At 37.9% G+C, this 121,896-nt stretch overlaps 5 protein-coding genes across 6 annotated transcripts; 3 read left to right on the forward strand and 2 right to left on the reverse strand.

Moving 5' to 3' along the window:
• Positions 1-19,748: 19,748 nt before the first annotated feature.
• PDP2 (pyruvate dehydrogenase phosphatase catalytic subunit 2) lies at positions 19,749-24,893 on the reverse strand. Of its 2 annotated transcripts, none has more exons than XM_068411380.1 (2): positions 24,818-24,893; positions 19,749-21,870 (listed from the first exon to the last, which is right to left on the reverse strand). In XM_068411380.1, the coding sequence occupies exon 2, from the start codon at positions 21,812-21,814 to the stop codon at positions 20,210-20,212; it is 1,605 nt and encodes a 534-aa protein (XP_068267481.1). In that variant the 5' UTR covers positions 21,815-21,870; positions 24,818-24,893; the 3' UTR covers positions 19,749-20,209. The 2 variants fall into 2 exon arrangements, with proteins under 2 accessions (XP_068267481.1, XP_068267482.1); XM_068411381.1 differs by lacking the exon at positions 24,818-24,893 and adding an exon at positions 24,603-24,660.
• A 10,154-nt stretch (positions 24,894-35,047) lies between these two features.
• CA7 (carbonic anhydrase 7) lies at positions 35,048-43,297 on the reverse strand. Its single transcript, XM_068411283.1, has 7 exons — positions 43,258-43,297; positions 41,060-41,257; positions 38,369-38,487; positions 37,375-37,470; positions 37,068-37,130; positions 35,470-35,625; positions 35,048-35,170 (listed from the first exon to the last, which is right to left on the reverse strand). Exons 1-7 carry the CDS (start codon positions 43,295-43,297, stop codon positions 35,048-35,050), a joined length of 795 nt encoding a protein of 264 aa, XP_068267384.1.
• Positions 43,298-48,738: 5,441 nt separating this feature from the next.
• Positions 48,739-63,753, forward strand: NAE1 (NEDD8 activating enzyme E1 subunit 1). The gene is made up of 20 exons (XM_068411172.1): positions 48,739-48,818; positions 49,994-50,097; positions 50,188-50,248; positions 51,182-51,212; positions 51,834-51,905; positions 52,211-52,290; positions 53,431-53,540; positions 53,876-53,985; positions 54,573-54,635; positions 54,896-54,959; positions 56,099-56,190; positions 57,493-57,552; positions 57,641-57,774; positions 59,102-59,177; positions 59,514-59,553; positions 60,590-60,676; positions 61,690-61,782; positions 62,208-62,322; positions 62,398-62,447; positions 63,529-63,753. Exons 1-20 carry the CDS (start codon positions 48,763-48,765, stop codon positions 63,636-63,638), a joined length of 1,608 nt encoding a protein of 535 aa, XP_068267273.1. The 5' UTR covers positions 48,739-48,762; the 3' UTR covers positions 63,639-63,753.
• Positions 63,754-66,818: 3,065 nt separating this feature from the next.
• TERB1 (telomere repeat binding bouquet formation protein 1) lies at positions 66,819-82,849 on the forward strand. Its single transcript, XM_068411602.1, has 19 exons — positions 66,819-66,852; positions 67,810-67,920; positions 68,106-68,234; positions 68,690-68,821; positions 69,273-69,333; positions 69,431-69,546; positions 69,683-69,805; positions 70,336-70,488; positions 71,608-71,739; positions 73,173-73,298; positions 74,297-74,454; positions 75,222-75,586; positions 77,216-77,277; positions 78,120-78,212; positions 79,505-79,675; positions 80,164-80,244; positions 81,468-81,581; positions 81,973-82,085; positions 82,622-82,849. Exons 1-19 carry the CDS (start codon positions 66,819-66,821, stop codon positions 82,847-82,849), a joined length of 2,502 nt encoding a protein of 833 aa, XP_068267703.1.
• Positions 82,850-85,895: 3,046 nt separating this feature from the next.
• On the forward strand, positions 85,896-114,527 carry DYNC1LI2 (dynein cytoplasmic 1 light intermediate chain 2). The gene is made up of 13 exons (XM_068411420.1): positions 85,896-86,114; positions 87,036-87,109; positions 87,528-87,644; positions 93,867-94,097; positions 100,735-100,901; positions 101,243-101,336; positions 101,910-102,045; positions 102,388-102,499; positions 103,600-103,659; positions 104,398-104,439; positions 104,906-105,023; positions 106,036-106,152; positions 111,523-114,527. Exons 1-13 carry the CDS (start codon positions 86,020-86,022, stop codon positions 111,627-111,629), a joined length of 1,470 nt encoding a protein of 489 aa, XP_068267521.1. The 5' UTR covers positions 85,896-86,019; the 3' UTR covers positions 111,630-114,527.
• The last annotated feature ends 7,369 nt before the right edge of the window (positions 114,528-121,896 follow it).

Genomic DNA, 121,896 nt, shown 5'->3' on the forward strand with positions numbered 1-121,896 from the left:
TGAAGTGTTCACTGTCATAATGTAATTTTCTGCAAAGCCCCTCGCCAAAATTCAGCAGCGCTGCAGCCCAGCAGGCCGGTCTTGTGTTCCCCGGCAAACCCTTTGCTGTCCTGGGCGAGGCATCTAATCCCCCTTGGCTTGGCTCGGTTTGGCTCGGCTCGGCTCGGCTTGGCTTCCCTTGCGGATGTCTCCATCCTCTCCCATTCATTTCCCCCAGTCCCTGCCAGCCCCGCGGCTGAACCCCGCCGACGGGCCGCTCCTCAGACACCCATCCCCGAGGAGACGGGGACCGGCGGTGACAGGGGGGCGAGCCCGGCCCCGGCCAGCCCGGCAAGCACCACCCCGAGCGGGGACGGGAAGCGGGGGGAGCCGCAAGCCGCCGGGCGCCGGCTACGGCGCCCGAGCCCTGCCTAGCCGAGCCGCACCTACCCGAGCCTAGCCGTGCCGCGCCTAGCCGAAACGCGCCTAGTAATGCCTAGCCGAGCCGTGCCTAGCCTTGCCCTGCCCAGCCGTGCCGAGCGTAGCCTTGCCTAGCCGTGCCTAACCGAGACCTGCCATGCCCAGCCGTGCGTACCCGAGATATGCCTAGCAGTGCCCAACTGTCCGAACCGAGACGTGCCTAGCCGTGCCGTGCCGAGACGTGCCTAGCCCTGCCTAGCCGTACCGTGCCTTGCCATACCATGCCTAGGCATCTTGCTCATGTTCCCTTTCTGATGAATACGACTCAACAGCCCATCTATGTAATAGAAGTACAAGGAAAAAAATCAGTTATGGACACTTTACCAATATTTTAAATAATTGTAAAAGTTAATTTCACAAGAAGTCTGTGAATAGGACCTTATTTATTCTGTAAATAAATATGGTCCTAAATACCAGTGTATTAAGGCTGCTTAAGGCTGTAAGTAGGACAATTCCAACTTGTCCTATTTTAGCAGGGTATACTCAAGGTATACTTTTTAAGACTACTGAATGCAATTCACTTCACAATTACTTTGAAAGGATTGAAAATCTGACCAGATTACATTCAAAGCCTGTAGCAATTGCTACAGCTGCATACAAAGCTTCATATACCTATTCATTTTATCTGTTCACTCATGTTAGTATCCAATGGTCATTAAGTAAAAATTCTGTCCTTTAGATTTTTACCCCTAAGGCATGCTAATGAATTTATTCATGGATGGTAATCCAACTAGTAAATTGTTTCTCTCCCTCTGTACATAATCTCCCTTTCCTTTTAGCATCTGACCATTTCAAATGCTGAAAGAGAGACTATAACCTCCCACGGGAAGCTTTTTCTGTAAACAGTAAAATGAAAAGAACAAAAGAAAGCAAAAGGATCCAAAAGTTACTATGCTTTTTGGATAAGGTGAGAAAAGTGAGTTTATTTCTAAAAGCTGATATACAATGTGTAAGCATATATCTGTGTGTGTATATCTCTATGCTTTAGCAGATTTCTTCTTTGGCTTTTTCAGGTCTCCACAGACAGGTCTGACTACAGGGAACAGCCCATGGAAGAGTATGTATCTTGTACTGTATCTGCCAGAACTGCTTCATTTGGGAAAACAACAGAAAACAGGCTCAACTAACATTAATAGTCATACTGTCAACCAGAATATGGGCAACATAAAAATATATAGTAAACCAATGAGCTGTTTTGGGTAGGAGAAAGTTCCCTTCCTTTGCCTTAGAAATTCAGCAGTGATTTTTAATTCTGACACTTGTCAGGAAAAAATACTAAAATACTGCTAAGTATCAAAGCTTAAGAGAGATGCAGTCATTATCAGAGAGAAGCTGCATTGTCATACACCATATTTCTCTCATTTTTATTAATTTTATAAAATCTGAAAGTTAGAAAATTACAGTGGAATAAACTTCTTTCACTAAACTCTTCTAGGGCAGAGAGTCTTTGCTGAGGAGTGGCTAACAGGCCTGTCTACAGCATGACCATTAAGCCAGTATAAGGAAATACTATGTATTATCTATTTTGCACTACCTCCTGTGTGCAAACACTTGAAAATCAGTCCACATGCACAAAGATGCTCTGAGCTGAGGGCATGCCTTCCCCTTAAAATGAAATATAGTGCAGATCTCCTTCAGCAGGCTGTGACCAGAACCAAAGTGAAGCAGTCATATCAACACAGCACTGTACAAAAGTTCCCACCAACAGTTTTTTTAACTAAGGAACAGCATTGCAGCCCAGTAACTATTTCGGAGTCCAAGCTGGTCACTCTTCAGTGCCATGCTGTATATATATCGTTCAGTGAATGGCATTGCATTCCACTGTGCACCATTTTTCATTAAAAGAACTGTCTTAAGAGGACACATAGAGCTACTGCAAAATAGTTAGCAGACTAAATTCATACCATTAATGTGCAGTAATTCACTTGGTAAACAAACTCTGATTCAGACTACTGCTCATCTTACTACTGACTTATCAGCTTACATACTCACTTTGAAGGATGATAGTTATAACCTGCTGTGGAGAACTTTCTAATGCATTATAAATACCCAAGCTAAGTCTCCAAGTACATTACACTTGTGTGAATTTAGTGACCCCAATGGAATAAGAATTTCTCCAGACTGATCCCCAAGCAACAGCTCAAAAGTTTGATTCTTTTCTTTTTCTACAGGCTTGGTTGTCTGTTTTTAACTGGAAACACTATTTAAATATCTTAAATATATAAGGTTTATGATTACATTAGTCTGAGTCAGACAAGCAATAAGAATACTTGGAACAACGCACACAACCTGCAGTCAACAGCAGATTGCCAGGCAGAGGGGAGTAATTCTGAATTCTCTTCATTTCAGCCTGAAATAAAACCAAAAAAGGTGAATGCTCTTATGCAAGCTACAGACAACTCATAATTAATATCTGAAATCCCCTTGTAATTTAGCCTTTAAAGGGGAAGAATCAAAACAACTATCAATTATAAAGACCATAGAGCAATATTAGACTGTTGTTTTTACACATAAGCGTTATCAGTTTATTTCCAAGATTTTTTTAAAAACTTGGTGTCAAATGTGAACGTCATTGTTTGAGTACATCCCATGTGGAGTCAAGCACATAATCTTTACAGAGGCTTTTCTCATCCCCAGTTTGATGTGCTAGGTGGAAATGAGGACTCTGCTGACAGCAGGCCAGATGACTGATAAAGTACACATCTAGCATCAAGTTAAATGCTCCACAATCTCAACATATACACTTGACAGAGAGACAGACATTTGTGTAATTAACATTTGGCAAGCAACAGGCAGATAAGTAGTCAGCAGGCGGTTTACCAAGAACTGAATAGTTCTAGTCATCTGTGTAATACGTGCACCAGCTGTCAGTCAGAGCTGGGGGGTTTCTCTAGACTGACAGAGTCATACGTATTCACCTTTTCTTAGCTCACAGAGGAAGAACCCTCCCTTTCCAGAAACAGACATAAATAGACTTTTCAGCAGACGTGAATGCAGTGTAGATTAGCAAATTTCTAAATGCACAGGATAAGGGTTGGAATCACAGTTACCATTTTGAAAACATATGCAAGAAAAACTATATGAAAATTGTTCGTTAACAAATTTATCTTTCTACTGTTGTCTGAAGTGGATAGAACTTTAACTGGTACTTTTCCATGCAAAGAGGGTCCCCTCTCTTCCAGAATACATATACTTAGACACAGCTACAGTAAAGACAAATTCCAAGTGACGTGGGTGTATAACCATAGAGGTTTTTGAAGTGTCAAAAAGCATGTCGCCATTGGTCTTTCCAGAAAGATGTGCAAGTAAACTCAAAATAGCAGCCACAGACAATATTCCCCAGTTCACCAGTAAAAGAGAAGTAATCTTGGATACCATACAAAAGCCCTTATTAGCAACTAAGTCAAATGCTTAAATCTGTATCCTTGGCTGAGACTATATCCCTGTTCCCCTGGCAAACCCAAAGTACCAAGTATAATTGCTCAGGCAGAACAAGCAGTACAGTATAGTTATCTGACAACTGTGTATTAACACAAGTTCACATGTATCCAGTGGTGTTTTTAACTGAAAACATGCCTTCTAAACTGTAAGCAAATTATGTTCTATTTGTCCCATTTCCCTGTCTTTTTCTGGACAACTGTTGGCTTGAAACTGGTTTTGAGTTAAATATAATGAGAACAAAACGTATCATATAATTAAGGTTTAAAATCCTTTGTACATTAGGTTAAAGGCAGTATTAGTACATCTTATTACTTGGCCATTTCCAATGCCTTGCAGAAGATAGGATTATCTCATTAATCCTGTTGTGTTCCCTCTAGAAACACTAGATAAAAGAACACAGAAATAAAGCAGTTGATAAGTGGTGCCTGATACTAGAGTATCAGAGCAAAGCTATGCATACTGCCAAAGCATCTCAAAAAGTACAAATTAAAATTAGGGATCTTCACATTCTATATTGCTCAGTTAGGCACAAACATAAAAGCATTTCTTTTCGCCCAGTCTCAAGTGTGGTAGAAAACAGTCATGTTTCGTTCACTGCTGCAGTTACTCTCTAACTTTGTAAGTAATTCACAGCCCTCAGAGAAAACTGTGCCAAGAGAGAGTGTTCTTTCCCCAATTCAAAGAAATAAAACAATAGAAGATAGCTTAAAAAATATTTATATATATAAACAGATATGAGCCTGTTTTCTTTCCCACCTTCTTCATAATTTCATCTTGACAACAATTGCTATTTCAGAAGACAATAATGAAAGGTGAAACACCTCATATCAATCAGCTGTATTTATATTAAAAAATAAATGCATAGAGGATTGTGGGGAAAGCAAATAAAGTTAGAAATACGTACACTACATTTTCATAATTACTGTTAAACTAGTGGGAGCTCTGCAAAGTTGGAAAATGCCGTATTTCAATCAGAGTTTCAGGAATAGAAAGAGAATACTGTGAGGAGCCTCAGTAGTATTTTGGATGTTCAGAGTCCTTCAGCTGAATTCTATTCACATAAATATAACTTTAGTCAGTCATATCTCCTGAATATAACTCATGGAAAAGTTTTGCTCCCAGTTTTGTGCTTTTAGAACCAAAAAAATGCCTTCATATTGAATGAACTATTTCCTTAAGAAACTTGAAAGATAATCATGGGGAAGAAATAACAAGCCCTGAAGAGCAAAAAGAAATACATGAAATACAAATAGAGTTGTCATCAGAATTGTAAAAAATACATTATGAAAATCAAGGGTCCCAAATGTTTACGGATATGAGGATTGAATGTCAGAGATGGAAGCTTCAGAAAGAACCTATGGAAGGCGAGAGAGATAAAGCTTCCACACCAACCATAATGCTGGAGACCAACAATCCTTACCTGATACAAGTGGATTTTACTCAGCTAGTTGAAGTCTTCTTCAGATGCTCAGTGGGTAAGAACAGAGATTTTATATTTGAAAAGAGACATCAGAATCACATAAGTACATCAAAGAATCATTTCACAGAATGGTTAAGGGTTGGAAGGGACCTCTGGAGATCACCTAGTCCAAACCCTGCCAAAGCAGGTTCACCTAGAGCATGATGGACAGGGTCACGTCCGGGCAGGTCTTGAATATCTCCAGAGAAGGAGACTCCACAACCTTCCTGGGCAGCCTGTTCCAGTGCTCTGGCACCCTCAAAGTAAAGAAGTTCCTCCTCATATTCAGATGAAACTTCCCATGTTTCAGCTTGTGCCCATTGCCCCTTGTCCTGTCACTGGGCACCACTGAGAAGAGTCTGGCCCCCTCCTCTTGACACGCACCCCTAAGGTATTCTCCATTTTCTTGAAGTTTATGGTTAGCATCTTTTCAAGCTTTACTGTATGGCCTTTGGACAGAAATAGATCTTGAAGACAGGGTATTTGAAAGCTTATAATAGATTTACTTTTACCCATAAAACCTCCAGGTTTTAACATCGTGTTTTCACCCACTCCCTACACTTGTTGCAACTAAGAAGGAAAATTAATTTCTAACAATCATTTCATAACAGGGAAAGCTTTCTGCCCCAGTGATCAGGCCAAATCTGTTCTCAGACAATTAGTTTACAGTATCATTGGCATAAACTCCATCAGACCAAAACACACAGTAAATTTTGCAGTTGCTAACATCCTGTCTTAGCAGTCTCCGTCTCCAAAATAGACATGTTCAATATGGGAGCACTAATAGTTACTGCTTGCCAAAGCTAAACGCAGCATTTTGGACCAAATTATGGGAATAATAAATGCTAAATGTCAGATTTGCTTTTACTACTATTTTTCTTCTTATGAATAAAAGTATCCCAAAATGAGTCAGTTTCTTTAATCTTGAGATGCCAAAGAACATTCACAATCTGGTGTCATTAGACAGCTCAGCTACCCCAGCAGTATGCTAGACCCCTGGAATTCCCAGGCAATTCAGTAAAATGTGCACTAACACTGAAGAAAAAACCCAAAACACCCCACCATATGATTGCTAATACAAGTCAGCCTATACTTAGTGACCATTCATAAAGGGATTTGAAATGAGCAAACTTTCAATAAGGAATGATCCAATTTTTTACTGTGCAGGAAGCAGCATGTTTCAAATCCAGTTATGGCACAAGTACCAAGTTCCTTCACAAGCTTAAGATGAAACAAATGAGGCCTTAAAGACAAATGGCACTGTATTGTATGATTTGATCTGAATCGGTCTGCTCAAGTTACAGACAGTGAAACTTTAAAATTAATACTTCATTTCATCTAAGCTGTTCCTGAACAAGTCATTTAACTTTAAAAAGCACTGATGGAAGTTCTGAATTGCCTTTTTCATTAAAATTAAGGTTTTTCATCCCTTTCCTCAGGAAAAAAAAAATAATTGCAGGGTTTATTTCCCTGTGATATTTTGTTGATTACCTCCAAACATTCCAATTTTTATCCTGTGAAAATCAGTGTGTGAGACTGTGAAACATGTGACTATGAAACACTTCAAATGAACTAAACCAACAGAAAATTATTGCATTTTTTATTTTTTTAATGAAAATTAGAGTTCTATATGCTACTGAAAAGGCTCTGAATGCTTTGAAACTTTTTTTTTTTTAAGAAAAACCTTTTCATAAATTAAAAATGACCACTTTAAATCACTTCCAAACAGAGATTGTATCTTGGCAGGTTATAGGTTTTACAGACAAGCTATAAATCCTCCCAGTAGACATCAACAATAGAAATAATTGCACAGTCTTTATAAAGCAGTATGAACAATTATAATGCAATATAAAAATCTATTTCCGCTATAACCAGCGATGAATCAGATGCCCATTAATGAATAAAGGTTGTGAATCACCATCTTTAAAAGATTTAAGACTGTGAAATGCAACAGCTTCTTAAAATTGGCTCCCTAGCTTGTCTATGTTAACAATTGCATGGCCAGAGATGGTTAAGAAATAACTGGAGGTTTGGTTCAGTGACCTAACCTTGATATTTGTCTGATGTGCACCAAAGTTGTTTTGGTATGGCTTTGAAATCCAGGCTTTTGAAATCGGCCAACTCCCAAGGACACAGTCCTTCTTGTAGTATGTTAGGGAAGTACTGTGCTCTCACCTAGACTATACAATATCATATATGTTAACAAGGCATTTTCACAAAGCAAAAAGGCCTAGTTTAACATAACAACATTGGAAGCAGTTTTTATTTTATCGGAAACAATTCACTCATCCATCAGTATCCATTTAAATGTGGTATGAGTCAGATGGTAACATACTATATTGGCTGCTGATGACTAGTAAGGCAGGTCAACATCTATACATAGAACTATTTAATGAAGTAATGGTGATTGACAACTTTGATTAGAGACAGTGACTGTGAGCACAGTTTCTATGTTTTAAGGACGTGCATTATTATATTTAATCCTGCAACATAAGAAGGCAAGATACACCATAAAAATTTTCCTATTGAATAATCCCAATTTAGTATTGCTTGCTAACATTTTGTACTTTTTTTGTTCCCACTGTATCAAATTATTATTTCTTCACATAAGGACAAGTCTCAGCAAAATCAGTATCTAGTGTGTATGTCTAAAAAAAATTTAAGCAATACATAATTTTTAATGTCATGCTTTCATAAGCATTGTATACTATGTAAATCAACATGTCCTTTGCAAGAAGGAACAGAAGGCTTACAAATCCACAGAGACCAAAGGAAAAAGACAAGCATGCAAGGAATACTTCAGTAATTTTAAAGTGAGCATAGCAAATTTATTTTTCAGGTCAGCACATGGTTTTCTGTTACCTTGTTTTCCTTAATCAGTCCTGGCTTACACTACCCCTAGTGTAATTAAGATCACTAATTTAATTTAGAATTGAAATGGATTTTTAAAGTCAGTTTGTGCTTTCAGTTTGGATACTAAATACACAAGTTAGATGAATGTGAGCATGGTATTTTTGAACTGTATATGCAGGTTTTTGCTACTGTCTCTTGACTCCTCTGAGCTTCAAACACACTAAAAAGTCTGCTTAAATAGACTGCCCATTCATATTTGCTTGTTTTTGAGAGGATATAGTTTGCTTTTGTGGAGCTTGATTTGTTTGGTGTTTTTTTAGTTTTTGGAGAAGGGACAGAAAAATGTAATAAGGCACAAGTAAAAGGAGAATGCAGTGATCTTTGAGCCTTAGTTTTCCTTCTTCTGACTTCTGAATGCAATAGTTATCTGCTTTATTAACTCTAATCTTGCCATGAAATGCTTAGTCAAAGAAATATATCTACACAGCCACATCAGAAATCCCCTGTTTTAGGGAAGTGAAAGAATTCTTATTAAAATATAAGTGTCAAAAAACACAGGAGGAAAGACAGAAATCACTTTGAAGTTACATGTATTAACAATAGAAATGACAAGCAGAAGAAAAAGAAGATAGGACTAATTAATGCATTCATTCTTCTTGTCATTTGAATTAAGATTAAATAGAATAACAACACGACCTCCCAATTTTTTTTTCTTATTGCCTGTTCTTGCTTACTGGAAAATAAAGTCTTCTTACAATTATTTGTCAGTTATATAGAACCACTTGCAGAGACTTTAAACAGCATGGGTTAAGTGTTAGCCTTGCCTTTACGTCTAAGAACTGGCTTCCATCTAGACCACCACTTCATGTTACAGTCGCATCCATGACAGCAGTACTGTGCTATAGATAGTTGCTCCAGAGAAAAAATGTGCATCTACAGCTTAGCAAGCAGAGAATAGGATGTACATATATATGCTAGATATGGTCCAGCTGCAGTCAACAACAGTTATCCAAGCAAATTGTCCTCTTTTAATGAGGCAAATTAATCCCAACAAAGTGCCAAATTACTACTACCTAGCTCTGGAGTTAGCTCAAGTGTCTCTGCGTTGTACTGCATGCTCTACGGCATCACTGAGACTGGTCACGTATTTAAATTGCTGATTAAAGAGACTAATATTCCATTAAATCCTATAAGCCATGCAGGCTGTGAATACTGAGGCTGATGATACTTCATGACTTTCTCAAAAAATCTGCAATGTGTAAGAAAAGGTAGCTTGTCAAGTCACTAATACAAAACCCAACTGTAATTTCAGATACTTCATATGTCCTTCCCATTAGGTTTGTATGAGTGAGTCTACCAAAACATTTGCTGTTCTTTCTGTAAGTCCAGTGATCACCCTGATCACCTGAAAGATGTGGAAAAAAAAGGTCAGGAAAATTAACCACCTGTCTTGCCATTATCACTGCTTCTTTTCTAAATTCAGTATTGTAAACAGAGCAGTCTTCTTAATCTTTCAAATACAAATGTTAGGTGTTGCTTTATTTAAAAAGTAGATTTGTAGTCAATACAATTTTTTCAAAGTTAAATTATCTCTTCAAATGCTCCTCTCAAAAGATAAAATTCTTGGTACACCTAGATTCATTTTGCAGTTCTGGATATGAACAAGAAAATACCTGATGTCAAAGACTTTTTGTTATTCCATACTCAGGAAGAGGAAGCAGGAGTTCCATAAGGCCTGTCTACGCCATGTGACCAAGTCTGAACTAAGAGCTGTGAACTAGCAGCAGGGGACAGCACACTATCAGGATTCCCAGATTTTATCTGCTCCTGATGATCTGATCTCAGCAAATTTTCTCACTTCTTCCAACAGTTTCCCTTTCTACCCTTTATTCCTTTTTAGGTGTTCATAGTATATATACTTTCTTGTACATTGCATATAGGGGACAGCAGGACAACCATGACAAGGGTCTCCAAGATGCACACTTCCATAACAGTCACAAATGGTTCTTAACAGCTGGTTTTCCCAGACTTTTTAATTACCAAAGCTATATGGTCTGCTGCCACTCAAAGCTCCCATCCCATACCTGCATGTGTTTCATCTCACTCATATTCACAGGCCCCTTCTATATTTTAAATTATTGTGCTTTAAATAAGTTATAAAGAAAATCATGTAATCAGTTTCTCCTGTAAACTCTTGGTTCTAGAGACAACAGATGGACTCACCTGGTTTCAGTACATAGTAAAAAAGCTGAAGTTAAGATGTCGTAGGAGGACAGTAGAAAACAGTGAGATAATGTAATTCTTAAATAGTAAACATACATATCCTAGAAAAGTGGCCTACAGCTCCTCTTCAGTTACTTACTGTGTCTCAAGATTATAGTCTTCCCCCTGCACATTATGCTTTGTTTCTCAGTAAGGAAAGAGGAAGTAAAGACATTAGTTAGGATATTATTTCATGATAATAAAACTAACTGACTTAGTTTGGCATCCCACCATGTTTGAAGCCTTCCAGTCAGGGAAGAATTAGGGCAAAGCCTTCATGCATCCCCCAGCACCAGAGTTTCAACTTCTGGAATGCACTGTGTGCCACTTATTCAGAGCAGAATGTGCACACAGTTATTCACAGTGTTCCCAGAGGACATATTTCTGGGCTGATGTAGTAAGCCTCTACTCTTCCATAAGACTTGATAGTTTAGAGGATTCATGCATTTTCCATTAGTAATCCTACTTGAGATACTGAAATAAAATCGCATATCCATAAATTTACTTCACCACTTCAGCACCAAGTGTTGATAAAGGAGACAGATCTGCCTCTTATATATAAGGAATATAGGCAGAAGTAGCAAGATTTTAATTTTATGCAAGCCTCACCTGAAGAAGATAGCTCAGAATACCAGAAGTCATTTGTTTATTCCACTTTATACACTTCATATTTTTTCCTTAATATTAACTGCCCTAGGCTTTTCTCCTTTCTGTCCTTCCAATATATGCTGCCTTGAATCTCTTTTCCAGATGGTTTCTATCACCCTTGACAGCAATGCAAAAATAGCCCATTCGTAATTTAAAGGTTTAGAACCAATTGGCTAAGTCTTTGCTTTCATTTCATCAGCTCAAAACTGCTGTATATCAGATCATATTGTTCCAGCTGAGGTCCTAATGAGCTAGAATTTCTCATTTTGGTGGCCCCGAAATTCTATTTATAGACTCCTTTCCAACAATGAATTCATCTGTTCAGAAAACAAGGTCTGACTGTGCTCAAAAATAAGTTATAATGAGCTATGTCAGCAAATACTAGATAAAGGTAGTGCTGAAAGAGGGAAACAAATACTTCGAGCTCACTTATGATTTATGAGTTCAGGGTTGAAATGGAAGTGGCACATAATAATGAACAATGGAAATACCTCTTGTTTGGCGAGTGAGGATGAATAGAACTTTGGGCTTGAACAGGTTATTAATAGGTTATTGGTCTAAACTATTCCTGCTCCAAAAAAAAAAGAACAAAGTTCAAAAACAGGTCAGCAATAAAAAAAAATACACTCTATCAGCCAATAGCCAAAATACTCCTGCATGGCCATAAGAATATAGACCTATAATTATCAGAGTCCAAGTATTGCACATCTAAAACTGCATCTCTTTTGCAGTTAGAATGAACACATCCAGCAGTTTCACACTTCTACCCCTTCCAAGTGTTTCAAGGAGAGGTCAGCTGGCTGTGGACCAAGAACGCAGGATGTTATGGTAGTGAAATCTTATGGAATCTCAAGGGAGAGCACAACTGTGCATTTTCTACTCCAGGGAACCAAAAATCCCATTATTTTTTAGAGGTGGACATTTGCATAATTTTTACTCTACTGGTTTCATCCACTGCCACAGCTCAGAGGACAACGATCCTGTTGACCAGTGCCTCAAGAGATCTGACTCCAGAGGCGACACCTGCATCATTGACAAGTTTTGTTTTAATTCAACACCATCTTGAAAATCAGAGCCAGGCTTTGACATGTTCCTAAGGAACATGTCAGAAATGTGCAGTCACATCTCTAATGAAACTAATGGGAAAGCTCTTGAAGCAGCTAAGATTGCATCTAGTCAAGTACAGAAGACCTCTTTAGAAAAAAATAAAAGTTTAAATGGATGTACATTCATTCATCTCCTTTCTCTTCACAGAGCATAAAAATCACATTTTCATATTACAAAAATATATTCAAAGTAGCAAGATCCTTGTACTCATGACTGTCTAGGATACTAGCTTGCCTACAGTTCTTGCTTTTCATCTGTAGACCAAATGATGTTTTTTTAGATATAGATATATGTAATATATAAAGCTGCACAAATCAGTTGGTCTGGTGAATACTACAACCTGTTTCAAATGTATTTAGTAATTTTGTTACATTTTTTCTAGTGTACGTAGGCTCCTGCAACAATTTGCAGTTTTTAAAAAACATATTTGCAAAATACAACTTGAGGAAAGCTGTTTGATTACAGCTAAGTTATTTGCTAGTTTTTAATAAAGAGGTACCAGCAATTAAGCTGAGATCATGCTATCAATAAATTAGCAATTTCCATTCAAGTAAGGGAAAAAAAAAAATCACTTAGCTGGATTTCATTCAGTGGTGCCTCCCCAAATTCCTACATAAGTACACTTTTACCCTACATGGAAAGAACAGAGTGAGTATTGTGGGTGCGTCCTTTTTCCCATCAATACACATTGCCAATTAATTTATTCCCAGCTCCAGTTCCCAAGATACAAAACTTTACAAGTAACCATTCTCGTGTGTTTGGTACCGCTGCCATAATGCAAGCACACCGGTGTTTGAGGAATAAGGACTTGAGGTACAGCTGCACCACTCCACACCTCTGGAGTCTGAAGGAAATACAAGGACAGCCAGTTTTTACTTTGGTACAACACTGGCATTTTGCAATAAGAACACAAAGTAAGTGCAGGTTCACCTATTGCTACATTTACTGAGTTGCACTCTTTCTGTTGCTCTAATTAAACATCAGAACTTTACAATTCCTAACTTCTTCAAAAATGTGTAACAAAGTTATAGAAAATTCTTACACTAAGCTGAAAAAGAATCTATTACATCCGTAACCGGAAAGCTTTTGAACTCTTTCAGCAACAGAAGTTTCATGAGAGATTGTTTTCATCAGCAGGATGAATAAAAGATGAGTTGGCAGGTGAAATATCTATTACTAGCATTCTCTGAAAATGACACCAGAATGCCTCTAAAAGCCTAACTAAAAAAAAAAAAAAATTAAAAAATTAACTTGCACTCCAGAAAAGGAAATGAAGATAACTGAGTACGCCTAATTTTATGTCAGGTGGTTGGAAAACCAGACAGAAGCTGAAATAAAAATGCAATTGAAACCCCTTTTTCTTTTTGTAACATAGCTGTAAAAGGGCAGCAATGTTGCACTGTTTTTGCGTTTTTTCCAGAGGGTTCTACGCTCTCTTCTGCATAATGTCACCAGAGAAACTTTCAGACTATTGACTAGTGCAATCTGTTCTACTGTAGCCAAAAATTTCAAAGACACAAGACTTTATATAAACAAAGTCATAATAAAAAAAAATTTAAATAAATAACCTTTTCAGCAGTGTTAGGCACACTTTTTGGAAACGGATCAGGTTCATTAGGAAATTTACTCTCTACTATCATAGTTTAAAAAATACAGCAATTATCTCTTATTCATAAACACAGCTCTGCAAATGAGAGAAAGGTCCTAATGTAGATGCCTTAGGAATCCACAGGGGTATCACGGCAAAGAAAACCACTGGCAAACAGTAAGTTTCTTAATGCATGGCAACATCAGCATTAGGGATGGATGCATAGCTTTTATTTGGTTTACATATGCTTGCAAACAGTCAGAGATAACCATTTTGTTTTGTTTAAAATGAGATGATGCAACATGAGCCCCAACCCTGCAAGATTTTAATTATAACCTAGTTTCTCTGAAAATCTAGCCAAATGCCTAGATTTCACTTTTAATAGAGAGCACAGCAGAGATCTGATTAGCAAATATATCAAACGGGTTTGAGATCAGAACCTGACCCAAGTCCATGTGTGGAGCAAGTCCATGGAGGATCAACTCTGTAACCCTAACAGCACACCTTTATTCTGTGATTTTATTAAAATCTAAAATAAGATTTTAATCTTTCAGTTGAGTTGCCAGTATTGTCTGATTATTTTACTTTCATGGTAGGTGGTTAGAAACAGAAACTCAAACATATCTCAGGCTGAAGTTTGGGATTAAACAGAGGGTAAAGTTGGTCTAGGAGGAGGATGCGTTACTTTTATCTGTGATAACAAAGAGAACAAAGCAATTACTCTATCACCCAGCACTTCAGATCTTTGTTATTTGCTGTGCTATACTGCATTGCTGTAACAGCAGCAAACAGTTGAAATAGCTTTTCTATAGGATTTTAGGATCACTCACGTACCCACCTGGCTGAAAGCACGTCCTGTCACTCTAGAATTCCCTCACCTGCTGTGTGTGGAAGAAAGTCACATCCTCCTTGTCATGTTGCTCTAAAGAAAATGCAGTGTTGCCCCTTTTTCTTGAAGTAGTTGCCCAGAACAATAGAAAACAAAACACCATGGAGTAATGGCAAGAGAAGAAAGAGAAGTGGGGGGTGGAAAGAGCAACAGCAAGAGTACATAAGAGATGCAAGTTTTGATAAGTTGCATCCAGTGCAGGCAACTATGTCCAGAAGAACAAACTGCAGATAAAGGCGAAAGAAGGAAAAGGAGGGGGGCCAAAAAACTTCCACCACTAAACAAACCAAACACTGATTTGTTTCTCAAACCCTCATCTTACTCAAGAATCCCAGCGGACAATAAGGTCGAACCAAGATATCTCTGTGAACACCTAGACTGAACAGTAGATCTCCACCTCCTCGCAGCAGCAAGCTCCTCCAGGAGCATTTCAGTGTGATTTCCAGACTAGAAGTTTGTCCAAATGAAAACAACCTAAGCCATAGCATAGCCATGGGGCAGCTGCAGCCACCTGCAGCTTCTGAGCTGCACAACAGCAGGAGGTAGACACTCAGGTAACAGTTGAGCAAAGATTTCCTCAGCTTAGGAAGCATCTTTTCTTCTTGTGCAATTGAAGACTCTTCGGGAAACTCAGACAGGTGCCTCTTGGCTTCACTTTCATGTTCTTGTACCTAGCAGTGCCAGGACAAGGAGACTGTTTTCCACAAAGCTTAACCACTTAGGGTACTTCGGCCATTAAAACTTCGTTTTCGCAAAGAATTAATCAAACTCTTGCTCAGATTACCCAGTTCATAAGTTGGAAGTACTAATAAATCACATAGAATATTTAAGAAGTGTGTAGGTGATTGGTGTTTGGGGTTTTTTTTCCTCCATTTTTCAACAGCACCTGAAATGTATGTTGTGAACACATACATAACAGCAAAGAGAGACTGAAGTCATAACACCGCTCTCCTTTTGCAAAACTCAGATGACATCTTCTGGCCAACCTCAGTTCTGCAGGTATGAAATCGAAGATATAGTCAGTAACGCACTGAAACTGAAATCCTTTTGTTGAGAAAAACACCACAGAACTGTGGAGCATGAAGTAGTGGTGTAAGAGCCACCTCAAAGCAACAAAGACCGTTTCAGAGAGCACAAAGCAAAGCACACTAAACAAAAACAGAAAAGAGCATGTCAAAGGCTCCACCATCAGAGTTCAGAAACCCCGAGCTGGCAGTAAGCCGCTGGCTTCTAATGCACTTCAGTAGCCCACAGCCAGGAAGAATTATTTCCATAGCTAGCATCTTCTGGCTGATTCAAGAGAAGTACAAAGTCAGAGTCTGAACTAACCAACCCACTCTAGAACAAGTTCCTATAGGATTGGGTCCAAAATTTCAGCAGGGAGACATGAGAAGTATGCTTTATGACCCACTTATCTGCTGCCTAGAGTTCCAGTACCCTTCTAATCATTGCTCGATGACCACATTTTTCCCCTCTGCATTGTTTACAATTCAAAAAAACTTGCCAGAAGGCAAAAAAGGTACTTTTTTTTCCTCTTCAAGAAATTAGAAGTGCCCAGTTAAGTCTGCTTAACCCAAATAGAAACCATAATCCTGCTTCCTTTCCACAACTGCTTGGCTCCCATTCATCTTTTTCCTTCAAGCTGTTAAAGATCTTCAAACAAACCGTTCTGAGAGTCTCCAATAGCACAGGCTGAAAGAAACCAAACTCAAGTAGATGCTCCACCGCTTGCTAGCATGGTACTGTAGCGCAGGCCAATGGGCTGTAAAGTCTCTGAGCAGTAGTTAACTAATGCAGTAATAAGACTATTTTGTACCTGACCAACAACTGTAGAGATCGAACAGTAGCAGTTTGAACCCGTTCATCAGGATAAAAAGATTTAGTAAAATTTCAAGTGTTTTATTTGACAATACTTCTTTGAAGGTTAACCTCTCTGCAACAGATATAAAGAAGGAAAAAGTCTCCCCCCCCTCCCCATGTCACACCATGCTTTGTAACCCCAAGAGAAACACATGCCTTGGATTCTTACTTTTCTACTTTCCACTGAAGTATTAAGCCTGTCGTAGTAAAGGGTACACACCAGCAGTGTGATCAGTTGATATCTGACAAAACCACAAGGCGTGCACAGTTCCACTTTCAGTTCTCAATACAATTACAGCTCCAAACAGAGAGCCTCTGTTCAACTAAAACAATACCAAAAAACTCTTCCTCGAAGTTTAGACAAACATCTTATTTTGGAAGAAAAAAAAAAGAAAAAAGAAAAAGAAAAAAATAGTTTCCCAATAATTTTCTTTTCTCTTTACTGCTCAAAAAAAAAGACAAACACTTGGAATTAATGGAGATGAAGTTAAGCTTCAAAGACTAAGTACATGAACACTTGCCTTGCTACTGGTGTGTTGTAATTCAAGGGTTTTATCAATGTTTCTATAGATGTTGTATTTGCAGAGTTTTTGCATATTTTTAAGACAATTACAACACACACTTCATGTGAATGTTACAATGATGTTTTAACTGCTGATGAACACAGATGTGTATGTGAGCTTACCAAAGTTAAAATATTTTTATGTAGATTGTCAAATTAACTACAGCACAATTTGGACATTTTGGCCAGTGAATTCGTGCTCCCTCTGCTGACTGTTTAATTTAGTTGAACCTCAATAGTATCAAGATGTCCTTAGTTTTACTTATTAATAAGTATTTCCACTGTGGGAAAACCACAGAGCTACAAACACTTAAGCAAACTCACACCTGCTCAAACTATTTACTTTTATCCCAGCTTGAACATTTACGCTCTCTGACCTGAAATCTGGCATCTTTTCATATGAGCATTCAGCAGAAAGAATGCCAGATTCCAGTACAGCAATTGAAACATTCTTTCATCCATTTAATAAAAATTACTTTAAAGTGTGAAATGAATATTTTTACTTACAAAACCAGTAATGCATGTTAAACTGAGCAAAACTAACATGAAATTAGAAACAGTACCTTTCTTACTGTCAAACGCGTTCCCCAAAACAATCATTATCAATTTGCAGTTACAACAACCTACATACTATAACGTGTCCAGGAGTAACACTTAGATGACATACTGCCACAATGACTCTTTCAAAAGATGATCTAGATTTCACCACTGGGTGGTGGAAAGGAACAAAACAGCTTATTTTTATTTTATTACTATACACTACCTAGTTTGCTACATTACTTTTGCAGTTGCACATTTGTTCTACATCAAAAGTTTTCTAGATTATCTTAAAAAAATGTTATGACTTCATGTCGCCCTAATATGGTTCGGCCTCTTTGTTTCTCTAGCTACACTGTTAAGTAATTTCTCTATTAAGATGTAGTCTAGAAATACATTCTTCTACTGCTTTATATCTAAATTTCAAGCAATGAAGCATGTAACTAATCACACAAAAGGATTTGTAAGAGCAAATGGAAACAGCCCACGTAAAGCCAAAAGGGTTCAGTTACGCTGCTGAAGAGCTCTCCCCTCCTCACTCAGTTGCCTTGTAGATAGACCAGACCCCTCCTGAGGTTAACACAAGGCCTCACCTTCACTCTTTGCCTTTTTCTGGCAATGAAATCTCAGTCGCCACAGTACCAGCCTCAAGGATGAGGGCACACTTTGAAGTAATTTGGACCCAAACAACAAGAATTTCAGCAACCTCTAACATCTTGCACATACGTAAAGTCTTCCTGCAGACCCTGTCACCAAGAGCTAAGTGTCACATTTCTTGAACCAATCCTGTTTTGTTGATATCAAGGGGGACAGACCTACTAATTTTACCTGAAAAATAAGGCTACCTGCCTGTGGGTTGAATTGTTGGATGTACTCCAATATGTACTAGATGAAAAAACTTAGAGTAAATTGGCTTTCCAGAACAGGATTTTTAAGGATGCATCCAGTGATTGCAACTGTAGCACTGCATTACAGGTCAATCCTGAGTAGTCAAAAGCATGAATATTTTTTAAACAGTTTTAGTTTCCTTCTAATCAATCTTCAAAACAGATTATTTAAATGCCTGAAAAAGCACTAAGAATTTTTATCTGGAGGAAAAGTGTAAAAAAAGGCCCAAATCCACAACTGCTACCGGTTTATGCCCCAAGATCTCATCTACTTAAGATCTTGAGAAAAAATTAAGTACTTTTTCATCTGCTAAACTGCGGAAGGATAACACTTTTATTTTACGTAAAATTCAGGCGGGAAAAGCAATATTTTTATCTGCTCTGATGCACCCACACGAGTTCTTACTCAGTAGCAACAGTGGTAAACAGTCCTATATTCCCAGTACGTACATTCTTGCAGGCAACAGTTACTGCTGTGCATAAGCAAGGAAAAGATTCACTAGAGAACGCCATATGTAAGATTTAAGAAAACACAGCTAATTTGCAAGCTTGGATTGGCACTCTAGAAAGCACAGTATAAAAGAAAACCATTGTAAAATACACAAAAGTGTACGTTCAGAGATTAAAACATAGATTCATTAGACAACTCTGCACTCATAAAGAAAAGCTGACATCCAAAGGCAAGAATAAGAGTAAAATAAAGATTAAACATATTTTTGGTGAAATATCAGCACTGTTATTTCTCTATTTTAAGTTAAATCTGAAGAGAAAGGTGTTCTCTCTTTTGCTGTATTTACACTTACATGAATTTTTGAACTTCTGGATCTGACAAACTTCATTTAAATTACAGTTGGAGGATTTGATGCACAGCACTTCATAGATCAATACTTAATAATAGGGTATATTCTTTAAGCAAGTTAGACACTTAAATGCTTAAGTCTAGTACTGTTAATTCCTAAACAGGGAATTGTGAAGTCCCTCATGTGTTTGAGCTGTACGTTGTCACACAAGCCTACACACAGAGTTAAGAGAATATGCATTCACATGTCAGAAAATATGATTTTGTTTCCTAGCTTAAAAAAAAGAATTAGGAAAAAAATGTCTGACAATCCCAGGGCAATTTGAACAGCCTTCTTTAGTGTTGTCTTCACATATACAAGGCAATTTGTTAAAGTATCTGACACTGTTACATCAAATAAAGGTTTGGTAGTTTGTTTATTTAATTCAATTACAGTGCTTCAATAGGATTATATTCATTTTCCACAAGAGCAGAGCCTTTCTTACACTCCATAAAGCTACAGGTATTATCCATCTCTCTATTAAATTGTATCAGTCTCAGTGAATCATCTAATTTGTTCGTTTGTAAAGTTTTACCAGTGGTTCCCATGGAATCAGAACTAGGTCAGCAATCTTTAGTTCAGTTACATTTCAGTGAACTTTTATCAAAACATTTTTCTTCAGTGTGTACAGACCTGGAAACCCAGGGAACTTTTACCAAACTCGCTTCTAGAAAGTTATTTTCAAGACTAGTAAGTAACAAAAAGATTTAGGAACTTCCAGATCGTAACACTGGTAACAGCTTGACTATCAGAGAAAAACAGCAATGGTTTCAGTATCAAAGTTGGCTAGTGGTATAGAAGAGCAGCAGCGCAAATCTCTATTCATTGTTTCTGTAGTAATTGTCAATTGTTTCTGAATTAAAATACACCACAGTAACTGTGATATCATCTCTGTACATTCTTGCAAGGTCTTCAGGCAGCGTCAGCATTGCAGCAAGTTTCTCTTGGTCCACCTCCCCATACTCGTTACTTCCAATTGCATGCCTTATCAAATGAGTAGCTATGTTCTGGTCAAGTGAGGCAATGCCTCTGTTTTTCCTCTGAAGTAACAAGCTGTGCATATAACCTAAATTAACAGGTTTCTCAAAAGCCACTTGTGGTTTCTGCACATTAAGCTCTGTAAGGTGACCAGCAACAAGGTTTACAACTTTCTCATTACTTAGCATCTCCCATAGTCCATCTGAAGCAATAACTAGAAACTTATCCTTGCTTCTTAATTTGTGGTATGTGACTTCAGGCTCTGCAGTCAAATAAGGGGGTGTATGGTAGTTTGGAGGAACGTACTGATAAATATTTAAAGCCTCAACATCACAGCTATTCTCGAGAATACTGTGTTGCAATTCTTTACTCCATTTTAGTTGCACATCTCCAAAAGCTCTGGAGGGCACGAGAATCCCCAGTAATCTGTCATTCACAACTAGGGTTTTCTCCTCAGATCTAGGATGTTCTCTCTTCAGTCTTCTATTTTCAAATTCATCGAAGGCGTTGTGGTCTCGGGTTAGAGGAAGAGTAGACCACGTTCCATCTTCTTCATGAACTCCTAAAATTGCTCTGCAGTCACCGGTATTTGCAACATGTAAGTGAACACCGTCAATGTGAGCTACACAGGCTGTTGCACCAGAAAAAGCTACTTGAAGGGCAATATTTCTCATCAATTCATTTTCCTGGGGAGCCTGAACTTCCAGTGATATGTCTGAGTCTAACCTTTTGAATGCACTTATCATGGCTTCTTCTAAACTAAATTCTGGCTCAGCGTCTAGGTCCAGTAAATGTTGCCAGTAAACCCGGAGGTTTTCAAAATACTGTGAAGTTGTTTCTCGATACTCTACATCATTTGGATGCTTGTGCCACTGCAGAATAGGCAGAACTGGTTTCATGCACTCCACAGCAAGCTCGATCTCTTCCAAGGTTTGCCGAGACATGAGAGAAACCGCTATATAATGAAGTAGTCTCTCACTTACTGCCTGAGCACACGCAGAACCAGCATGACCATCAAAGACTCCAAACATCATCCCTTTGGTCTGCAAGCAAGTGGCTGCACTTCTGCGGTCTTCGATGGGGGTATTGGATGCCAATTGGTTACTTTCAAACCTCAACACAGAATTTGCATTTTTACCATTCAAATCCGGTATTTTATGGGATAATTCACGTGCTCTGAGTATGTCATTGATTTGTGATGGAGACAACTGGAAAGAGAAATGTTCTTCTTCAGTGGAAGTGTGTCGGAATGCCTTTTTTAAGGAGAAAGTATTATCTAAGCTGCAGCTCCCAGCAGGGTAGAAACATGTTTTGGAGAAAACAAGCTTCCATTTTATCTTGTTTCTACTTGGGATACAGATAGAGTACAAACGTCCTTTTCCTTGTAAAACAATGCTGTTTCTTGCTGAGCTTAAGATCCAGGATGATACAGTTCTTGACATCATAAGTCACTCCACAAATAGGAGCACCTTCCTTCAGTAACACAGAATGCCCTTACAGCCTGGAATATAAGAATAGAAAAGGTATAAAATTTAGAAGGTTCACAAGAAGCTTTCTATATAGCAATACAAAAGCAAGCCTAGAGCTCGAAGAAATATTTAGAACTTTTTTCCAAAGAAGACTGCTATAGAGAGAGGCATCTTAAAAGTGATAGAATTTCCATCACTTAATTATAACCTTGGTGAATTTAGCTTAGGATATGACAGCACCTCTCCAGTTAACTCATCAGAAAAGCTAATTTTTGTTTTCCAGGCATGTTTTTCCTCATTGTGGCAAGGCTAAGAAGAAATTCCAACATTACAAGAAATGTAATCATAAACTGTTCAGTGAAAAGCCTCATCTAACATGACACAGAACAAACAGATCTAATGAGTTAGAAAATAGGAACTTAAGTGACAATTAATGCGCAACATTTAAAAAGCCCGCTAGAGTACAACTCTATTAATACACTCGGTCAAAACCAAGAGAAGATCAGTACTCAAACCCTACACGAAAACTGAAAGATGTCGCAAATTAATGATTTATGTGAATTGCCATGATCCTCACATCTACAACAAGCTAGTCTACACCTTTCCAATTCTGTTCCAGCTTATAAGCTCGACTCTTTTTGTTACCTTCAAGGTCTTAATGAACCTTCAAGCAGGTAGGATTTTTTGTGCAGCTGAAGGCAGATTCTACTGCTGGCTAATTAATGCATTTATCACAGCATTGTGCACTTTGAGGCAGTGAAAGTTATAGCACAGTTACATTGCCAATTTTTACAGGCTTGTTCTTTTGGAGTGCAATTAGAACAAGCAGCTGTGAAGAGCTCCTGCTGCCAACAGCACTAAAACTAGGACACCTGAAGGGCTGAAGTTCTTCAGTTGCCATGGGGGAGGTCCATCATATTGTCTCCTACTTTAAATAAGGTATTCAAGCTGTGGGAAATTGTTAAGTACAACCAGATGCTTACTCCACAACAGAATTTTGCCCCATGGATTTCAAAGCTAACTGTACTGTAGCACTGCAAGTACAATTACTCCCAAAAGATCATGCTAGCAGCCAGTTAGAACAATAGTTTTCTTTGAGCTCTGAACCACTTCCAAGCGGCCTGCGGCACTATGCGCTCTGGGTCTCAGGCCAAAGATGTTACATCCTACTGCAATACTGTTTTTTTTAGCAGGGCATTTCATGAGAAATAACGAGAAGCCAGCCTGGCCAGTTGCATAAAAATTGTTCCAATAAATCAGCAGGAGCCCAAAACAAACCTGAACTATTCTAAACAAAAGGTCTACTGATACAACCCAAGGACTTTACTGAAATCCCATTTGGAAAACAAAAGCAACGTGTCACAAAACATTTCTTAAGTGTACCACCTGTGCCTAACAACAGAAAAGAGTAGAGAAGCCCCCACCCCCACCACTATAATTCTGGGGACTTTATGAGGACAGGCAAAGACACAGCATAATTTCACTGCTGACGTTAGGAGAGCAGATGGAAAAGGCAATGCCAGTTCATAGCTCGAGGCCTGCCTGCAGCCTCCTGGGACACTGGCATCTCCCAGCATAACCAACGCCTTTTGTTGTACTGCAGAGAGAACACAACAAAACTAAAGCAAATAGGAAGGCAGCTAACAGTGCTAACTCCAGCATCAGCTAAACCCAAAAAGCACCAACAGCGCAAGACAAGCCTTCATGTTTGCCAACCTTTCCTGAGCTATTCCCCATCCTGTTCCTCCTTCTTTCTCTTCCCACCCTTCTGAGCCACATGAGATTGAAACAATGACAACTTTCATGTTCTTGACTCAAAAAGCCAACAGAAACAGTGTTCTAAACAAACTTACTCTGTTCACTTCAGCTGACTGACAGGCACAGCAAGGTGGTGGCTTTTTCCCTAGCAGCAGAGTTGCCTCATAACCATTTAGACGTGTTTCCCCTAAGGTCAGGTAGCATCGATCAGTCCTGGACCACATTTCTGAACCACCCCTACTCACTGCCCGTAACTACAATTTTCACATCCTCTGGTTCCTACCCAGTCGCAGTGCACAGACTCCACTGCTTCTGCCCAGGACACCCACTCGCATCCATTAGCCGCACCAGCACAAGCCACGTTAAAACACAGCAGCAGTGCTAATAAAAGCAATGTGCTAAAGACCATTATGTAAGAGCCAATTACATAAACCTTACACTCCCTGCATGGCACACCTACCACTTCAGCACCAAACGCCACACTTCCTCATCAGGCAAATTAGCGTAGTCATTGAAACCCAAACTGTCCCCACAACACAGCCCGCTTGCTGCTGACAAGTCAGAGTATGCACTGGGGGCTCACAGAAGAGGGACACCCCGTTCTTCCAATAAAATAACATATATCCATTACATTGAGTTTTACAGCCCCCCCAGACCCTCCACACACATCCCCACACACCCCCATATTCCCCTCACGCACACTCCCGACACTGCCCACACACCCAACCCTCATCCCACACACCCCAACCCCTACCCCACAAGCTCCCCACCTCCCCAGCCCTTACCCCGCACTGACCCCCCCACCCCATCACACAGACACAGCCCCTACACCACACACAAGCCCCTACCCCTCACACACCCCCGCAGGCCCTTCCCCGCAGAGCCGCCCCACGGCCTTCCTGCCCCCGCGGCTCCCTCCTCCCGCTGCCGGGAGGGCTGCCCCTCAAGCAGACTCGTCAAACCAGGCCCAGCTCCGCTCCCTCTGCCCCGCGGCATCGCCCCCTACCCGGCTCAGCCGGTGCCACGGCGGAAGGGCCGGCGGCAGCCGCCGCCCAAGCGAGCCCCGGCCCAGACGAGCCCCCGCGGCGCTCCCCGGCGCGGCTCGCCCGCCGGCGACTGAAGCGGCTCTTCGGCGGCGGCGGCGGCGACGCTTCCCTCCCGCCGCCGCCCAGGCGGCTGCCCGGCCCCCCCGCCCCGCGCGGCGCCCCCGGGCGCACCCACCGGCTGCAGCAGCCGCCACGCGACCCTCGCCGCCTGCAGGTTCCGGGCTCGCCGGCGCTGCGCGGGCGGTGGCGCTGACTGACAGCTCCGCCGCCCAACCCGCGCCTCCGACACCCGCGCCGCCCTCGGCGCCCCGCCCCGAGTAACTGCCGCGCCGAGGGGCGGTGCGCGGGCTCCTGTCAGGACACGGCGGGACAGACGAGGCGCGTGGAGCCGAGCCGAGCCCGGCCTCCCTCCTTCCCTCCCTCCCGCCCCTCCGCCATGTTCTCCTCAGCGCCGGCCTTTGCCCACAGCAGCTCCTCCGCCGGCAAGCTCGGGCACAGCTACGGAGGGGCGAGGTAAAGCTCGCTGCGGAGCTGCCGCCAGGCCCCAGGAGTGAGGAGAGAGCCGCCGGGGCGGGGCCCCGGAGCCTCCCATCACCTCAGCTGCCCCGTGCTCGGTGAATAGAGCCGTGCCCTTGGCTGCCTCACATCGCTGATGAGGTGCTGAGGGAGGGTCAGGCGACCATTTTCCCATTGATAAAGTTCAAAAAACCGTTATTGTCTTGAGGGAGGGTCCTCAGGATTTTTGTTGGTTTGGTTTTTAAAATACAATTCTGCGCTCTTCGGTGCTGAGGCCACCAGCTGATGAAGCTCAAAATTGCAAAGCCCTTTTGAAAGTGATAGACCATATAAATTATAGAGGACAAAAATTAAAGGCTCACTTTGCAGGCACCCTGTTTTTTTGATTTCATGTGTCTGCTTGTCTTGGTTAAAATTTCTACTGAGTGGTTTTATACCATGTAACAAGACAAGGAATAGGCCCAAAGTGCATGGTGGTTAATAAATAGTTATTGTGTATTATGGATTTGTTACTAAGTAGTCCTTGCTTTAACCTCTGATAGTGATTTTGCAAAAACAGAGGCTCACAAGTCACAAGAGGCTTTGATATTACCAGTGCATTTTTTTATTCTCCTGGCTTCTTGTACTGAAGCATTTTTTGCTTAAATAACGTGTTGCAGGTATCCTAGATGAGACAATTGTGTTCCCAGGTTACCTCAAGTGGAAGGATGTGCGATCATCTTTGTGAGTCTGAGCTTTCATTTGTTTCTTGTTTTTATTAGTACAAAGAAACATAGTTTCATGGCAAATGCAAGGCCAAACCAAGAAAAAAAAAAAGGTCACCTTCAAGAAAAAATTCAGGACAATATTTTAGCACACATGAAAACAATTATCTTAAGTTTGACACAATTATTTGTCTGACAAATCTGCTAAACTGAAAGAGGTCACTCGCAGCAACCCTTACCTGTATCTCTCTGCTTCGCTCCACTGCTCAAGTATACCAACAGTAGTTTCTGGGTCTCAAGACACTTTTCATCTGACCTACCAATTTTTTTTCAGCTTTTGTACTATTTACAATCATGATAAAACCTCATACAGCAGCCTGAAAACAAACTTGACTGCTCTGAGTTTCCTGTGCGCCCAGCATGTTTAAATGCTTCTCTTCAGCTGAAAGCTATTACTTATTGCTCACATATTCATGCAGTAATTTCATAAACTCATATGCATAAGCTGAAGTGATTTAGGAAATGTGTAAATGAAGGTGAAACAATTAACAGTGCTGTAGAAGAAGGTGTCGCTTTCATTCCCTATTTTCTAAGCACAAGAAGGAATACCATATTGAAGGCTTCCAAGAAACTTGATGGTTTTTAGTGTTAATATCCAGTACTTGGCAGCACTGGATATTAAGTTGAATTGAGATTTAGATTCTGCTTTGGAGTGTTTGGTTATGCTGATGAACCAGAGTGATATGTAATTAAAGTTTAAAAAAGTAAAAATGCTACTCTGATGTGATTTGAGGAAAGAAACAGTATTGCTCAGGCTTGCAGTATTTTTGCCTTCAGGAATATATAATTTAAATGACAAATTTCAGTGGCAACAGTGGCTTGGTTGCCATAGTGCTCTGTCTTGTTAATTTGCATTGAAAAAATTATAACTCAAGTTTCTTTAAATAAAACCAAGATTTGGGTTTGAGTTCCCTGTTTATAAGCGAGCTAAAGTTCAGTATCAAATGTCCTGTGCCAGGAGAAAGTTCTTACCAGTATTATAAGCGAATTAGTCTAATTCCAGGGGCATTGTATTAAGGTGCAGTGATAGGTTAAAAAGTAGCAAATGATATATTTAGATTTCTTCAAGGTATAATTTTATCTGTTGATTTGTACAGTCACCAACTCTGATTTTCTTTCCAAATACATTTTTTTGTTCATTTCTGTGTGACTTGTTTAGGCCACGATCCAGCTCCCATTAAAGTCAATGACTCAGCACACTTCAACAGGTTTCAGATAAAGTGAAATGTTTGAGGCTAAAAGGTCAGTTTGAGAAAGGCCATTGCATGAAACAGATTGTGATGAGACCACTCAAGGAGTCTTTACTTCTGACCTGAAGTTACTACCTCAGGAGCTGCGAAGCAGACAAATCCTGACAAGTGTTTAAGACAGGAGTATATTGCTAAATGTAGGGAAAGGGGACAAATGTGGAGTGGGGAGGGGTAGTGCTGCTTCTGGCATCAGCCCTCAGTTAGTTTGGATGAATGACACTTCAACCTGTATCCTTAGGCTGCGTGTTTCTGGATATGGGGTACAAAGGATGGGAAAGCTAGTGCTTCCTTCTTCTCCTGTGGTGTATCTTAGCAAACTTTTGACTTTATGGTATCACTTATTGGATGCTTATTGGAGAATTAGCATCCAGTTATTGGTTCCAAGACTGAAGGAAAGGGAGATGTATTTTGGTAAGCGCTTACCAAAATATTAACAAATTGCTTTATTTCTGCTTATATTGCATACCTTCCTTGGGTTTACTGTTTTGTGATCTTTTACACCCTGATTTAATTTTAGATTCTATGATGACCTTAATATTAAGGCAAAAATTATTCATTTTTGAATTATTATTTATTATCTTAGCTATATCAAGTTTGTTAGCAAAGCACTAAGACTGATCTGAGAAGAATAACTAGCTCAAGATTAAATTACAATATACTGAAGATGCTGACACCATCACAGAAACAATTGCATTTGTTCTACTTCATCGATTCCAAAAATCTGTTTACAAAGACAACAGTAAATGACTTTGTGCCGCCTTTGCAAAGCAGACATATTTGAGCAGTCTGGTCTGAATTTTAAACATTTGTTCCAAAAAATTAATGAAGTCTAATAGAAGATGCACAATCTTATATACCTGGAGTAATTCCTGTAAGTTAATACAGAAGTACCTGAATTATTTAGTGGTAACCGAGAGTATTTGCACAGTGAGGATTTTCATACACAGAACTGGAGGTAGATGTCTGTAAAACTGACAAGAAAAACTGACTTCTTGGGAGGGAGTGTGGGGAGGTGTCCCACAGATTGTAAAATTTGCTTGAGGGTTTTAGCACTTAGTATTCTACTTTGAAAAGAGCAGCAGCCAACTCAACTCTGGGAGCATCTATGCTGCTGAAAAAATTCTAGCTCAGATAATTGTGGTTCCACAGTAACTGGACTCCTAACAGCACTATATCTCCCATTCACTCTGAAAAGCCAACACTGTCTAGAAGAACTGAAAAATTTATGAGGCAAAAGATGTCATATGTATGCATCACTTGTAAATGGCATATGAAAGAATACTTGGTATAGCTCTGACAGTTTGGGATAATGAGGTCTTTAGTTGAAGTTAAGAAACAGCCAGAATGTATCTAGGAGGTGGAAAAACAGCCATTCCTAATTTTTCGTGTCCTTTTTTAAAAGGAGGCTAATTCTGTGACTAACTGGACAGGAAACTTGAAGATTTCTACCTGACTTTCCTTACACTGATACTGCACTATTTGGGGTTTCCTTTGTTCCCATGAAACATTGCTTTTTTATCTCCCCTTGTCTGTTTGGGCAATTGGCTGTGGCTAATTTAGTGCAATATAGAGAGCTTCTGCTTCCAGAAGCTGCAAGCAGATGCCCATCAGTTACTGCTGCCTTCACAGCAGGTGCTATGATGGATTACTTTCCACTAACTAATTGATATTCATGAAAGGTGTGGGACTCCTAGTGCTTTGTAAACATTTCTTGTTATAGGGACATACAAAGAATAGAACCATCAAATAAGCCTGATGTTCCTAAGAAAGCAACTTAAAAATCAGAGTAATATTACTAATAAATAACTAATCCTTTTCCAAAAAGCTGACTAGTAACAAAGGCAATTTGATTCCAAAGAAAAGTAGTTTACTAGGAGTTTTCCTGAAACTGAGAGAAAGTCTTGGTCTAGTGATACACAGTAGAAAATAGCCATAGATCCAAACCCTTTGTAAACTCGTGAATGACCATCATGCAAAGGAAGGTAGGTCCTTTGAACGAAATGATTTCTAGTCCGTCTTAGAGAATACAGATTGAGTTGGAACTTGCCTTTGCACAAAAAGCACACCAGTCTAGCTAACCAGCTTTTTGAAAGGAAACTAATACAATACCTGTCCACAAAACACTTGGGTACTTTCCTGCTGAGAGCCTTTAAAAATGTCAGCTGTCTACGGGACGTATTTTGCCCTGTGAATAGTGACATATATTTCCTTTGCTGTATATCATATTTTGAATTTTCACAAAAGGCAAATTAGCACCTTAGATGCAGAGATCTCTTCTTTAAAAAAAAAAAACAAAAAAAAAAAAAACAAAACCAAAACATGAATGAGACTGGGAAAAATATATTTTCTCTAGGTCTGTTAAACCAATTGCATTTTCCTAGTTTGGTTACAGCAAATTCCAGTCTTTGACCTTCCTATATAATCTAAAAGAAATACTCAAATGCTAGGAAAGCAAACAAGCTGCAAGAAATGTCAAGGGACAGAGGTAAACACAATGAACAACTGTAGGAAAAATGCCATTCCAACTCTCCAACTTCATTTAACCTCTGCTGTTACAGAAGAGGCTAAGCAGTGTGTCTGTATATGAAGTTGCAGGGGTTAAAGTGAAGATCCAATTTAAGTTAATATAATTGGACTGGTGCAAAGGCCTATCTAGTTGCTGTAATTGGATCTGAACTCCATATACATAATTTTTACCAGATGTTGCTTACAAACTGGTTCGAGTTAAACTGAAATACATGTTCAGTTAAGGTTCTGTACCACTGTAAAAGTGAGTTTAAATTTCTTGGAGACAGCTTGCAAGTGCAGGAAAGTCATCTGCCTTGGTATGAAGTGCTCGTGTGTAGAGCAGTGATTATATTCCTTTCCTCTCCCTCCTCCTTCCACCTTCTTCCCCTCCCACAGATGAACAGGCTGAGCTGACTTCTGAATTGCTGCATTTAATATTCCACTTTATTAATGTGAAATTAAATGAAATGATGGTTTGCATTACTAGGTTGCTGTTCACAACCTGGAGTGAGGGGGTGAAATCTTACTGAAATTCAAATGTAATGCAAGTAGCAGTATAAATGGAACATCACAGGTATAAACATTCTTGGCCTTACAGCCATGCAAATTGGGAATAGTTCTGTTAAAGTCAGTCAGGTTTCATCAGTATAACTGTAGTTTCCTCAGGGTGAGAAAAAACTTGAGACCCTCACTCTTACAGGCAGCGTAGAGCAACATGCTTCGTTACTCAGTGTCTTTACTGAATGGTCACTTTTTCGTGCAGAAGGAATTCAAAGAGGAAAACAGCTAATCTGAGGTATGAGATAACATCTCATTTTTTTCAGGCTTATCTCTGCTTTTTTCCTGAAATGTTTCCTTTGTTATCTTTCTGACCTTTGAACACCACCAAAAGCACCATCTGGTTACAAGGTACCTTGCAACACTTTTTGCCTGATGCTTGTTTTTGGGTTAATTTACACTCATAATGAAATTTATCATCATAAATCACTGCTAGATCGTATCAGCTATATCACTGAAACTGCCTAAAAATCTTTCTGTTTGTAGGGGATGGGAAAAAAAACCTTAAGCTGAACCTTAACTACAGCTATTAAAGTTAAAAAGTTAAGATAGTGTGCAGCTTACCAGGCAGACGATATCTCCACTCTATCAGTGAAAAGAGGAAGAAAAAATTGTAACTGATTTATTGAGGTTTTTTTGTAAGATTTATTTTTATCTGATAAAGGAGTTTCAAGGACTGCGTATGTAGAGCCAGCACGGGGATTTCAATTACACTCACCCATACCTTTAAAAATAATTATTGTCAAAGTTAAATTCGCTCATCTGTTGTATTTTGACTGAATTGGCCTTAAAAATTGTTTTAAGTGTTGTGGTAAGAAATGGAAACAGCCAGCCACTAGATGGCATTTTTAGTCTGGCTTTTACAGCTGTGTAATTCCAGTCACTGTCCTAAATACAAGGCCTCGTGTTCTCTCACTCATGACAACTGCGGTCCTATTACAAGTTAAGCTAAGTCTTGCTGGAGCAGTTAGATTCAGCTGCTGTTTTTCCTTCGGCATAGTTGGTAGAGGATAAGGATAGCACATGTTCTAGAATTTGAATGACCTTGATGGAAGAGCTTTGCTGAGTAATGTTTGTGTGCCGAGGAAGACAGTTCAGAAGGAAACCAGAGAAAATGAAGTTTCTGCAAATCCTCAAAAAGTACTGATGCATAGTACAGGTATGTGGCCCTATGAATTGCCTTTGAGAGGGGCATTTGTACTAGAGGTGCTAGCTAGAATACTGCTAGGAGTTCAGACAAGCAAACTGGTAATAGTGGCTTCATTCCTATGGTCTAACAAAACACAGCCCTTTGTAAATTGATGGTCATGTCTGTATATGCAAGCACCGAAATGTAGCTCAGATCAAAAGTGAAATTATTAAATACTGGAAGTTTGTACTGTTATAGTAAGTATCTTCTCAGGGTCTCAAAGCATATTATAAATATAGTACACAGTCCTTGGGTTTGATTGTCCCCATCTCGTAGATAACAAGATAAAATCATGTTGGTAAAAGAAATAACTAAGTTCTTGCTCTAAGGCTCTCAAGTTAACTGTGTTTCAACCAATATATTAACAAGTCAAGAATTTGTATACTGAATACAAATGAATATGGTTCCTTGTACCCCAGAATATTATTACAAGGAGAACTTTGCTAAATGAGAAAGAATCATCAGTGAAGCTCTTCATGCTACCCCTTCTTAAAAATAACTTAGATTGGTGATTTTAAGTCTTTTGGTGGGGAACCATCAGTTTTATTGTTATTATTTTTGCTATATTTTCCTGGTGGACTATATTTTCAGTTACAGGGAAAGGACAGTACAGCAAAACTTAATCTAACTGAATACTATACCTTCATCATACTGATTGCATTGTTCACTGAGTTTGCAATAAAAATCTACTATTTCATATAATATTTGATATTTCTTCTTGCAGTTTGCTTTTATAATCTCAAAATAAATGAAGTGCATTAAATTCTGGAATGTAGTTCATAGCTATAAACCATACAAAAAAAATAATTATTTGTGCTTTTTTATTGGATGACCAGGGTTTCAAGAATCAGCAGAGACTCTTGAAGGCTTCCTTTGATATTTTGTTTTACCATGGTAAAAATAGTTCATGTTCTTTAAACCAACAACTGAAAAAAAGCCCTGTAAATAAGATAAATTTTATTTCTGAAGGAAGGTATAGTTCAGTTTCTCCCAGAAACTGAACACCTTGGGGGATTCAGCATTTAAAGCTCTTTAAAATAGCTAAGCTTTTACAATAACCTTGTGAGCTAAACATTATCCTTCTGTTGTTCATGAGTAAACCACCCTTAAAGAAGCTTAAGTACTGTGTTCAAGGTCATGGAATGGACACGTTCTGTGGATAAATAAGATTTTTATTTTATTAGACTGAGTGGTTGTTGCTGGGGCAAAACAGGACTACATTTTGGTACACAAGCCCTCTTCACCTTTTGTGAGAGACTGAGTGAGCAGAAACTTATTTATATGCCTAGAATGAGAGAAAACACTGAAAATATTGATCAGTGACGTGTTCTGTGAAAGTGTGTACTAATACTAATGCAGCAGTACTGTAGTAGCTTAATTAAGCTATATATGGTAAGCAATATTGGTTAAATTTTAATCGGGAAAGTGTTTTAATTTACCCCTAATAAAATGTATTTGGGTTATCAAATATGTAAAGTTCTTTTGAAAGACTTTTTACATTTTAAAATTAGTCTCATGTAGGTTTTAATTTTAACAGGGACATAAGATTCGTGACAACAATAATTTAACTCTGACTGGGCAAGAAGTCATTCAAGATGCACAAAATACATCATAGTTTCTTGAGTGAAAGGATTAAGCTGAAGTAGAAACTGTTAGTCCCAAAAGATGGGAAGAATTGTGATATGAACTAAAAATAGTTTTTAGAGGTAGGCTTTCTAGAACTTTTAAAAAAAGCCCAGATAACTCTTTATCTGTATGTAGATTATTCTACTATAGCATAATCAAGGTTTCTATGAAGCTGAAAGTAAACAGTCAAATCATCCTTGATCTGAAATAGATGCATCAGTTGAAGATATCAAAGAGCATTCCTGTTAATGAAAGCCCAAGAAAAACAGAAAAAAAGTAAGGAGAGGTAGGTCTATTCAAAATAGAGGAGAAAGAGATGCACTCTTGATTTTAAAGTCTAATTTATTTCATTTGTTAAAGAAATTAATATACATTAAATAGATTTTCTGCAATACCAGTTTGCATTACTAGCAAAGTTACATTCATAATAGCTAAAAACATTGCATTTTATAATGTTTTTCTGTTTCCTTTATCATCTGCTGTATAAGAATCTCACGTCTAATACAATGCTGAATTAGCCCTCACAACATCCCTGTGAGGTAGGTCAGTGTTACCCTCATTTTGTATAAAAGGAAGCTGAGGAACAGAAAGTTTTAGGTCAGTGTACCAGAAAAACTACAGAACAGTTAGGTCTAGCATTCTAGCCTTCCATTCCTTGTACTGTGCTTCGCATCTACTGTCTTTCTCCCTTTCTGAAAGGGAACAGCCCATAGTAGCTATTCTCCTTTTTTTGTCCCCTGCTTTCCTTTACATTGTACATCTTTGATGATTTCTCCATCTAAGCTGATAAAAATTGATAAGCATCAGCAATTTCTATCTGAACTATAAATCTAAAGTAGACTTGAAGCCCAGAATTAAAGTAACTGAAAATAGACTGTGGGTAGTTACAGATAACATCAGTCTTTAGTACCAGAGCACAAGTCTGAATTTTGCCACTAAGCTGCCTGCAGAAGTAGTAATAACAACAGACGGCTTTGTCTAAAGCAACTTTCTTTTGAAGAGGTAAAAGGACTCAGGACTGATGAAGCCTCATATCTGCAGGGAGTATCGCTGACAGATTGCCATAGTGAGGGGAAGATTTGTGCAGCAATGCACATTCAGTGCAGTCAAGGTCTACCCATGTTAGGTCCCTAAAGTAAACAAAATATCTACATTCTTTAGGGCAGACAATGAAGGAGGTCATATTGCAGAGCAAATCACTTAACTGAGGTAGAATTTGAACAATTGAGAACCACAAAACACATACCTGAATTGCTGTAGATGTTCTTTTCAATAAAATTGACATGGGCATTATAGTTATGTACACTGCACGGGCTAAAAGAACAAATGTCTGAACAACACTGGGCCATAAAATGGCCTGCTTTTAAACACAGCATTTACGTTGTTATTTTAAATTAGCTATAAAATAGCATCTTAGAACAGTAACTTTAAAATATATATCTAGTTTTCATACAAGTGCCTACTTGAGGTGAATAAATAACTTTTCTCTAGTGCTACTTGTGCACTGTATGTGTCAACAAACAGCAAGAATACAGTGAAAGCAATCTTTAAATCAAACAGAACAGCAAATGCTAACAAGAGATCAATAAGGAAAATTAAAGCCCAATTTGTCCAAAATTCTTGATTACTGTTTCATCAGGTATTAAATGAGACAATTAGAAGTTGGGGCCATCAGTAGTAGTAGATCACTACATAAATTCATTTTATATTAAGTGGGATTTTAATTTCATCTTAATTTTTAGAGTTTCAGGTCTTGGAGAACACTCTAGTTTACTCAACTATCCCTTATATTAAAAAGGGCTAGATAAAAAGATCCCATTGCTTCAAAAATGAGCAATTCAAATAAAATATAAAATCAGAAGATTATCCCCCCTCTGAGTGTTCATGGAAATGGCTATCTTGTATGTTCTATGAGTGATCTGAAGACCAGAGTTTATTTATAGTATCTCAGATGTGGAAGCTCTTGGATATCTCAGGGACATTATAAGTTTTCTTCAGGCCTTGAAGGAAGCTCGAACTACTCTCCCCTTAAGAGGCTGAGGGGGGCGAAAATTATTCACCATTTGGATCCTCTGGTCTTCCTCACTGGTGAAGAGGAGCATGCGGAATTTCTCCAGCTGTAAATTCAGGTGAAATGATTTACTGCTTAAGAGGGCAACCAATATTAATGGTTTTTTTTTTTAAAAAAGGACCAAAGGAAAGTATTCAGTACATTTTAACGTGTTAATAGAACAAGTTCAAGCAAAGATCCTAGAGACTTAACAGAAAAAAAAAAAAACAAGCTCTGATTATTGAACAGGCTGATTAGTCACAGGCTAATGGTCTTTTAACTTAGCCCCATTGCAAATCAAAACAGTCATTGCCTGTTTAGCCAGTGTTGAATCCTACAAGAACTGGGAGGGTATCAAAAGTTTACCTGTTTCTCAGAAATTCTGATGGGTTCTTTCAGCACTATCCATGTTACACTCTCATTAAGGGGTGGTGTTGTCAAAGAACCAAGGTATGTCCAGTAATCCAGACTCAAAGGCAGGAGACATTTGGGGTTGAAGCTTCTAAATGGAGCTTTTGTTCCCTAGGAAAAAAAAAAAAACAAACTTAAATTTATCTTTTTACTTTTAAGTGCAGGTTAAAGGACTCTTCTTGAAAGATAAAAAAACACTGAAGTAATATTAAAAAGTAGGGGAAAGGAAAAGTCTATAAAGATTGTCTGCCTTATAACAATTGTTATCGAAGAGTAGCGTGGCAAGTGTGATGCCTGCTGCTGGCTTACTGGACTTTGAGTTCTTCCACCATTGCCTTTACCAAAGTTCTGTTCTTGTCACAAAAGGTCTAAAAATAATGCAGGAAGCGTATTCTGTATATAGTGTTCAGTGTGAGCTATAGATAATATCATGGCAGAACTCCTTGTCTCATTACTTGCTATTTTCTATGCTTCCCATCTATTTCAGTAGGAAATTTGAAATAATGGAAAACTTGGCCCCAAACAGTCATTGCCTGCTAGGACAAATATTGGCTTTAAAAATCAATGTTCAAGCCTAAAATTAGAGGAAGGTGGATCAACCAAAAGACCAGTAGAAGTAGAAAGAGGTGCTGCCTAAAGCAGTGATTGCTTTAACTACCACAGTCTAGGGCCTGTTCAGTCTGTAGGAATATCTGAAAGATAGTCACTCAGAAAGCACTGTCCAATTGTCTGTAAAATTCCTTATAAGGAACAGAATGAGCAGCTTATCCCCAGTGGCAAACCTGCAGATCTCCCATCACTACAACCAAGTGATAACTGTTTCTTTCCTGCCAGTAGAAGAAATTACTTAAACAGCAAAGTATCATTTAGTGTGCCTGCAGCCTACACATTGCTGTATAACTGCCTTCATTTCCTGTCTTTCACAAGCATATGCAGAGGAGCAAGAAATAATATGCCTGCTCAACTATTAGGTATAGTTTATTTTGCACATTAGAACTTACACATGTTATAGAATGCATTAACCTCATGTAAATCCAGAAAGAATAACATTTGTGGTGGTCTAATCAGTCTGCACTTGAGAAAGCACAGCAGGTATCAATCTTCAGCAAAGCTCTTGGATATATCCAGTTAAAGACCACTTTCAGGTATCACTGTAAGAACAGACTAGCTCAGGACCTTACGGTTGTCCCCTGACAGAGCTTTGCAGCAGAAGCTAGACAGCCAGCTTCGACTTGTTCAAGGCTAGGCTCAATGGGAAAGGATTATTTTGCTGAGTGTAAGAGCTGAGCCCAAAGAGTCATGGAGCTTTTGATTTTAGATACTCTGGGAAAGGTACAACCTCTGAATGACCAGGGGGATCAGCATAGCCTTGGGAGGCACCTGAGCTTAGGCAAATAAGCTGAACTTTGGAGGGGAAGAGAATACAGCTACAGTGATGTTCTAAGGATGTATTTGTGCTGGGTGATTTTCCATTTTTGTCTCCAACATGTACGTGAGCTTGATTTTTAAAGGATATCCCAGAAACAATTAAATTTGAAGAGCTTAAAACTTACTTTAAATTTTACCATGTAGAAAGCATCAGTGAGTCTGTTCATATTGGCATGTTCTTTCCCAATCTAAAATAATGGAATAGACAGGTTAAATAAGAATGACTATAATTATACTTTGAATAGGTGTTGTTTTCTTATCTGAATCTCAACATTCTACTAAAGTAAGTTTAAGAGCAACTTGCAATGAGTTACTGCTTCCAATAAGTCATCTGTTTTCCTTAAGCACTGCTTAAATATGTGGCTTGGTTCTCAAACACTTGACAGCATAATGCCTTTCATCATGTAAACATGCTATTTTTGCGATTCTTACCTCCAAGAAAACACCAACTACTGCCAAGCCATCTGGAGCTGCTGCTGCTTCTCCAAATGTTGCATATTTTCTGGCATTCCAGTGAACTAAGTGGAGCTTTAAAGAAAAATAACAAATAAGAATTAAGCAAATTAGTGATAGATACTGTGAACATAGGTTGTCTTGTGTTAACAGGCACTAATGGTTGTTCATAACAGAATGCATGTTTTTCTCCAAGGGCATCTTTGTAAAGATGAGCAAGTTCAATCTTTTGGACCAGTCCATAAGCATGCTAAACAAAGTTTCTATATATCAGCCTTAACATGAGACAAATCAGGCATTAACATGTGACCCAGCTTCCCAGTATGGGCCTTCATCCCATGAAGCACTATGCTCCAGTACTCACTGGCAGATTCCAGGATGCTTATGCTACTGTAGTAGTTGGGATAGATTGTGCTGGCAAAGGCCCATGCCTTGTCCTGGCTTTGCAGAACTCTCTCAAGAGCCCTTAGATGAAGCCATTTCTAAGCTATGGATAGCACCAGCATGGTCATTTCACAGGTTGTGATCATCAGCTGAAGCCTAAGCCAACTGTGCCAGGTAGTGGAACTATACATGGCTTCTCAGCATCATATTTGTCAGTATCCTTCCCATCTGTAAAAGGATGCAATCAATTGTGTGTAGCAGGCTAAACTGCACAGCAAAGGACTGTTAGAGGTGCTGTGTGAGCACAGCAGCTGAACTGTGGGGCTAGTTGTGTCCTGTTGAATAGGATAAGACAACTGAGAATCTTTGAGAAAGGGCTGCCCTGTGGGGATGTTTGCATTCTAAAAACCAGGGTGATCAACAGATAACTTCAGCGTAAGGAATAAAGTTCTCATGAAAGTCTGTCCTGACCTAACCATGGTGAGTAAGCAATCAGAATCCTAAGGGACATGCAGCCCCCACTGCAGACAAAGTAATTTGTCAACAGCATTTGCATGAATTAATGCCATCTGTAAAAACACATCATTACCTCACAGGGAAAAGGTTTGCCATCAATTGTGTGCTCCGATCCCTGGCTGTGCTTTGTCCCCCAGTGAAAGTGAAACTGCTTTAGCCGAAATGGATTCTCAAAGGGACCACCACTGATTGCTAGGCAGAAAAGAGGAAAAAGCTTAAGCATTCTGGCTTTTTAGCTTCATGTTACTAAAAAATAACCACTGTTGGCACAATAGTGGAAAAAAGCCAGCAGCATCTCCCAGTTGCCAATATCAAAGATATGCATCATCCAGACATTTAGAAGGTTGGATTTCTTAATGGAAAGCACCTGAATTCATGTAAAAATTTAACTAAAAAACAGAGTGGCTACTTGTACAGAATTTTGTAGCTTTTCTGAAAGAGTATATTTGCATAAGATGTAGTAGTTTTGTTATGGTTAGGCCTTTTTGTTAAAGAATAAATCCAAGCTGAATATTAGGAAAAAAAAAAAAAAATCACAATTTGAAATTCATGTACCTAAAATATTTTTGAGTGCTACTTGAGATTTTGTGCAAAACAGCATAGATACCTTGAGCATCAAGTAGACAATTCCACTAAGTATTTCCTCTTTAGAGTGTCTTTCCTTCCTGTGGAGGTTATCTATATTCTGTTTCCTTTAAATACCTGATCCCATAAGAGAAGTAATATAATAGCTTGTACTTTACATGACACCATTCAGAATCTCAAATCACCTTATAAAAGTGAGGAAGTGCTGTAGAGAAACTTCATACATCATTTAGAAATAACAGTTAAGAACAGATGAATGTTTAAGATGCCACCTATAAAAGATACTTTATCAACAGCATCAGTAATACTCCTGTAATTTTATGTGGCACTAAATCAAATAAATTTTGCCCAACAGACATGAAAACCTGATCAAAGTCTTATATTAAGGAAATTAAAATTACATTTATTATCTGCAAAGCACTTATCCTCAGTGTAGTCCATAACATTTTATTAAAAAAATTAAAGCTGAGGCTTGCACAGTGCTACCACATGTGCATAGTTCCAGCTGGCCTTTATGCAGGAAACTGGCCTTGCCAAAGGAAAGGTTTTAGTATTAAAAATATAAGTACCTCCTAGTATGTTTTTCTGAACTCAGCAATGGAATGCATTACCTGTCTCAAACATTATTTTAAGAAATCTAGCTATGATGGGTTACTGTCAAAATTCAGTTGTGCCATTTATGCAGAGCTGTGAGTCACTAGATCTATTTCAACACAACTAAAAACACTTTAAACCATGTTTTTCACTCCTAGCAGTCTTCTTCCTTGAAAGTGTTCCCAAAACAAGGCATGTGCTTAGTGTAGAAATGGCAGAGGTCTTCATTCCTGCATGTGCTCTAAGTCTATATCTCTAAATGCAGAGTAATAGAGGATGTTCTTAAGCTTATAAAGCTGGATAAAGTTCACTGTTACATAGATATAGTTCAGCTTAGAGTTGCACAAAAGTAGTTAGCAAGCTAAGATAATACTTACAGATATATTTTACAAATTCTTTGTAGGGTGATGTGCTTAATGGATCTGTGTAGTAAGATTTTGGAAAATGAACGTCCAATCTTCTCTTCAAATTCAGTACAGATGCTTGAAAACCTGACCATTCAGTTGGGCAGTTTCACAGATTCATTCCAGAAGGAAAATTTTAAAACAAAATGGCTGGAATTTTAACCCCCACCCCTTATTTCAAAGGGTTACCAGCACAAACAAGTCACTTCACAGAAAAAGTAACTTGTTTTGAATATCTAGGATAGCCTATTTACCTAGAATCAATAAACACACCCAAATGGAAGATAAAATTAGCTGATAGGTTTAAAAATTGTTGAGTGTTTTTTTAAAATGCACTCTTTCCATTTATCAGCTACTTCATCTCCATTTCAATGCTCTTCCCCTACCCCCAGATGTAAAAGCAAGGTCTACCATGGAAGTAGAATTAACAGAAGTAATCAATGACTTAAAGCATTTATATTGTCTGCCAAGAGCTAAGAGACAAGAATAATATACAACTGCAGATAGTACAACATCCACAAACTGCTACCAACTCAGAATTAGCTGGAGATTTTATAATTCCTGAAGAAACTGAACTGCTATGAGGCAGGGAGGAAAAAAGAAAACAATGTAAGGTAACAATTAGTGACTGGTCCAGATACAACTTGGTGTAGGGGACTATGACAACTACACTGTATAACCTGATCTCTGCTAATCCTCTTCTCTTTCTTACCCCTGTGGATGGAAATGGGGCAGTGAGCCAGACAGAGCTGGCATATATGTTAATATCTTTGATTTGAATGATCATGGGAACAGGGCAGTGAGGAGTGTACATACCTACTCTGCATGCTAGATGTGGTCTAGGGGTGTTGGAGACATGCATGGATTCCCTGTCTAGCAAACTGACAATCTCTATTTAAAAGGGAAGCACTGCAAACAAACTTCTGATTTTCCTGATGCAAGAGCTTTTCTTAATGCAGAACCACTATTCTGCTATGCAATGTTGCATTACTAGAGAGACTCAAGTGAAGACAAGAAATGTGAGGCTTGAGAAGAAAAAAAATATACAGGGCTCTGGTCATATGCCTTATTCTAAACTGAAATTATACATCATATAAAATATGCTATACAGGATTCACTTAATTGTTTCCCCGAAGTCACAAAGTGGTATTCCAAGTTAGTTGGCTGTGTGTTAGTCTCACCTGTCTTGTCATCAGCATCTTCAAACTCAACCATAACTGAATGGCCATTGTTGGAGATGTTGAGAGAGGTACATGAATCATAGGAGATAATAAGCGGCTTCAGATTAGGGTCATAAACTGCTCTTGCAGAAACTATATCAATAGGTGACTGGCGGTTCCCTTGGGCAATAGGATAAGACTTGTGCCACTCTGAAGGTCCTTCAAAAGGAAAGAAAGGAAAGCACCATTATTTTCTTTCTACTATACACAAAATAATCATTACAGGTTTTCATGGGGCTTGAAGTAAAGCTTGCTGAGCAGGAGTGACTTGAAAGTTTGGCATCCAAGAAGTAACTTAAATTCTAAGCTGGTGTGTTATTATTAGCATAAACAGGCTGCAACAAAATGGGGGATTCAAATATCTTGTACAAAACACACAGAGGAAATCACAGCACATCAGATTGCTCTATCTTCAGTTACTTGTGCCACTAATTTTCTGCAGAGTTTGTAATTACATTGCTAAGGTACCTGAAGACTTTCCAAGGTGGGTGCAGGTGTAAACACTTGTGTGCATACATACACTCCCCCAAAGAAACAGCATTTAATTCTTCCTGGGAAAGACAGTGTAAAAGCTCTGGTGATTCAAATTAGATGCAGATGACTCAATCTCTTAGCTACTGACTATGCAGTTATTTTTAAAACTATTTTATGACTGCAGTAAATCTTTGAGGCAGCTTCATTCTTCACTGATGCCCATTATGGTATCTCTCTACCCTGAGTGAAGAGTATAGTGTGATAATTAACATTTTTGGACTTCCTGACCCCAGTAGAGCGGGGAGAAAGACCAATTTAATAACACAGCTCTCTGCTGCCAGAGCTGGAACATTCTTATGCTGTTTGAGACAAAAAGAAATACTTATCCTAACCACTTCTTTTTCTACTTTGGTATGGTAGTGCAAGAAGCAAATAAATTCTTCTACCGTTTATGTTCAGAAAGTATTAACAGTAACAATCTTACTTTAAGATTCCCAGGAAGCACATTTTTAATTGTAGCATTCTCACATGCTTTCATAAGTGGAAACTTTTTTTAATCAAGCACAGGTATTTACCCTCCTTGACTTTACGTAACAAAACCAGTGATCTATTATACTCTTATTTGTCTCTGGCATTTTCTGAAGAGCTAAGCTTATGAAATAGTATCTTTTCTCAGCCTGCCTATAAAGCAGATTTAGGACTTAAATGCTGTTACACAAGCTTAGGCAATATAATTTCTCTCTTATGAGCTTTGTAAGAATATACATGGCTTTATTACTACTACCTATATGCCCAAACACATAACACTATCTACTAGCACTAACAGCTTCACTTAGCATTCAAACTTGCTTTTGACTCACAGAAACTAAGATAATTGCTATTAAGAGAGACTGTCTCCTGAAGGCTATGCAAGACTCTTGTTGGACAGTCAACAGCTAAAATAATTGCTGTTAAAAGAGAGAGACTTCTGCAGGTTATGTAAAAGATTGTCTTATCAGACAACACCACTCACTCATTCATCCCTCTATGAAAAGGATAGAGGTGCTATAAAACACTGCTGTAGGAATCTTTCAGTAGCTTCACATACCCTCTCACTCTGTGACACGCATTCATGGAAGTAGGAAGCAAAGGAGGATGACTAAAAAAAACTGTCAAATCAGAAAGCGTAAATTGTTCTATAAGAGATCTCTGATACTGATCAGCACAATTTATTGATGTTCTAGAAATAATAACATATACCTTATTTTATTTGCTTCTATGGAAGCCTAGATATCATATTTCAACAGCTGCACAGGATCAGAAGATCTATTACTGCTCTACTAAATCTTTACTTAAAAGAATTGCTTTTGGAGAGACACACACAGTTAATCCTTTTCATAACAGCTTTTTGGAAAGGGACCCATCTGTAATACCTGCAGCCTGGAAAATCCACTCAGTACTGCTTCCCTCAGTTTTGGAACATTGATTGCAACAATGAAAGGCAGCAGGCATAAGTTTGTGCATCTTTTGGTACCACTTTCTGGGTGCTATTTATTACCAATAAAGTAATTAATTACCTGCTGTATATACTTGATGCTTGCAGACATGGAAACGCAGGCAGCTCTGCAGGGCTCAGGCAACAGCTCTAGAAAGAAAAGGAGGCGGGGGAAGATAGAGAGATGCAGCATGGAAATGCTATAACCTACCGTCATCCTGCCCATATCCCCAACTGCGGTGGCCAGTCATTATAGGGGAGCTGCACCCTGCTTTGCTCTTAGCTCTTTGATCAGGGCACTGCTGCTTACCTGCCTTTATAATGGCTCACCGTGGGATAGGGTCAGCCCCTTAAAGATACAGAGCAAGCAAAGCAATTCCTGCAGGACAGGGAAAGCACCCACGTTCCTCCTGCTCCCAACTTTGCTGCTTCTGCTGCCGCTCACTCTATTTGCTAACTCAGCACAGGAGAAGGAAAATGTAAAGCTGAGGTAACTGAAGTCCCAGGACTTAGAGAGGAACCAAGACTGTCCAGGTGGCATGGGATCAAATTTAGGAAAAAGTAGTAGTATTTTCCCATTCTACACCACAAGGAAGCAAGAGCTGTAACCTGCCCTGAGCATCAGGGCACAGGAACGTGTGCAGATTGTAATGGGAACTGCTTTTCTCACTTTTATGTTCTGCAGGGGGAAACATCACCTAGTTACTGCCTCTCTTTTATTAAAAGCTCTCTCCAGCTGCAAAAAATGAATGATGTTTCCACCTGGTTTGTAATTAAAATTTCAGAATCAGTGCTTAGACGAGAGAGAGAACATTCTCATCTCAGAAAAAAATTACTTGTGCTACTTTTAAACAAGGTAAAAATCACACCAATTAAGGATAAATGGGCAACCTAATTTTTTTTTCTTTGTAACTCTAAAGAAACTTCTAAAAAAGACAAAAATAGAAGTGTGCTTATATTAGGGAACAGAACACAGCAGACTTTACAGAAAGGAGCTGATCTGTGAAGCCTCAGTTATCTGGTATGATCCAGCAGTTGCCTGCACTCTGCTAAACCCATGAAGAGGCTACAATGAGATACCCAATCTGCAGCTGGAAAATGTCTTAAGACATCTTTGTGGCAAGAACAATGGCTCTTTGGTAGTAATTTTGTTAGATCTGAGGAAATGCCGTCTGTCAAGGCTACATTTTATAAACATATTGATTTTCACAAAGACAACAGCACACGGAAATAGAGATTCTTCTATTACACAATTAAGAAAATGGAAGAAAAAATCAATGAAAGCATTTTATGCAACTTTTTGTTATGGTACTGCCTTGTAAGAATTCATTTCCTTTTTCAGGAGCTCTCCATAGGATTCAGATATAAAACCTCTGAGATTCACTGATGCAAGCTAAATCACTCAATAAGGGATGTAAACCGCTATGAAGGTGTCCACAGAGTAGTTCTACAACGACTTCCTCAGGTTAACTTTTGAATTTATTTCTGTTATACTGTGATCTACTCAGGTCCCTGCATAGGCCTGACACACGCACCAGGCACTGACACTGCAGGTATGTGTGTGGCCAAGTAGTCTGCACACACAGGTCCTCCTGGTGACTCAAATACTGGAGATAGTACAGCAGCACTGCCATTGGGTTAAAATACTTCGCTGCTTAGTAGGACAAATGAGCTGCAAGAAGTCGTGATGCTTTGGTTCTTGTTCTTGTGTGGCTCTGTGCTGTGTTTGTAGATAGGGAAGCCAGATGTAGACAGAGTCAGTCAGATGCAAATAGTCAGGAAAGCTGTTCTAGACCATGGGAAAAAGTACAAAATATACCAACTTACCAGTGAAAAGAAGAAATGGAAGAGGAATTTTGTATGTTAAAAAAGCAGACTATAGATTGGGGAAAACTGTATGCAAGATAGAGAATACTGAGCAACTGTTTTCAAGAGAAGCTTGAAAACTGAGGCTCCAATCTTGCTCGCAGGGCACAGTGCCATTGCAGTGGCTCAATGTCTACATGCATTTGACACCATTCACCACTTCAGCTTTTATCTTCTCACATTCAAGAACAGATAGATGGTTAAATACGTGGACTACAAAGGCAGAGCATAGGAAGAACTCTGAGACAAGAAAAAACATGCTGAAGGCATGGTAGGAAGTGGATGCCACAAAATGGAGGTTTAAATGGTTGGATTTAGAAAAAGTGAAAAGGAGGAGTGACAGTACCTGAGACAAAAGACAAAAAAAGCTTGAATAAAATTTTAGCTATAAATGATAGCCAGCGTGTATATGACAGTATAATGTGCTCCCCCATCCAATAAGCCTTCTTTCTTTTTGAGGAAAAGATAAAGTTTTCCTTAAAGCTAGAGTAATACTGCTGCTTATACAAATATCATATTATTCTGTAACCCTGGTGCCTCTTGATATTGGCTGCCTCTAAGAATGGATTTTCACTGATTCTGTCCTCAAATTACCATTTATCACTTCAAAAGTTGCAGTAGTAATTTAATTGTGATCTCAATTTTACTAGCTTGAATTGGGGAGAATTACATCACACTCATGAAGTCAAACTTAGGGAAGTGAGAAGAACAGAGTGGTAGGTGGGTAAAGGGTAGATTTCTCCAGTGTTGAGCTAGAAGTGAAGTACTCACGATTTCCACAGATTTCTCACAGGCTTTGCCAACATCTCAAAACTGTCTGCTTAGCAGTGAATGACAGGAAGATGTAGTTCCATCCAGTACAGCAAAACATTTCAAGCTGCCTTAAAGAATAATTCTGTTTTCCCCAGTCTTCATACTTACAGTTTTATTCCTCTTTGATGGTAATGATGAGTGAACAGAGCAACAGCCTAGGACAAATACATGGGTTCCTCTTCTGAACCTGTCGCTGTGTTGTGATGCTGAACTAGAAACAAATGCTTCAGTTTTCCCATCCCTATATAGGAATAATTATCTTTATGATTTAATTTGAGCTCCCTTTATTAAATTGCTATATAAGAACTAACTATTATGGTTAGAAAGCTCCAAGTGAGATTAGAATGCCAAATAGAAGTTGAACATATTAAGCTTTGCAGGTATGAGGAAATTGGATTTTTGAATCTCTAAGGCAAGTTGCCTCTATAACACAGATCTGGAGTCACTGGGAGGTATTCGCACAAGAAGATCATGTCACTTGAGGATAATGCTTTTGGTATACGTTACTGCATCACCGTAGAGGGGCAGAGCTGCATTTTAGGAGACGTAAAATGAATGAATAGTTATTTGGCTCCAAGGTGAATGGCTAAATGGCACTCTAAGTGTATTTGCTTAAGTAACTTGGCAATTGATGCTTGCTGAGCATCTTTAATAATGGCAACACACTTGAACGATGTGTCATGTGCCTTTATTTAATGCATATGAGTGTGTCTGATGTGTCATTGCCTATTAGCAAACATATGGCAGAAATACAGTCAGTTTGGGTACAGGCTGCTCACTCTAGAGCCTTTGAGGTACAATAGGTAGGAGCAGATTAAATGTTAAAACATTCATCGCTCCAGAGCTTGCCTACACCTCAGGTTCTCGAAAGAGTATCTTATTTATCCAGGCAGCTGATCTCTCTTCTTACATTGCCATTACTAATGCTGGCAGTTTCCAAATGGGAGTTACACTAAGGTGACATCTGTTCTTTATGTGTGCATGAAAATAATCTATAATGAATCCAGAAACTGTACAAAAATACTTCACAAGGTAAATACAAACAGGAGGGTGTACTGCCAACACTAAACGTTAAAAAGCATAATCATTCCAGATTTTTTTCATTTTTTAGTATTTTATTTTAAAAGTGATTGCTTACACTTGTTGATTGACAAAAGAAATTTCAAATTTTATATTCTCAAGTTTTTCTTTGCAAACACAAAAACATGATGACTGTATATTGAGATTTCTCATGAAAGTGGTAATCCTTCTCCCATAGCTACCTACTGAGATTCATGAGATTTCTAAGGGAAAGAACTGAACATATATTTACTGGGAGTCTCTTCCTGACATAATGGGTAGGGGAAAAAAAGGGGTCCCCAAGTAAAGAAGGGATAGAGAAGAAAAGGACAAAAAGGACATGCATAAAATCAACGGACAATTTTGCAAGAGAAAAAACTTTAATAAAATATGGGCCAAGAGGGCCAAGAGAAAAGAAGGGATTTATTTGGAACATTCTTGGGAAAGTGGGGCAGAAAAAGAGGAAAAGGGCACCTGGCTCCCTAGGAGTTTCCCAGCCTTCTCATGCCATTTTTTATTTCTACTTGTCTTTGACTTTCAAAGATATACACACTCGGCTGCTTTATAGCAGAAATGGGGATTATATTTTGGAACTAAGTCTGAAATAATAATTCTTATAATTTATGGTTTGTCCAGTTGAAACTATAATTGTAGGAGATAGCAAGAACAGAATAAGACAACTTTTGATTTTGGCAAACAGAATGTTCCTACAAATATTGCAAGAGTCACTGAATCTTCAACAGAATGAAGGATTTACTGTGACAGAGCAAACACAAAGCCTGAGAAAATGAACTTTGGAGGAGATACTGTGTATGGGAAAACAAAAGAGGAAGCACTGTATTCTATTACAATGTCATCTGCAAGGTATAAACCACTAAATTATAATTGCACTGTTGTATACTTTGTTCAAGCATATAAATAGCAAATTAAATTTGCTAAAGAGAAGCACATTAAAAAGACAACAGAATACCCTTCTATGGGCTAACAAATCTGCTGGAACGATCAATGCACACGTTTTAGGACCTCGCTTTTGTTGTTGAGACTTAGTGCCAGAGACATCGGTTGAAATTTTAAGATGTGAAAGTTTTCTGGTTTTTTGTACACTTTCATAGTACAATCTATATTGATGCTATACAGAAAGATTTTCGTAACATAAGTACATAGACACAACAGATTTCAGATTTTATTGTCTCAATACTACATAAAATAATTGTAATAACGTACACCATCTCCGCAAGATATATCTAAACTGATTTTCCTGAATGCAGGTACCTGCAGGGCTTCTGACTCAGGCTGCTGTAAAATGCTCCAAAACTTCCTACCAGGAAGTGGGTTAAGAGTTGAAGAGAAATACCCATTTTGAATATAAATTCCAGGAACGGCACCTCATTTTTAGAAATATATTCCTGAAGGAAACAGCGTCCTGTGTTTCTATGCTCGTGATTCCCACCAACTTCAGTGTCCCCCAAAGACATCAAGACCTGTTTTCTCAACGCAATTTTTTTCTACCGTTTCTCAAATTGCCGTCTCAATTTCACTGAATAACGGCAGCTCTTCTCGTACCCCGGCCAGATTTGGTAGGATCTCCGTGTCAACACGAATGCTTTCACCTATTGACACAACATTCAAGCAGCGCCCGGGACTCACAACAGGCGCCACGGGATGAAGCCTGCAGCCCCGCACCGCAGCCCAAGGTAACTACGATCACCCGGGCAAGGCAGGCGCCCGCAGCGCGGTGCCTGAACCCCGGGTGCCTTTCCTGGCCCTGAGGAGGAGGAGAACCGAAGACGCCGGTCCCGCCGCACCGCACACCGGCCCCAACACGGCCCGGCCGCTCCCGCCGGGCTCCACCTCGCCCGGCCCCACAGCCCGAGCCGCCCGCCCCGGCGGCCCCACAGCGCCCCCCAACGGCCCCGCCGCCCCCGCGCATGCGCCCGGCCGCGCCTGCGCAGCGCCTGCCGCGGGGGAGCGTGCGGCAATGGCGCAGCCGGGCAGGGCCAGCCTCAAGGAGCAGCGATACGACCGGCAGCTGAGGTAGCTCGGCGGGGGCTGCTGCGTGCCCCGGCCCCCAGCTGCTGGGGGCCGGCCGGGCTCCGCGGGGCTGCCGTCGTCCTGGCGGGGCCGAGAGCGGGCTGCCGCGGCGCCCGGCCCTGCCTCTGGCTGCAGGCCGGGCCGGGGACCGCGGCCCACGGACCGCGGTCCCGCCGTTGTGGTTGCCCGTTCAAGTGACGGGCCTCCGCCGCGGCCGCTTGCCAGGAGAGACGCGGCGGGCGGCCCGCCTGGGGCTGCGCTTTGCGGGCAGGGCCGCCCGCCGCCGCCCGCTGAGGCCCCGGGGGGCGGCAGCCGCCGCTCCGGCGGAGCCCCTGAGGGCGGACGCTGTGTCCGAACTAGCCGGGCTGTTCCGGGCCGGTCGCTTACCGAGTTCACCGAGCAGCTGCGTGAATGTTTGTGCCGGCACAGGGGGGAAAGGCAGAAAAGAGCGAAGTTAGATGAGAGAAGGGCGGCTGGTGCTGGAGCCAGCCGATGTTTGGTGTATGGCAGGGGTTAATTTCCACATGCCTGCATACATTTGAAAGTCTTCGTTGTAATTACAACGCTTTGCTGTGTCTCTTAAGTGACTGCCTTTTCTGCAGCTGAAGAGAGTAAAATTACTGCCCGTGCGAAAGGCAGTGGGGCATTTGTGACTGAGTACTGTCAAGTCCCGATTTCAGCCTGAGTGCTAGTTTGTAGATGTCGTAAATTACCAAACTCATCAAGAGTGATTTCCATCTGCTTGTGTGTTTCAGTGTCTTGTGTTGCAAATTGTAAAAAACATAAAAATGTATTACTTATAATAAAACTTACGAAAAAGACAACATTGTTTTAGGACATTTCTGTAAGGAGTGTTTTGACCCATGCTGAATTTTAAAAAGTTAAATATGTTACAACAGAAAAAGGTGTGTGCGTTCATGTGGGGTAGAGTGTAAAGATGGAGAAAATGAAATGTCAGTAAAATCGGGTTGCTCTTTAGAAAGTTTCAAGTTTGTCATTGTAAGTGTTTTTAAGGAAAGCTTGTTTTGGTTACTGCTATTTAGCCCTTCTCGACAGTGAATGGAAAGTAGTATGCTAGCCTCAGTTTGTGATTAATTTTTTTTATTTATTTCTTTATATTAGCTTTACAATCTGAAATGAAATAATTTCAGAACGTTTCTATTTCCATCCCCATATAGGTTGTGGGGTGACCATGGACAAGAAGCTTTAGAATCTGCCCATGTTTGTGTGATAAATGCAACAGCGACAGGAACCGAAATACTCAAAAACTTAGTGCTACCAGGTAAGTAGATCTCTCTTCTGTCGTGTCTTTGTAATGTATCTGATAATTTCATAATGACTACTTATTCATAGTAATTTTTTTTCCCCCAAGGTATTGGTTCATTTACAATTGTCGATGGGAATCGGGTCTCTGGAGAAGATGTTGGAAATAAGTAGGTTTGTTACTAGTTTCCGATACAAATTGAGAAGTAACACAGTTCCATAAGTAGTACCATGTCTATACTTGTTAAGAAATCCTATAAAATTCTTAATAATTTCAAAAGCCTCTATATGTTTCTCCAAGTCTTTTGTGGTTTGGGATATTTGTGACATATATAGCATGCACAATCATTTTGATATTAGCTGCTAAATTTTACATAGTTTTTTTAGTTGCTGTTTTTGTATCTTACAGGTCTATTTATTTCACAAATCAAGTTTATAAAGACAATGGTCTACTCAATATAAAAATATTTTAAAATAACGTGTTTGCTGTAATCTTGAGATATGACAATGCAATATTTGCTTGTGTTTCAGCATGGCTAAATGTATTTTCAGTGATTTTGGGGATGAAAATAATTTACTTTTCATTAGTTTATCATTGTGACTGATGGCCATTTATTAGCTTTCATAGCTTTGAAAGGCTGTGTGCAGCAGGGGAAAGGATAAGAAACTCTTTACAAATCCTATAAAAAAATTATTTACTAATTCTAGATCACGTTCTCTTATGGTTCAGGTAGATAACTACAAATATTTGTCTACTTACAGGGATTATAGGTGGGGGAAGGATATTCCGTTGCATGAGGAAATGAGTGTTAATGGGTCCTTAAATAGCCCAGTGAAAAAGAATCTGCTGTATGATCCTGGCTTCTAGAGGAGTTTGGCATGTCTTACTTTTGAGATTTGTGACTCAGGCATTGGAAGGTTTCCTTAAGAAACTGATCATTGGGAAAATGTTATAGTGGTGGGGAGAAGAAAAGCAGGTTTAAGGAGGAACTCGGTTTGTTGTGTATGAGAGTCAGCAACATATTCTGCACTAAAAAATGTAATTTTAATGTTTTTCTTCAAAATAAAACTTCACATGTAACTCTTCCTTGTCTCTTTTTCAGTTTCTTTCTACAAAAAAGCCATATTGGTCAGGTAAGGAGATAACAAATGTCACTTCAGGTGTACTGAAAGCATGAAAGTAGTAAGTTGATACTCCAATGTAGTATTATGAGTAATGCTAAAAACATGTATGTATAAGTTCAAATCTGTTTATTCTTTGACAAAATTCCACATACTTACTTTTTAGTTGCTCATAAGTGAAAAGATAAACTCAATTCTGGCACGATTGAATGGAAAAATGAACAGGATATGGTTAAGAAAATCTTTGGAAGGGTAAGGTGGAAGAGAATTGTGGTTGAAGGAGTAAAGCTAACAGTAGAGAGGTGGATGGGAGGAAAAAATCACAAAACCAGGAGAGTATGAAAGGCATAGGTAACTCCTGGAAATTAGTCAATAGCTGTCACATTTTTTTTTTTTTAAATGATATTACGACAGATGATCTCAAACAGGTGCCTGCTTTGAAAGGATTTATTTCCTCTTCAGATAAGCAAGGCTTGGAATAAGAAATCCTAGCTTATGATGAAGGGGTTTTTTTGGTGTGGTTTTTTTTTTGTTGTTGTTGTTGGTTTTTTAGCATGTAACATATGTAGTACTGATATAATATATAAGTCACATTTCAAGAGATTAAATATTGTTTTGATTGTTCTGAAACAGAATCGTGCCCAGAGTGCCACTGAGCTCTTGCAAGAATTGAATAATGATGTTTCTGGAAACTTTGTCGAAGAGGTTTGTTTTCCTAAATTAGTTGTATGTTTCTTGTTATACAATGTGATAACAGTATGAAATAATAGCTATGCGTTGTCTTTATAGTGTTGCAGTTCAAGTAGCTTCATGATAAAACAACATTTGAGGAAGAAGATCTTAAGTTGTTTGTAAAAAGTCAATTTATGTATTTTAAACGTTATTTTATGACTTCTTCATAATTTTAAAGCTTTCACTTACCACTTTACATTGCATTTTGAACAGACTTGCTGTGTATTCAGAAATTTTCACAGTGTTTCCTGACATATTTTTTTTTCCCTACTATTTAGAGTCCAGAAAAACTTCTAGACAATGACCCTTCCTTTTTTAATCGGTTTAACTTGGTGGTTGCAACGCAACTACCTGAAAGGTAAAGAGTTATCTAAAGTTGTTTGTTTTCATTCAGTTGTAAAAGCAGGTTTCAGTTGCAGGCATATTCTTGCAGGAAAACTTAGGCAAAACTGAACTCCGTCATTGTGAAGGGAAGTTAGGGTAATTGATGGCATTTTTCTACAGACTTTTTTATATGTTAATACATAGGCGTGGATCTGAAAGAGATTTTAAACTGACTCCTAAGTGCTGTCTCCAGGTGTATTTCTCTATGTCAAGTACTCTTTTGTAGTGAAAGTTGTTTCTGGTCCAAAATTACTATGACAAGTATTCTTCTTATGTAACACATAACAGACAATAGGAGCTGTGATACCTTTAGATTTTTGCAAATGCATTTTATCATTTATATAGGTCTTTCCTTTTTACCCGTGTATGTAATTATATTGCCCATATAAACTTTGTGAAGACCAGAAGTTCTTGATATTTTTTTTTTTAACCTCTTCCTGCTGAGAGGCCACTCCCGTGCTGCCTTCCAATAAACAGTACAGGTGAAAAATGACAACTCTCAGAGTTCTGAGAAACTTGGGGGAGAAGAGTATGCTTGTGTTTCAGTAGACAAGCTGCCTCCACAGAGGCAAGAGGTTGCTGGATAGATGAACAGTTAAATGTTGCTTTTGTAAGGATGTGGCTGTTATTCATACGTGATATATTTCTCTCTCCCTCTACTTACAGAGGAGCTAGAGATACTGTCTCATAGAAATAAGAGCCAACTTGCCTCTTTGAAGTGGTGATTTCCTTGCAGGTGTTCATGAATAAAGAGTATTTCTTACCTGCCATTCAAAAACCTCTGATTGGAAATGCCCCTACTAGAAGTTGTGTTCGTGCAACACACAGATCTAATTCTTTTTTTCTTTCACAACTTGAAGTTTTTTGTTTAATTGATATTTGGAGCATTTGGGAGTATGAAGTTAAATATAAGTAAGCTAATGGATAAATATATTTCTAGCCTACTGTAAATTCACATATAAAATTAATCACTTTGTATGTGCTTAGAATCATGATAATATTAGAGTTCTCTCATAGAAAACTTCTCTTTTACAAGTAACTTGTATAAGAGTTAACTTGATAGTTAACTGTTGTCCTCTTGTACATCTAAAAAATAAAATGTTTTTCCTTACAGTACATTGCTGCGCTTGGCTGAGCTGCTCTGGAATTCTAACATTCCCCTGCTGGTCTGCAGGACTTACGGACTGGTTGGTTATATGAGAGTCGTTATTAAAGAACATACAGGTTAGAGGGTCTGAGATAAAGAAGGTTTAAAGCTTCAATATGTAGTATCACTTTGATTTTTTTTTTTCCATCCTGTGATGTATTTAGTATTTGTTAAGTCATATGTAGTTTGCAGTTCATCACCAGGTGCGTTCTTTGAGGAATGCATAGAAACTATGGACTGCAACAAACAGGCAAATTGGAGATTATCCTGACATGAAAGTTAACTTACACAAAGCACTTATTTTGAGAATCAAGCAGTTAAATGAGCAGATGATGCGCTGTATTTGATGTGTAGCTCTGTTTTGAAGGCCAGACATAAAACTGTGGAATGCATTGTGTAATTTTTTTCACAGTTGTTGAATCTCATCCTGACAATATGTTAGAAGATCTGAGACTGGACAGACCGTTTCCAGAACTGAGGGACCACATTCAGTCTTATGACTTGGATCATATGGACAAAAAGGTTGGTATGTTGTTTGCACGATGTGCTCTAAGACAGATGCAGACATAGAACAGGGATTCTATGAAAATGACTCTTGGCAAATAACTTTTTTTGGTGCTGAGCCTCATCTGAGCAGAGGCAACTGTAGAATCGGTCACAAGGTACTGTTTTGGTCTCTGCCCCACGTGTTACAGTCTGTATTTAAATCTCAAGCAAGTGGCAGTCTTGGGAGGTAGGGTATATTCTTGGACAACTCTATCTTTTGTTAGATTGATTCCCCCTCACCTGCCTTTTTTTTTATTTTTATGATTACCTATTGATGCAGAGCTTTGCAGTGTGGGTGTTGGTGCATGACATAAGTTCCACTCCAGAAAAATATTTGAGAACTTGACTCAGCCACCCTTCTTTTAAGTAAAGGAATACTAATTTAATAATTTGTTTTATAGTAGTTAGAGAATGTTATTTCTGAATCAAAATCTGGAACATGTCCTGTGTTTTTACAATAATGGAAGGGATGTTAGGTGTTTGTTTAAAATAAGTTTTTAATTTGTCTCCTGTTTTTATGTTTTTCTCAACTTGACAAAGATTTCTCTGCTGTTCAATTACAGGACCATAGCCACACTCCATGGATTGTCATTGTAGCCAAGTATCTAACAAAATGGTTCAATGAGGTATATTGCAAAATTGCATAAGTCATTGGTCTGTTATTACTATTGTTGTTATTACTTCAGGTATGTCTTTTCTAAACTAGATTATTATTTTGGCAATGTGTAATAAATAAAACAAGGTGGAATCATAAAAAAAATTACTAATTGAAATAGAAGTGAATGTATGTGAACAGTGACAGACTCCTAGAGTTCAGTGGTCTGAACACAATGAGATTAGTAGTAGATATTTTAAAGACAAAATGTTTTTGTGTTTTTAAATTTAGAAAAGTGATCGGTTGCCTAAGAGTTACAAAGAAAAAGAAGCCTTCAGACAACTGATTCGGCAAGGTAATATATGTCCTAGGAGTCACTTATTCGTACTGGCAGAAATATATAAGGCAATATCTGCAAAATAATCAGAAGTTCTCTTAGGGTTAATTTATGAAAATCTGCTGGTGTGTACAGTATGATTCTTCTGCTAAATGATTGTTTTATACAGGTGGATCTTAAGATCCCAGATCTTCTTATAAACGCAGTTTGGCAGTGTTTCTCAGTTTGCTGTTTAAGATCAAGAGTATGTTTTAATTTTGGTGGGAGGAGAGGCCTTAAGAGAAAATCTTGTATAAAATGTTGATGTTTAACATGGAAAATGTGACAGAGGAAAGCAAGTGGCTTTTGACACTGACGCTGTTAACCAGTATTTGGTTGGTCAGTTGACCCACTGAACTGTTGGTAATCATTGCAGCTCTAAGTAACTAGTCTAGAGAGAGGATTATGTAGGTACTGAATACACTGTAACCAGTATGTGAACAGACTTTACTTTTGCAGATGTTTCAATCTAATACCTTTTGCAGGTGCTAAAATTAATGAGGTGTTTTTAAGATCTAGAAATACATTGTCTTAAATGATTGTAGAATAAAAACGTTAACTAAATTTTTGGTATTTCCTCCTTTAAAGCTGGGCTGTGTGCAAATTGCTGAGTGGTTCTGTCATCCTTACCTCCAGGTTGGGCTAGGGAACTGATTTGATCTGTAGTAATTACCTTTGGTTAAATTAGGTTTTTTAGCAGAGTTCATTTCTTGGCCTGGCTTGCTGTGTGAGTTCATAAGTGTTTGCCAAATTTGACCAAAAAAACCCACAACAAAACATGACTGGGGATGGGAAGGAAAGCTGAATTGCCCTTTTACTACAGTCTACGTTAATTCAGTGATTATGAAACTTTACTCTCTTTCTCACACAAATAAACCAGTATTTTTGTGATAGAAGTTTTGTTAAATAGAAGTAACTTCTATTTAACATCACAGGAAAATTAGTCATATACAGAATGTATATGTAGTTACTTTTATTGGTACATCTTACTGGTAATTCAGTTTTTTGCTGCTCAGTTATTATGCCACAAATACATCCAAAGCCGACCTGCTCTCTTGGTAAGACCTAAATGATGAGATGTAATTCAGAGGATTGTGTGTATGGCTTTTTTCAATAAGGTATCTTAAAGAATGAAAATGGGACCCCAGAAGATGAGGAAAACTTTGAAGAAGCTATAAAAAACGTGAACACAGCATTAAGTACCACAGAGGTAAAATAAACATTTATATGGCAAAATTGAAAAAATTTCAACTACCTCATTTTTTCAGAACATACTATGCACTTTTAGGACAGGAATTACATTGGCAACATTTATATTTAGGTAAAACAGGATTAGTACAATTTTTAAAATTCAAATAATGTTGTAATAAAATAGACCTAGACTAGGTGGCACTGTAACTTATGGAAATTCTTTTATTTCCTTGCTCATGCAAGGAAGGTACATTTCTTTCCTGGAGACTTGAATTCAAGTACAGAATGAGTCAGTAACCAGAGTTCGTTAGTAGTGTATTCCTGTCTTAGACTACCAGATTTTCTTCTACAGATTAAACTGTAAAGTGCTTGGTACAATTATAAAGAATTAGCAATCACTCGTGTGGGTGATGTCTAATTTAAATACATTGCCAGGAGAGAGACTGGGAAAGCATTTGTTAAAATGGTGCTATATTGAAGCCACTTGCTGTAGTATTTATTTTGTATAGAAATGAAGTGCTGCAAGGGACCTTTGACTCAGCAGATTCAGTACTTTCCTCTTGAAGAAACATGTTATGAAATTCCTTTCATAAACTGATCAAGCTTAAAAACATGAAAAGTAAACTTTTCGTTGTTTTTAAATAATCCTGAAGTAGTAACTCATGGTTTAGAATTGACCTCTGATTTCCTTAATCTCTCATCCATGATAAATTGCAAAAGCTACATGGGGTAAAAGCGCATTCTGTGATTCTTTCTAGATTACATTCCATTTTTATTTGAGCTGTGCTGATCCTTGCTTGGACAGTCACGTTAAGTCTCCCAAGAAAGCAGCAGGTAAAACGTGGTGCTGACATCTGAGCCACTACAAGCCGTGCCCCAGGATATTAGTGATTTATTTCACTTTATATGCCAGGCTGAACTGCAGCAGTTAAGGAGTCAAGACACACTCACTTTTGCAGCCCCTCTTCACTTCCCTGGCCTTTTTGCTGCTCTGCCTCTAGCAGGTAGGATGGGCAGCTGGGGCTGGTAGTACCTTTTGCTGATGCTGCTACCAGTTTTTTTGAATCTTCCGTGTAGAAGATGGAAATAAGTTGAGATTTTGTTTGTAACGTTCACCCCCATCAGAAGCATCTGCCTTGTTCTCAGGCAGTGTGACTATTTGAAATATGTCTGAGAAGCACTGACTATGTAAGATTCAGAAGAGATTTTGGTATGAAACTCTGAGGTCACATAGAGTTGGCTCACCTATGTGGTAAGTGTTGAGATAATTCAAGAAACTGAAAGTCAAGTAAATACAAACACAATTTCTTTTTTTTCATAGATTCCAAGATGCATTGAAGATATTTTTAATGATGATTGCTGCGTAAATCTCACAGAGCAGGTAATGAGTAACTAAGGGTAAGACTTAAATGTAGGAAAAGCATCATAAATAACATTTGTGTAGATGACTGTCTCTTGTGCATTTGCAGTCACCCTCCTTCTGGATTTTGGCTCGAGCTGTAAAGGAATTTGTGGCAAATGAGGGGCAAGGAAGCTTGCCTGTCCGGGGCACTATTCCTGATATGATAGCAGACTCCAGTAAATTCATCAAATTGCAAAATGTGTAAGTATACAGTTTTTTCTTTAATAGTTACTAATGGTAGTAAATGGTGATGACTTCAGACCTCACAAAGTGCATGAATTCCTGTATTAAAAAAAAAAAAAAAAGGATGTATGTGGGACTGGGGTGAGGAGGGGTACGGGAAGCACAGTAGCCTGGGACTATCTGCTCCCTGTATGGATGCTGTCTGCCATTTGCAACTAGGGCCTAAGCCTTCAGTGCATCCTGGTTTCCTGAGGCTGGGTAGCTTACTATTCCTGTGCATCCTGGATATGATGCAAATTGTTGGGCCAAAAAGACATTCTTACATCGTTACCATGTTTTCTTTGCAATTGGTTGCTTCTTCTCTTTTTGTTTTCATCTTTAAGAAGCAGTATCTTGCAGAACACTTTGTTAAATTTATTGTCTGTGCAATTGTATTGAGCAATTGAATTGTTCAAATAGGAAAATATTATTTCTAATAGATTTTGATTGTTTCTCCATAGATTTGGAAACAGCCTATACTGGAAAAAGGATTGTGTGCCTTAGTAGTGTTAACTAATCAAAATGAAATCTGTAATTTTAGAAGTGCATTCCTCAGAACTGTGACAAATAGCATGAAAAAGGTGGATATAAATATATAAATCTGTTACATGTCTAAAATAATTGCTATTGCTTCTTGGAAGTTACTCTGTATAATGACAGTGAAGCCAAGAATTTGTATCATTATTTTGCTAAATGGAACCATGATTTGCTTGAATTTGCACAGATACCCTAATTTGTAAATCTGAATTCTATAAGCATCAGTCCTGAATTTCCAGTTTATTATGTACTTCAGTTCTCAATTTCAGTAAGCATTACAGGGTTTTAATTCACAGATAAGACAATTAGAGTTCCTCAAAATGAGCTCTGAATTTTATTAAATGCTGTGTTGTTGAGATGTTTGCATTGTCATAGTTCTTAACGGCACTAATATACTATGGCTACGAATATTAAAATACAAAAATTAATAAAATATTAGCCCAATGTCCAATGAAGGACATACAGCTGTTGTTCTGAAACTACCTAATATTCTTCCTCTGACTGTTTGTGGTAATATTCATTTTAATTTTAACCAGTTTCTATAAAACTGTTATGTGTGTAGGTTTTAAGCCACACATGTAGTGAACAGCTCAGCCATGCCAAACAGTCATACAGGGAGGTAATAAGTGCATTCATGGCCTTGAGGTAGCTCACTTCCATTCATGTAGCTTGTATTTTGTCTTTATAATATAAACCAAAAAGAAATGGTCTTCACTGTGAATTTGATGGCTTTATGCTGTAATTATTAAGACTTCTTTATTATTAACAGATACCGTGAAAAAGCAAAGAAGGATATTGCTGCTGTTGGTAACCATGCTGCTAAATTGTTACAATCCCTAGGAAAGGTAATTACATATGTATGGCTGTTCTGACAGGATAGAAATTTTTTTCCCTGGCATTCTAGACAGTCAAAGGAGACAGATATGAAAAGAGAAGGCTTAATTCTCTTCAAAAGGTTTAAGTAGGTTCTAAGGACATTTAATATCTGTAGTCTGTTTTATTTATCGGTTTTTGTTTGGCCATGTAAAAGTAAAAGGCATACAGGGATATATTATTTACAACTTAATTTTTTTTTTTTTACAAGAACAACTGGTTATTTCACAATTAATGTATGAATATCTCTGAAAACATAAATTCTCTGGTCATTGTATGTACTGGAATGAGTATATTCTTTCTTTTAGGCACCTGAGTCTATTTCAGAGAGAGAACTAAAATTGCTTTGTGAGTATGCTTGGATTCCGTTGCTGTGTTTATGCAAATGATCAAATAATCAAAAACGTGTGAATGATAATGTAGTCATTAATCAGTAACTCAATATTTGAATTTTTCAAATAAGTACTTAGCAGTTGCATCCCTCTTCTTCAGTGGAAGTAACAGATGTTCAGTATCTCTCAATAGTGAGTCTATAAAGGTTGGCTTTTAAAAGATAAAGTATTTTGTCAGGTCCTAACAACAGGTAGCAGATGTCCTCTACTTTCTGTGATGAGTACGTAATCACTCTTGCACATTCTGTGATGCTGACTTCAGAGTTCAGGCTCTGTAAACTTCCCGTAGTTTGAAAGGCAAAAAAGTGATGCAGTGAGTAGTACTGTTGACAGCCATTTAGGTTATGTCCTGGATATGTATGCATGTCCACACAGCAGCCTGGCTAAGTCTGTTTGCAACTGGAAAATTCTTCTGTAAGCACGTAGCTAAGAGCATGCTGTCCCTGTGTTGATCTATCATTCGCTGGGAGTTTGGAGAACCTCACAGTTCCTCACTTGTGAGTGCTAGGTAGTAGCTGCACATTGGGTTGTTTCATAGCAATGCTGTGGGAGAAGAACCTTTTCCCGCTCATAGCTGTACTCTTAGATTATTAATTGAGAATGTGTGAGACAGTGGTAGATGTAGTGGAAGGTGAAAACAACCCATGTTCATTTGCATCATGGAAGAGGAAAACATGAAGTTGATGGCTGTGGTTGATAAATTGCTATAGAAGAGCTACACATGTTGTGAGCTGTGACGTTGACATGGCAGATACGTTTAGATTCTAGAAGTAAACAAACACAAAGTGTTTCACTAAAATACTTGTGATCATAGACCTAAATGTAGTCTAATAGATTTTATTACTGCAAGTTACTGGAAGAAACAGGAAAGTGTTAAATGAAATTACGATAAGTTTTAGACTTTAATGTTTAACACATCAGAGAGACAAAGAGGTAGTAATTGGTGATGCATCCAAGTAGGTAATGCTCTCCTTTCTGCACCCTCTGCTTAGGCAGCAACTCAGCTTTTCTCCGAGTAGTACGATGTAGATCTCTGTCTGAAGAATATGGTTTAAACACTTTTAACAAGGATGAAATCAGTAAGTACTCCTTTTTGGCACATACTTTAATTGCATTTTCAACTTGAAATGGTTTTGTGGTCAAAAAGAATCGTATGTTATATATTCTGTGTCATTATGCAGTTTTATAATTTGGCATCAACTAGAAGTATGTGTTTGGTTTTTTTTAATCTAGAATGTTGAATTGAATTTGATTTTGAAAGTTCAAAAATGACCTTACAGATTGGTGCATGTTTTGTTTTTTTTCTTTCAGATTTTATTTTTGATAGAACATAAATAAAACATTGTTTTCTTCAAACTTCTTTTTTCTGTACCTCAGTTATTTCTGACAGAGCTGGAAAGTTGCTTTCACCTGACCAAAGATATGAGAATAATTGTCTTGGCCCCTCTCAGGTTATTTTTTCAGTATGTGAACTTGTAAACTAGTTACTTAATATTGCATTTTATTTTTTGAACCTTCATAAATTTAAAAAAAAGTGGAAATACTTTTTATCAAAGCTTGTTTAAATAAAGCATATACAAGTATATACAAAGTGTATACATTTTGTGTATACATACATTTAAGTGAAAGCTCCTTGAATGTGTTGGTAATACGCAATGTGATTTACGAAGTAGTTAATGTTTAGAAAGAGTACTGAGCTGTATGTTAAGGGATTTAAGACTTGCTTTATAATTACAGTCATTACAGTTAAATACGTGAAGCATGTGTTTCAAATCCCAAAATTGTAACTAAAATTATGACTAAGAAATATCCCATTTAATGTTATAGCAGCTGTCATTGAAACATGAATATCTTCACTGAACAGTATATCAAATACATGCAGTATGGTTTTGTCATACACTTTGGAGTCAAAATCATATATCTGACAGTTGACTCATTGAGGTTCCCAGTTGCAGGTTGTTTTCATTAAGATTTCTTCCTACTGCAGATTTTACAGTTTAAGCACATGGGAAATACTTGCTTTCAAGTAATTCAAAACCTTTCTTTTTGCACTTCATCTGTACCAGCTAACCAGTTCTCTTGCTGTTTTCAGTTTCCCGTATGGATAACCCAGACAGTGAAGTAGTGCTGTACTTGATGCTACGGGCCATAGATAGATTTTATAAGCAGCATGGTAGATATCCAGGTACGTTAATACCAGAGTTACTTAATGTCATCAAAAGAAATATAAAGATCCAATAGCTACTGTAATACTAGTTATAAACTACAAATATAGCATTAGTTGTGGTTTTGTTTCCATATTAATGTAACTTTAAGAATGTGAAAATTAAAGTGAGAAGATTTTCTTTTTGTGAACTTAAGGAATTCATCTGAATTGATACCACTGAAATGGGTTGTGTGAATTACGAATCGGTTCAGCTATGCAGTAATTTGTCATTATCATGAGTAGCATCAACAGAATATTCAGTTCTTATTAGGCTAGTATTAATAATTTAATATCTTAATGGGATTATAAACTCCTCAGAAAAATAAAATAAGTTGTCATTTAAACCCATTAACTTTGAATATGGTGTTAGAGTTCTGTGATGAAACAGTTAACTTATTTTCCAGGTGTCTGTAACTATCAGGTAGAAGATGATACTGGAAAACTAAAATCATGCCTTACTGGTTTCTTACAAGAACATGGGTTGTCTGTGGTGGTGAAAGATGACTATGTTCATGAGTTGTAAGTATTATATCTTAAGTGTCACTTTGTCAGTAAAACTGACCTGAAAGTACTAACTGTTACTTTGCTGTCCAGTTGTCGCTACGGAGCTGCTGAGCCACACGCTATTGCTGCCTTCATGGGAGGTAAGAAGGCAACTGTATTTCTAAGATCCATACAAACCAACCAGCCTGCTATAGTACATACAGAATCCCCACTGTTTTAATTACTTTGTATTGTCAGAGCAAAGACTAATCACAGACTGTAGTCGAAGAGAGTATTAGAACAAAGTCCTCCCCCTTCATTCTCCATATGTGACCTCCTGTGGTGTATAGAAAAAGTGGACACAGCAAGGGTTTAAAGTCAGTAAAAGAAACCAAATATATATATATTAAAAAATGTATAAAATATATTATAAAAAATAATCTCGGTAGATCAATTCTAGTGGCTTAAAAATGCATTTAAAAATAAAATGGTTGAAAGAGAGGAATAATTGTAGTAATATTAAAAGTAACACAGTACACGTCTTCTTTTAAATTAACACGATACACTTATGTTAAATATCTATTAAATATAAATAGCCTGGATTGCTTACCTTAATTCAACCTGTGGGTGTTAACAAAACTAAATATGTTTTAATGGCTGCTCAAAATTGATATATCAGTTAACTTATCTTCTTTATTTGGCTTCATGCAGTGCTGAAGATAATTATGTATTAAATACTCTGTGGATATACGAATTTTTTTCTGATTAAGTGAAATTTAGTGCAGTGCTTTAGAAAAATATATAAAGATAACTTCTGAAGAAATTACAGAATATTTCGTACTACAGGAGAACGCAAAAGGATCACAGTGAAGTGACCCTTCAATTTATTTTACAGTTTAGCTGTACGTGGGTTTTTTTAATTGAACTTCCCAATTTCATTTAGAGAGGTTGCAGCTTGCATGGGTCTGGCTGCTCCCATGTTTTTACAAGTTGTCTGTGCATGTGTACATGGAGAGAAAAAGTATATACAGCAAACTGTATGTAAAGCTAACTTACAACAGCTTTCTGAGCCTGTTTTATACTGGGAAGGCATTTTTTTCCTCTTAGGAGTTGTATCAGGTGCTTCCAAAATAATTCCAGTATAGTGAGTTCTAGGTAAAAAACATTGTTTTAATGCTTTTTAAATATGACTTGCTAACTACCTTCTGTTTTGGTTTTTAGTGTTTTTTATTTATTTTACAGGAGCTGCTGCACAGGAGGTTATCAAAGTCATTACGGGGCAATTTGTAATTTTTAATAACACCTATATTTACAGTGGAATGTCACAGACTTCAGCGACTTTCCAGCTGTAGAATAGATCTTGCATTTGTTGGCATCAGGCGCTGCTGTTTGTAAACACTGTGTTCTGCCACTGACTGGACTGTTCTGTATTATCTGCGAATTAAAGTTCCTTTATTTGTAACGATTTTATCATCTTTTCTTTTTTTCCTGAGGACTAATAAAATCATACCAAATCCTGAAACTGTTTTTTAAATCTAGAATTTTCTGATTCACCTTTGAAAGAAAAAAAAAACCCAGCAGCTGTTCTTTGGCATGGTAAGTTGCATTTACAAATTGGCTTACCTGGTTTGCAGCAGAGCTGAATTTTTTTCATAAAATCTGCTCTTCAGATGGAGGCGGGAGGACTTGCAAAAGGTTGAAAAAGGCTAATGTAACTGGTGGTCTGAGGATCTAACTGTGAGAAGAGCTCGGGAAAGCTGTAATAACTTTTATTGAGTTCAGGGACATGAGGGAAGGGGATTGTGTGTCAAGGCTTGGTTCTTTCAGCTGTATTCATCTAGTATAAGGTTCTCTTACGTGCACCCCTTGTATCTGGCACATGCCAGGTGAGGGCTATCTGCATTTTGTGGTGGTGGTGTAGTTTCCAAAATGCAGAGTATGGAAACAGCTGCCTTGAAAACCAAGTGATTTCCCCCAGGCACCGGCCTGGAGCCACGCTGAGGTTCGGACAGCGCTCGGAGAAGGTTAAGCGGGATCACCTGGTGCCTGAGAGGGGCCGCGTCTGGCCGCGCCGCCCGCTCGCCTGGCGCTGCCTGCGGGGACCGCCGAGGCGCGGCGGGCGGCAGGGCTGAGGGCCGCGCGCGCCGCGGCTGGGCGGGAAGGGCAGGGCGCGCGGCAGTGCGGCGTCCCGCTCTCCTCAGGCCGGCGCGGAGGGCCCGGTGCCACGGTGGCGGCCCGCCGGGGCCCGGCGTCGCCTTCGTGCCTGACTAGAACCCCTCCCGCTACAGGTAGCGTTCCCATCCTCTTGATATTGCCCCCCCCCCCGAAAGATGGCAGAGGAACGCTTTTGCTGTTTCATTACTAGACTGTTGGCCTTTCTTTAAAAAAAATCTGTTATATGTTCTTTCCTTTTTATATTTGGGATGATCTGGAGTACCTGTTAAGACTTTTACTTCAAAGTTAAACTCTGATAATGAGCTATAAATCATACATGGCTCATTTGAGAAGGAGAAAGGATGGGATGAGTGCTGAAATAGCACTGGAAGATTTCAAAGGCCTGTTACACTGAACAGGGTTTATCAAAAGTGGGCGCATCCTCAGATGCTGGTGTGAATTTTGATTTCAATAGAACACCAACAATCCAGGCTTCTTACACTGTACAGGATTTGACCACTGGGTTTTAAAAAGGAAAAATACCCCTGAAACTGGCTGGTTTATCCTGGTGTGGCTCTGCAGTGGACGAGTCCGCCAGCTCAGGCCCTGACTGACTGGGGACGTTCCCATCAGCTTCCATGTGAGCTCCCTGACCTCCTGCGTCCGTCTTTCTGAACGTTCAAGTTGTGTGCTCTAATGGTGCTGAACAGAGGACTATATCTGTACCTTTTTTTTTTAAGAGTTTGTTTTTGAGGTTTGAAGAGATATTACTGGGTTATTTTCCATAACTGATGGGGAAGAGTTAATCTGTTTTCTTTTATATGCAACATTTGCTAGAAGTCTGTTGCAGCAAATCCTGTTATTTATCTTTTCATATTTGCCCTATGATGAAACAACAGGGATGAGCCCTTTGCATTTTAATGTAGACTGGCTTGCAAGTATTATTTTGTGTATCTTCTGTATGTTGCAAAACAAAAAGATCTAGTTAAGGGCAAGACATATCTTTCTATAGTGCTTAAAAAACCCATGTGCTTCTTACACTAAAGGCTCCTTTAATTGTGTAACTATTTAATTAAACTTTACTGAAAGGAAATTAGCTCCAAAGTGAGCTCATTTTTGCAGCTTTTCTTTTGTTAAGGAATATGTATGTAGTTTTTGTTTTATTTTAGGCTAGCAGGGTGGTGTCAGTAGGGGCAAAAAGAGATGAGGAAGACTTGCAAGCTTTCCGCTATTGTGGCAGAGTTAGATTTGCAAGAAAATGAAATGCATATGTATTATCTCTTCTGAAAGGGTAAATGAAGATGAACTCTTTTTAAACTTTCCTTCTCAAAACACGCGTTTCACCAGTGCTACTGTAAGGATGTGTATGGAGCATTTGAACTAATGGAAGCAGCAAAGGAATGGGAACAATCAGTAACTCTTAATAAAGCCGGGCTGGCTGTCTTCATTAAGGTGACATTGACATTTCTTCGAGCTTTTGCTCTACTTTGAGAAGGTTAATTAATCCATTATTAAGCTGGATTTATCACTGATCTAAAGTTTCTACCTGGAGCTAAATAATTTTTGAGAGATTGAGATAAGTTACTGTGACGCTTGCACCAACCTTTATTTGTGTTTGGGGCTTGGGTGTGGTTAAGGGACCATCTTTCTGCTTCCAAACCTGAATTTCACTCTGACTGCTGTTCAACTAACTCTCGGATGCTGGCACGTTATGTTTATGTAGCGTCAGTGCTAGGGGTTTTTCTGGTTCATGTGGTTCATGTAATGTGATAATTTCTTTGATGAACTAAAATAAAGTCTTCGTTTAAGAAATAATGCTCATTGTCTTTGGTTTTGATCAATACTGATAAAACAACAGTTATAGTTCTGTGACTCACTGAGTAGCAGTAGGAGGCTAAATGTTTTATAGTGGATGTCAGACACACTTGATCCTCTACATACCATTTCTTGGTGGTCTTACTGCCAGTTGTTGGCTGATGACAAAGTCGACAACCTATTGTAAGAAAATTGGATCAGATTTCTTGTGATAAATGACACAGCTAGGTGTATTTTTAATGACAGGGACGTTTTTAGTGCCCCACAGCCATAGCATGGAATCACCCAATTTCTGCAAAATGTTAACTTTCGAAACACAGTAACACAGTAGTTACAAATGCAGTGTCACCATGAAATACTGTATTTCCAAAGAAAATCTTTGCCATGCAAGAGCATATTAAACTCTGTGTGTGTCAGATGATGGTGTAAAACCAGAAAATTGGAGTATATTTTAAGAAAAATTATTTAATTTATACTGCATATGATGTTATAAACACTGCTAATCTAAACAGAAAACACTTTTTCCTTGCCATTGTAGAACAAGAACAGGGATACAACCAAAAATGGAAAATCAAAACGTGCAGAAAACACAGTGTGGTAAGATACTTAATATAATTTGTCATTTATTATCTGCATCAATTTTACAAAGTTTTATTAGACTTTCATAGGTCTGTCATGGGGTGGTGAGCTGTTGGGGAAATGTTCTTTTTCCTTGTTGACAAATTTTTGGATTCTCTATTGGATAGCTAAAGGACAAATTAATTACAAACTTCCAAATAGTAAATAATACCACCACAAAGTCACCTTTTTTTTGCTAATATTTACCCACATTTTTATTGTATTTTAAAGTGTGTAAAGTGTTTAAAATAAGTGTTAAAAAATAAGTGTTTAAAATATACAATATCTGCTTGCAAATAATTATCAAATCATTATTTTTATTATACCCAAAAGACTAAGAAACAGATTTTCAAAGTGGTTTACCTACCTAGGGTTGTATGTAGGTGCCCAGAAAATGCTTGGTGTTAACTTACTAACCTAACAATCTGATTCAAGATTCTAGCTGCTGTGGTAAGTGATTAAGTCTTCTGTAACTAAATATCATATAGAAAGCCTTGCTTTGTTGGATTTTTTTTCCCTATTCACTCTGTAGATTTTCAATTGTATTTTCACTCTGAATATTTTCATGGTTCTGTATTATTCACTTAAATGCACTTAATGCACCTTGCAGTTGGGAATTTAGTGTTTAGTAATTTGCATCACATTTACTAACAGTTAGTAGTAATTAAAGGCCAGAAATATTAAAAGGGCACTGTTAATTTAGCAAAGGAAATAATGCCCAAATAACAAACTATGGAGAGGAATATTTTTACATTAAGTATGTTTGTTATCTATAGATGGATAGAAGTGGTGTATCTTCATTTTTGCTCACTGTTTTTTTTTTCTTTAAAATACATATACATACTACATTTTTGGGCAGGTTTACTGTAATACTGAATAGATTAATATAAAGAAAAGATAACAATTTACATGAAGTTTTTTTGTGTTTGTTCTTAGATATGAAAACAGATCTGAACTTACTGCTTGAATGCCTTAAATATCAGATGGACTGCCCTATATCTCAGAAAGAGGCTTTGATCACTATTTATTCAATTTGTCAACAAAACAGTAAGAAGTGTTTTCCTTAGAAACAACACAATTTTATGTTCACAATATACGTTAAGCTGGCTGTCACTGTAAAAAAAAATTATCTAAAGGATATAAGGCTTGAGAAGTTATAAAATCTTGGAAGGTTTTCATTTTCAGAGAAACAAAAGCAAAAGTTTAATTTTTGTTCTTTTTTTCTGTTACAGGTGAAGCAAGTGAATATTTTCGAGAAATTGGTGGTTTGATGTTTATAAATGATCTTGCAAAGTCAAGTGTTCATTGCATAGTAAAGGAAGCAGCTTTATTTACATTAGGAATTATAATAGAGAGTAATGGTAATAATATTACTATTTGTATTTCTGAGTGAGTTATGATCCCATGTAATTACTTCTGCTTGGGCTTTGTCTCTGTTATTTTTTTGTCTCAAAAAAATCAGATTACTAGATTATCAGCATGAGTGGGAGGTAGTAAAGGTGCCACTGTTTCGCTGTCCATCCTCAGATTTGGAGAAGTACCTTGCTGATTTGTGTAAACAGCATGTCTTTATGATACCAGGCAGTTGTACTACTTCTCTTCCTCAGCAGCAAGTGTTAAATGACAAAGTTTGCCTAGGTCCTGGTTGGTTTAGAACTGACTGCAGGGGGAAGCCCTCAGTCACTTTATAGTCCTGTTTTGTCTCCACTCGCCATGTATTGGATACAACTGAGACTCTAGTTACTGTATTACAAAAATATTTAGGATTATGAATGGCTTGCTTTAGGACTTAATGGTTTTTATTTTCTTGTTTCAGTTTATTGTCAACAAACTTTGTGTACTTATGCATTGTTTGAAGACCTCATTTTATTTTTAATTAATAAGGATTCTGGTGTGAACTTGAAAAGAATGTCTGTTTATGTCATCTTAGTACTGGTTTCAAATAATAGTAAGTTGTTGTTTTTTTTTTTTTTGTGTTATAACACCGATTTTCTCTATTTGCCAATCTGCAGTGCAGAAATTTGGAACACTCAATAAGTAATGTTTTGGTAAAGTTCATTTATAAAGATGAATGGTTGCATGTAACTGAACCTTAAGTGTGTAAGTAGATCATAGCTCACTGGGATTTCCTTAAATAGCAAAAAGTGTTTTAGTTCTAAAACTGAAATTATAGTTAAAAAAAAACCATAATGCAAAACAGTAGTTTCTGACAATGTATAGAAAAAAATAGACATAGAATGAAATGGAACATTTTTGCCAATGTGCTGGCATGATCTTGTTTTTTTTGGGGGGGGATATATACTTAGGAAATGGAAATAGAATGTATGTATGCAAATTCACATTAAGATTTTGTCTCAAGTCGCATGTGTCTTCGGAGTCTTGCATGTGTTCTTTTTTAGAAAGTGGGCAAACCTATGTCAGAGATACAGGCTGCATTGGTCTTCTGCTACAGTTATTCAGGTAAACAAACAGTTGCAATTCAAACAGAAAAATTGTAGACTATTTAGGACTTAGGTTTGCTTGACTATTTGGGACTTGTTTGCATTGTTCTTAACAGAACAACTCTTTCCACATCTGAGATGAATCTGTCAGATGAAAATACTAATCAGTGCTATCAGCTGTGGTCTTCAGTCTGCAGTACTCTCTGTGCCTGTGTTAACAATCCTCAGAATGGTAAGTGGTGGTGTTAAATTGTGAAAAAAGTTTAAAATATTTCTCCAAAGTGACAACATTTTGTTTTAATTTTTACTGTTCAACTGAAATTTTGTATTACATTTTGATTTGGGGTTATTTGTTTTTACTTTTCCAGAAGAAAATCAAAACATTTGCTGTTCAGTTTTTCCATATGCCAAAGAGTGGCTCGAAAGTTTCACAGAGCCTGAGATAGTTCGTCCTATTTGTTCATTTCTTGGTCTCACAGTTGCAAATAACAGTAAGTGCAGCTCAAGCTTTAAATAGTTCTTCTTCTGTAAAAGTAAGTTTAATTCGATAGTTAAATGTTTGATTTCTTTTTGTCGATCTCTACAAATTCATTTGCTGTTCTTCCTTTTACTCTGAAAACTGTATTCCACCATCTTTACTGACACTGTATTGTGCTTAAGTGCACAAATAGCCACAAACTGGCTACATTTAGCAAGGTCAGTAAAAACTGTTTGGAAGCTGTTTTGATTAAAAGTATTTTACAAATGTAAGTCATTATTACATCTCTGAAAACAATGACTTACACAGAACTCAGGCATAATGTTTGCCGTATGCATGTATTAGGGGCATGTGTTTCCTGTAACTATTTTATAAGACAATTACATTTCTCAAGATTAATATATACCCAGCTTCAGTTCTGTTGTATGAGTAGAAATATCATGATTAATACATGCACAGAAAAATTGTGATGATTGATAAAATGCTAAAACAATTTGCAACTTGTATTGTTTAAGACACATTTTTTTTCTTTTTTTCACTAAGCATATGTGCAGAAATATTTTGTTTCTGTTGGAGGATTGGATACATTAGCTAAAGTTCTCATCAAGCTGATGCATGATTCCTGCGTGAGTCTCTCAAGCACAAAACTTGCAGTAGTAGTAACAAAGACTCTGGATGCCTGCATTGCTAATGACTGTGAGTGAAAAAACTGCTACTATGTTTTATATATTTAAAATGCAATTTTAAAAGTCTGGTTTTGGTGTAAAACTGATATGAATGGATGCTAAAAGGCAATTAGGTTACATACATCCCGGTTCATATTGCAGATTTTTAAAACTTCAAATGTTTATATGGGGAATGATTCAGTTCATCTGAGGTGGGTTACTTTCCTATTGTTGCTAAAATAAACATAGTGAAATTTAAACTATACTGAAAATTAAAAATAAGATGCTAGAGCTAGTTTTGTGTAAGTAAAGTTGAGAACTGGGTGTGGCGGTCATTTTGGATCCTGGGATTAGAGCTGTGTTTCTATAGGCCTATGCCTAAACTAATAAGCTTTGTAAGCTTTAGGAGGCTTTAGTAACTCAGGGGTGGAGCTGAAAAAAGTGGCATAACACATCTTTACTCTGATTTACTGTCTGGATAGTGCTATCCTAATGAGGTCTTTGTGTATTCCATCAGAAGATTTTGAGAAACCTGTGAGCCTGATTAATCAGTGCTGGTGGCCGTGATTATTGTATTTGACACTTCTGCCATAAGTGCTCACTAACTGAAATTCAAAAATGTTTTAACAGCTTATACCTGCACTAGTTTTGAGCCTAGTTTCAAAGAAGCTGGTATGTGACAGGATTAGGTTTCAGCATGTATGTACTAGCAGTGGTGTTCCCAGTTTTAGGAAGAGGCTGCCCTCTACCAGAAACATTCCTAGCTCTTTTTGTGGCAGACAGACTATGTGTCAAACCTTATTCTAGTCTGTTCTGGAACTGATAAAGGATGTGGAGAAACTCAGCAGAGGTCTACAAAACTTACATATTGCAAAGCCCTTGTTTCTCAGATCTACCACATCTCTGTACAGCACAGTCTGGGAGAAAGGGCAGTGTTGGATACGAGGAGTAGCATGGGCAGAATTACTGCACCAGGAGGCATTTGGTAATTTGAAGTGTTAAAATGAAAGGGAGAGAGAAGGAGGACTGTGCAGGCCCAAGGCTTTTAGAGGTCTGTAGAGTTCCCTTGAAAAACAGCGTTTTATATTTGGATGATGCCTATATACTTACTATCTAGTTTATATTTCTTCAAATTATTTTTAAATAATAGCTGCCATGGGTGTTGTCTTGACGAAGTATCACACTGTGTCAGAGCTACTGAAGCTGCTGTCCAATGATACTCTGGATACAGGAGAAAAAATTAGTATTATTCTAACAATTGGACACTGTACTGAAGTTTGTGGTAAGATTTTTTTCTTTTTTCTTTCTGTCAGTTTCTACTAAGTTCTCATACACTAACTACTTCAGTGGTGTCATTTTATCAAGACTGGAATACAAGGGAAAGTTCTATTAAATAATGTACTATTAACATTCAGACAAAATGTTTGCTATAATGTTCCATCTTTAGATTTTAAAACCTCTTAACAGATAGTATCTTTAAGAGCTTAGAAAAAGTAGACTACTATGCAAGAATTCAGAGCTGGCCTTAGGTATCACACGGTAAAATTCATCCAGACCTGAAAACTACTACAATACACGCATACCAAATAAGTCTTTTTGAGCTCTATTTTAATGGCCCTTGAGATACACAGCTTCTGTCCACTGTTTACGTAGCTATTATTTTTTTTTTTAAAGCTATATAACAGTATTGTTTTTGAAGTAACATAAGCGGTAGGTAACCCGGAAATGTTTTTGTCAGGCTCCTCAGGGCTTTCCTAAGCATATCTGGTGAAAATATAACACTTAAGTTGGTATTTTATGGTAGTACAAACAAACAGAATGGGAAGTTGTGAGATACTGATTCTTGTTTATCTATACTACTGTCTTTTCTCATGTATGTTCAGAAATGCAAGAAAAAGGGAATATGTTTTAAAAATCCTGATTGATTATCATCCTCTAAATGTCAATAACAAGTTCAATAATTAGCTCAGTAGGTCACAAATCTGATATTTTAAAAGACACTTTTTCATGAAGAATTAATTGAAACAGCTTAATGGAAAATGTCTTTCAAATAGAAATATGATTAAACCAACAGAATAAAAGTTTCTCTTAAAATGTCAACACTGGCAAAATAATAATATTTCATCTTTTCTTGGTTCCTTTGTTTTATCAAGTTTAGACAACAAAGAACTATTTTTAGAAAGTTGTCAATTTTATGAATACCTACTGCAAATGAGATCACAATAAAAAAAATGTAGCTAATTACATAGTTAACGAGGAGGAACAGATTAGCTAGACCAGGGTTAAACTACTAATTTTATTAGAGTTTTGCTAATTATAAACTTTAAGCTTTTGATATTTCTGCATCTCAAGGCTTACATAAATGTAGCGTATATACTTTAGGAGTATATACCAGAGGAAAAGAATTACAGAAGCCATAATTCAAATATTTTAGGCGACAGTTAAATGAGTTTGGATCTCTGTCATATAATTTGTCTCAGTCCTCCTTAAGTTTTTTTACAAGAACATTGAACTATGGTCAAATCATCCTGTGTGATCTAGAGTGCTTCTGCTGCAACCCAGGCAGTAGGTTATTATAGCATGCTTGGGTCCGTAATGAAAATATTTTTCAGAACTTCGCTGAAAGTTACTAGTATTAGTTTATAAAAATACTGTAAGATTAAGTGTGTATGAGGCTGAAACTAATCTTTTTTCCTTTACAATGTCCTATTTTAGAAGAAAACCAGTGTGAACTGCTCCAGAACAATGGTCTTCCACTTATGATTCAGGTACTAACTGAGTCTCAGGATGAGGAACTAAACAAAGCTGCTACTTTTGTGCTGCAAAACTGCAAACAAATGAGTAAGCTTACTGTTACTGCTTTAAAAATTACAGAGATTATTTCCATCTTTAAGTTCTGTTGACTTTCTGAATGATTTTAACCGCAGCAGCTTTGTAATTCTGTGTACTCCAAGAGATGTTTGTTTTCTGCAGAAAAGTGTATTTGCCATCGTGAACTGATCATGGCATTTAGGCAGAAAAAAGAAAAGTAAAAATTCCAGAGATGTTGCAATAATACATTTGTGAAACCTATATATGTAGGACCAGTTCTTAAAAGCTTTCCCATCTATAAATCATGTGCAAAATATTAACATTGTCGTTTAACACGCAATTGGTACTCTATTCCTGGGTATGTGCCATTGTATATAGAGACTAAAACAGCAGATAATCAAGCCCGAAACTACCATGAGGACAATTATTTTGCAATAATAAAAAATCTTGATCTTTACTTTTAAAGTAGGGTGTATTTTGAAGTATGCTGTTTAGATTTTTTTAATTAACTGTATAATACTACCAATGAAACAGAAATATATCTTGTCCTTTAATCTCTAAAGCATGGAAGGTAATATGCAATTGATAATTAGTAAAAAGCATGTATCTACATTTTTGTACTGAAAACAACTGGGAGTTTTGTTTAAGATTGAGGGGGTGTGGTGATTTTCAGTGTCCATTCATATGGAGTTGTTTTGTAAATAAAAGAGACACCCATACTGGTAAAGGACCTGTAGAGTTAGGATTAAGTCCATGATAAAGTCATTTTTTGGAGCATGGCATCATTGTGTAAACAGCTTATAGTGACTATAATTGCAAGCTCACCTCTTGTAACTGCAGTTTGTATTTAAAGTGTATTAACATTTATGTATAAACTTAAATTAAGTTATATAAAAATTATTATTCAGAGGTTATATTTTGCATTAAATTATTGCGGCTGTCCCTCAGCATACTAAAATATACAATATACTTATTAAGTGTTCATTCATAAAATTTGGAATATTAATATTGTTTTATATTTTATAAAGCTGAACAGTTGTCCCTGAAAATAAATGATAATTCATTAAACATGAACAATGCAGAGGAGTTGGACATGCAAGTCAGAAAAAGAAGTCTAGAAGACTACTGGAAGAAAGCAAAAGACATTTTACACAGAATAAACTTGATTGAAAAAGAACATAATGAGGTTGGTCTCTTTACCAAAGTAGGATAAAACTAAGCAAATCCAGAGTTTAGGGAGAAATAAAAAGTAGACCCTTAAGATAATTTCAGTGTGATCTAGAAAAATAGGGAAAACATTGGATGTGTGTGAAACTACAACCTGCAATTTTTACGATTACTGCATATCATACAAAGTTAGAAATATGCAGGGCAATCAGGGAATGCAGGCATCTGTATTTTTATGAAGCATTTTAGTTTCTTATAAAACCAGATTTTTTTACAAAATTGAGATCATTTAGATTGGAGAAACAAGAGTTGGATTTATTTTTAATTGCTGATCATTTGAAGCTATAATTTTAATATTTGCATGCATGAAATGCCCATGATTGTACAGCTATGGCGGGATAGATCATAATGGAAAATGTGAACATAAACTGAAATGTGTATGTTGTGCTATATAACTACTTGGTATCTCTGGTGTGGAACAGCAAGTTTTTGACTTATTTAGCTGGTTCTTAAGTTAGTTAAATCTTTTCATTTCTAAAAGTGCCTTGTATTAGTAGCAAATCCATTGCTTCAGCCTGGAATTATCACTTAATAACTACCCCTTCAACACCTTCAGCAGCACTGCTGTCTTGTTGGTGCTCAACTCAGTCAGCGGTTTTTGAAGCTTCTCTGGAATTTGCTTTACCTTCAGAGTTAGGCTGGTCTATCCTAGTTGATCTTGTTACTAGATTTATTTAATATTTCTATAGAGCTCGTGTAGTTGCTAACTAGTATTTTTCAATACAGGAAAGAGCACAAGGAGGAGGAGTATTTGTAGACAGATCTTCAGAAGCCAATATTGAAGCATCAAGATACCATGAAGTGAATCCAGCTGATCCAAAAACTTGTATAGAAAGAACACGTAAAGGAGTACATTGTCCACAGCTGACCTCTAAGTCAGTTGATGAGGTTCTTGCTCCATTTGTAAATTCTTCTCCACTGAAAAATGTAATAGTGAACACTATGGACCCAGTAAATGCTCCTACTAGACAAAGTGAACAGAGTAATATTCCATGTTCAGTTAATGAACTGCAAACAGACAGTGTACTTCAAAGTCACAGTATAAATGCAAAAACTGCTTGTGTAAAAAATCAGTCTGTTCTTCAAGTAAGGTAAGTATCTTACCTAAGCAGAAATACTAAGTTGCTTTTCTTTAGTAATTTCCAAATTGAATGTCAGCCTTTTAAATTGTCTGTTACTAACTAGGTCTTTTTCTCCTAGTGAAAAGACATAGCCTTTTGGTGGCTCACTAGAGAATATTCTGTGGAAGTGTTTTTGACATCACAGATCAAAGATTATAGACATTGTAGTAATAAAAGCTTCCGCTCTTTGTCTCTGAATGGTAGGCTTCTGATGGATTGTATAGAGAGCCTGTTACAGGCCATGTTCTAATGCCTTCAGCGTAGTGATGAAAAAGTACCCATAGGTTTTGCCTCAAAATTCTCACTGATTCAGTAGATCAAGATTTGACCCACTGATTTGGATGAAACCACAAAGACTTCTGTAATATGTACGTACAAGGAAATCAGCAGTTATAGAACTGGTCTGCAAAAAAAATGAAACTGGAGTGCCTACACACTAGGGAAAAATGCTCTCCCCCTGCTTTTCTCCCCTCATAGTCAATTGCTTCCTTGCATGGGAAGAGAAAGATACAGCCTTGTTTAGTCATTCACTGTTCTCTTGCTCATTGCTGTCACCAAATGCTTATTTCCTCTTTTTCTTTTGCTTCTTATGGTTATCTTCCTATGAATAAACAAAAAATTAATTACAGGCAACTTGCAAGGATAAATAGATTCCATTATCTTGAATTTATGTCTGGAATATCCCTCAAGACAGGCAATGAAAGAGTATGAACAAAACGACGTTTCTCCTTTTTTTTAATTCCACATTTTTATTGTGCTTTTTTTATGTGGCTGGCTGGACCCCGCTCCTATGCGGTTTCCTTGCATGCATTATATCGTAACTTTGCAACTACCACAGAAATTATGAAGAGTCTAGGATATTTTTCGTGGTACATTCAGCTAAATTTTGCTTTGCTACTGATTAGCATCATTTCACACACCTTCTTTATTTGTTGTTCTGACCTCTGAAGCACAAAACTATTAAGAAATTAATTTTTTGGGGGGGAAAAAAAAGCTCTCCCCTTGCACATGTAGTCGTGTGAAAACAGGAGTTACCCAAGCATAACCATGGATTAGGCTCCTTGCTCCTGCAACATTTGGAGGTAGTCGATGACAGAAAAATGCATGAGCACCATATCACAGGAGCACGATGGTTGCATAAAAGTTAATCACTGTAAGAAAAGAAGAAAATCAATTATCTCGTAGAGCAATTGCTGCATCTGGTGAAGGCTACAGTATTTTGAAGACTTTGTGAAAGTTTTATGTGCGCTAAGTAATCTTTACATGAATCAGAATTGCAAATTACTCTGGAAACCAGCATCCCTTGAAAGCACTGCATTCCAAATGCTGGAACAGACATGCTGAACGGCACTGCAGGGAGTGCTAATTGCAGATCTCTGGTAAACAGTTTTCTAACATGCAATGATTACATGCTGGATACTACAAGACCAGTAGTATCCCATTGGGATAATTAGAATCAATTTTTTGGAGTTTTACCTTTTACATATTTAATGTGTTTTTTGTTTTGCCTTTGGAATGTGTGTATTAATTTACAGGTAAATGTATGTTGTGAAGTTTGATTATTTTTTATTTAATTTGTGCACATTTTGATCTTTCCAGTGAATACTTATTTAAACAACCAGCAGAGATTGTTAAAAATATGAAACAGACATGCACATCAGGTACAAATAGCTAAACATATTCCTTTCTTAGGTAATTTTGTTGTTAATGAGATTTTAATTATTTTTGTGTACTATTATCACTACTTTTTATCAGATATTATATATCATTAGATAACCGAGTACATGATGTATAATATCCTTTAACTGTTTGCATAGTTGTGGAATTTTATATTGTATACAATTTTACCAGGAGAATATTTATTCTACTTTTCTCCTAATACATATTTTAGCTTTCTTTTTTTTAATTGATTTTAACTGTTCAAATGAATGTATCACAGATAAATGTTTTAAGTTTAGTCTGAATGCAGTCTGATACATTTATTGCAGTGTTGGGATCTGTTCAATCAAATCTTTATTAATAATTTAGTTTCCTGTTAATTTATAAAATTCATATTTATTCATTAGATTAGTATTTGCCAGAATGGTAGCTTTACAGGTGACCAAGCTGATCTTCAGGTTATACCTGTTTATATTGAGCATAAGTATTATTCCAGTACATGACATTTTTCAGCATCTGATTGTGAATAGAAATAAAGTTTATAGGGCTTAGTTAAGCAATGTAAGTTTACAGGGTTAATTTGCTATGTTCAAGTTGAAGTAATATACTTTGGGACAGTGATGAAAAAGCACTGAATTAAATGTAACTATTCTGGATTTACAAAAATATAAATGCAATCCATTTAACTTCAGGAATTTAATTTGGATTTTCTGCTGTTATGTAAATTAAACTTTAATAATCTACAAATAGAAAATACAATTGAGTACAGGTACACTGATGCATGATTACCACGGTAAAAGACAGGTTGCATTTTCTTAGTGCGTGTTTTTCCTTCCTAATTTAGATCAACATTCATTCTACTCAGAGATAACCAAGGAAGATAAAAGTACTTCAGCTACATCTGCAACCCATAAAATGGCAGATTTGAGGTGTTTAGGTAAATATTATCTTAAGTCTTTCCTGAGTCCATAAAAGAAGCCTTAAAGAGTCAGCAATTCAGTAAGTGAACTGACATTACAGCAATTTTAACACATCTATTAGCTTATTATGTAATTCTTAACTGCTTCCTTTCCTTTCTCGCCCCTAAAATAAAACATAAATACTGAAATAAAGCTTACATATTCCAGTTTTGGTCTATGTATCTTTTCTTAATGTGTGTTGAATATACAACAGCTTAAAAGATGACACACTACTTACAAGAATATTTCAGAGCAGAAGTTTTCCTCCTTTTTTTCTGATTGGAAAGAGGGAGTTAAAACATGTAGCCCTGCTCAGTTCCCTCATCTATTCCCGTGCTAAGCCTCCTAACTGTTCTATTTTCTCTGCCTTACTGCTCTTAAGTACAGGCAGTCAAGTTTTACAGTAATCCATGATCGCAGCCCACAGTTATCCCATCTTCTACTTCCAGAACATGGTCTATCAGTAGGTTATAAGCATGCTGCTGGTACTCAGGATTTGTAAGTGGATTTTGTAATCAAGCCTCTCTTTATTTAAAAAAAAAAAAAAAAAGCAGCCCCTAACCCACCTTTGAACATCATTTAGGCATATGAACCCAAGTTGTCAAACCAAATTCAACCTAAGCTTTAGCACTGCTTTATCTTAGGCTAGAATGTTGCAGCTATGTACCAGTGCCCTTATAATTCCTCACAGTGCAGAAGTTCTTCAGCTGACGCAACTGACTGAAAATCCAAGAATACCTAAATATCCAAGAATAACGAAACCATAAATTACCCTAGGAACGTCCTCAAAAATGAACAGGAAGGCTTCCTGTGAGGAAATTCATACCTAAGCTAGACTTATCATTTATTCAGTTTAGTACAGATAACTGTTACAACACAGACAAAGTTTCAAAGTATAGCAAAGACATCTTTTGTATTTTGTCTCCCAGTTAAATGTGCAAAGCAAACTGAGGCCCCTTTCTTCCCATCCCACTAATATTTTTACTTCTGTAGAGGATCCCTGCCTCATTTAGTACTTCTGGAGTTGAAGTGCAGTATAACTTGGTCCCATGTTGAAAACATTTTTTTTTTTTTTTTTTTTAAGAGAGCAAGTACAAAACAAGAAATATTTTCAAGAAGATAAATGAAGTGTAACCTTTTCTGAGATGTGTATATGGAAAACTGGAGGTCAAATTGTAGATCATAGTGAGCAAAATAAAATGCTGGACTTTGTGATGGCTGCCATAGCATTTGTGCTTGCTGTTTCTACAATATCCTATTTTTTTTCCAGGTTGTACAGCAGGAGGACTGTCCTTCAATAGTAGAACCTTTACCAAGATGTTGCAAAGTTGTCGATACCAGTGTGACCATCACAAAGTCATTCTGGAAGCTGAAGAAAGATATAAAAAGGAACTTCGCAAATTGGCTGTTTGTAACAACAGCAGATATGCAACTTATGAGAGTAATTATGATTTTTTCTTTTTAGTAGTTGTAACTATTGGTTTACATCGTATTTAAAATTCTGAGCATTTTTTGGTCCAATTCTGATTGTCCTGCTCTTGTCAGCTCATGTAATTTGATTTACCAATGGTTTGTACTAAGTGAGATCAGAACTAGCCACTTTTTTTTCTGAGGATCTTGTGTATTTCTTGGCAATAGTGATATATCCTCATTATAGGCTTTGATGAGACTCGGTCCTTTTGCCAGAGTTAGTGGAGTACTAATGGAAGGGAATATATTAAGCTGAAATAAGTGTGAATGTATGTATGACATCATAACAAGGTCATTTCATTCTAATATTACATACTTATGGATGTAAGAGGCTTATAATTCTTAATGAATTAAAGAAAAGTACATTCTATATTTTTCTGGTTTAAAAAAAGGCATTTTGAAAATTAAACAGTTATTACTTACTGGCATTTGTACTGGTGTCCATCTTGTATTTTCCAGAAATACTGCTGACCCCGGTGAAGAAAGACAGGCTGCGTACAGAAATCTCAACTTTTAGGAGCAAAAAGGATAGTTTCCAAAGTAAGGGCTTGGTCTGGTAATTAATGCAAAATGTCCTTACTGTCTAAGTAATGCTTTTGCAGGACTTTACCATGGGAGGCTGTGGATAGGGAATTGTGTTTTTTTTTCTGTGGATACTGTGAAAAATCTGTATATTAATAGGCCAGAAAATGCATATTCTATAATCACGAAATTGTGTTATGCACATTAGTTCACAACGAAGTTATCTGGCAACGTATACAACAATATTAGAGCAAGTCACTGAAAACAACCTATCAGAAAATGAAGTACAGGAGATCTGTTTACCTGTCCTGTATTATGAGGTGTTGAATAAGATGTTATTAACAAGGTGGAGATGGAAAAGTGAATATAAGTTTCATCAGTTTCTGCAGTGCAGTTTAGAAACCCTGTGTGTACAGAACCATCAGTTGCCCATAAAAACTGGTATTCTTTATAATACACAACTACTGCCCATTTGTAAATAGCAGAGTAAGTGTCTTTTACAGTATTTTATTCTGCAATGTGGCAAAAAAGGTAATGGTTATAATTTTTTTCCTTACTCTGCAGATACATATTTTTTACATAATTCACAAGGAATTTTCTTCAGAATGTGGTGTTTGTGGGTACATCCTGCAGAACTCCAACTACAGTCATGCATTATTACATTCATCAACTAGTAACCAATACTGTTTCTTAGGATTGGTGACCAGAAATTTTAAAGTAGGCTGAAGCAGCTCTCTAAATCAATACTTAAATTCTAAAACATTAATATTACTTTAAAAAACATTCTCTTTTCAAGAATCAGCCCACCCATCAGGAATTTATTTTTAGTCTCCTATTTCCAAAAACCTTGTTTACATCATTATTTTGTTTAATTAATTTCTGGTAAAAGCTAGTAGATTGATATTATTTTTTTTTTTATTATTATTATTTTAAAAAATTTTTCCTCCTTCCGATTCAGAAATTAATTAATTTGGCTATGATAGCCATGGAGGTCTTTTAAAATTAAAAAAAAAAAAAATTTATTTCATCTCAAGAGCCCATTACACTAATATATTACCTCTAGCAAGTAAACATTTTCTGAAGTAAACTGAATTTTCCAGTCTTTCTTCCAAGACCAGATAGTAGTATGGCTCAAAAGATGGTTCTCTCTTAAATTTGAATTCCTGAAACTTTATCTGCGTTTTGTGGGGTTTTTTTAAGAAAGATGATGCATAATGTATTATTGTTTGTTTTTTTTTAAGGTATTCTTTTGACTCCAGTTAGAAAAAACAAATCTGATATTTCAAATAGAGATAAACACAGTAAAAATACTAGGTTGACTGACGACTATAACTTGATACCTACGTATGAAAAGTGTGAGTATTACCGGAAAGTTAATTCTGTAATAAGCATAACTTAAAGACTGAGTTTTGTATTTAGGTCAGGGCATTGAGAAAAGCACCTGTGCTTGCTATTGGAGACAAATGGCTGAGAATTTAAATAGATATGTTCTTGTACCTTCAATCATAGTATTAGTGATGTTTGAGCAAACTATTCTTTGCTAGTTGCTTCCAATGCATAATCCTCATGTGTTAATGTCAATGATGAGAAAAAGATCAAATGAAAATGAGATATTACTAATAAAGCAACATTTACATATTCAAGTTCATTAGAAGAAATGTTCCTTTACAACACTATATTCAGTTTTACAGTAGATGTCAGTTAGTTTAAAGTAACTAAGACGAGGCCTTGTTCACAATTTCATAGCTTTCCAAAAAACCCAAGACGCTAACTTGAAGAGACAAAGAGTCAAAGAAATGCGCAACCAGCAATGTCAGTGCTTAAAAGAAAATTGTATATATTCACTTGACAAAGATGAGGTTAGTTATGCAAAGCCTATTGTACACTCATATTCATAAATATCCAAATAAAATCACTATGAATTGCATAATTTCTTTTTAAGTCACCTTTAACAGGAGCCCAGTAGCAAAGTGAACCTTATTAAAAAGATATTGCTCTGTTGATTCTACTCCAGTTATACTGACTTATCCCTGAAATGAGTTAAGCATTTTTCAACTGACAGTCCTTTCTGAATAATGGATATGGAGGTATGCTTTTTCCTGCACTAATGAAAACTTACATAGTATAGAAATAACAGGAACCTAAAGGAATAAACATACTAAAGGTATAAACTATGTAGGCATGACAGAAATGAAAGTAAAGGTCATGGAAAAATGCTGTATTTCAATAAGTGGGTGACAGTGAAGAACTCTTGAAGAACCATTGTTATCTTGACAAAGCAATCACTTCTTTAGAACTACTTAAGATTGTATTGTCAGTAGTAATGCATTACTTCCAAATGTGAAATAGTATGCACATTTACATAATTTTTAATTACATCCAAAAATATTTGCAGAACAATGAAATATGTTGCCTGGACACAAACACAAGAACTTTAAACGAGAGAAGAAGAACCCGAAAAGATTTTACCACTGAAGAAATCAGCTGTCTTTTGAGTGGAGTAAAAGAAATGGGTAATCACTGGAATTTAATTTTGTGGTCTTATCCATTTCAGAAAGGACGGACAAGTGTTGATCTTTCCAAGAAATACTACAGGTTACAGTTGCAAGTAATTACAATTTAATTTTCTATTAATCATATATGCTGTCATCTCCGTTTTCAGCTTTTGACCCTGAACTGACTTGCAAAAAAACGACAGGCTATCAGAATTTGCCACCCATGGGATTGTGCTTTGTGTCAGTTCAACGCTGTGCACGCTAAGTGCTAGAATGGTCTCTGATGTAATTCAGTCGGGGCTTGTGCTTGGAGAGAGAGAGAACTAAACTGGGAAAAAATTAGCCTTTGCACCTTCCAGTGCCACCTGACAGGATACAAAAAGGATAAGAATTTCAGTTAAGGACACTAAATTAATCCCTATGTTTATTAGTAAGTGGGTATTTTCTCTCTGTTCAGTCTCTTTTCTGATGATGGTTTGTGAAAATCTCTCTGGCAGTTTTCACTGTGTTTAATATGCACACTCCTTACAGGGAGATGCTATCTCTGCACGGAGTAGGGAGCATTTCTGCTGTGCTTTGGGTGCCTGCGGGAGTGTTTAGTGGCAGGCGTTTTTCTACTGAAACGTTTTCTAAAATTGCGAAGTGTTTTGTGTCAACATTTGTCTTGATATTTTCTTTTATCTCCATTTTATAGAGGCAAGAAAAAAACAAAGATCATCAATAACATCTTTCAAGAGTATTTTGGATTTTGTTGCAGAATGTTTAAGAACAGCATTTTTAACAGTGAGGTGTTGTCACAACAGTATGAGCCCTTGGAGAATTTAGATTGGCCTGGACTCATGGTTTTCAGTGGTAACATTCACGAGCAGAGTTGTTATGCTTTGTAAATTTAGATTACATGTAATTTGATACTTTTTTTTAAAATAATGCTAACATAGCTAACAATCTTTATCAGTAAAATTTATGGGTTTTTTTAATTTTCTTGAATATTTGATTTATGTGACATTTGATTTGGCTTTTTGTTTGAATCTCTGTATAGTTTGCTTTATACCATTTGTAAGGAAATGCTATATTGCTAAAATGAATATTTTACATCAGAAACATAAGTGTTAATGTTGTGTCTGAATTTGTTTCCTCTTAATCAGTGAAATGTTTAAAGCAGGTGAAATACTTTGTCGTGTGTTTAATGTGCTGTATGTGCAGAAAAATCTATCTATGACAGAAAACACCACAGGTGTGGTTAATGCTGCTGCATATAGTAGGCAAATCTTACATGGGCATGGTGAGTAAATTGAAATAGAAAGCTTGTGGAAATGTCAGAACTTCTGGGTAGAAGATTTAGTGCGTGGTTCAGCTGCAGTATTTCTTGACTGATACTAGTGCCTGGGATAACATTCCTGCACCTACATAGAATACTTCAGTGTTGAACTAAGTAGAATGCAGGTATTGATAAAATTTTGCTTCTGTTTACAGTTGGACATTTTTTTGGTGTGTTATTCAAGTAAGTGAGCAGAACCACTGTTTCCGCTGATTACACAATTTTTATAGAGAGCTTTAATGAAAGCCTGAGTAACTTGATTTTTCAGTGATAGCCTTAGTATTTAATTTGTACTTTTATCTATTTTGATAAAGGAATGATTAATTGATAGTTAATTTATTATGGCAAAAGTTTAGTTATCTTATTAGCACTAAGCTTTTACTGCGATATAGCTTGAATCCTTAAAAACAAGCAAGATAACCAAAGACTGAAAGACTTGCAGTAAAGATGATGCCAGTGATATAATACATAGCTCTTCTAATATTTTCAGCTGTTGCACTTTGTTTTTTACATCATTAAAATATTCAAGCATCTATAACAGATGTCTTTGGACGGAGCTATTTGAAGCAGCACAGTTAAATATTGGCATATGTATTTGCAGAACACAAGCCAAAACGAGTACCGGGGACGGCCTGCGGGGCAGGGAGGTTTTGGTCTGTCACACACTCTGCAGGGGGTTTTACCAAGGACTCAAAAGCCCGTCTAGCCAAGCTGCTATTGCATCTCTTGACTGAATGTGTATCAGTAATCCCTATTATTCTGGCCTAAATACATTTCAAGTGGAGAAAATATGTAAGGTGTAAATCTTCACTTGACGCAAAGTCAGAATATCATAGTACTGATAATTTACCTAATCTTAGGTATAATTTGGGTTGGAAAGGACCGCTGGAGCCCGTAATCTAATCTCTCTCTCAGAGCAGGGAGATTTCAAAGTTAGTCAAATTGCTCAGTGCCTTGTCAACTTGTGAGATCTTCAAGCATGAAATTCCCACAACCTCTTTGGGCAACTTCTGCTGCTGCTGCTTCAGCTACTCTTGTAATGGAAGTTGCTGAAAAAAGACATCATTAAAGCATTCTTGTATAATCCAAAAGGGGAAGAGTCACGGACTAGAAGCAAGCAGAAACCTGTTGTATGAACTTGTGCAAGTCAATTAATCGTTTTCTCTCCTTTTTGATGGACTGTACAATCTTGATAATCTTACTAATTTTCTTCCATAAAATGCTTTGAAATCCACACGTAACAGGCACCATAAAAATATGATTGCAGAAGAATAATTAATGCTATTTTTGAGGCTACTTAAGCTACCCCGCAGTCTTTTAGCACTTCGAAAATCTGGGTTAACTGACCAATCACAAAGGAAAGCATGTTTACAAAAAAACGAACTTGCAGTGGAAGAACAGAAATTATGGGCGGGGTGTAAGAATTTGGGGGGCAATTAAAGCTTGCTTTAGTAGGAAATCATTCAAAGCAGGCAATTTCATCTGAATACATCACTTCATCCACCTTCCATGCTACGCGCGGTGCTCCCGCGCACCAGGGCTCGAGCAGGGGCCGTTGACAGCAGCTCGTTGACAGATCGAGCTCGGCCCCGGGCGTTCCCCGACGGCGACGGCCGCACGTGAAGTTACCGGGGCTGCCCCGGAGCGGCCGGGTCGGGCGCCGCTGCCGGGACCGCCGGCAAACGCCCCGGGCGGGGACCGCGGCGGTCGCCGCGACGCGCCGGCACCAGGGGGCGCTGCCGGCGGCGGCCCCACCCGGCGCGGAAGGCACCGCCCAGGGCGGGGAGCGCTGCCGGGACTGCCCGGGCGCCGCCTGATCGGAAAGCGGCGCGGCGGGGAGCGGCCGCCAGGGGCAGGGGGCGGTGAGGCGCCGCGGCGGGGCCGGCAGCGCGGGCGCCCGCACAGGCGGGCCGGGAGAGGGAGGAGCGGGGTCCTTGGCGGGGCCGGGTGAGGTCACTCTTTGTGGCTGCAGTTGGCAAGATGGCGCCGGTGCTGGTGGAGAAGAAGCTGCTGGGGCCGGACGGGCCCGGCGGCGCCGAGCTGCCCAGCGAGGAGGAGGAGGGGCAGAACCTCTGGTGAGCGGCCGGGCCGGGCGAGGGCGGGCGCCTCCCGAGCCGCGGCAGCCCGGCGGCGGAGGCGAGCGGCTGCTCTCGGGCATCCCGTGCCTGTCACGACGGGGTCTCCCTGCTCCGCCGAGCCGCCTCAGGCCTCCCGCGGCGGGCGTGAGCCCCTGCCCTGGCCGGGCTGGAGCGGAGCGTGCGCCTCGCTCGGCCGGGGCAGGGACGGCGGTGGGCGCCGGCTGCGGGGCCGCGCTCGGGCCCCGCGGACAGGAGAGGCGGGTGGCGGTGCCGCGGCAGGCAGCTGCCCGCGGCGGGGGCCGGCCCGGCCGGCGGCCGAGGCGCCGGGTCTGGTGCGGAATGCAGCCCTTCCCGGCTCTGAGGGGGCTGGTGGGGTGCGCGGGGGCAGCCCGCACCCCCAGGAGTGGGGCCAGCGTCGCAGCGGGGGTGAGGGAGAGCAGGTGTGCGGAGCCCGAGAGGTTTGGCTCTGTGGGACAGGCTCCAGGAGACTCGCTCTCTTGTTTTCCCGTGGCTTATCGCTGAGTAACGCTTATACAAATACTAATAATGGTAGAAGAAACTGTGTGTAAAATACAGTAATGGATTGTGGGAGGACTTAGTCATCAGTTGAAAAGTAATGTTTTGCAGTAACGTGATCTCTTATAAAGGAGAAAAGATGTTACGGCGTGTGTTTTAGAAGTGATAAAAGCTTTTCTCAAAAAGGTGGCATACTTTTGGTCTTTTAAAATGAACTTAAATCTTCAACTGTAGAATCCTGTCTAGTTTGTAAATAGCATGAATGTGACTGGATTGGTCCGTGCAGATCTGCTGAGCTCATCGGTGCTGTCAAACGGGCAATGTGTGGGATGTGTTTGTGCGTGCGTGTGTGCGCATACCCCTGTGCATGTCAGCCTGACAAGAGCGATGCTGTTTTTCTAGGTCTTCAATACTGAGTGAAGTTTCTACCAGGTCAAGGTCTAAATTGCCATCGGGCAAGAATATTCTTGTTTTTGGTAAGTAGCATATGCAAGCCGTGGGGTGGTTGGGTTTTTTTTGTAGAAACAAAGTGTGTTTAAAACAAAGATGTGAACGAACTGACACATCAGTTTGTTAAAATTATATAATACGATCTATGGTATTATTGTCTTCAGGTTGATAGATTTACTTTCTTTTTGGTTTACGTTGTATGATTTATAACATATATTTAAATGAATGGAATGTAATAGAGAATACTTAAGTGCCTCGTTCTTATTGTCATGGTATAAGCCGTTGGATTTATCTGGAATACTTGAAAGAAAACAACAAATGAGTGTGGTCCAAAAATGTACAAGGATACTTCTGATTACTTAAACATGTTTTGAAAAAATCTTTTATACAGAGTTAAAATTAATTCTGAAAATGTCTTTTTTTCCTGTAAAAACTTACTGGCAGGTGACGATGGTTCGGGTAAAACCACACTTATGGCTAAAATACAGGGAGCAGAGCACGGCAAGAAAGGAAGAGGTCTGGAATACTTGTATCTAAATATTCACGATGAAGACAGAGATGGTAAGTTCGTTTTGTGTGTAATCTCTTTACTGTAATTAAGTAGCTGACATGTTTTTTTTATAACTGTGGTCTCATCAGTGTATTTTGGTTACACTGAAGTAGCTGGTTCCAGCATTGTTCTGTATGTTTCAGAAGCTGAAGTGAAATGCATTTTACATTTAGTGTACGCTTTCCCTCTTGCCCTTCTTGCAGCTTGACCTGTGTATGAGGAACAAGTACACTTGAGCAGCTCTGAGGATCCATTTACTTTTAGAGTAGACACATTTGCTGACGTTGACTTGCTAGCAGAAATACTGTCATTTGGTATGACTACTTAATAACTGTAGAAAGTAAGTGATACATCCATGAGAATTTAATTCTCAGTATGGATTTCCAGGCGTGGGGTTTTGGTGTTCTTTTTCGTGGGGACTGTGTGCAGAATTTTGGTTAACTGTAACTGAGATGTTTTGTAAGAGTTGAATGAGTGAAGAATAGAACTTAAAGTGAGAATTGGTATTTCCTTTTCTCAGATTGGAGCTTGTCTCTTTGCCCTGTGTCTTTCTCTGTTGCTGTTGATGATTGCTCTTCTCTGCTATATGGAAGGGAGATGACAACGAGGCCATTTAAAAGCAGGTCTAATGATTAGAATACTCCTATTTGTAGGAAGGTTAAGGACAGGAAGAGATGAGTGAGTTCGTTTTCCTTACTCCTAAATCTACCTCTGGTTGTCTCATTTTGGGCAAATGGCTGGGCCTCTGTATTAGTTTCTGTCTTCAAAAGTGGGGAATGACAGTCTTCTTAGTCATGACTTCCTTCTGAGTTTTCAGTTCAGAAGAGGGAAGCAGTGGTGGTGGTTCATCCATGTTCCTGAAAACAAATGAACTAGGAAGATCATATAATGGTATTTTGGAAACATACTGAAGGCTTGCACGGATGATTAAGTACCATACGTGACTGGTTGTTATGGAGATTGGTCCTGTGCTCACATGGTAGTAAACTGTCTTTGGATACTAAGTTAGGCACAATTAAAGGATGAGTACATTGCCTGTGTCTTCAGTGGCCACCTAATCTTGCAGTTTCTAAAAGTATTTTGTGCTGTAATTTTAAGTGCTGAGCCATTCTTGGCTTCCTGAGGTTCTTGGTGTCTGTGCTTTCTCACCATGCACAGTCTTCTTTAGTACTGCATAAATACTTTAAGGGAAGAAAAACCCTATGATTAGGAGTGTTAAGACAGCTTGTGACATCAGGCTTCTTGCAACATCAAAGGAGATGGCATTAGAAGCAGAAAAATGTTTGGTGTGCTATTTTTCCTGGTGCTGTCTATCAAACCTCAAGTATGTCCCTACTTTGGAAATATTTTGGGGCTATTCCTGGTATCAGGAAGTGATTAGTATTTGAGGTGATAAGGAGAAGCCTGTCATAAGATGCCAGGTAGCACTACCAGGAAAAAAAAAAAAAGACCTTTTTGCCTACCAGACTCAGCTGGAGAATTCAGGTCTTAATGGATGTGTTAGGATCTAATAATACATGCCTTTTTCCTTTCTGTCTCATTAGTGTCATCAGCAAGCAAAATAAATAGCAAAGTGGGTCAGGACCTCCCAGCAGGCAAAGATAACGCTCTTCCTTCTCTAGGACAGGTTTGGGTTTGTTTTTTAAACTCTCCGCGTGCTTTAGATGTGTGTATGCTCAGATACAGGTTGGGAACAAAACCCTTATAAAAGAGCCACAATTCTTGGAAGCCATAAAGAAACTGAAGATAGGCATTGAGGAGCTTACTGTCACGTATTCATTTTTGAGGATATCTGCTTTTTATTGTACCCCGACCTATTCGAGACCAGCAAACCACAAGGATTTCCAGGGATGTCAGATCAACACTGGTAACAAACTCTGTAGTGCAGTGAGAAGATCTTTTCAACTTCTTTCCCAGGTGCTAGAAGATTTATTTTCTCTCTTTGCCACCTTCTTCATTTCAGAAGAGTTTATTCTGTCCAGGAGAAATATTTTTGTCATAGTGCCGACTCATTAGCTCCCACCTCCTTTTGGAAATCAAGGAAAAACTTCTGTGTTACTTCTTATCCCCCCGCCTCCCCCTTCCTTCTTAAGGGGTATTTGAAACTGGTTCCTCCTACATTTGAAGTAGGATTACTCTAGATTGCCAGGTGCATATCTTAGTTTACAGTTACTTTTGTCTTTTCCCCTAAAGATGAGATCAGTGATTAAATTGTTCTTTTTTTTTTTGTAGGAAAGTTAAATGCACAGAAAGCACCTATTTTTTGAAGGACCCCTGTGGCTAATACAGGTGCCCACTAACTTTTTGCTTTTCACTGTCATCTGCTTGTTTTTTGGCAGTGGCTGTACCTTGCTTGGATGGCAAGAGACATACTACCACTGCGTTGGTAATTAGCTGGCTCAGTTCTGTTAGATGTTAGTCGTTTGATGTAACATGCAGTACTTTCGTCCCTAGATCTTGGGATAACTTAGAATAAGTCCACTACTGAATCTCTCCCTGAAAAATCTCCTTCCAGTGGTACTATGCCAAATTCTGCCTAGGCTAAGGCATTTGTTCAAGAAGAGGTTTGGGGATGCCTGAGAAGCAATCCCAAGAGAGGATTCTCCTAGATCATTAGCTCCAGGTACAATATTGTTAGAGCATACGGCTTCTTCTGCATACATGACAGTAGTTCATTTGGATGAAAGCACTTATAGCACTAGCTGTAAAGTGAAATCAGAATATTAAACGATGTTGGAGCTCAGACCCGAGAGTCCCCTGTTAGTGGAATTTCTCAGGGAGTGTGGCCAGTTTTTATTTTTTGTCTTTGTGATGAGCAGATGTTTTGTGTCTATCCTGGTTAGTCTGCTTTTGTGAGCTGAGAATCTTAGTTCGTAGGAGGTAGAAGAGAGGCTCTGCATAGTTTTCTTAAAGGATATGTGTTTCTAGAGTAACTTTCAGAGTCTTTTGCAGTGATGGGGCAGAGTTATAAAGTGAGGATGTACAGCAAGACAATGAGACAAACTGCATTGGCTGGTTTTGTAGAGATACTTTATGGGTTAGCTGGCAATTATAAACGCCATAGAGAACTTTCAGTTGAACTGCCTCAGATTACAAGTGCAGTACAGTTGTCCTGACTGACAAATGTGCCACTGAAGTAGAGCCATTCTGTTGTTGCATTCTTACTTGTAACAAAATCAAGTAGTCTTGTTTTTTTGCCTCAGGTTTGGACTGGCCTCAGTCATATCATATGCATATTCCAGTTGAACTGGTTGTTCCAGATTTAGCCAAGTGCTGCTGGTACACTGGTTTCTAATGGGAAAATTTTTTTTTTTCCTTGGCATCTTTAAAGTAGTTCTCTTGAAAATTATTTTTCCCTGTTTTGCTTCTCTTCACAGCTTGGACAAGGGATATCTAATTACCACTGATACCTTTGGAATAAATGCAGGAGATGTAGTTGCAGTTCCCAGAGTCAATCATCTGCAGTAAAATTCATCAAAGCTGGAAAATCTTTTTCATGGCTAAAGGGATAATGAAATATTGACAGGATATATAAATGTAGTTTTAGCAGCTGTTTTAACAGTCTTTAATAAGTAGCACCTGCTTTTCCAACAGAATCTGGTAATTGTTTGCTGTGTTTTTGTGTCTCGTGTCACAGCCACTATGAAAGATCCAGTTAACATTCACATCATATGACTAACTAGGAGCTTGATGTGGTGCTGACAAAGTTGAATTTGCCATCAAGTCCTTGCCAAATTGTGAACAACCAGTACTGTATTTTTAAGTCTGTTTTATATTTTTAGCAAATGTTAATCACAAGCCATACCTCTTTACTACAAGAAAGGGAGGAAACCCTTTAATTTTCATACAGTGTTATCTTTTTTTTTAAAGTACATTTTAATGTGAGTGCTAGACTTCCAGTCCTCCTAGCAGATGATTTCGTTTGAGTGATAGTTCCAACTGCATTCTAGTTCAACCTCTGTTCTAGTTCAGTCTGTATTCTGAATGTTAAACAGAAACTAAATCCTTAAGTAAGACAAAGCTGTTTAGCAGACAAAACCTTTGTAACATTTAGATATTGGCTTAAAAAAGTGATTTAGAAGTAGTGAATTAGGATATTATTAATTTTTGTTACTTGCTAAGGTGTGAAAGTCTTTTCTGCAATCAAAGCACTTGCCACAGGAGAATCCATGGAAGTGCTGATGAGAGTTGTAAACTTCCATGGGCTATAGCTAGACTTGAGTTATGTTTTTAAAACTTTTGTGTTTGCTTCAAGGGGGCAGTTGTGCATAGACATAGTTAATGTCTATTAATGACCTTTAACTCATAGAAAGCTCACAGGGTTTTTATTCCTGGTAGATTTCTGCTTTTGTGAATATACAAAGGATGCTTCTGGAATGCAGAGGATAACTAGAGTCCTGCATAGATGTTTCAGTTACTGTTGTGCAATAGTAAAGGTGTAAATGTGTTCACCGTACGTCCTAGCTTCCTTTCTGTTTTTTCAAACCTTTACCAGACTTTCTCCCTGTCCTTAGAGGTCTTCTGATAGCTTTAGATCCGTAAAGCCCAGTGCTGTGAGAATCCTGTGTGAGATGGTTTCCTGAAGTGGGGGGGAAGGAAGGGGGAAACGATTGATGAATATGCAAAGGTGTATTTCTTGGGTACACAACGATTATCATAACTGTTTACTGCAAAGGATACATCTGAGAGGCACAGATGGAAGTAAGAAGACTTCTAAGTTTGAAAGCATAACCGTTGGCCTGTTTGTGTGATGGCTGATGTTTGAATGTCTTATGACAGCCTAACAGTGCTTAAGTAGGAGCATAACAAATGCTAAATGTAGACTGCCCACGTATAGCATCTTGATGTAATGTCTGTAACTTGACTGTTCAGTAATTATATCCAAGACCTGATTAGAAGGGTGGCATGTTTATCTCTGTACTCTTTTCTCCTTCCAACTTCCTCAGTCAACTGTGTGCCTTTTTCTAGAGCAGGTGTTTTTGATCCTGATGGATTCTTGCCTAGAGTAAAGTTATGATAGCCACAGCAACTGGATTTATTTTGTGAAGTTAAAAGATTTGAGCACAGGGCAGGGAAATATAGTGGGGCAGAGTAATTATGAAGCTCAGTAGCTGTTTTGAAAGTCTGGGCTCTGCAGTGATTGATTAGCTGATCCGTGTATTTCAGAATTCACCTATCTTGTATGTAATACCCATGGAGACCCACTGTTCCCTCTGGACGGCTGTAGTAGAATAGGGAATACTTTGGAAGTGGTACTAGGAATAGTCTAGAAGATAGAAACAAATGGAGTTGTTCCTTTTCAGGGGGAAGTTCTGAGGATAATGTAATTCTTTTCTTTTTTTTAACTTTCTTTTTTTTTTTTTTTAAATTTGGACAGAATTGGATGTTCAGAGTACTTCATACATCATTCCTGGATGATGCTCCATTTTCAGTTTCTTCTATTCTTGCCAAAGTTCATGTTTGGAGTAAAACTTCTCATGATGGCTGTCTGTCCTAGCTGACTTTTCCCACCTCCCCCCACCTTGCATTTCAACAAAAAATATCCAGTCTCTCTTAAAACACTGGGAGGGAGAAACACAAAACTAAAATACCAGATCTTTTGTCCAGTACTCATTCTGTAAGGAGTCTGTAAGTAGGAGCTGAGTCAGTGTGAGTTAAGAGCAGGTAGCACAACTTCACAAGTGTGGTAGGTTGTAAGTTTATCCTGTGTTTACTCTTCCTACTCCTGTGCTGGAAACCTAAGCTGCTTATTGCTTGTATCTTGTTTGCAGCTTATTTCTGTTGTGAGGTGTTAAACCAGCTTATATGTCTGAGGAACACCTAAGGCTTCCCTGCTGGACTCCGCTGTAACCACCCCCTTTTGAACTCAAGAGTTACATATGTGTCACATGTATTCTGGTTTGACTTGGTATATACATATTTCAAATTCAGGAATGCCGTGCAATGTCTGAAAACTGTTGTGTCAGCTGTTCTTAGTAAAAGCCAAAGAACAGAAATTATTTTTTTAAACGAAAATATTCTGAACCAAAAAAAAAAATCCTGTTAAATGAAAGCATCTACTAAGTAATGTAGGCATTTATACATGCAGCTGTGTTAAAAATAAACAGGCAAGATCTGCTGATAGCTGGGCTTTGGTCTTCCATTTAACACTAATGTACTCATCTGTTTACTGGTAGACTAGCAAAGCAAAAAGTTGGCATCTGTTGAGTTTCAGCTGTACCTTTTCATTTCAGATCATACTCGCTGTAACGTTTGGATTCTGGATGGAGACTTATACCATAAAGGGCTATTGAAGTTTGCAGTTTCTGCAGAATCCCTGCAAGACACCATTGTAGTCTTTGTTGCAGATATGTCTAGACCTTGGACTGTTATGGAGTCTTTACAGAAATGGGCCAGTGTCTTGCAAGAACATATTGATAAGATGAAAATTCCTCCGGAAGAGATGAGAGACATGGAACAGAAGTGTAAGTCTTTGTGCATCCATACATTCTTGCCTCTTTTTTTTTTTTTTTTTACTAGCTCTTGTAGATTTCTTTTGTGATGGTAAATTTCTTCGGATTAGTGTTTGGAGAATGGGTTAAATAAGAATTACTTCGAAGTTGTGATTACAACTCTAATTCAAATAGACTTTATTAGGCTTTAAAACAACCCTTCCAGTTTTGCTGTGCTAACAAAATATCAGGTGACTTAATGGCCTAAATCCCTTGCAATAATGAGAGTTTGATAATTTGATTTTTTTAGAAGGCCGATTTAAAAAAAAATAACTTCATATAGAATCACATTGTTAAAAATAATAAAATTCAGTAACGAAGTGAGCTGTCTGCTTTCCTGTGATGTCTAAGCCAGGTCCCATTCCCATGCTGTGTTTGTCTTCCAGTAGGTCTCTTTGCCCTTGTTTTTCATGAAGCTTAGACTGTGATCCTGGTACATCTAATTGCCTCTCACTACAGCCATTCCTATCCTGTGACTTTAGGAATGTTGTATAAATTAATGTCCTTTCCTGGCATATCTGTGGCAGTAAAGAACCTGGCGCTGGCAAGCAGTCATCGCTGCAGTATTGTTTCCTGCAGCTGCTTTTATTTCCTAAAATAGTTTTGAATGTTTCTTGAGCGTTTTTTCTCTTTTCATATTGAATTACTCCAAAATAATTTCCTTTAGTGGAAAAGGCCTTAGCAACATGGGTTTCTTTTCAGCTGAAGTATAGATTCAGACTGATCCTTGCTGGCTGCTGCTTTTGTTCTGGGCTGGTGGCTAGCTCTGCTGGAGTGTTTAAACCTTGCAAACACTGTCTGGTAACTTCCTTAGATTCACTTTAGGGAGCAGTGTAATCTGTTTGGCCTGTGAGTGTTCAGATGTATTTATATAGCTGATATCCTTTCTGAATGTTAAATATCACTTTCCTAAAAGGCTTGTGCCTACAGCATACTAGCTAGAGTTTAAACTTAATGATTGAAACCACCTGGGTTTGCTCAGCAGGTTATATTAAAAAAAAAAAAAGTAAATCTGGCAATTTTTAAGGGAAGAAGCTTTTTTTTTTAATGTGAGAGATTTTTTTGGGAATGGGAGATGGAAAGGCAGTTCTAGTCTCAAAATACAGCAGCTAACCCGATTTTCACTTTTTCTGAGACACACCAAATATTATGGCAGTACAAATAAATGTGGAGTTTGTGCACTTAAATTTTACTATTGAAAAGAGAAGTGTTTTCAGCCTTCACTGAGAGTGTACTGTGTGGAGGAGCCAGGTACAGCTATGGCAAAGCTTTAGCACTGTGTTTGGGGAACTTAGAAGACATTCCAATAGTATTGTCTTAGAGTTTTCTAAATTAAAGTATCATAGAAATTCCTAGTTTCTCTTGCACTTTAATAGAGTCGAGGGAAAAGGAAAATTTGAGAGCTGCCTAATTCACACACTTGCGGGACTCTGCTGCCGTCCTATGGCTGAGCGGTGAGCTTCAGTCCAATATCAGCATGCAGGTACAGCAGCAGCCTTAATGTGTCCACTGCCAAACTTTTGTCTTGTTCCTTTTCTCAGTCACTGTGTAGGACACTTGTGTCATCTCAGGTACTTATCTTCTGAGTTCTTGCAGACTGTCCCCAAGGCCAGATCTGTGCTCAAAACTCTGGCCACCATAGCTTGTAATTTTCTTAACAGCAAATTGTGCTAAAAGGCTGTTATAACTGTGGCTATGTTAGTGTAACTGCTTAGACAATATAGAGCACACATGCCTCAAGAATGCCTTGTGACTACAGTCCATCAATAAAGCTACACCAGCAAAGTTTTCCTTGCTAAAATCCTGCTGCACATGCTTCCTGAGACAAGCTGCATCTTAGAAAATGGAGAATCACTGTGTTGCAATAGCCTGGATATGAAAAAACTGGGATAATAAAGCACATATGCAAAGCAGGCAGTCAAAACATAGAAACAGGGTGCAGAGTGAAGGGATGTGCTAAATTCATTCCAGTAAAGCCCCACTGCAGCATAACACCACATGGATGGATGTATGGTGTATGTTTCTTGACTTCAGCTTGCAGAACCACATTCCCTTACGCTTGCTTCTAGATACAAGCTGCGGCACGTGGGCCAAGCTGAATGTCCACAGCGCTTTCCCTAGCTATTACACTCAGTAATGGTAACCAGTAGTTCTTGTTGACCCTGGAGATGTTTTCTACTATTATCCCATTAGCATCCATTTAAAGTGCTGCTAGGTTGTTTTCTCTCCATTACTAAGGTCTTATTACCAGTTTTCAGAAGTCCTTTTGTTAGGTCACCATTCTCAATGGAATTGAACTTTGGGCTGTTTGTCTTTGCTTTCAAGGTTTTCAGGGCCTTTCTCCACCCAGCCTTTTGCCTTGTGTTTGCTATTTGAGATACTAACTCTTGGCTTTACTGGGTGGATGACGCTAGGCCCCATCTGGTATGTTAGAAGCTTGCCTTTTGTGTTGAAGAGCTGCCAGAATGTGAGGCAGGACACACATACGGAAGCAACAGGCTGCCTTGAAAGAAATTGAATTATTCAGAGTATACCAAGAACGTTGTTTGTCTGCACTCGCCCCTGTCACTGAACTGCTCTGGAAATTCCTTGCTGAAAGCTTGGCTAGTGTGAGTTCAGATAAATAATGTCAGTTCAAGTGTTCTAATTTATTTTGGGCTCAATTATGATAAATCATTGTTTAAATAACACACATTTGAATAATTATTTCAGGGAGGGTCTAAATTTTCCTTCCCTGTTTATGACAGCAAAGCAGAAAAGACAGACTACTGTCAAGAATCAAGAAATGCAGAAAGGAAGTATACTGGTAAAATGGCTGTTACATTAATGTCCTCTGGAGCATTTGAAGCTAAAGACTTGAAACACAATAACATATTTTCTGAAAATTAAGTAGTGTCCCACTCAAGCTGAATTAGTTTCAGGTTCTCTGCCGCCTTTTTTTTTTTTCATCTGACATACAGCTGAAAGAATTCTTATGCTAAAAGATAAAAGAAACTTAGTTTGCCCAGACATCATTTGTCTAGGAATTCTTTTCACAGGACTGAAATTTATGATCAGTAAAAATAGTGCACAAAAAAGCTAAAGGCTGCATGAATTGATTGTGAAACTTAATAATGGAGTGATTGTCTCAGATTTTCTGCGTTTTGCTTGTTCTGCTGTTCAGTGCTTTTGTGATCTGTCTAGTTAAGTAAGTTGTAGCGTTTGTCTGCCATTTCCATATTGCAGTTAAAAGGTACTCCCAAGACTGAGGATTTTATTGTTACTAGAACAATCAAACCTAAGAATAATTGTGGATTGCTTTCTCGATGGTACTTCGAGTCAGTTGCTCCTGTGACATGAATGATACATCTATTCTTGTTATAGATAGCTCTTTGTAGCTTGTGTGAATAAGCAGTAAAATGAGAACAAAACAGTTAACTGGAAACTTGCATTCATTTGCTGTGTTAAATGCAAAAGTCTAAATAAAAGGCTTTTACCTAGACAAGCCACAAGTTTGATAGATAAATCAGCACACTGTAGTGGAGGTGTGATTTTTATGGCATCTCATCACCTGGTGATAATTTTTCAAATGTAATAGGCCATTCCTAGTACTCAACCTTACTGACAGGTAGCAGAATATTACTTATTTGTCAGATGAACAGTTGTTTTTCTGGCTTCCTGTTTTATGTGCATCATCTTATCTGTATTTCCTGTTCAAAAAAATTTAAACAAAAGTCATTTTCCTCTACTTATTAATAAAGAAAAGAGTTATTTCCCATACCATATAGAACGTGATTCCTTAATATTAATTATGTGGAGGATAAAATATTCATAGCTCACTAGAAAAAAGGAAAAAGAAAAGATTTATACAAGCTTTTTGGATGCATGATGAACTTTATGTCCATTAAAAGTTTGAGGGTGGAGATCAATTGAGAAATAGCTGTGGAAGGTAAGGAAAAAGTATTAAATTGCTGTGTGACAAAGAAACACTTTCACTGAAGTGAGCTGTTTCATTAGCTGCTTAGAATGCAGTTGGTTCATAAGAGGTAGTCTGACAGCACTTGTGGTACAGGTTTACTGGGATTTAACAGGACTAAATTTTGAATGGGAATGGGGATTGAATGAGGGTCTTTAAAAAGTGTTAAGAGCCTATCACTAACAGGCACTTTAATTCAGAAACAAGTGTATCTGCGTTCAAGATACAGTAGTTATAGGTTCTTAATATAGGTTTTACCTTCTTTTAACCCTAGTCATCAGGTGGCCATGTTAACTAAAGCTTAGTGTTTTCTGTAGTGTTTCTCAGTCTCTAGTTAGGGATTAATGCCAGACTATAAACATTATTAACAATCCACAACAACAGTTCATCTCCAGAGTGAAGTGGTTTTTTTCCCCTCCGTGCATGGGTTAACCAGAGTGAGATACAGCCTTCTTGATTGCTGGTCTGTGATACTGGTGTTTGGTACTGCTTGCTCTTGGGGAGAGGGAAGAGTTGGGAACCTCGGCTCCAGGATTATGGTCTTTGTTCCCATTCAGTAGAAATTCACGAGGACGTGCCATCAGATTTCTGAAGTTTCTATGTTGCATTTGCTATTTATATTAGTAAAATTCTTGGGGTATCTTGAGTTCTTATTTGTATCATGTTGTCAGAGTTTTACTGTTTTCAAGAGAGGCTTTTCTTTCCCAAATTTGAGGGACTTTATACTAATGGATATCTCAGTAAAGAAGAGATTTTTCTGCTTTGATACGAACAAAACCTAGGAAGCTAATATTGTCTGATTATAATGTTGTAGTAAATTGAGAGCAGTATTGTCAAATATTCTTTTACATTTGATTGTCAGGCTTATCCGAATGATTGTAGTGGATGTAAGTGGTGTTCATTTAACTGCTGTCATACACTTGTCTTCAATAGGTTTTTTCCTATCCTGAGCTAGGAAGAGTCTGAATAATGGAATAAGTACTTTTTAAAAACCCTTTTCTAGTTAAATGCTCTGGAATTAATTTGCTTTCTGTGAGATAGTAAACATATTTAATGTGCAGAATGTATAGTGGAATTTTGATTTCCAGTTGCTGAACATGAAACAGTACTAGAGAAAAGCATCTCTGAAAGCGTAGTTGTTTCCTCTCCACCAGAAGGCACTGCCTCCCCAAGTTTAAAAGCAACTGCATTTAAATTTCTTTGAAATTTCCTTGGACCTTGGGATATATTGAATTGGTGATTGGAAGTCTTCTGGTCTATATTTAATGTGTTTTTTAAGCTTTTCTCTGGACTAGAGCTCTCTTGTTTTCCACAAGAATCACACAATTTAGTATTTCAAATAAAAATTGTAGATTGTGCAGCTTTGAACAGAAGTGTTTTTCTGATTTGTTCTTCCTTCCACATGCCCATTCTATTGCAGGAAAGGTTCCTATGTTGAAAAGGTACAGTGGCTTCATTTTGCAAGGTTTGTATTATAAACTTTACTGAGGTTTTGCTGCTTCCTAAACCTCAGAAGTATCGGATGGCCTGCAGTACAGTTGCGGTTCCTTCCCTGTCACATGGATGGACGTACTGAACAGCACTCTCTGTGACTGTGCTGGAGACTGGGAGCTTTTTTCAAAGAGTTTTCCTTACTGTACATACAGTCAGCCTGCTCCCATGGTTTCTAAAATAAAGACGCCTTCATGGAAGCAAATCATGGAGCTTTGCTTGCCTCTTTCCTGGAGGCTCCTCATGGATGAGGGAGGAGGGAAGCTTCAGGTGGGATTGTCATGTGAGGGAGAGCCGTGGGCTTTCGGGAGGTGCTGTGCCTGGGAACGTGCACATCCAGTAGGCAGATTTATGTGGTCTGTGGCTTTCATCCTGAAAAAAGACAAAAAAGCTGTAAATTGCAGCCCAGTTTTGGTAAAGCATGCATGGGGTTGCAGTGCGCTTCCAAAATTGTGTTAATACTATTTCTTAGGCACTTCAGTATTTGATAGTATTAAGTATTGTTGGAACACTCATCGTTGCCATAAAATTAAAACAGTGAAAACATAGAAAACATCTAGTTTCCTCAGGACTCCATTGTAGTTTTCCAGAATATAATTGACTCTCTTCAGATAACATTTAGAAGTCCTTGAGTGTTTATGCAGTGTATTTTTTATATTTCTAGCATTGGACTCCTGCAACAGAAATGTAGAGTAACAGAAACTTAAATTGAGTAATAGTTTATAAGAAAGAGTGGCTGTTTCAGCATGGTGTTTTCTGTGTCCATTTACATCTTCACCATGCTTTCTTCCAAAAGTATGTACAAATTGCACTGAGTATAGGCTATGTTGCATAACTACATTTACGTTTTCTGTTGTCAGCTCCCCTACAGCGAAATGCATTGAGTTGAAGAATGTGCATTTGTGCATACTATAGCTCTTGCAGCTAGTTTTGATTAGTTGTAATGGCTCCAAGTTGCACTTGATTTAGCTTGCTGTAAATACTGGTGGAGAACTGTTGTGTTTGAAGGGGCAACAAGGCTTAAGGTCACATTCTGTTCTCGTGTAGTGCCTCATTATAAAAGGAAAAAAAAGTTGAGATTTCTGGTTAGTCATAGATTAATTATGGTTTAAAAAGAAGAACTAATTCCTTTGTTGTATCTGAAGAAGATCTCTCTCTCAATAGTTATAAAGGAGTTTCAAGAGTATGTAGAACCTGAAGAAGGCTACCAAGGATCACCGCAGAGAAGAGGCCCTTCTTCTGGCCAAGAGGATGAACATGTTTCTTTGCCACTTGGCGAAAATGTGCTGACTCACAACCTTGGTATTCCTGTGCTGGTAGTTTGTACAAAAGTGAGTTTCTGGTTCTGTTTGCTACTATGGAAGAGTTTAGTTACTTTTCTTTTAGAAGACATGCTTTATACAGACATGCAAAATGAATTCGGGTTTAATAGTAAAAGGGTTTATTTTAAAAGTAAGCTTCTGCCATCAGTGTCAGTTTTTAATTTTGCAGAAGGGTAATCATCTTGTCAATTATATGTTAATTACTTTATCTTTTGATTTATTGTTAACATTTTAAAACCAAAGGCTCAAAGTAACTGTGATGTGTGTGTAATATTAAGAAAGATGTTTTAAGATATGCTGGGATTAAACGACTGCGCTTTTCTGATTTAGTTTTTCTCCCTTTCTTCCAGTGCGATGCCGTGAGTGTACTAGAGAAGGAGCATGATTACAGAGAAGAACACTTTGACTTCATTCAGTCGCACATTCGTAGATTCTGCTTACAGTGTATCCTTTCCTGTGCTGAAGAGATTTGCTGTAATCTGGAAGCAAGAAAATATGTTTTAATGTTGAATTGCGCATAAACTTAATCTGAGAAATTGCACTTCAAGATTACTTGGTATTTAGTTATTTACTATGTAGCATTTGTTGTTTTGAAAATGTTGAGAGATGTATAAAACTTTTTGTAGTTTTTAAATTGTGTATGAGATTTGGAGCTTTTGTTCCTTTACAAAGGATTTGTCTTGCATTTTGTGAGGTTGTTTTTCCTGGTTTTCCCCTCAGAACTTACAATTTCCATGTAAACCTGAGATCTCAGCTAGCTGTCTCAAGTTTTTGTCTTTTTCAAAGTTAAGTGCCTGGGAGGGTAGGTAACTTTTGTGTATGTCAAAGAAAAGTATCATGAGTCTTCTCCTGTTATACCCCCTTCCTCTCCCTGAATACTAAATGTCTGTAGCTTTTGCCTTGAACTGCCTCTCAAAATTAGGTCTGGTAGATATATGTCCATTAGCTCCTGATTTGAAATTCTTACTATAATTTAAAAACTATATCTTACATAATTTTCCTTAAATAAATAATCAGATGGGGCTGCCTTGATTTATACATCAGTTAAGGAGGAAAAGAACCTTGATCTGTTGTATAAGTACATTGTACATAAAACATACGGTTTTCAGTTTACCACACCTGCCTTAGTGGTAGAAAAGGATGCGGTTTTTATGTAAGTCAATTGTATAAGCAGCATGGTTTCAGATTGTTTTCTGTTAAGCACTACACTTCATATAACATAGATATAAAAATAATTTGAATAGTTTGTGTCGTTCAAAAGCTTAGTATGCGAATCCTCTGAAATCCTGGATTAAAAAAATTGACTTAGTGCATATTACTTGGGTTACTTGACTCAGAGTATGCCATTCCAGCTTTTTAGTGTTTTTGGAATTTAGCTGAGAATCAGGACTGACCTATAATAAAATTGCCTTATTCTGGTAGAGGTCAGTAAATAAATGGTCTCTGTAGAGTGCTTTTTGTGACTGAAAAGGCATAGCTTTCCTTCTTTTTATAGACCTGCTGGTTGGGACAATGAAAAGAAAATTGCCATTTTACATGAAAACTTCACAACAGTGAAACCAGAAGATGCATATGAGGACTTCATTGTAAAACCTCCTGTAAGAAAGGTAAAAAGGGGTAAACTCTTCCCTGTCCCTGACAAATAAGTGCCATTTGCTTGAATGGCTACTAGTAACTATTAATATTGAAGAACTCCAAGTCTAAATGTATTTTTTTTGTATCCAAATGTGTGAAACATCAGGCTTTCTTTTTCAAGTTTTTCCAAGCAAACACAGAAATCATTCACCTTAGTGAATGAAAGGCAGTCCAAAAAGAACCACTTCACATGAACTTTTTTGCGTGTGTGAGGCAAAAACACTTTTTGAAAATGAAGAATACTGTTGTAGGACTTCAACAATTTACATACATACACACATGGCATTGTGGCTACTGTGTAAAGGCAAATCTTGTAAAACAAGACAGTATATCACTATTGCATTAACATATTAATGACAGATTTCTTCATGTAAGGCAAGAGCAGTAAATAATCCATATAAATCTGTATATTGCTAATTTTGTGAGTATAGGCACACAGGAATAGGATATGTATAAAATGGATAATATGGAAAATTTTAAATGAAGTTGTATTCTAGCCTGTATCAGAAAGCTTCTTTTACAACTTTCCTACACGCTTAATGTTTCTATCTCAAGCCCTAGTATTTGGAAAAGAGAAGAGCTGTTTGAAGCTTTCATGTAAGGGAAAGGTTTAATCCCTTTGTTTGTAACTCACGACACCTGTAGGAAATAATCATTGCCTAATAGCAGCGTTATGACTGGTAAGAGCTAGCGTAATGCTTTTGGGGGCTGAGGGACTGAGTGTGGGGTCTTATACAGTAAGGTAATCTCAGGTCTTTGAAGAGATGCTGATGCGATTAATACCTAAACTTAAAAAGATGAATGTGGCTACTTACCAAGTACTGGTCTTTCTAGGAGAATACCCACAGGCTGGCATCAATGCTAGTCTACTCCATGCACTTACAATACTTTTTTTAATGACAACTTCTTTAATTTTACTACTCTTTTAAATGTAAAAGAAGGGTTTGTTTTTTTTTAAAAAAAAGAATGGTATTAAAATTTGCCTCTTTTTCTTCCCTTTTGATCACCAAAACATAAAAAGTTACAGTAATTTCAGTTTTTGCTTCTAATAACAAAATGTTTTGTTCAACAGTTAGTCCATGATAAAGAGCTGGCAGCAGAAGATGAACAAGTATTTCTTATGAAGCAGCAGGTAAGAATGGAAGAATGAAAATAAGTCCTTACTAAATGAGATTTCGCTTTAAGCTCTCCATTGTTACTGTCTTCAGTTTTTCATTCCTCATTTAAATCACTAGATAGCCACTTTTCAGCTTTGCAAATTCAGATGTAATTGTGAAATAAGACTTTTCTTTATTTTAACAAATACAAATAGAAAATATGGCCACTTACCTTGGCAAGTTGAAAGGAAAATATGCTGAGAACAGAAATAATTTATATTTCAAAGGAGAAGAACAAGAAGATAATTTGAAATTTCAGAACATAGATGTACTGATCTGTAAAATATAAATACTTTTAAAACATAACATCTTGGCATTGCAGTTTTCTTATAGCCAGAGGCTTGAGAGACTTTAAGGTGTCAAATTTGGCTATGCTGTATCTTGTTATTTCCTTTACTGCTCTATTGTTTAAACAACCTAATAATACTTTCCTGTATAGTTGATTAGAAATACCATAGAGGTTACAGACATGGGTGTCTGGTTCTGGCTTACGGTTCTGGAACAGCTGTGTAAGACAAAGGACTGAAGCTTACTTACTAATTTTAACTCTGTCCTCTAGTGGTAAAGTCTGGAAGTATATAAATATCAAAGAGGAAGCCTGTAAATATCAGAATAAAAAATCAAACAAATTAATGGTTAGTCAGCTTCACTGTATTTTATTCCTTTATATTTTCTGAAATGTATTTAGTATTCTTAATATGTTGTTTTTGCAGTCATTCCTTGCCAAACAGCCAGCAACGCCTACAAGAGCATCAGTAAGTAGATCCAAGAGAAGAGTAGGAGGTGTTTTGTTTCCTTGTAGGGAAGAGGGAATGATTTTAACCTGTAGAGGTTCATAAGGTAAATGTAAAATACATAATCTCCCCAAACTGCAGAGAGTAAATAAAAAGTGGCAATATTTTAAAATATTGCTTATAAATTACTTAATTCTAATTCACTGTGGAAGCATAGAAATATCTGATTATTATTGAACTAAAAATTTCCTACAGTGATTCATCCTTTATTTTATTGGAGGCACATGCCCAAAATAACTGTTGGTGTTTTGTTTGTTTTTTCTTTTTTTCCCCAGAGTGCATATACTACACTGCTAATATAAAGGTTTAAAAGTAATTTGTATGTAATGTTACATTTGCTTTATGTAACTAATCCAAATGTTACATCTGCTTTATATAACTAATCCATTTAAGTTCTCTGATTTGTGTGATTTGGACTTTTCTTAAGGAATCTCCTGCAAGAGGCCCAGCAGGATCCCCAAGAACTCAAGGCAGAGCTGGTCCTGCCAGTGTACCCAGTGCCTCACCAATAACATCAGTTAAGAAACCAGATCCAAATATTAAAAGTATGAATAAGCGTTTTACTGTTTTTATCATGTGCTATTTCCCTTCTAAAAAAAAATCCTCGTTTGTAGAAATATTTTGGAATTTATTCACTAATGGTGTAGTTAGTTTAACAGCAAGAATGAATTTATGACAGAGCTTTGGGTTTTCTTTTTTCCTTTTTTTTTCTTTTTTTTTTATCATTCATATGACTTGAAGTAGAGTTCTGTTATTGCCAAGCAGTCAGACAGAGTTCAAATACATTATTTCCTTAAGTTGCCTAAATACATTTATTATGCATCAGTTGGATTATTAGAGTGGGGACTGCTTTAAACTACGTGCAGTTTTATACTTCATATCACTTATTCTGGAAGCCACAATGAAACCCGTTCTTCTACTAAACCCCCTCTAGAATGTGATTTTCTATAGTACATGGAGTAACTTGGAAATTACACCCTTCCCCTCCCTCAGCCCTAAGTTGGAGCTATACGTTGATGAGTGGTATCTTTCTTCTCTGTGCATTAAAAAAGTTGGTAGGGCCACTATTGTTTTTAATTCTGCACTGTGGCGCCATACCTCACTTACAGTGGATAAAATGCTCGTGCAGTTCTGGATCATGTCTCATTGCTGTATGTCCAAGTTCTGATTTATGAAAAGTAGTGTGGCAGGAGAGGCTGCACTAAAATGTCTATGCAGTTTGCTAATGGACTTACAAATCTTTGAATTGCACGTTTATACTTAATACTTTGTTTCTTGGCTTCTACATTTAGAAAAAAACAAAAGCATACAAATACATTAAAATTTTGTGAACCCACCCCATTCCAGAAGAGCAGTAATATGCTTTCAGTCCTCTCTGACTTTGCCAAAGAGTGCAAAGGACTAGTGTCTTTAAATTGAGCAAGGAGAGACTCTCATATTTGAGGTTTATTTTTTACATAAATACTTAACTCTCTTACCAATCAAGGAAATAAGTTCTATTATTTATCAGCAATAACTATCCTATGATACATGTATATATATTTGTTTTTTATTTAGATAATGCTGCAAGTGAAGGTGTCTTGGCTAGTTTCTTTAACAGTCTCTTGAGCAAAAAGACTGGCTCTCCTGGGAGTCCTGGTGCTGGAGGAGTGCAAAGTACAGCCAAGAAGTCAGGTATTGGACTTGTTATTGCAGGCTGTTTTGCATATTTATAATATTTTATTTGGTCCACATTGGTCTAACTGCATATATCTTTTAAACTGGTCAGTAAAGGGACAGACCTTGACAGATGATAGTGCCAAAATGTGCAGTCTTTAAAAAAGAATTAAACTACTGCAACTTTACAACTCCAGGGCTTCTATTAAGCCTGTTACAATTTGATTCTTCGAGTGACGTTATGCTGCTGGGATATAAATAACGTTTGAGCCTTGACCATATTCAGAAAGTGCTAATTTCTTTTTTTACTTTAGAATTCCTTCCTTTTTTGACATGTAACTGTTGCTTGAAGGAAATGCAGTTTATTGGGTTTGGACTGTAGTTTCCAGTCAAGCTACTGAAATCTTGCCAGAATTCAAGTTTAAATGAATTACTTATTGTGACAGCTTGAAGTTATTCTCTTATTAATTGTTTAGTATTTTATTGTGATCCAACACAACTGATAACACCGATCAAGTGGATTCGTTCTGTGTATGTGCCTATGACTGCATTGTATGAGATATTTACTGATAAGTAATTGCACTAGTTTAGGTAAAAATAAAAGAAACCCGTCAGAATACTTGGTACCTGTACAAAACTCAGTGTTGTAAAGCGTGTGGTTGTTCCACTCAATATTAGAAATTTACTACTTTGATTATTTAACTGTTTCTTTTTGATATTGCGTTCCCATCACACTTACACTCAGGAGCTTTCCTTCCAGAATTATTTCACTACTAAATTATTGATAGATGTGCTACTTCTGATCCCAGACTTGTGAAATCATGTAAAATTTAATGGTGATGCCAAACCCATGGCTTCTGATGCATGGAAGAGAGTGTAAGGCCCAGACATTCTGAACTGGAAATGAAAATTGTTTGATGCCAGCCACAGTGATGATATTGCCAGTAAGAGAACTAGAGCAGTTGTTGGAGGAATTGTTTCGGTTCAAATACCTGCAACAACTGTTCCTGGAGAGGGGAAGTAAGGGTTTGGTTTTTTTTTAATTGGGAAGTGTTTTATAACATTCCATGCTCTGAAAGCTCAAAAATGGCTAGAATTTGACTTAAGGCAAGTCAGTATTTTGTTGGGGTTTTTTTGTTGTTTTAGCATGATGAATTCTGTAATTTATCTTCATTAAATGTATTTATTATAAAGATAAAAATAAAATAATTACTTATCTAAATTATAAAAATATTTAATTAATTCTTTCTTAATTCAGAATGCCCTCTTCAGTTAAACACTGAAAGGTGTCCCCTGCTTCATCAAGTGCAGCCTCGTGCTATTACTGACCACAATGTCAAATTAACTGTTTTTATAGAAATAGGACTAGAGATAATTTTTAGGGGTTATTTCATCCATGCTCTTTATCTAAGGTAGAATCAGTCAGGTCGTTTCTGGCTAGTGATTAAAAAGCAAACTCTGAAATAAAAGATGTGATGTCATCTCTCCAGGAAGCCTGTTCCATTACTTAATTTCTTAGTTATTTTTTCTCATGCACAGTCAGTATTTCTTAATCCCAGTACTATTTGTCTTGTTCGAGTGGAGACAGAGATCAGTGTAGCCCCTTTGTCCTTGCAGCAGTCTTTAGCATATTTGAAAGCTGTTGCCCTTTTGCCTGTGACTTTTGTCTGGACTACAAAAACACACTTCTGTCAGCCTTTCCTCACAGGACGTGTTTTTATGGTGCTGATAATTCTCACTGTTCTCCTTTGGACTGTCTGCTCAGATGACCTGTTTCTTTTGGTGCTCAGAAATGAATGCAGTACATCAGACAAGGCTTTGTCTCCCCTAAGTAGGGGTTACTTAACCTATGTTATGTATTGTGCTTCTGTTTAGACGTCTCAGCGTGATGCTAGGTTTTTTTCATCTGTATGATATTGATCAGGATTTGTTATTAAAATACAGCCAGTTTAATACAATTTCTGCCTCCTAGTAGGAGGTTTTCTAGTCTGTATCAAATTACCTTAGTATTTCAAAAGGTCGTATGTTTGCTTAATCATTGTTTTCTATTCTGTTATTATGCACCACTTTGATAATTTATGTAAATAACTTTTTACTTCCAGTTCTGTCTTTCAAAACCCTTTGTAGTCCTTTCAAGCATGCTTGCCTACATATCTGATATCTTCAACAGTTGGACAGGGTAGATTGCTGAATAAAAATATTGACTAGTACTAGGGGTAACTAATGGGTAATTTTATGAATTACAATCATTCATTTCTCTGAAATATCAAGACTGTTTTTTTTTTTCTAGTTTATTTATATGAAGGTTATGTGAGATGTGATATCGACCACTTCTCCCTTCTCCACAGGACCGGTTATCATATCATAGAAAGAAATTTGGTTGGCTTGACACAACTTGTTGGTAACAGATCTTTGTTGATTGTTGTGCTGGTAGGCTGTTCGTAAGCCTAAAACACAATTGCAATTTCTGGAAAATATACTAGAGTAAAAACTAACTAGTTTGTAATGGGCTTTACTCTTTCCTCTTCCGGTCTTCTAGAACATCATGTGCCTTTCAGGAGTTTTCAAAGATAACAAATGGCTATGTGTACCTTCCCCCATACACACCCCATGTCAGCATTTACTTCTAATTTAAATAGATTTTTCTCTCCTGAAACATCTAGAGACATCAGTCATATATCCTTTCTTACCTTTCTTGTTTTGGTAGACTAAAGTAGACAAGTTCTCTTCTAGTCTTCTGTTAGAGGCTGAGCTCTGTTTTCCCTGCTAGTTTCTTCTTCTTTAGTTCCCATCATTGGCTTATCTTTTCTTGAACATGAGTGATTAGAATTGTATGCAGCACTGCAGATAAATCTCATTGTAGTGCCTGGTACAGCAGTTCTTTTTCTTTGGTGGACGTACTTCTCCTGAGTGATCTCAAGATCGCAGTTGGCTTTTCTTGGCTGCATCAAGTTGGCAGCTCACGCTCATTCCCTGACTTTTGGAACAGAACAATCAGCTTTCACTCAGAAGAGAATATGCCTGTTCCTTGTCAGCTGATGTGCCCACATCTTATATTCAACCAGTATAAGATTAAACTTTCCTGAGAAGGTAAGGGTTCCTGACATTGGTATCTGAAAAGCTCTTGTTGAGTTTATAAGGTCGCTGGTGCTGGTGATAACAGAAAAGATTATTGCTCTTTTGTGGAAGAGTTGAGGAGAGTATCTTGGAGAAAGTCTTATTTATGGCAGCATCCTCTCTGCAAGTAAATGTGCTGAAATTATCTTTGTAGGCATTTTAAATGTCTAATCTAAACTGTTTAAAGAGCCCTAAGTTTTCAGAAGGTTGACACTAAAAATATTTAGCTTTAAAGAGACCATCTGTTTCCCCACAGCTGTGAGTATCCTGTGGTTGAAATGTTGAGATTCTGTCACAGGATGAGGGAGACATTGTGGATCTCAACCTACTGGTCAGCCTAATGATTGATTGGTTTCTGCTGTGTTAACTCTTACTTGAGAGAACTCTTATCTGGGCAGATGCTGCAATGTCATGTCCATTTTTCATGCTGTGTAATTCCTCACCCATCTTATTTGCCTTTATGTTTCTGGACTTTCTTCCATGTATAGACCATGATATTTCAAAGAACTTCAATTGGTGTTTTCTGTGGTGGATTATTTTTCCTTGAATGGACTTCTAGACTTAAAAAGTTATTTCATTTATATTCACAAGAAGATTCTTGCAAATTCTAAGATTTGCCTCCACTCTTCTATTCCTGTGCAATAGATAAAGAACTAGGGTTCCGTGCTTTCACTCTGATCTAGAAAGGAGAACGCATCTAATTGTATAGAACACATCTAATTGACCAAGGCTGTGACTGTCCTTGAAAATATTTTTGTAGGGAAACTGAAAGCAAGTATCAATTTAGTTTATAACGGAGGGGAAATTTTTATTTTCTTAAAAACAGCTCCTTGTATTTCTTCTCCTTTGAAAGGTGCTCACCTATGATGGTGGTAAAGGGGAGCACGTAAACCTACGTATCGTTGAACAGCTTGGCAATGTTTTTCCTGTCCAGTATGAGATAGTTGCAGAAGACAGCTGCTTGGTATTATTTTGGAGGCTTAAGGATCCAGTTCATCTAGGCTTAAAAAAAACCACAGTTTTTGTTCAGACCTCCTTTTGTTTGAGCAAGACTTTTGTGTGTTTTTTATTGGTTTAGGGTTTAGGTTTTTTTAACTTCAAGGTACCATTAGTCTACATGTAAAGTGTTTTGTATTGTAAGTTATATTACAGTTAATTTACTAATTTTTACATTTTCTTTAAATACTTACGCTTTAAATAGATGCTATAAGAGTACTGTGGCTTATGACTAGTGCTTAAATCTAAAACCTTGATAGTGATTAAAGGTAACCTTTTAACTTGGTTATGTCTTTGTACTTTGGAAAAAAACACTTAAATCTCTAACAGTCAAATCTAGCCTTCTTAATGCTTTCAGCATGTACCCTGGAAAAAATCCACCTAATATTTCACACACATTTGAGCTGGAAAACAGATGCTTGTTAAACTCTTTGGCTATGTAAGGAAGCTGTACATGGTTATATTATCTACTTTTTGTCTAAAAATACAGCTTTTTAATCTTAAATGCTTGTATGCTCTAAGCATTAGAATATATTGTTCCAATTTTAGCAATTAATTTGTCTGTGGATTTATAATTTTCAGAATGAGAGAATGAAACTGATGGTTCAGTTAGAGAATTCTTAAAAAGTTTTGAGTCTTATATAAAAATGTAAGATATGCTTTTCCATGAAATACTTCGGTGTGTCTGTTTCCAATTGAAGAAGTCCTTTGAAATGACTGCTCTGAGATATTACATGAATATGCAATTTATGTCCCCCTTTTTAAGGGAAACATTGTCTGCAGACATAAGAGTTCTTCCTGTTATTTGTTTAATATTAAAACGCAGCAAGTGTAAGTATGACCAAGCAAATGTGATTTTTGTAGCAGGTGTCCTACGTACCTTGGAAAACTTGTTAAAATCTGGGTTTAAGTAAAGTCCTTGCTATCAATACTAATAATAGAATTGTGTACAGTTGATTTTTATAGAAAATTGAAATGTGGTTGTTTTTAAAATGTTAGTTGCTGTAAAATTCATCACAAATATTTTTATGCTTTATGCTGCTGTATAATTAGCATTTAATATCTTTAAAGTGAATCAAACCTTAGTATTTATCAGTCTTTACATAGACATTGCCTTGCATTGTGTCAGCCCCTGCGTTCTTGGGTAGGGGGTGAAATAATGAGAAACGAAATAATATATTGTCATATAAAAGTGATTTTATGAATACTTGTACTCATCGGTTAGAAAATTTCATTGAAATCAGATTGCTTTAACTTTGTCCTTTTTCTTTTTAGGACAAAAACCAGTTTTGGCAAACGTTCAAGAGGAATTGGATAGGATGACTCGCAAGCCAGACTCTATGGTAACAACAAACTCTCCTCCAACAGAGAACGAAGCTTGATAGCGTATAAAAATGCATATGTAAATGACCAAATAACTATGTATATTGATCTGATAAGACCAGGAATTTTCTGCTATGGCAGATGCTATCAGTTTTCTTGGGGCAGGGGAAATGAGCTTACTACATCATTGCCTTGTCCCAGTACAAAGTGCACATTCAGGAAGTTTGCATATAAAATCCCTCTGTATAAGATAACCATTTAGAGTTTATATAGGGCAATTCTTTTGGTTTGGGAGGTAAGCAGGTGCAGCTGCATTTCCTGTTGTGAAGAACACAGAGAAGCAAAACGGAGAATTCTTATTAAAATACTACTACTGACTGCACACAAGGCAAGAAAGGAATGAAATCCTGTTTCAGAGTTACTGGAATTGGCTACTTGTATGTTTGCAAATGCATTATATTCTTGGAAGGGTGGTGGTGGTGATGGTGTAACAGCATTAATTAAGTGAAAGAAGCCTAGGCAGGGAATGGAGCCCTAACAGGGGAAACATTTGGGACAGTGAGAAACCAGAATGTTGGATTGATGGGAGAGGAGCAATGTTGTTAAATCCTGTGTTTCACATAGGGTAAATAATCACTGTTTTAAAAAGACTACTTTACATTGGAGAATTCCAGGCCAAACACTAAGCGTCATGGGAATTTATTCTTGTTATAAATCTTGTTTTAGTTTTTAAAAAAGTCTAAGAGTGTGGATGCCCTTTCTGGTGTAGCTGACAAAGGGAGAAACTATGACTTGTTTAGATCCAAGTGCCTGGCACAGTGTGTGATGTGTCTTTAGAAGGTGCTTGAACTTATTGTGCACTGTAGTACAAACAGTCACTGTTTGGTTTTATTTTAAGATCAGTAGTTTGGCGATTTGTATTTAATTTTAAATCCTGTTTTCTGGTAGCTTCTGCCTTTTTTTATGCCAAGAGGCTAGCCTATGAAGAATGGTGGGTGACGTATCATTTTCCCACAATGAAATGTGCTACAGAACACTATTCAGTATTTTTTTTTTCTTACTTTTTGTAACTAAATATTAGCTACCGAGCTAAAATTGATTCCTGCCTTACACCTATGGAAGTTTTTAAAAAAAACTTTCAAGGCCCTAGTTCCAACCACGTCTGCTGCAGGTGCAGCCAACTCCAATTCTGAAGGTAACCTAAAAAGTATGAATGTGTACATGATGAACATACTCAATAACTTGTCTTGTATTTTCTTTAATGTAGCATTTCATTTGGAAAGATGGGTTGTGGTTGTCCCCGTTGCTCTAACGGAGTTTTGTCCATGGTCACATAAAACCATCATTCTGTAAAAACAAACAAAACTGCTACGGTTACTGAAATGGCACTTTGATTTTATATATGGTATGCTTGTTTTACATGTACACACTACCATAAATGAAAAATACCAAGCATATTCTGTGCTCTTAACGCTGAAGGGAAAAACCACAATTTGAATTATACAGAGTTTACTTTTTATTGATATGAACTTGTTGTACTAAATCTGATGTCTGGATATAACTTCCCTAATATATATTGTTACTTAAATATACAGAATTAGATTGCCCACTAACACAGTACTGGATGTTAACTTCAAATCCTATGTTACATCAAGAGGCTGTTCTTGTAAGCCTGTGTAAACATTATCTAGAAAGCTAAGAGTATTTACTTGCCTCTTTGACAAACATTAACATGAGTATGTTATTTGTGCCAGTTTTTTTGTTGAAAATGCTATTTTTTTTTACTTTTTTTTTAATAAACGATATGACCTGAAGTTATACAGTTTTCTAGATAACAGCTAGACTAAGGCTGTGGATGGCTGCCTGGTGATGTGGATGTACTTCCTGGTGTGATGGGTGCCAGCTGCAAGTTACCACACCAGAAGAAGTAATTATACACTGTTCTCCTGACACTGAGAATTGAGATTGGAGACTAAAACATCAAAAACTTGACAGGAAAATTGAAAAAGTGTGTGATTATAACGGGATATAGTTTGAAAACCTCAGTCTGAAACGGCATTTTTTTTTGTCATCTTAACCTGATAAGCACTTTCTCTAGCAACATGGCTAAAACTTAAAATCGAAGTACTTTCCAGTTCTATAAAAATGTTAAATATACTAAAATTGATCAAAACTGATAATGTATGATAACTTACCAGCTTTGCAGAAAGATGCTTCTGACAAAACAGAAATAGATTACCAGTTTCTAATTGCAAGTGAATGCTCCTAGTTTATTGACAGAAAGTTGTAAGTAATGTAGCATCCTGTGGTTGCCAAAGTCTGTCAACTTTGGTGAGCTGCACAGTTGTTATTCTGGTGTCTTCAAGCATTGGAACCAAAGGCCAAATTGCAAACAGCCTTTACATTTTCAAGTGAAACTTTTTTCTTTGCAGATACACTTGTATGGTAGACTGTTTAAACTATTACATGACTATATTTATATGGGTTATAGTGACTGCATCTACTGTTCATATTTAAACTAAGAAAACAAAAGATGAAAGCATTCAACTTGAAGCAAATAGAAAAGTTTAAAGATTGGCCCTCCATAAAAATGCTGTGGTTATGCTGCTTGATTTTAAGTTTGCACTTTTTTTTATTGGCATTTAAAAAAACTGTTTAAACTGAACAGAATTTCGTATTTTATTTAATTTAACTACGTTGAAAGTGACTGCTCTGTACATCATGAACTTAACAATATACATGCTGTAAATGAAAGTTCACTGTCCTGTATACTAAGTTTATTGGTTTTTTTTCCAACTTGCAATTAGGACTGCAAATGTATGAAACAAACCTTAGTCCAGTTGTATGGCTTTAACCAGGTGCAGTATGCAGTCATGTGGAATCTTGCTTTCTAGTGCTGGCAAAATGAGGACGTCTTTAATTACTGGCTTCAATAAACACGAATCCAGACTGCTTTATGCTGTGCTTTGTTCTTGTTTTTAAGATCCCCCTTCTAGAGCTGTTTCTGCAGGAGCAGAATATTAGTGAGTCCTGTGAACAGGAGAAAGAAAATGGCTTGTGCAGTTGTGTACCTTAATGACAACTTCCTTCTTGGGAGTTCTTGTACCAGCCTTTGCTAACGCAACTGCTCTCCCAGAGTTTAGAGCGTGCACCTTGTGTAAGTAAAGCAAAGTTGGTATAGCTACGTTTGCAGAGAGGTGTACTCTTGATGGCTTATACATAAACAGTTACGTCAGCAGAACTGGTTTCGATGCAAAGTAATATATTTCATGAGAATAGAGAAACAGTTGTATATTTTCCCAGGTTAAGATGTATACCTTCTAATATATTTTGTGGAATACTGTATCCAAGCAGAGCACTGGTCCTAAATTTGCAGGATTAAAATCCAGGTTATAAGAAGTTTAAGGAGTAAATTGCTTGGGTGGTGCAAATGCCTCTGCCAATAGCAAAGCTAAGTTTTCTCCCTTTGGTGAGTGTAACAAGTTCTTCCTAGTAAGCATAGAAGAGTAGACTGATTTAATTAGGATTCTACTTGTTTACTTTGTTGTTACTTTAACTGGATGCCTATATATTCCCCTGCATAGATTGAAGTTCTCGTTATTAATGTTTCTTGAGTCACCTTGCCTCTGAAATATAAACCAACTAGGCTTTTGGTTTCTAAAATACATAGTTTCTCTGGAAGTGAATCCTTACGAGGCCATGAAACAATTATAATTTTAGAATTGCCATAATGCTTTATGTTTGAATGAGTTCATGAATGTAAATAATTCATTTTAGTCCTTTAAGATGGGATTTAGAAATTTTTTTTAAATATATGAAGAGAATTATCTATTATGTTAATTTGGGAGGAAACTAAATGAAGACTTCGTCTTCAGACATGCTGAAGTTGAAAGTGACTTTCTTCAGAAAGACCGTAACAGTGGATTGAAATGGAAGAACACCCTTGTAACTCTTATGTTTACTTTGCTGTTGTTCAACTGTAATTTGGTTTTTTTTGAAAGCAAAATGTCTCCAAGTTAAAAAAAAAAAAAAATAGGATAATAAGGTTTTGGTGTGGCAAACGTCTTGCTGGAGGCTCTAAGCTGCTCTTACAGGACGAATCTTTCACTGCCTGTACTGTTCCAGATGGTGGTGGTAACCCCTCCGGCTTTTCAGCCATGGCAGGATTTTGTTAGGGAATGAACTTTTCAAATAAGAACCTTTGCTTGAATAAAATCATCAGTTTCTGAGTCTTTGTATTTCAAATACATACAAGGGAAAGACTATAGATTATGAGGCTGTTATTTATGACCTAAACCAGACTCTGGTTGTCTGGGTCTATATGTAGAGCTGCATGGAATATCTCAATAGAATATGTAGTACCAAAAGCAGAACTTGTCTGTTATTTGGTCTTTTTAATTAAATAATATATTCATAGGATAGAGGCAGTTTAATTCTAAAAGCACACTTTTGCAGGAATTCAGTTTCCCCTTCAAGGAAGCATTGACATAAAACTTCAGCTTGTTCGACTACAGCCTTCATAATAATTAATTACTACTTCTCTGATCTACTCAGATTGTGTGGAGAAGATAATGTAAGCACAAATAATTAAGAAAGCCAACAGTCTGAACTAATGCTTTGGGACACCACATGGCTCTGGTTCCACAAACATCTGAGATTTCTGCAGTCAAATATAACTGTAGTTTATAAACAGCCATTCTGTGTAATGGGAGCTGCAGAAGTGCAGGTGAGGGCAGAATCTGATCTAGCATGCTTGCCTTTTTCTGGAAAAGTGAAATGAAGCAAGCTCTGACTTGCACATGTACATCAATGCCTCTTGAAATTCAAATGCTTAAAAAAAGCTCAAGGAAGATAATTTTCTCAAATGAAGCGCTTTACAAGTTGTAGTATAAATGTGGTGTTACAGTGCTTCAAAATCATGCATGTTTCCATAAATCTTAAGAGTATGGCACCTAATTCTGCTTTAAACTGACTTAAAAATAATTAGTAGTATTGGCACCTTAGACATTTCTTTTGCCAAATACAGCAACGCATCTAAGAGCATGGTGCTGGCACTGTTTAGAAATGACTGATGGAAAAGATTTGACTTGTCAGTGTAAGTTGATACGTAGCACTGTTGCCTTCTGAAATACCTCTGTAATCACTTCGGTTTGTGTTCTGGTATTCACGGTCCCAGCCTTCGAGTTACTGGAGGGGTTATACTGAAACCAGGCTAATAGTTACATGCAAGAGGTCTGTAAGATAATGTCATAAACAAGGGAAGCAATTAATTTTCTCTGTTGCCTTTGTTTGCAGACTTTCTATGTGGCAGAATCAACATTGCTAGTTGTAACTTTTCACTTGAAGAAAAAGATCCTGAGTCCCCTCTCCCTGGCAATTAATTATAATTATGTTTTGCTGAAAGTTTCTGGACATGAAATGTTCCAAGTCCAGAAGGTGGCAGACTTGGGATCAGTGCCTGTAGGTAATGCTGCTTAATGTGGTATATGCATTTCTTGTGATGTTCCCTTAATAATTCTTGTTGGGCAGTTGTTTTTTTTTAGGCTAAGTACCTTTCAAAGAGTGAACTGCTGAATTTTTCCCAAACACAGTTTCATTCAGTTGTAAGAATTTTGTTAATATGGGTTAAGTTTTTTCCTTTCTAATTTCGACTTGTCTTAATTAAGACACTCTGGTTCCTTTCTTTCAGAACAAAAGCTGAAATAGCAATGTCTAGCACTAAAAGAAAACAGTTGTATCTGTGCACAAGAAAGCTGAATTAGGTTGCACAAGCTGCCTTTGGAAAGTGTTTTGATTTTTCAGTATGAATATTCACTAATGAAACTGCTGGTACTTGTTTGTGTGTAACACTCAGTGTAGCTTTATGACACATGTAAAAATGGCATCCTTGTCTCAGACTTGCCAAATGCTTAAAAACAAAATTCTCCAAAACATGCCACAAAGGTGTTTGCAACTAAAAGTGCTAGAAATAGTCTTGCATGAATATTCGCAAGAATATGCAGTAAAATACTGAAGTTCTCGAGGAAAGGAAGCATGCAATTGTAAACCTCTGGCACTCAGCTTACCGGGTTGGCAGCATTCCAAAAACCAGGGACTTGCCTTTTAGAGAGGGAATGAAATGACAGCATTAGAGTTGAGTTAATTGACAGAATGCAGGGAATAAGACCACTGAAAAGATAATGGATGGAGATGGCTACTGAGGCTTGGACCAGATCAGCTCTATGTATTGTTTAGTGGACTTAATCTGCGGGACTAGAGGACAGAGTACTCTGACTTGCATGCATTGGCCCAAGTGACTGGCTACAATTTGTGTCTCCCTGTGTTGCCTGTTTCCCTCTATGAAAGAGCCAAGCCAAGTTTTTGATCTGACACCAGCCTTTTGACTGTCCTGCAGGGCAGCCTGGGATAGGCAGTAAAAGCCTGAGCCAGGTACAGCGAATTCACAACATGGTCACAGTGCAAATGGGAATGGTGGGCACGTGTTGTAGGGGGGTAATACCTGCCGGGGCAGCGGCCCAGGGATTAAAGTCTATCTGAACACAGACTTAACACACGTTGCAGTTGCAGAGCAAACTTGGATGTTGCACCCAAGTTTAAATGACCTTGTTTATCATGTATGTCTTAAATGGTAGAATAAAGGTGGAGATGAATGTTACTTGCTGTGGTTGGTTAATGAAAACTGTTTTACATAGATAATAAATCAGTAAGTGCTATCAAGTTAAAACTCTCTTTTCCAGAGGAATCAAATGATTATCCATTCAGAGATTATTAGAAAGTGACGATGTTCAATATTTTCAGATGGTCTGGAGCACTTAAGTTACCGTGCCCATAGGCAGAGAGGGAGAAGTAGGAAAAAATTCCATTTTATTAAAGATCAGTCACGGACTGCACAGAAAATATCTTAAATCCAAAACAAAGGCAAAAGGCTAGGGGGAGAGCTCTTGGTACTTCCAGGCAAACCCAGAACTGGATTTACCTAGCTTAGGTGTGGAGGTCAGTAAGGTGAGTGACAGAGACTTTTGTCATCTGTGCTGTAATCTCAGTGTGTGATTCAACCCACAAATACTCAACAGCTGTCAGCTGACAGTGTCCTTTGGTGATAAGTGTTAGTTCCTCTTGTAATGGGCTGGCTTTGAAACAAGTGGTATATTAGCCTTTGATATATGTAAGAGATTGGGGTTACTGAATTAATACTAAAATTCGTGTATGTTATAAACCTGAATTGTTACACACAAGTTTCTTTTCCTGGGAAAAGCACACATGCCCCAGAAAAATACTGGGTTGTCAGTTGGCAACTATAATTAGTGACTGTTTAACTAGCTGTATTAGGATGTTTTGACCGATACCTTGCAATGCTGTTTTGCTGGGCTGAGAAATTGCCAGTGAAATTGGCAGGATCTGAAATATTTCAAATTTAGCAGAAGCCTGTCAAAATCTCTCCAAGTCACTTTTTAGCTGAACAGAAGTACAGCACAACTAGTAAGAGAATGCTGTCATATTAAAATATTTTTAGCTTGTTTTCCTCTGCTTTTGCATTTGTGCTTTGTCCTATCCCCTCCTCAAAAATAACAAATCTTTTATCCAACTTGAGTAACAAGAAAGATCTCGCAAATAGCTGACTTAATACCAGTTGCATGAAAATTAGTGGCTTGGTGGAGACGATAAATCCAAAGATTTCCTCTGCTTTAGGTAGGGATTGCCAAGTAAATTTGGCTAGTTCATAGGCGAGACAGGCCAAACAAAAATCTGTCGGTCTGCACACATGGAACCTGGCATAGGACTTGCTTCCTTTCGCTCAAGCGGTAGTCTGAGGACATAAATAGGAGCTAAGCCTGCTGTGTGTGAAAAGGGACCCTCGGGAGGGTGCTGGGTCATCAGGCTCGGTGGGAGGGGTGAGGTGGGGAAGGTAGGAAGAGAAGACATAAGTCTGCAAGGAATCAGGATTTATTAGTTCCGCTGTGTATGGCTTTGTAGAGTTGGGGCCATATGCCTGCCTTGAGTTTATAGCCAGTGATGGAAGACTTGAAATTATTTTTCCTGTTTAGAAAAAAAAAAAAGCCGAAACTTTCCCTTGCATGTAGAAGACCCACGTAACTAAAGAAATACTCTGCAAGGGAATGAGCTACATTAGCTGAATATAAAGTTCTGTTGTATGGAGGAATTAAGTGCTGTTGGAAAAAAAGGAATATTCTTTGAACTGTTGTCATGTTAGCTGATGTTAGCAATAAACTGTAGTTTAGCTGTAACTAAAACAAATTCAGGAGGATAATTTAAAAATGAACTTTTTAAACATGTGCAGTTCCCCACCAGAAGTCCAGGGGACTGATTGGTTTGGTTACCTCACAGCAAACACTGCATTAAAACAGTTGAGGTCAGTTGTTTTCGCTGGCCCATTTCATCCATGGAAAGAAAGAATGTAGTGAGTGTACTTCATCATGGTTTTTTTTTTTATAAGCCTGCTAAGGGACCTTTAAAACTTTGCTTATAAAATGTGGTTTATATAATTTTTTCATCCTCCCCTTCAGCTTCCCACCTCCTCAAAAAATAAAAATCAACTCTTTCCCTCCAAAGGCCTGTGGTACCCTACACACTCCTCCTCTTGCTATAAAAATACTGGGTATCACAGGGGCAGCAGGACCATGCCCACACGGTCAGAGGGAACTAGTGTTTTCTGACCTTCTGTTATAGGCCTGTGTGTTTTTATGGTATTATTGGAAGAAGACTACCTTTTTTTCTCAGTTCAGGGCTTTTTTTTTTTTTCCTCTGTTCCCTGAATAAATGTAGTGCCATGAATAAAATAAACACTGCTGTCAGTCTCTCTGCATATTTTTCAGTGTGCTTCATTATACAGGATTCTTTCAAAAGAAACATAACCCACAGTCTTGGCTGGTTCCCAGCACCATTAAAGGTCTACTGGCACTTTTCTTAAGAATATGAGGTTTTGCTTCTATTTTTTTATAGAAATTAATTTCACTTCCCTGCTATGTAGAATGTCTACTGCCCTTCAGCCCAGCGTGGCTGTAAGGTAACCCCTCTTTGGCACTTGTAGATTGCAGATTGCATATGTCCTTAAAAGTTTTTGGAGGTGAAAGGAGTCAGCGACTACTTCATCAGTGATGAAGGCAGGGGGGGGAAAAAAAACGGGACCAGTAGACAATACTGAAGGAGATGTCAATCTCTAACCCTGGAGTAGAAAAAAAAAAAGTTGCTCTGTGAATGGCTCGTTAATAGCATATAAAGTCACGTTCGTAAGTCTTCAAAGTAAGGATCTAACTAGTTTTATTGGCAGCGTTGCCTTTCTTGGCTTTGTTTTTTTGGGGGGATTTTTTCTTTTGGTTGGTGTGTTTTTGAAGGAGAAATACTGTTTCCTATCATGATGGTGAAATTCCAGGAGTGACACTTTTACCTGTCCCCTTAAAGGTGAAGCCAACCCCATACAGCAGGTTGGGACAGGCCCTGTGGTGACTTCCAGCCACGGCTGCTTTTTGGTCCCAGCTGTGAGACCTGGTCGCTGCCCCATGGTGCTCATGTTGGAGGAATCTGTCACGCAAGCACATGAGGCCTGTAGGGCCTTCCAGGGCTGCTCTGCTTATTTTCCAAAGCATAAGGGCTGGAATACAGGTGAAGGTGTTGAAAGTATGCGTGGGCTAACGTTACGGTCTAACTGCAGATAGGAATAGGATTTGCTAACGCTTTCTGTTACTAGAGCTGCACTTTTTTAACCAGACAAAAAGCCAAGAGAGACTGGCTGTGCTGCGTCAGGATGTGCCTGAAGTACCCTGACCAAATGGTCAGATCTGAGAAGCAGGCACTGCTGTCAGCCTGTGAAACTCTTCTGGATATTCAGTGGAAGAAGTTTTTATAGGTTGCCCTTCAAATTAGTTTCTTTCTGTCCTCCTCTCTGCTCCCCTTGGTACTTTCCTCAGTTGATTCGACTGAGCTTTCATTCCTAGCTGAGGAATTCAGTTCTCAGTATTGTTCCTGACATGCGTTTACACTGAGTGGTCTTACCCTGGGTCATGCTACTTCAGCTGTGGTTGGACACGGTGAAGTAGGAATCATCGTACCATTCCACACAAGTGACTTGTACCAGTTAGAGATAACTGGCTGCATGACTCCCCACCGTTCTGTCTAATTTTCCTTCTACTTAAAGTCCATGTTAGAACTTGCAGCTTATTCCTGTTGTATTAATTCCTAACTCTGACTCAGCAAAATTATTTGCCTGCTTCCCATGCTTCTCATGGCTACAGAATCAAAGTGTGCATGCCACATTCCCACACTGTGAAAATGGACAATTTACTGAACTAAGGCACTTAAAACTACCAG

The sequence above is a fragment of the Nyctibius grandis genome, chromosome 12, assembly GCF_013368605.1.
Source record: "Nyctibius grandis isolate bNycGra1 chromosome 12, bNycGra1.pri, whole genome shotgun sequence".
Lineage (NCBI taxonomy): Eukaryota > Metazoa > Chordata > Aves > Nyctibiiformes > Nyctibiidae > Nyctibius > Nyctibius grandis.

Bases quoted from the DNA above. Each gene is read 5' to 3' on its own strand.
- CA7 (XM_068411283.1), bottom strand. From the start codon at position 43,297: ATGACTGGCCACCGCAGTTGGGGATATGGGCAGGATGACG. The intron at 38,488-41,059 runs GTGAGACTAACA...TTTTCTGCCTAG, and splicing joins AGATGCTGATGACAAGACAG to CAATCAGTGGTGGTCCCTTT. The intron at 37,131-37,374 runs GTAAGAATCGCA...CCATTATTTTAG, and splicing joins TAGTTGGTGTTTTCTTGGAG to ATTGGGAAAGAACATGCCAA.
- TERB1 (XM_068411602.1), top strand. From the start codon at position 66,819: ATGGAAAATCAAAACGTGCAGAAAACACAGTGTG. The intron at 69,806-70,335 runs GTAAGTGCAGCT...TTTTTCACTAAG, and splicing joins TCTCACAGTTGCAAATAACA to CATATGTGCAGAAATATTTT. The intron at 77,278-78,119 runs GTACAAATAGCT...TTCCTAATTTAG, and splicing joins GAAACAGACATGCACATCAG to ATCAACATTCATTCTACTCA.
- DYNC1LI2 (XM_068411420.1), top strand. From the start codon at position 86,020: ATGGCGCCGGTGCTGGTGGAGAAGAAGCTGCTGGGGCCGGACGGGCCC. The intron at 102,500-103,599 runs GTAAAAAGGGGT...TTTGTTCAACAG, and splicing joins TAAAACCTCCTGTAAGAAAG to TTAGTCCATGATAAAGAGCT. The intron at 104,440-104,905 runs GTAAGTAGATCC...ACTTTTCTTAAG, and splicing joins CAACGCCTACAAGAGCATCA to GAATCTCCTGCAAGAGGCCC.
- PDP2 (XM_068411380.1), bottom strand. From the start codon at position 21,814: ATGATGTCAAGAACTGTATCATCCTGGATCTTAAGCTCAGCAAGAAAC.
- NAE1 (XM_068411172.1), top strand. From the start codon at position 48,763: ATGGCGCAGCCGGGCAGGGCCAGCCTCAAGGAGCAGCGATACGACCGG. The intron at 51,213-51,833 runs GTAAGGAGATAA...GTTCTGAAACAG, and splicing joins AAAAAAGCCATATTGGTCAG to AATCGTGCCCAGAGTGCCAC. The intron at 59,554-60,589 runs GTGAGTATGCTT...CCCTCTGCTTAG, and splicing joins GAGAGAACTAAAATTGCTTT to GCAGCAACTCAGCTTTTCTC.